At 48.5% G+C, this 111,315-nt stretch overlaps 3 protein-coding genes across 4 annotated transcripts; 1 reads left to right on the top strand and 2 right to left on the bottom strand.

Moving 5' to 3' along the window:
- Positions 1-2,121: 2,121 nt before the first annotated feature.
- Bpifb2 (BPI fold containing family B member 2) lies at positions 2,122-20,944 on the bottom strand. Its single transcript, XM_034495375.2, has 16 exons — positions 20,849-20,944; positions 19,960-20,088; positions 17,441-17,534; positions 15,806-15,910; positions 14,685-14,831; positions 13,301-13,361; positions 12,546-12,606; positions 8,207-8,298; positions 7,816-8,004; positions 7,540-7,593; positions 6,765-6,935; positions 6,199-6,266; positions 6,066-6,111; positions 5,396-5,459; positions 4,985-5,061; positions 2,122-2,381 (listed from the first exon to the last, which is right to left on the bottom strand). Exons 2-16 carry the CDS (start codon positions 20,066-20,068, stop codon positions 2,340-2,342), a joined length of 1,380 nt encoding a protein of 459 aa, XP_034351266.1. The 5' UTR covers positions 20,069-20,088; positions 20,849-20,944; the 3' UTR covers positions 2,122-2,339.
- Positions 20,945-23,902: 2,958 nt separating this feature from the next.
- Sun5 (Sad1 and UNC84 domain containing 5) lies at positions 23,903-35,201 on the top strand. Of its 2 annotated transcripts, XM_034496092.1 has the most exons (13): positions 23,903-24,089; positions 25,224-25,279; positions 25,436-25,510; positions 26,317-26,383; positions 27,044-27,105; positions 27,645-27,694; positions 28,697-28,731; positions 29,279-29,387; positions 30,723-30,801; positions 31,547-31,662; positions 33,116-33,283; positions 33,749-33,835; positions 35,031-35,201. In XM_034496092.1, the coding sequence occupies exons 1-13, from the start codon at positions 24,016-24,018 to the stop codon at positions 35,172-35,174; spliced, it is 1,122 nt and encodes a 373-aa protein (XP_034351983.1). In that variant the 5' UTR covers positions 23,903-24,015; the 3' UTR covers positions 35,175-35,201. The 2 variants fall into 2 exon arrangements, with proteins under 2 accessions (XP_034351983.1, XP_034351985.1); XM_034496094.2 differs by lacking the exon at positions 25,436-25,510 and having other exon boundaries at positions 23,920-24,089.
- An 11,883-nt stretch (positions 35,202-47,084) lies between these two features.
- On the bottom strand, positions 47,085-108,999 carry Efcab8 (EF-hand calcium binding domain 8). Its single transcript, XM_034496847.2, has 26 exons — positions 108,945-108,999; positions 106,428-106,590; positions 102,616-102,734; positions 101,230-101,333; positions 97,532-97,667; positions 95,566-95,671; positions 92,777-92,861; positions 91,819-91,943; positions 89,169-89,242; positions 86,606-86,736; positions 81,949-82,016; positions 81,482-81,633; positions 80,823-80,957; positions 79,145-79,255; positions 77,294-77,521; positions 75,634-75,704; positions 71,474-71,678; positions 69,276-69,455; positions 67,868-68,014; positions 62,387-62,605; positions 61,686-61,844; positions 55,400-55,568; positions 50,479-50,614; positions 48,762-48,957; positions 48,593-48,691; positions 47,085-47,739 (listed from the first exon to the last, which is right to left on the bottom strand). Exons 1-26 carry the CDS (start codon positions 108,984-108,986, stop codon positions 47,347-47,349), a joined length of 3,753 nt encoding a protein of 1,250 aa, XP_034352738.1. The 5' UTR covers positions 108,987-108,999; the 3' UTR covers positions 47,085-47,346.
- Positions 109,000-111,315: the final 2,316 nt, after the last annotated feature.

Here is a 111,315-nt window from a genome sequence, read left to right as displayed (position 1 = left end):
GGCCATGAGCATCTTTCTGGATAGAGAGTTTGACTCGTTTTATCCTTTTCCTCTCGAGGGAACATGTCCTAGAACTGGGTGTGTTATGAATACAAAACCTGATGGGGATGACAGGGTAATGAAATAAATGGATTGATAAATAGGTAGGAAGGAAGATAATGTGTGGGGAAGGGAAGATGAAGGAGTGTTTAGGTAGATGGATGAATGGGTGGGTGAGTAGATGAGTAGATGGATGGAAAGATAAGATGCATGGCTGGGTAGATGGGTGAACAAGGAGATGATGGATGGACAGATGGATGGATGGATGGATGGATGGATGGATGGATGGATGGAGGGATGGATGGATGGATGGATGGATAGATGGATGGATGGGCAAATGAATGCAAATGTTTAAGAATTGATAGGTAGATAGATAGATTGGTAGTTGTAATAACAGGTGGATTGGGCTGGCAAGGTGGCACCACCTGTAATGTCAGCACTTGGAAAGGGAAGACAAGAAGAAGCTTATTAATTCAGTGCCAATCTGGACTAAACATTATAGTAAGACCCTGCCCTAAAACAACAGAAATGCAGGTGGGTGGATGGCTGGAAGAAATGATGAATAAATGAAAGGGTAGAGGGGAAGGATGGGCAGTTGAGTAAATGCTACATGTTGAGTTCACAATCTTTCTCCATGGCATTAACTTCTTTAAGGCCTCAGGCTATGTTACAGCTTGAATGTAAACTCTAAATGTCCTCTCAGCACCCATTGGCTCTTGTGTTTGAACACCTGTCCCTGACTGATGCTGTTTCAAAGGGTATGAAACCTTTGAGTCATGGTGCCTGGGCCACTGGGAGCATGCCTCGAACCCTCGAACGTTATGCCTGTTCAGATTAGTTTTCTGTTCCCTATCAGCCGTCACCATGTAAAGAAATGACAGCCCCAGGCTTCTGTCACAACAGGAGCTTCTCCTGTCACCATGCCTTCTCTGCCAATAAGGGGAAGTTCCCCGAAACCTGAAGCAGAATCAAACTCTCTTCCCATAAGTAGCTTTTGTCACATCTTTCCTCACATTGAGGAGAAAAGCCACCAACACAGGTTGTATCTTGGATTTTTGTCTCTCCAAACCCTTAACCACCCGGCTTAGGGTATAGCCTACTCAGTAAATATAGAATTGATAAATTAATTAGTTAAGCAACCCCATCCCTCAATAAAAGGCATGGTACCCAGATGAAATCACAAGGAAGGATGTTAAAGCCTGCCCTCTTGGCTCTTTGACACCTCCCTGAGTCCTCTCATCACCAAGATGGAGCTGAGTCTATCTGGAGCAGAGTCACTCCCTGCTGCCCTTGGACTACAGATAACCTTGTAAGAGGTGGATGAATGGGGTAGCACCATCCTGTTCCAAGGTTTTGCTGGCTTATGTTGAAAATCCAGGCACCTTCTACTTCCCCTGAGAAAGCACACAGAACATGAGCCCTGTGTTCAGCCAGGAAGGAATCCATGGCTTAGAGATTAGCCTATCAGGGGAAAAGATCACGAGGCCATGACTTGCAGGTACTCGAGTCCCTTGCTCTGCCCAGCTCGTGCTGCAATGAGTCCTCACTGGGTCACAGAAGCTCTCCAGTAAACAAGCGTTAGACACGTGCCTGAGAACAGAGCCCAGAATCAGGTCTTGCTTCCTAGAACAAAAAGCTCACTTGTGATGAGAAAGCCAAAGGTGGAAAAGGTGCCTGAAAAGATTGTGAACTTGTCACCTGAAATTTTGGAAACCGGGACAAAAATGGGCATAGGGGATGCAGGTAAATGGAGGGGGACCTGGACATATTCCTCAGATGCTAGGAAGATTACAACTGAGGATCTGTCCAGCTCTGGGATTCTGGGTAGAATGCCACCAGAAGAAGGCACAGTGCCTGAGCCTTCAACTCATCCTTGTCACTCTCTAGGGACCTCTTTCAGAACAGGACCTTACTAGACAAGGAGGTGAGAGGTGACAGGCATGGTAAGGTCTCCGTGTTTCTCTTCTCTGGAGCAACTTGGGTGGCTCTGAGGATAGCCAAGACCCACAGGCTGTACACAGAGAGCTAGCATCCATTACAGAGTCAGTTAGTTGGGAGTTATGACTCAAGAGAAGACATTTAATGCTGAGGGAAACAGGTCTGCACAGCTTACATCCAGTATCTTCCTCCCCAGGAGGAGGCACAGGAAGAGAGGAAGCAAGGGAGGGACCCAGGTATCCAGCAAAGATTAAGCAGGCCACACAGGCCATCTGGCTTGATGATGATAATTCTACATGTCTCTGTCCTCAGGCTTGGCGGGGAAAGCCTCTTGAGCAACTGGCTCTTCTCATGGTTCTGGCTCAACGCTGGTAGGCAAATCCGCTGGATACCACAACATAGCCCTGGAAGACCAATAAAAAAGCACAGGCAAACTCAGAGGTTTATGTGGGACCCCTGACTGCCCCTTCAATCTGTTTTTAGGTAGTATTCTCATCAGAGGAGGCCATAACCTCACTAGCTCTCAGTCTCCTGCTCTGTCACTTCAGTAGCAGCACAAACCTCATAGGGCCATGGAGGAAGGCAATGAGAGCCCTCAAGAGTCAGGCCAGTCACCTCCTGCAGCCAGGCCGGAACCCCAGTTGGAACAATAGAGACACCAACCCACCCGCAAGACTTTCTACCAAAAATGTATCCTGTCTACAAGAAATACAGGCTCTGGGATGGGGCAGATACTGAGGGAATGGCCAACAAATAACCAACCCAACTTGAGTCCCATCCCATGGGCAAGCACCAATCCCTAACACTATTAATGATACTCTTATGCTTGCAGACAGGAGCAAGTTGTCCGCTGAGAGGCTCCACCCAGCAGCTGACTCATATACAGAGACCCACAGCCAAACAGTGGAGTTTGGAAACTCTTAGGGAAGAACAGGAGGAAGGATTGCAGGCCCTGAAGGGGACAGGAACTCTACAGGAAGACCAACAGAGTCAACTAACCTGGAGCCTTGGGGCTCTCAAAGTCTGAACCACCAACCAAAGAACATACATGGGCTAAACATGTATGTACACATGGGTGTACAGCTTGGTCTTCATGTGGGCCCCAACCAACTGGAACAGGGGCTATCCCAAAAGCTGCCTGTCTGTAGGATATGTTTTTCTAGCTGGGCTGCCTTGTCTGGCCTCCCCAGGAGAGGAAGTGCCTATCCTTGCAGAGATTTGAAGTGTCAGGGTAGGGGGGATACCCAAAGGGGTGCCCAACTGCTCAGAGAAGAAGGGGATGGGGGATGAGTGAAGGATTGTGGGAGGGGTGACTGGCAGGGGAGCAATGAGCAGGATGTAAAGTGTATAAATAAAAACTAAAATTAAATTTAAAAAAAAAAGAGCCAGGCCAGCACGAGACCAGCCCATGCCCCACGCTCCAGGCACGGCCTGTGCCACTGCTGTTTCCTGACTAGGAGTGCAGAATCCCTGGGTTCCCTCTCCCCAACAGAGATGGGCACTCCCTGCACCTCCCACACTTTCCACACTGCACTACTGAAATGAACACTCCTAAGGATCGCTCTCCATTCCTGCATCGTCAGCTTAGTCATCCAACCGTTCACCTAGCAAACCTCAGTTGAGCCTCCACCACACACTGAACCCTACAGCAGACAGCAAACAGTCAGTAAAAAACAAATGAGACCCAGTTCCCATCCACAGGTAGCTTAGTGGTCCTGTATGGAGACCATTAACCTCCTGTGGCTAACACATTTTCTTAATTAGGAGAGGGGAGAAGAGGCCTTGGACTAGCTTTGAACTCTCTCTGGTAGCCAAGGGTGACCTTGAATTTCTCATCCTTCTGCCCTCCATCTCCCAAGTTCTAGGACTGCAGGCATGTACCACCATAGCCAGCTAAGTTTTTAAAAACTTAAAATTCAGGTCTTTACTTGCAGAGTCCCATGTGCCAAGTGACAGCCTTGGACAATGCTGATTCCAGACACTGCAGAAAATTCCATCATGTTGGGCTGTTGTGGGACGTATTTTGTGACAATTCCCACCAACAGTTCTGACCCCTCTGTGGCTTGACTGTCCCTCTTTTTTTTTTTTTTTTTTTTTTTATCTTTTTTTTCATGTCTATGTTGCATGGTGTGTGCATTCATTGCATGCATTCACATTCACGTCTGTGGAGGCTGGGGGTAGACATCTGATGTCTTCCTCCTTGCTCTCTGCCTTGTTTACCAAAGCAGGGCTTCTCGATGAACCTGGAGCTCGCCTGTGAGTTTAGCCAGCTCCCCCTAGAGATCCCCTAGCTCTGCTTCCTGGGTGCTGGGTTTTCAGGCAAAGCACCAGACCTGGCCAGTGTGAATACTGGGACTCTAGAGTGTTCACACTTGCACAGCAAGTCCTTATCTACTGAGCCATGTCCTCAGACCCTGGCCTATCCATCTTCATGAGAGCAGATCATCAGGATACTAAGGCACCATTCTTAAGCAGCGTCCTCCCTGGACAGACACTGACAGGCCTCATTTTGAACCTTGATCCTGTTTCCTGTTCTGTGCTCAGCCTGTTTAGAGAATTTGCTCAGAGTTCCCTGGGTGAGACAGAAAGCAATCATAGGGTATCATCCTGTGTCAGGATGGCTGTGTCAGGATGAATTTTATCCTGGGTCTATTATTCCAGACCCAGGGACAATAATCACAGAAGGTTCAGGGAGTTGCAAAGTTAACCCACCCAGCTGCAGACTTGCCTGTCAGGCTATAAGGAACCTCTCTACTATTCACCTTAGACACCAAGGGGCCAGGCCCATCTCAGGACACAGGAACATGAACCAGCTGAAGACCTGAAGCCTCTAGTGTGAGGTGTGATGAGGAACAGAGAGCTGTCCCAGGAGGGTCTCTCAAGTCCTAAGTCCACCACATTTCAGTTAAGGTTTGCTGTGTGACCTTGGAAGACTCGGGGTAAGCTCCCAGAGGGGTGACCCTTCCTCCCCTATAAAGAGGCTCCCTGGCCACTCAAAGGCTCTTACCTCATGGACCGAGACCTCAGAGTGGACATAATGAAGATTGAGCACACTGGGGAGGACAATTCCCATGCCCAGGAGAGCTGCAGAGAGACAGAAGTGTCCAAGTTAGTTAAAGGAAAAGTTCCACCTGCAGCCAGCCCTGTGCTGGCAGCTTGGGAACACTATGGGATCTAGAGTGGGGGTGGGGGGCAGGGGCATCCTCATCCTATGGAAGGGAAACTGAAATGAGATCAGGAGCTTTGTGATGACCGTACATTAGCTACATGAATATGTACCATGAAGCAAAGGCGGCTGGACCCAAAAGACCACTAACCTTAACCTTTGAGCCCGGAAGGGCTTGGGGACATGGACAGGCACAGAGGTGTGGGCTCAAGAGGTCACCAGAGGGTCCAAGCAGTAGAGAGCAGGACTCACCATTGAGGTGATCCAGCAGGGGCTTCTGGAATATATTGCTTATGAGTGTGCGTACTTGATCCATCTGCAGCCACGGACAAGGGTTGGGTGGGGGTGGAAGGAGCAGCCATCGGAGAAGACCAAGAGAACACAGTTAAACATACAGATGGGCACACATGAGGGAAAGGAGGGAAGGTGTATCTCCCACATCAGCGGAGCCCCAGTCAAGCCCCCAACTAGATCGGCCTTGGGGGTCAAGCAGCCCAGGGAGAGCTCTAGCCCTGGTATCAGAGTTACCAACAGGGAGGGCTGCCTAACAGACTGCAGGATGGCAGATGGAAGTTAGGCTGGCAAATTGACACCTGGTAGAGGGCTTGGGTATACTAACTCACATCCCATGGATGCATGGGGACAAAAGAACATGTGCATAGTGGCAGGAGCCTGACCACATGACATGATGAAGGACTAGCCAGTGCCGACTGTCTCACTGACCAATGCTGAGGGCTGACCTGAGTCAATCACCTGCCCACAGGCGTACAGACAGGCAAGGAGGTGGGAACAGATGGAGACCAGGTAGGTCCCTGTCCCCAGGCTTCCCAGAGAAGCCCAGTTATGGCAGCACTGGGGAATGTGTCATTCTCATGCCTCCACATCCATTCCAAGGCCTACGGCAGCCCAGCGTCACACTCACATCAATGAAGCCCACATTGGAGGTGGCCACAGAGAGCTGGAGTCCCCTGAAAGAAAAGCAGAGACAGGCTCGGGGTGAGCCGGCTTCCCCTGAGGTTCTTCTCACTAAGTGCTGGGTCAGAAAGCCCACTCACCCCAGCATAGATGTGCTCCCCCGAAGTTTCGCCTCGGACACGAAGAGCTGAAGGTCCAGGTTCACCATCTGTACGTCGTGGGGAAATGAGAAGGAATGTTGTGGAGCGGTCCACCCTCCCCCACTGGGCAAACCATGTGTGTCTGTTGAGCTCGCTGAGACCTGCACTCCACAAGCAACAACTGTGTAAAGATGATAGGTGGGGGCCCTTCCCCAGGGAAGCTTCCAGAAATAACAAGACAGGGGCTTTCCAGAAAGTGGAGGCTGACACAAAGGCAGAGGATAATGGGGACCTTCTTACACAGGCTGACCCAGGAAGGCTGCTCTGAGCAAGGATTCAACACTTAAGCTAAGAACTGAAAACGAAGCAGCAGCAGCCATGCCAAAAACAAAGGGAGAGGGCCGTAGGCCCAGGGCTCCACATGTGCCAAGGCCCTGGGACAGTAAGTTCTGGCAAGTTCAGGAGGTAGATGTGGGTGAATCAAAGCAAACAAGGAGCGCAGAGGCATGTGAGGTCTCAAGGAGAGTGACCCCAACCTGACCAGTCCCACCTGGCCCATCACTCACCACATCCAAGGAGAAGAGGAACTGCAAGGCTAAGTTTGGGGGTGCAGCAAAGACCTCCACAAAGGGCTGTAGCTGCAGAGTGGAGTTGCTGGTGTGAAGTGTGACCACGGGTGTGGCACCCAGCTGCACCTTGAGTACCACTGGCGTAGGCTCAGGGAACAGGTGAGCCACCTGGGACATCAAAAGGGGAGAGGGTAGCACGAATTCCTGCTTCTCAGTCTTCCATGTTGGCTGTTAATAAGCTATCACCCTCTAGTCACGACTAGACTCCAAGGTGGCTCCAGCCCAGGCCTCTGGGTCAGACTTGAGCTCCTTCGAGAGGGATGCCTGAGCTGCCATTTTGTTTGATTTTAAGACAAGATCTTGCTATAAACCCAGGTTGGCTTTGGGCTGGTGATCTTCCCACCTCCCAGGTCCTGGGATTACAGGTGTGTGCCACTGACTCTGATCTAGATCTTACAGGCAGGGAGGGAACAGGAAAAGAGAGAAATGGCTCAGTAGACTATAGGCAAATGCAGAGAGGAGAGTCTAGCTGTCTGAGATGGGCAGAGGAGAGAGAGTTAAATGGCAAGTATTGACACCACCATCACCACCATCACCACCACCACCACTACTACCATCACCACCATCACCACCACCATCATCACCACCATCACCACCACCACTACTCCTCCTCCCCACCCCTCAACCATCATGCTTGGGGTAGATGGAACCCATGGAACCCCCACCCCAATCCCTGAGCCTCTGGCCTACAGTGAGCAGAAACGTCACCTACCTCAGGGATGGACTGGCCCAGCACGGAAGTGTTCAGAGGATTGTTCTTTAAATTCTGAAATCAGCCCCCATCATGGCAGGTTTAAGGCAGTTTCACAGTCAAGGCCACCGCTTGGCCTCATGGGTAGGGTTCTTTACCCACGGGTTCCTTCCAGCAGCCATCCTGTAGCCCCCCACTCTAGCTGCCCACTGCCCATGATTCTGCATCTACAGAATGACCCCAGAATAGGCTACAGGGCACCCTGACACCAGACCAGGGGGTAGACCCAGCCCTCACCAGCTGCCCCGTGATCTCTAGGTTGAGTGAACCAGCCTTCTGAAGCATCAGGAGGGCACAGTCAAACAGGTGTTGGGAGAGCCCCACAGTTGCCATGGCTCCTTCATTACCCGAAGTCCGTGGCAACACAAACGGGTGGGAACCATGGAGAGGCAGGAGGATGGGCTTGCCAAGCAGGAAGAGGATAGCCTGGATAGAAGCAGGAGCACACATGCAGGACATCAGGAACTGAGGGCCTGTAACAGACCCAGGGCTCCAGGGCACCAGCCTGGCAGTAAAGACTTAGGCTACAGTTCCACTGGAATACCAACAACCTTCCTCCCTTCACTCTCTACCTTCTTAGGACCCTTCCAGGACACCGACAGCACCAGGCTAACCAGGAGGTACTTACTCTGATATCTAGGGATATATAGTTACTGGTGATGGTGGGCATGCTGGTCATGGAGTAGCGGATCTGGGACTCAGGGCCCACGGGACTGAGGCCTTTGTGAAAACAGAAAAGCATTGAGCACCAGCCCCTCACTACGCCAGCAAATTTACTGACAACTTTTCTCAGCCAGAACCAGGCCACAAAAAAAAAAAAGTCACCAAGTCCAGTGAGCCCTCCTCAAAGACATGTGCCAGAATCCACCTATTGGTTGGTTCAGACACAATTCTAACAGATATGTTTGCTAGTGTTCCAAATCATTGAAAGACTATTGAGCCCAAAATGCAGAAGGGAAAGGCTCAATCCAGGCACAAGTACCATCTAATGAGGGCAAGAAGGGAACACAGGAATAAAGGAGAGTTCCCACTGATCAGCCAGACAAGTAACTTCCACCGTCTCCTTTTCCATCACCACAGAGTTCACCAAAGTTATTCCATGCACATGTGCACACACAGTATGGCTGGCTCATTCTTGCCCCAGATGGCATACACATGTCAGTCTGCTCCCAAAACTTGGTCTCTTTAACTAATCATGTGACTCCTTTCAGAAACTAAAATGTCAGAGCAAGGAATTACAGATCTAACTTCTTACAGAGCCTCAAGGCAGCTCTCAGGGAAGCAGAGCACAGAGGCCTGGAGTGTAAGTCTACTCTTGGGTCAGAGTCGTCTGCCTGGGAAGCTTGTGAAGGTAGGCAGCACATGCCCAGAGATGGCTGCAGGTGCGGCAGAGCAGAGGCCCTCTAACAAACAGCCTAGCTCAAGCCACAGTCCCACCCTTAAAGCCCTGGATGGCCCAGGGATTTTTAAACATTTTATTTTTATATATGTATAAGTGTTTTTGCCTGCTCGTATGTCTGTATACCATGTGTGTGCCTGGTGCCTCGGAGGCTAGAAAAAGGTATTGTATTTAATTCCCTAGAACCACATAACAGTTGCATATATGTGTGCCATGTGGGTGCTGGGAATCAAACCCAGGTCCTCTAGAAGATCAGTCAGTCCTCCTAACTGCTGAGCCATCCCACTAGCCCCAGTGGCCCCAGTGGCCCCAGTGGCCCCAATGGCCCAGAATTTCAGGGATATAGTTATGTGTATGAATAAGTATATATATTTTACATATCTATTCACATATATTTATATGCCCATTATAAAATATCAATTGTGGGTATGTACTATGTGCTCTGGATAGTTTTGTTATGTTTAGGCATGTAACTAATATATTTAATATTCTACATGAAAATATATGTATTAAAACATACAAAGACATATTAGTAAATATATAAGTATACATCTCCATTCAGCTTTTTGTCTCACCTGGGTTTAATTTCATTTTCTCTAACATTTTGAAGTTTTTTATCATGATAACAACACAGTGTGGCTCCCTTCCTTGTCTATGAGTGGGTCTCACAGTTTGGAGGTAAAGTGAAAGGAGCAACAAGAAGGGATTTGGAGACTGGTAGACTGTCCTGCATTTGTCAGCACTCAGAGAACTGGACACCACAAAGTCAAATTACTGCATGTTTTTAAAAAAATGAATAGAACATTAAGCTCATGTGAATATTTAGAAAATGAAAAATATAGCCCAGGAGCCCAGGTGTGTTCCTTTTTCAATATTTTCTTACACCACAACAAAAGACATTTTTGTTACACAACCTTCTGGAAACATGTGACTAGCTGATATACCCCTTTGAGCTGTGCATTTTTTTTGTTGTTGTTGTTGCTGTTGTTGTTGGTTGGTTGTTTGTTTGGTTGGTTGGTTGGTTGGTTGGTTTGGATTGGTTTTTGATTTTTCAAGACAGAGTTTCTTGGTGTAGCCCTAGCTGCCCTGAACCTAGACCAGCTCTATAGACCAGGCTGGCCTTGAACTCACAGAGATCCACCTGCCTCTACCTCCTAAGTGCTAGGATTAAAGGCATATGCCGCCACCACCAAGCTGAGCTGTGCTTTTTAATTTACACTCTAAATATTTGAGGTGATGGATAATTAATGGGCTTGCTTTAACTATTCCATATTACATCTACAAATTAGGGCACCATTCTATGTACTATAAACGCATACAATCCTATACCACCAATTTACACTACACATTCTTTTCAATATAATAAAGAACTCACAGCTACTACCACTGTGCACTCTAGATGTGCAAGCTTCATGTAATTATTCTCCAGGGCTGGCATTTTACAATCCCTTTATTAGAGGTTTTTAATTCACAAAGGCAAGAGCTGATTTTTTGAATAAACACAAACACAGGGCACCTGAAGGCAAGCCTGTAGAAGAAGAAGGAGGAGGAAGAGGAGGAGGAGGAGGAGGAGGAAGAGGAAGAGGAGGAGGAGGAGCAGCAGCAGCAGCAGCAAGAACAAGAAGAGCAAGAACAAGAAGAACAAGAAGAAGAAGAAGGGCACACCATTGCCTATTAAGCCTGTCAGACCCCAGGCCCTAAGCATGTGCTGCTTCACAACTCCAACACATGCGAGAGCTGGGAACTCTCATCCCTCTTTTCTAGGTGGAATGGTGTGGCTCACAGAGATGAGTGACTTCCCTAAGGTCACACAGCATGGGAGCAGTGTGACTATAATTCCAATGTGTCCTTTAAGTCCAGTCCAGTTGCCTCAGCTTCTTGCCACCTCATATTTAAGGTAATATGGAGGTTAGGTGGAGAGGAGAAATCAAGAAGACAAGATGACTCCAAAGTGGCCATAGTGGATGGATGTGAGAAGTGAAAAGCAGCCTGTCCATCTCTACAGAGGACATAGCTCTAAGTTCATAACCCGGGTACATGACAGCAGAGCCTATCCACTAAAGAACCCACTGAAGGTAAAGTTAGGTCCTGACCTGTGTTCTTGGACTAGCCAGAGCCTTTGGATCATCTGACCACCCCCAACTTCCCTTCCTCCTATCAACTGAACATCCTTGTGGAAGCTCAGACTGACAAGGCAAGTCACAGTGTCATAGAAAGGACACCAGAGTCAGGGCAAAGCTGGAGGGCCCCAAACAGATGAAGCTTTGAAATGGCTAATAAGGTAATACCTTCTGCTACTAGGCCTTAAGTACTGGTGCCCGTGGCTAAGAAGATGGGACAGTCCTGCTCTCTGGCCTTCAGATCCTACCACAGCTAGTCTAGGAAACCACACAGATACCTTCCACTGTCCTCAAACTACTAGGCCTTAAGTACTGGTGCCCGTGGCTAAGAAGATGGGACAGTCCTGCTCTCTGGCCTTCAGATCCTACCACAGCTAGTCTAGGAAACCACACAGATACCTTCCACTGTCCTCAAACAGTAGCACAGGTCAGTGTGAGGACAGTGAGGAATACTGGGATGAGATCTGTGACAGCTGGAGTTTGTGGATAAGCACTCCCCTCCTTGCACACCGGGGCATTCTATCCAGTTTCAAAAGGTATTCCAGTGAGAGACTGGCCCAGCTGTTCACACAGTTCAGCTCTTTAGCAGCAACAACAGTAACTACTTCTTCTTCCTCTTCCTCCTCTTCCTCTTCCTCCTCTTCCTCTTCCTCCTCTTCCTCTTCCTCTTCTTCTTTTTCTTCTTCATTCTTTCACTTCCTCTTCTACTTTTTCTTCCTCTTTTTCTTCTCTTCCTCCTCTTTCTCTTCCACCTCCTCACCTACTTCTTTCACTGACAACGCTCAGAAGTCAGAACTAATGATCAGGCAACCACCCCCCGGGGGATGGGCACACATGTGTCCTTTTCGAGAGGTCTGTAGAACAAGCACCCAAGTATCCAAGTAAAAGACACACATCTTCATACCCACAAGCCACAACATGATAGCCAAGGCAAGCCTTAGGCCCAACACCTCCAGACACACACACACACACACACACACACACACACACACACACACACATCCTTCACCTCACCAGCCGTTCTGCAATATTGCAGGAAGATCCCCCCAGAATCTGAGGATCTGTCCCCTAAAACACTGAGACTCTGACAGTGGGAATGGCTCTAGATCCTGATAGTCAATGGGGCTTAGTTTCTCTAAAAGTAACACTCATCGATTAGCCACTTGGTTTTATTTTATTTTTGGCACTTGGTAGATTCTAGAATCATAGAGTTGGTTCTGTCATCTGGAGGTTGCCAGATTCTGTGAACAGCCATGTGTTTTGGAGAGTCCTGGGTCAGTGGCCTTACCATGGGCCTCCTTTCTCTCAGATTAATTGAAACAAGAACACTACTTAGAAGCAGAAGCCAGCAATGAAGACCACACCACCTCCAGGTGCAGAGAGGCATCTCTGAAGGTTCTTAGGGCCCAATGGCCCAGCCCTCCCATGCCCTGGGCTCCAGGTCTTACCGATTAAAGTGCCCAAGTGAACATTGAGGTCCTGAACCAGGCCATAGACATGCAAGCACAGCTGTGGCAAAAGAAAAGGAGCTGTGGTAAGGGTCATTTAGAGGTGTGGGTGAGGAACAGAGGGACTGCAGGTCCTTGTCATCACCCCTCAGAGGCCTCCCAGGATGCACCACCAAGCCTGGGATCCCTTCCTTTTCCTCCTTGAAGTGACTGACCTTCCACCCCTCTTAGCGTGCTGAGGAGGCAAAAGAAGCTGTCAGCAGCTGGAGAGGAGCAAGCCAGGGCTCTCACAGCCAGTGAATGCTGCCATCACCTCTGGAGTGGAAATGACACACACTAGGAAGATATTACTCTGGCTGTTGCCCCCAGAGTAATGGGCAGGCTGAGCAAAGCTGGGGAAGAAGAGCCTACTCTCACCAAGTTAGCTGCATGCAATGACCAGACCTACAATTTTAACCACTGTAACAGTCTAGTTCTGCAGCCCCCAGTTCTAAATTCTTCTCACACATTAGTATTCTCATCCAGGGATGACCCGTCTATTACACAGTCTGAGGAGAGGGAGCTGAGGTCACAATCACGTACTTAGATACACACATGTACAAACATGCACATGACACACATGTACACTTAACATGCATTGAAGCACAAGCACACAAATGCACGTCAAGATACAATGCCCCCTCCCCCAGGGCCTGAAGGCCCACTGCTCATGTCTCAGGCCTTCCAAGCTAAGCCATCGACCAGAAGCCCCTTACCTTGTTGTTCAGATCAGCCTTGATGTGCTCCTTTATCAGGTCCAGCAGCTCCTGGGAGGTACTGTGGAAGTGGCACAGAAAGTTCTGAGTTCCCTGGGCATGGGTCTTAGCTGAGAGATGCAGACAGCTGAGGCAGAAGTGTCTTTCCTCAGTCAGCAGTCTAGAGATGCCCATCTGAGAACATGCCATGCTCCAGGCAGTGTTAGAACAGTGATACCTACTCCCACAGGGGAGGAGCATGAGTCTCAGAGAAGGGTTTAGAAGCAGCCAAAACGGTGATAACTGAGGCCAGGCTCAGGGGAGACAGAAGACAGACATTGGGCCTTGCAAAAGCCCTTTGTGGCCATGTCCTCAGCCATCTGGCCCAAGGGCTATTCAGATGGGTAAGAGTGGGAAGTATAGCTGGGATCCCAGGTCCACTTGTCACTTTGGCTCTCATGCCTGTGATGCTTTGAAAAGCATCTGCTTAGCTCTGGACCTGTTTCCCATCTGAACTAGGCACGGGTATATGTTGGTGTTTTTCACCAGTGACCCAGAGGAAGCCGCAGCTCTTTGGTTTGATCTCAGCCACAGCCCACTTCACTCTTGGAGGAAAAGCTCTTTCTGTGTGTTTATATCACCTGGTTCCCTTCTGCAGTCAGGAGGAGGGACCCGGCATGGGTGGACTTCTGTGCATTCACTGCTTTCTGGGGAAAAGGTCAAGCTTTGTGGGACTGGTGCAGTTCTTTTAGTGCTCCCCAGTGCTCGGCCACCTCAGAGTGGAAGACACTTAGGAAAGAGCGGGTATAATGGTAGACGGGAAGAGGGACCCAAGCTATGGGATGGTGAGGTCATCTGCCTTGAATCACCTGTACTTTGGATCTCCATTTATTTCCTGTGGCATAGGGACCTTTATACACCCCTGGTCAAACTATGTGGAGCTCATGGAGATGACTTCTGTCAAGGTCCAAGAATGACATCCACCTAACAGCTGGAGATGGGAGCTGCTGTTAGCCTCAGATGCTGACTTGAACAGCCACCTGCCACACAGAGCTTGGCTGGTCCAGCGCCACCTCCCAAACCTGTACTCTCCATCTCTGCAAGGAGATATGGCCTGTAAGGGCCCCTACAGCCAGGCCAATTGGTTTCATATCGTTCAGGAGACTAGTAGTAACTGGTTAGTGTGTGCTGGTAGCTGATACAAGGAAGTGACCAGGATGTAGGCATCAGGCAAGCCTCTGGTCCTCTCTGAGCTTCACTATGCTAAATCATAGAACAGATGTGGTGATGGAATCTCCTTGGTCCTTTGTTGCCATTGGATGAAGGTTTGAGTAAGAAATTCAAGTAACAGTGCCACAGCCTTGGTACCAGGAATCCCTGAGACCCAGTGCTCCCACAAACCTACCTATTACTGCCATCCAGCATGCTGGCTGAACTAAAGATTGAAGAGCAGGCGGGGACGCTGAGCACAAGGGTCCCAATAGAGTCCCGGGCCAAGTGTACATCAGCCAGCAAGTCTACAGGCAGCACCAGTTCCATGGGCTCTGAGACACTACAAGAAGACAGACATGAGCCCACCCTAGTGTATAAAGACTGCACAGATCTCCCGGTCTGGGTCACCCCTCCATAGCTCCCCACTCAGAGTCACAGCACGCAGATGGGTATGACTCAGGCTTCCTCTGGCTCCCATGACAGGGCTCTGGGCCAGATACTGGCCAGGGTGAGCCTCAGCTCTCCTTTCTGTGAAATGGACAGGAAACTCATGCCTGCTTCACAGCACCATGCTGAACTCTCCAAGATCTCATTTTGTGAGAACACCAGCTCTGTGCCCAGCCACAGAGAGCACCCCTAAAACATCTAAGTGCTGGGTGTATACATTACAGTGCCATGGGGCACTCATAGGCAGAGGTACTCATTCATACCATTACAGTGCCAGGGAGCACTCCTTACATCAGAGCACTGAGGAGCACCCTGACATCACAGCACTGAGGAACACTCGTCGTCAAAGGGCTGAAGAGCAGCCTAACCTCACAGTGATTGGGCAAAACAATAAAGACAAAGGCTTCCTTGAAATGTCAATGCACGATGTTAACATTGAATGCAGTTACACAGAAGCTGCCTGGAACAGAGAAATGATGCTGATAACACACTTTACTGAGCACCTCCTCTGTACTTGGCACTGTGGACGAGGCCAAACACCATAGTAAAAGTACTAAATCCATTCAGTGAAGCCCTCACAGCCACCTGCAAGGTTCATCTCAAGATAAAGAAACGGGAGACACCGCCACCAGCTGCACAGATATTGGGGAAGGACTACAGTCTCCAGGGGGGCAGGACTTCGGTCTCCAGGGTTCTCTCCTGTCTGACTCCCACAGAGGGTGGCAAGGGCCATGGAGATACTCTCTCCCCTTGCTCTTCCCTGGAAGAGACCCTGAAACTCCTGTCTACACACACACACACACACACACACACGCACACGCACACGCACACGCACACGCACACGCACACACAAAGAGATTTACTCACCGAAAGACTTTGATCGTGAAATTGGCTGCTGCTGATAAATGCACCCCAAGACCAGCAAGGAACTTCAAGGAGAACAAGGGCACATGGACATCCAAAATCTGGACCCTGTGGGGTGGAATCGAGGGACAAAGGAACTCCCATCAAGCACAGAAACAACCTCAGGGAGGCTCCCTTGAGCCAACCCCACATGTTGATGTTATAAAGAAGGGATCTCTGATGAGTGGACCATTGGCAAGAGAGGGGTGATAAGCTCTCCAGCACAGGAGGCATGCAAGACACCCAGCTGGTGCAAAGGAAGAGGGGCCTGACCTCAGGCAGGACAGAGCAGGATGGTCGTATGTGTTCCTAACAGTTTCCAACTATATCCCTGTAAACATGAAGTCCAAGAGAGACACACTGAGTTCACTGCAACTCAGAGATTCCCAGAGTATTCTAGTCTTGGATTCTAGTGTCACCTTTGGCCCTCATCAACAGGAAATGCCCTCCCTCCCAAGCTGCTAGGCACTCCCAGTGACTCCTTAACTTCTTTTTTGTGTAAGGGAAAGTCACTTTCTCAGCAGCTGGCAGGGGTGAAGTTAAGATGATTCAGATATCAGAATATGGCCCCACCTTCAAATGCCTCATTTTAGCCTGGAGTGATATGGATTCATGTTTCACCACACAACCCAACTTTAAGCCTGCTGCATCCAGCCACAGCCTTCCTGGATATGCTCCTGCTGCTGAAAGCAAGGGTCCTTGGGCAACTTCTCAGTGATTGGGTCCCTATCCAGTGCATTATTAGTGTCCTAGCCATTAGCATACTAAAATTGGCACTCTGGCCCCACCTACTCGCAAACTGGTGGTTCTAAGCTCCCTGTGTGTTGACCTGTGCTCTGTTCTGGTGTCTTTAAGTTTTTGTATTAGTTTCCAGCATTCAAGACTATAGATGACAAGTTGGCCACAGTATCTCAGGCACTTGATCCCCATGTTTCAGGAGCAGGAAGATTGCAGATTTAAGGGTAGCCTCAGCCCACATAGCAAGAGACCCTGCCTCAAACAAAACAGGAACAGGGAAAAAAGAGAGAGAGAATATTATAGTTGATAGATAGATAGATTTGTTGATAATTCAATAGACAGATTTCTTGAACACCCAAAACTCTTGCAGTAGCCAGCTGGTATCCCCATAAGAATAGGCACAGTGGCTATTGTGTCTGAGTTTGGGATGTCTCCACCTTTTGGGATCTTTACGCATTAAGGGGCTGAGGATAAAACTGGGATTGTCATTGTACCTAAACTTGGGGTCAAGCATTTGGAGGAAGAAGCTGATACTCTTACTAGATCTGTGGACCCCAGGGCCACAGTCTGAGTTCCTGAGAGCAGAAACTTTCGAACTAATACAGGGTTACCGGGTGACCCCATTTGCCAAGTCTTCTTATAACCTCACCCCTGATGATGGGCCCTTCTAACCTGGAGAGGGTTACTTACCCACAGACCCCTAGGCTCATCTGATAGTCCAGAACACTGCCAGATGAGACTCTTCTGCAAAGCTGAATCCCCCTCCTAGTGAGTCAAAGCCCTCACTCCCTTGGCCATCCAAACATTCCAGCTAGCAGCAGGAGGACTGTAGCACTCACTCTGGAGGATGGGAGCACTCACCTGGTAGACTGAAGCACCTCACCACTTGGATCCATGAAATCAGAGATAGTGACGTGGAGGGCCTGCTGAAGAGGGGCTTTCCCAATGTCCGACACTGTGGGGTCAGGGTAGGGTGAGGTCAAGTTCCTGGCTCCACAAAGCATGAAGAACCCACCACCTATCACCTGTTCTGCCCTTCTGGTGAATCATTCAGGTACCAGATGGGACAAGCTTGGAGTGGCACACGGGGAGAATGGCTGCACCAGGCAAGCCCATGCAGTGTGCCCGATTCATCATGGCCTCCATCTCCCGCCCCTTCTTCACCCTGTTCCTCAAATACAGTAAAATCCTTAGTCCTCTTGCAAGGCTTCATCTGAGTGCCAGTTGTCCCTAGAGCTTTCCCAAGTTACCAAGATGAAGGAACCGCTAACCAATCCTGGTTTCTGAGGAGGCATCCCCTGGGAGGAGAGAGGAGGAGCCTCACCCCGATCACATGTACCCAGGTGCTGGATGCAGATCCCAGCTCTACTGATCACTGACTGCATGGCTGCTCCATGCCACGCTTTCCCCATCGCTACATGTGCACTGATTACAACGCTCATCTCTTGGGACCACTGTAAATAGTCAGTGTGCATGCATGCTTCTCATGCTGATGCTGTAGGCCTTTACACTAACAGTGGCCTTTACACTAACAGTGGCCTTTACACTAACAGTGGCCTTTATACTAACAGTGGCTGTCTGCACATGGTGCTTCAGGTGTGCAAGGTGCTATTTTGAGCACTTTCTTCTATTCTTAGGCCCAGTTTACAGGGAGGTAAGGACACATGGCTGAGAAAAAGGCAGGCCTGGCTCTGATGACTCCTCCCTCACCTATACTAGTAGGCCCAGGCTTAAAAAGACAATGGGATAAAACAGAGAGCCAAGGGTTCTAGAAGGAACCATGAGATTAAGCTATGAGGCTAGAACTTGGCTCAGACTCACTAGCATGCTGAAAACTCTTTGATCCCATCTGAGCCTCAGGTTTTCCAAGCAAAGAATAGAAAGGTCATGGCCTCCATATTCACATGCCCACCTCAGCCTGGCTGAGCTGAGAGACTCACACCACAGTGCTCCCTGGCACAGGACTTGCAGGGTAATGTGTGGAGGACTCCATGAGAAGCCACCCATCCAGGCCTGGAAGCACTGTGGGCTGCAGAGGTTTCTTGCCAGGTTTCCACCCATTGAGAACAAACACAGGCAGATGAGCCAGAGAGACTAAGGGACAAAGGAGCCCTGCACAGAGCAAGCAGAGGGCAGGGCAGACACCCCAGGAGGCCATCCCCAGGTCCAAGTCCCAGGCATACACTCCCACTGTGTGTGAATTATACTATGTCACGGATCACTGACCACTTTCCTTGTCTGTCCATCTGTCCGGATGCAAAGTCCTAGAGAGCTGTGTGCGTGACCTGGAAAAAGCTGCTGGCCCACAGCTTTGTGTTCTGTCCCTTCTCTGGTCTGGATAGAGTCCCTCACACTCTGATAAAGTTGGATCTGATTTTTGTGGAAGCATCTCCAGACCCCATTTTGACGGAACCCCAAAAGTTTCCTGAGAGGCAGCTAGTGGGAGATAAAGATTTTTGTGCTGTAATATTTGACCTTTGTGACTTTCCCCATCCCTGTGGGCCTCAGTTTCCTCAATGTGCCTTTTCCCCTGGGAGAGAGTAGGACTTGAAAGCACCTAGAAGAAAAGCCACAAGGGGGGAGACCTGTGTCCCCCTTCCCCAACTCCAACCCTGACTACTCTCTCCCTGAGTGGCTGAGCCCTATAGAGAGCCAACTTCAGAATGTTCCCTGCCTTACCGCATGTGACACACCTCTCCTGGGTCCATGTGTGAGCACAGACACCACACATGCTCATGTGTGCACTTGAGGTACACACCACACCTATGCACGCACATTCAGACACGTGCCACAGGCACATAATCTCCCCAGGGCTCAAATCATAGCTCCCTGACACTCCAAACTCAGAAGAATTCACAGTTACAAAGTCAGCCTCTCAAGTTAGCTGACCTAGGTCCAGGGACAGGCACATGCCTGTAATACCAGCAAACAGGAAGGCTGGGGGCAGGAAGACTGAGAGTTCAAGACTAGCCTGGGCTACCTAAGGAGACTCTGCCTCACAATTTTTTTTTTAATGTTTAAAAATAATTCTCGATTTTTTTTGTTTGTTCTGTTGTTTTTAAGCATGTGTTCACACAAGACACAAGGGCACAGCTGTGTGTTTACACTTGCATTTTTATACTACTGATCACCACAGACTTTCTAGCTGCTGAGCAGCAGGACACAGTGACACTTACAAACCCAGGTCCTCCTCTGTGACGCCTGTAACACTAGTATCACAAGTTCTAGGATAACCTGGGCTAGGCCCAGCATGCACCAGGCTCTGGGTCCCATTGCAAGCACCACAAAAAATCAAAAATATATAGTCCTTTGAGATGTTTGTGTTCATTCAGACCTGGCTCTCACCAACACTCTGGGTGACAAGTTGGCAGGTTTCTTACCATAATCCAGGGCTGCCTTGTTGAGTCGGACCACAATGACAGGCAAGGAGACAGTGACCCCAGCCCACAGCAGCAACAGAAGAAGGCCAATGCTGCATGCCCCAGCCATGGCTGCCCCAGCACCAGGATCTGTGGGCCAGGATAGGGACAAACATCAGGGAGCTAGACCAGAATGTCCACCCCACCCTCAGGCATTCGTGTCTCATGCCAACCTGTACCCATGTTGAGTGATGGTCAGAGCCCTGCTGCAAACCCCAAACACATACAATTTGCATTTCTGTGTTGGGAATTACTTGCTTTGTAAGAAACCATGAGAGAGTCTAAAATCAGCCAAGACCTGCATCCGCCTTGAGAAGATGTAGCCTTTTCTGAATTGACACAGCAGATGGAGATACGGGGGTGTGGGGGTGGCACAGGTAGGGGAGCAAGACCCAAGCAGTATCAGAAGACGATGATAAGGTCATGATGGGGTACGAAAGGCAGTTACCTTGGTACCCTATAGTCCAGTCACCTAGCGTCAAGTATCCAGCCCCTTCTGCCAGACTAAGCTCGTGTTCAGCTGTCTAGATCTTACCAAGGGAGGACCCATGGCAGCTCCCATCTCTGTGTCAATCTAGCCAAATGAAGAATGGCCTAAGAGTGGTCTAGCTCCTCCCCAGACCAGACCAGCCTAATGGTAACGTGTACCCAGCTCTGGGGAGAGGGGGATCTTCACCCCCATTGCAGGAGTGCGGAGCCTGTGCTCCAGTGGGCTAGCTGAATTCTGTCAATATGGCACTTTCCAGTGTCCCTACAAAGCCAGGGATGGGTGAAGCCTGTTGCAAGGGAGTAACTGGAGATGGCATCCCCTTGGGCTGGAGGGAGAAATAGCCATGCAGCTCATCCCTACCTCAGAGGTTCTGAAGGCGGTGGATGCTCAGCCTTGAGACGCTCTGCCTGGAGGGCAAGGGCACAGCTGCTTTATGAGGCTCCCCCACGGCCACCTGCGGACCATGAAGCAGGAGCCAGGGAGTGGCCAGTTTGCTTGTGGTTGCAAGTGTTTTCCCTGCAAACATGGCCTTGTCAAGTGTCTCCATTCCCCTGTGGGATGCATCTGCCACGTACACAAGCATGGCTGCCAACTGCTGAGAGACCCTGGAGCTGGGTGGGCCATTTCCACTCAAGTATCCATAGCTCTCTGGAAGGAGAACGCTTTCCAGGAGAGTTTCCCAGGCAAGGTCCAGGAGCAAGAGGTGCCCAAGAGCAGAGGGATAGCCTTGTGTCTCCAAGCTCTTCCAGAAACACAACTCTTTAAGTAAGGGCAGGAGGCTATATGAGCCCTGATCCCCAACTCTGAGCCCTGATATTGGCCACACACTGAGCCTTCGCTCAAAAGAGAACAGAAGACAGTGTGGCTGGCCCAGGGCTCTCCAAATTCACATCCATCACAGTAGGAGTATCCCATCCTGTGTGAGAGAAAAGATGACGTTTATGTGAACATGAGGTTGCAAATGCACCATTATATATGCACACACATAATAAGGTCATGGGGACTGGTATCAGAGGGAAATGGGTGTCTGAGGGTGTGTAGGTGGCATGGCACAGTGACATCTTGGTTAATGACGTCACTTCATGGGCACAGGCGTGAAGAGTTCTGTGGATCGGTATGTTGGGCTATTGAGTGAAAGGGACTGTGTCTAAGATAGAGATTTGAGGTGCCTGTGCAAGTTCAATGGACTGCTTTCTGGGGTAGAGGTATAATGCACATGAACTCCCGTGTGTATACACACACGCACAAGAAGCAATGGCTGGACTCCCTTCTATCCCTCTGAGTGATTCACCTGGGACACAGATACAAGTGACCTGGGGGATGTTCTCCTGCTCTAGAGCTCCATATGACTCCTGCTGACCACACCAGCCTGAATACCAGGCTTGGGGCCCAGACCAGCCTGGGGCTGGTATCAGACAGATCTGGTACCCATGGAGCTAATGGGCTGCAGACACCATCAAGTGTTCCTGGAATAGCCCTGCCTCTGAGCCAGTGCCTCTGACCTCAATCTCAGAGGCAGAAAGAATGAGGCATCCAAGGTTGCTAACAGCCCACTCTCGGCATTGGTTTGCCCACTATCGCCCAAGACCAGGGCCTTCTACACACTCATCACACACAGTGAAGAGACGTACAAATATTGACCAATGCCACTCTCAGTGTTTGCTTTCGACATGAATACTTCCTCTTCTCCAATGTGTCCAGCACAAGGGACACTTGGGTAACATCCAGGTGAAACAAAGGGAGAGTCTCCACCAGCACCTTCTCCAGAACCTGCAGCCTCTGAGCAACAACTGCAAGCCCCGTTGGCCAAGCACCTCCTATATGCAAGGTATTCTGCTGACAGCCCCAAGAGGGGAGTCTTCTGCTCAACCCCATGCCCTGAGCTGGAACACATGCTAAATAACATTGGGTAAATGAACTATTAGAAGATCTTGTAAGAATTAGTATCAGGATTTGAGTTTCCCCTTCACTGAGACTTCTCAAGGGGCTGCAATGACAAATCACCACACACTTTATCATCTTTCTTCTTCTTCTTTTTAATATAAGGTCTCATTATAGCACAGGTTAGCCTCCCATTTGTTATGTAGACAGGAATGACCTTGAACTTCTGATCATCCTGTCTCCACACCTAACAAGCTCCAGGAATACAGGGACATGTCCCATTTTTTTTTTTTTTTTTTTTTTTTTTTTTTTTTTGAGTACCAAGAGGTAGAACCCAGGGCTTCATGGATGCCAAGCAAGCAGCCTATTAACTGAACTATGCAGCTCTAGAGGTCAGAAGTTTAAACAAGTCTTACTAGGAAAGAATCAGGGGTGTTGGCAGAGCTGTTGCCCTGTGCTGAGACTTCAGGAGAGGGCTGTTTCTTGGTCTTCTGGATCCTGGCCCCTCCTCCATCTCCAACCAGCAAGACTGGAATATGAGTTTCTTATTCTGACATGTCACCTGTGAGGACACTGGGGATATCCCTGAGCCTGCTGGGTAATCTAGGCTACTCTCCCCATCTTAAGGTCATCTGACCAGCAGTTCCATCCGCTAGTTCCAGCTTTCCTAAGCTTTGCAACTTAACAGATCCATATGGTCAGGTTATAGTGGGCAATTGGAAAGGTCAGGCTCTCTTCAGGCATGGATAAGAGGGGTCGGGAACTTAACCAGACATTTCCACTATGGTGCTTTCTTTTTCCCTATTAAAATGGTGGGACTTTATTAAAACAACAGCATAAAGAATGTTATTTTATGTGATGCGAACACCAGCCACTGAGTTCAGCATTAGAAAATCTATTCACACACAGCCTGAGAAAGCAGTAAGCCCAGGAAGCTTGAAGCAGCAAAGAGTCTTAGGAGCAAGAAGGGTGGCTTGACTGTGGGCACCTCCATTCTTGCCCAGCCTCTGCACATGGTCCTCCCTGGCTTACAGTTTCAACCTTCCCATCTTCCACATGGAAAGTAAGTCACAACAGCATCCTCTGACAGGAGGTTGTGGTGCTTTGAATATTCTTGACCCAGGGAGCACTACTGGGAGGTGTATACTTGTTAGAGTGGGTGGAGCCTTGTTGGAGGAAGTGTGTCACTGTAGGGGTGGGCTTTGAGACCATCCTCCTGGCCACTGGGGAGCCAGTCTTCTCCTGTTTGCCTTCTGAATATATGTATGTAGAACTCTCTGCTCCTCCAGCACCATGCCTGCCTGGATGCTGCCATGCTCCTGCCTTGATGATAATGGACTGAACCTCTGAACCTATAAGCCAGTCCAAATTAAATATTGTCCATATCAGCATTGCTTGGTCATGGTGTTTGCTCATAGCAATGGAACCCCAACTAAGACAGAAGTTCAGGAGACAGGCTACAGACTCGGGGCCCATCCAAGTGCTCTATGAGGTCACAGAGCTGACAGTTCCACCTGACCCAGTAAATTCCATGTCATCTTCCAGGGAACACTCAATGGTGGTGGTGGCAGTGGCAGCCACTTCCTCCTCCTCGTTGACTTCCATACACCTCCATCCTCATCCTTGGTCCTTGAAAAAGAAAGTCAATGCCCCGGACAAGGAACCCCGGGGCCTTGTGTACCCTACCTGAAGACACAACCCACGGTGGCAGGTCTAGAAGGTGAGGCCAGCTCCTGCCTTTCCCCAGCTCGTTTAGAGTTCCTTGGGAAAAAGCAGACCTTGTTAACTGTCCTTACAGCAGTAGCTGCTGAGGACAGTTTCAAACCTGGGCATTTTAGTCCATCCTTTTATATGATTGTCTCATCCCTAATTTTTAAGTGGGCATATGACTGTTTTATCAGGTGCAGTGTGGTAACATGGTACATATGATACATAAGTGATGGTGAGGTCAGGGTAAGGAGCAGGTCTTGGTGTTAGGAAGTTACAAACGCCTCTATTCTGGTTATTTTGAGGTGCACTGATCACCCTGACATGCTACATAGCCTCAGGAATGCGTGAATCTTATATTTGGGGAGGGTCAATACTGTGTTAGCACAGCTGGGCACTGTGTGAGACTGTTCTATCACTATAACAAAGCACCTGTGATAATCAGCTTACAAAGAGAAAAGGTTTGGAGGTTCTAGGCCATAATCAAGGACCAAGTGTTTGTTTGTTTGTTTGTTTGGGGATTTTTTGTGACAGCATGACATGGCAAAAGTATAGCTAGAAGAGAAATCATGAGCCAAGAAGCAAAGAGAGAAAGGGGAAAAGACTGGGAACCCACAATCCCTTTCCAGGATATGTGCCCAATGACCGAAGGACTTCCTACTAGGCCTCACCTCTTAAAGACCTACCTCCAGAAACCACCACTCTGGAAACCAATTCTTTCACCCATCTGGAGACATTTAGTATCCAAAATACAACAGCTAGATGTGTGGTTTCTTAGAAAAAAAACACACATAGAGTCAAATAAAAAATGTTTAGGAATTATTATCTTACAAAATGAAGATGTTTCTGTCTCCCTAAACAAGAGGGGCCAAGAGAGTTCTCTGGTGCTTCCCAAATTCCAGGCTCCTGCTGTACTGTGTGCTTTTTCTTCTTGTCACTATGCTACCTCAGGTGTAGTGTCATGGAGAACCATGACTGTCTAGGGAGAAGGAGAGTAGGAATGGCCTACTATGGGCCTCATTTCATCAAAGGGAAAAAAAAAATGTTTTTTTGAGGTCAGCTAGATCACAGCTTCTCAGTCTGGAACACAGTAGCACCAAGGATCTTATATGATGTAAAATATGATTGTGAACCTTGTCATCCTCAGGGGCGCCCAAAGAAACTATATCAGCAGAATGGCAGAGGCAGCCCCAGCAAACATGAGTGAGCAAAGACAGAGTCCTGGGGCTTCACTGGTGCATGGTGTGAGAAGCTGGGGGTAGAGCAGCAGAGATCCATACGCTGAGCCCGGGGACCCCAGGTCTCTGCAAACCCACATCTGGTGGCTGGCAGGGACCTTGTGATCTATGTTCTCTGCAGATGACCCTCTCCTGTTGCCTCTCCGCATGAACACCCCAGGCCTCAACCTAGCCCAGTTCATACTGGGATATATGTGTATGTATATATGGAATAACTACCTTGACTACCAGGGTACAGAGAATGGGTAGCAGCTTCAAACCAGGCTCTTCTAGAACTCACATTTCCCTAGATGGCAGTGTATTCCAGGAGCTACAGGCTGCCTCACCCAATCCAAGCAGGGCCTCCCTGGAGGGAGAAATAAAAGGAAAGCTTGCTGATATAAGAGGAACAGTCCCCAGGACCTTCTCTACTTTGACTCCATTAACCCACCCAGCCATCCATCATCCATCCATTACCCACCCATCACCTACCCATCCATCCATCCATCCATCCATCCATCCATCTTCTGGCTATTCACTCAACCACTGAGACATTCATTGTTTCCCCCCATATTTTCATCTGTTACTATAGACAATCAACCCTCTGTCCATCCATCAGTCCTCTGGCTCCCCATTTTGCTATCTACCAGTCTTCCAAGCTACACACCTACCCTCTTCTGCATCCTTCTTTCCCCCATGCACACCTTCTCATCTACCCTGAACCCCCACTTCCTAACTTAAACCACACTGTACTCCAGAGGTGTGCCAGTGTCCAGGGATGACATTAGCACACACCATCTTTTGTGCTAGCTAGTGTGCCAGCCTCTACTAACTGCCATCTTCAAGAGAGGTTTACTCATAGGCCATGAACTTCTGAGCCAGGGGCTATCCTGGGCTCAATAACCAAATCGAAAGTATCTCCCAGCTCCAAGGTATCCCCCAGGCTCAGGACAGACTGTGAGTACTCACCATGAGACCCAAATGAGAATACAACTCCTTGCTGCCCTCCTGTCTCCTCTTCAGCCTGGCTCACCTACCTGGCCTGCTTCCTGAGAACTCAGGCCCAGCAAGTTCTCCTTAACACCTGCAGGTAAACAGGGGAGAGGGGCGGGTGAGGTAAGGACAGTGACAGTGCCTTCGTCAGTTGCTCTCTCCCTACTAGTCAGAGCAGATGAGCCATCCTCTCAATATGGCTTTTGCCACATTCCTCATCCCAGACTCGATGTAGCTCCCCATTGCCTGACTCCTCAGCATGAACCTTGGCCCACCATTCTCTTCCTAGACACCCTCATTCTGCTTCCCTCTGTGGAGCCACAGAGCCTGCAAGTCTGGGGTTCTCAGTCCCCAAACACCCCCACCCAGGTTCCCACGTGATTCCTTTGCCAGTGTTTTTCCTGTCCAGGATGACTTCACCCCACATCCACTTGTCTCCCTGAGCTTGCTTTGTCTACCTAAATCCCTCTTCTGAGATGGCCACGTCATTCATCTAATTAAACTTTACATTTTAAATATTTCCTTCACGGCTCCTCTGGGAGTCTTGCCTCCCTCCACCACCACCATGGGCAGGCTAAGATTGCAGGGAGAAGACGGTGACTCCGGAAGTCCTAGAAGGAGGGGGCATTAGAGCTGAAGGGCAAGTTCAATAAGGATGAGAACAGGAAGAGACAATGGACAAATAACGATGGAGCAAAGACAGGGGAACCTGCCAGACGCTGCAGCTGACCCTGACTGTGGGCATTCTACTTCTCAGGTTCAAGTTGTTCTGCCAGAAACTCATCGAAAAGATGGGCCTTCTGATCCTCTGTGTTTTTGGTGAGTCCCCAGGGCCCTGCCTAGGTGGAGGTGTCCCCAGGCTTGGGCCCAGGGCTCTAGCACAGACATGACTCTATCCTTCCTGCTGCCAGCTAACCTGCCTGTCCTGCGAGGACTGCCCTGCAGCTTAAGAGAAATGAACATGTAGCTGCAGAGGCCAAGACATGCGTTGAAAACTAAGAACAACAAATATGTTTTAAGGGCTTTTAAATAATAGGCTCAAGTCAGCCTAGAGCTCGTGAAAACACAGATAAGACCCACCCTGCCTTCTCTTTGCCCACTAGGCAGCAAGGCTGAAATACGAGGTGGAAGGAGGTGTGTGTCCTTTAGCTTGTATGACACACATCTCACAAAGGACACCATTTGAGCATGCTGCTGTCCTATCTTCCAGACAAGGACACTGAGCTACGCAGAGATTAAGTAACTTCTCCCAAAATTACACAAACCTAACTTAGTGCCTCAATTCCTGAACCCAAGCTTTTAACCTTTGAGTTAAGTGGGTCATTCTTATTCTTGTGACTTATTCTTGTGACCCACAGGCTTCTGGATGTTTTCCATGCACTTACCATCAAAACTAGAAGTCTGGCAGGTGAGTTTAAGCCCCTCCAGGACCCATGGCTGACTGATCTACCTAAACCAAGCAATATCCCCTCTGCAGTTTCTCTCAATCTCACCAAATCTGGATGATGGTTCATTCTTGACTCATCCCAGATTCAAATTGCTACCTTTGCCACTCTGCCCACCAGGAACCCCTCTCTCCTGCACATGTGACTCTCAAGGACTGCACACAGTCATCTATCCACCATCAGATGGCTTCCTTATCTGTCATTCAGCCCAGCAGTGGCCCATCTTCCTTTCTCTAGACCCCCACCTAAAATAAGGCTGTAAGGAACCACTCTGCTCTCTCTATTCTCTCTCTGCTCCAGTGAGTCTCAACAGGCTTTGTTTTCTGATGGAAAAAAAGAGAGAGAAAACCAGTGGCCAGAGCTTTTGGTGGAGAGAATCACAGAGACCTATAGAGAATGAGGGTCTGAGGAATTTGTCTCTACTCTGTTCTCTCTCTCTCTCTCTCTCTCTCTCTCTCTCTCTCTCTCTCTCTCTCTTTCTCTAAGCTGAAAGATCACAATCTCCAGACACTCCAAAGCAAAGGAGGTCACATTTTCCTCTCTCTTCTGTTGTCTGTACTGTCAACCCCTAAAGAGAGCCGGCAGGGCTGATTCATACAATCGACAGCCATTTCAGTGCTAAGCAAGGGAACTGCCATCATCAGTGTCGGGTGGCTGGTTGGGAGTGTGAATAGGGGTAGAATGGATGGTGGATGGTGGATGGATGGATGATGGATGGATGGATGGATGGATGGATGGATGGATGATGGATGGGTGGTGGATGGATGGATGGATGGATGGATGGATGGATGGGAGGGAGAAAGCTTCAAATTTGTGTAGTTTGTGAGTGGATGGATGAGAGATTAAAAGTGAAGGTGGATGAATGGGTGGATTTACCACTATGATAGAGCACAGAGATGAGGCTCTCACCAGGCTCAGATTAGACCACCTAACAAAGATCCCTCCTTTCTTCAATACTCCATCAGGATGACAGCATAAATGGTCCATTGCAGAGCCTGAGGTAAGAGAAAATTAATTAGTCCTATTTTCCTCTAAAAAGCTCAGGGGTGCATCCTTAGTCAACAATATGGGCACAACATTCAGACCCTTAAATCCTAACTCCTATGAGTTGTATGTGAACTTAAGCAAGTGGCCCCTTTTCTCTGGACCTTTGACTACTCGTTTGTGAGACGAGGTATGCCTTTTGTGTTCTGGGTAGATAGAAATATTTTTTAAATATGAAACATCTTTAAAAGTTCCTGGCTCACAATCAGTCCTCAGTAAATGGTTTCTGAGAAGAAATGTTAACTAACAAACCCGTTAATGGTGACATCGCTCTTGCTTAGGCAAAAATTACTCACAAATATTTTGGAAGGATTGAGCTGGACTTACAAATATTCCAAGCAAAAGAGAAGAAAAGGAGTAATGTTTTAGGGATAAGAAGTTGAGGTTTGTGAGTGGTAGACCCAGGAGAGTGGAAGGTTTTAAAGGTTGTTCTTTGAAAGCTTACTCACAAAAAGGTAGCAACATCATAAAACAGTCAGTTCTTGTTTTACCTCCTTGATAAGGATGTACCAGGAGAAGGTCCGACATCACACTGGGGAAATCCAGGACCTACGAGGTAGCATGAACCAGCTCATTGCCAAACTCCAGGCTATGGAAGCCATGTCTGACGAGGTGAGTTGCTACCCTTAGGCCCTTTACCACTCAATGTCTTTGTTGATGCCCTGATTTTTATATCCCAAGTTATAATCTTTGGTTTCATCCCTCATTTTGTTAGAGAATACAATCCCCCCCATGAATAACTTCCTGCAAAAGAGTAAAAGAAGAGAGTTACATATGTGTGTTTGGGGGGGGACACTTGTGCTTTTTTAAATATCCTTATTCTATCCTTTTACTGAAGTTTTGCTGGGTATAGAACTTTAGAAAGGAAAGTTTCTCCTGAAAATTCTGAAGGAAGTCCAACACTATATTCTACTTTTACTGCTGCTACTAAAAATTGCACCATCCTTAACCTTCAGCATTTGGGTATAATCTAGTGTTTGGTTTTTTATCTTATTTTTACTCTAGAAACTTTTATAAATTTTTTATGCATTCAGTATAACCTGCCTGGGATTTTGTTTATTTTTTTACTTTTACTTTTATTGAATATATTCATTGGTATTTTTCAATAACTTCTTAAAGTCTTAGCTTTTATCTCTTAGAATATTTTTTCTTATTCACAATTTTTTTTCTCTTTTGTTTTCTGATTGTATTTATGCTAGACTGTTAGAGTCACTTCCAAATGCTTCCCACATGATTCATTTGTGGCTGTTTTCATTCTTTTTCTCTATGACCTGAGTTTTGATAGTTTCTTCTTAGCTTTCTTGAGACTCATTTGTAATAGTATTCTGTAAATAAAATCAACCATTCATCTTATATATTGAATATGAATTCCAAATATATAGTATATAGAATTTTAAATATATAATATATATTATATATTTATAATCATATTCAATAGATTTTCATTTCATAGCTTGAATTCTACCATCAATTTATCATTTATGTTTTCTTTCTTTTTCTTTATTTAAAATATTAATCAGTTATTTTTAAAATTTTTGTCAGCTAACTTCAATATATGGATTATCTATGGCATTCTGTTTCTGTTTTTCTTTTTCTCACTTGGCATCTTGCTGCTTAATGTCTAGTAATTTTAAGTGTTTTCTTGACATGATATAAAAGAACTCTATTTACCTCACATAATTGCAACTATCAGTCAGGAGATCCCCCTTTGCTTTGTAGGAGAGATAAAGTAAAAGTGCCACTTCATTCTTTGTAGGTATTAAGCTACAAAGCAGCTATTAAGCAGTCCCAAAGGGTAGGGGTGACTTTGTGTCTCAGGGCTTTCTCACGGTACAGTGACTGTGTCATCTATTTGGGGCCATCCACAGCCTCTGAAGGTGGCAGAGGTGTCCAAAGACCACCTGTCATTTGCCAATGATGCACAGCCTGTGTTTTCTGCCTTCTCAGCAAAAAATGACCCAGAAAATAATGAAGATGATTCAAGGTGATTACATTGAAAAGGCAGACTTCGCCCTGAAGTCCATAGGTGAGTGACCTGCCTCCCCCATGGGCCCACCACAGACCTATCTCAGAAACCCTTCCTAAGACACACACACTGCTGCTATTGTGAAGTGCAGCTTTGAAACTGACCACTGCTCCCACCTGGCTTCCTGATACAGTTTCGATTCTCTGATGTGGTCTTGGGGGGTGGGAGGAGGAGGCAATAGGAATTCATGGCAGTCAGAAATTGGCTTCAGGAGAAATGGAGGAGGTGGCTAGGGAAGAGACCTTTTTCCTTGGGAGGCTTTTGGGTTGAGACCCAGTGAGGAAGGAAGGACATTCCAGGCAGGAGGATGAATATGTAAGTTGCCCATGGGATGGGGCTAAAAGCATTTTGGGATGCTGGAGAGTGGGAATGGGGGCCAACCAGGCAATATCAACTGACCCAAGCACCTCAGACCTCAATGAGATGTGAGATCAGAGGGAAACATGTCTCTGCATAAACACTGTTTTTCAAGCCAACCCCCTCCCCAACCTCGGTACCCTGCACATACTTGCAGCTGTTCCTAGCATGCCAGCCCTGCATCTGGGAAAAAAACCAATGCGTTAGTCCCCTGACACACAGCCTGGGCAAGCTCCTCTCATACTACTAACTACAGTGTCCACTCCATTGCCCAGAGTGGCAACTGAACTCCAAAGATAGCAGAGAGTCAGCCCAAGCAGGAATGTGCCCTCAGAACAAGTCTCCCTCCATCAGAGGCTCAGAGGCTGAGACATCTCCCTTCACACAGGGGCCAGCATCGACTTCGAGCACACGTCAGCCACGTATAACCACGACAAGGCTCGCTCCTACTGGAACTGGATCCGACTGTGGAACTACGCGCAGCCCCCGGATGTGATCCTTGAGGCAGGAGCAGGGCAAGGGACAGTAGGAGATGGCCAGGAGAGGGCTAGTAACAGGAGCTGGCAGCAGAGGTGGGGCAGGATTGAAGATAGCAGCAAGAAAGAGAGGTGGGCCAAGGTCAAGGTGGGGAGCAGTGGACAGGATGAAAGCTGGGGGAGAGGCCGGACAAGAATGAAGACCTGGAGCCATGGGGAGGGCTCTGCCAGGAGAAGGCCATAGTAACTCCTACCCAACTGTGACACTTTGGAGTCTGGAAACCCTCAGGCAACCTTGGGGTGGAACTTGATATACTTCCTTTGCAAAGGAGGAAACCATGCAGAGAAGTCAGATCACTTGGGCATGCAAGACTTGGCATAGCCAGCATTCAGACATTCACCCCTCTGCAATCCTTACAGATGGGGAAACTGAAGCCCAGAGGGGTTAACAAGCTTGCCCATGCCCCCAAAGCAGCTACAAACCATTAAGATCTCATCCTAGCCCTCAACTTGGCTGTGCCACAGCCATGGGCCATCTGTCTATGGGTGCTATCCTCAAGGATCTCCTGAATCTATCTAGGACAGTGGCCTCCCAGGAGTGGGGATGCCTCCTACTGGGGTGGACAAAGACAAGCAAGGTCCACTGGGCAATGAGTTGGCACTGAGGACCTGGGACAGGAAAAAGGAATCACAGAATATAGAGATCACTGGCCAGAGAGACAGGTGGTACAGCCCAGGCAATACAGGGGTCAAGTCTGGCTGCGAAACATTGGCTGCAGTCAGATCTGAGGAAAAGCCTCTGCCAGACTTCTGTACCTGCAAGCATGGCCAGCTGGCTCCAGCTTCTCATGCCACCAGCCCTACCTGATTTTCCCTGGGTTGGCATGCTTTCTCCCTGCTAACTGCTTTGTCCCAGCCCCTGCAGGAGGCACCACCCCCCAGCCAGCTGCTAGCTTAGCACCACAACTCCAGATCAGGACAGGACATACCATGTCTTCAAGGAGCCCAGCATCTACTGGATGAATAGCTTTCTTGTTTGCTATGGGGCCATCCTCTTTCCATCCTGGGCTTCTATTTCTCATTTTATGGGTCAGATAATGGCTATTAACAGCAAGCCAGTTGCAAGGCCAAATTACCAAGTTACACTTACAGCTCTGTACAATCCGAGGCCCCTGCTCTGTGCTTCAGTTTCCTCCTCTGTAAGTGGAAGGCACATCCAAGTCGAGGATTCAGGGTAACAGTAAAAGCAGGTAAAGAATGTTGGGAGTGAGGGATGAATGAATGAGGGAAGGAATGATGGACAAGCAGGTACTGAGAAGGACAATGCTAGAGGCCCCACTTGGGACCAGCCCTGCCTGGGCTGCTGGAGTTAAGCTCTGGGAAAGAGAATGGGTGCCTCTGGGTGGTCAAGGAAACGTGGGAAGCAGGAAATGAGGGGCCCCATCTACACAACACAGCCTCCTCAAACCTGCCTCTTCTAGCCCAATGTGACACCTGGGAACTGCTGGGCCTTTGCCGGTGACCGTGGCCAGGTGACCATCCGTTTGGCCCAGAAAGTCTACCTGTCCAACATTACACTGCAGCACATTCCCAAGACCATCTCACTGTCAGGATGCCTGGACACAGCACCAAAGGACTTTGTCGTCTATGTGAGCACACGACTGCAGGGAGGCTGAGATGAAGGGACCACCTCGGGAGGTGCTAGTCCAAACCTTGAGAGTTGGGGGGTGAGGGGGGTGGCTTAGGTTGGGAACGTCCAGATTGTGGCGTATCTCAGCCTTCCAGGACCAACATAGACAGCTATCTAGTTCAACTAAGGCTTTTCTGAGAAGAGAAACCACTGAGCCTCATTATACTGGGAACTGCTGAGCCTTTGCCAGTGACCGTGGCCAGGTGACCATCCATCACCTATACTGCAGCATCCATATACAGTAGCATGGAGTCCAGAGAAGGGCCGAGAACCAGCCTGATCCTTACTGGTGATGTTAGATGTAGACCCCAGCTTCCAACTCCGCGGCCAGATATTAGGCTGGATGAGAAGCCCCCTCCCCCATCCCAGCAGTTTGAACAGCTTAGTCTGCTGCATTTCACAGCTCCATTGTCTTGTTCCACAGGGCATGGAGAGCCCGCCCAGGGAGGAAGTGTTCCTGGGGGCGTTCCAGTTTCAGCCAGAAAACATCATCCAGATGTTTCCACTCCAGGTACCAGGGGAAGCTGTGGAGGAGCATCTGCTGAGTATACCCCATGTGCAGCTCCCCCAGACCCCTACAGCCCCCAGAGCTGCACAGTTGTCCTAGGCCTACGTGAAAACTAAAGAAACATGGAGCAGCACCCAGTGCCCAGAGCAGCACCCAGGGAAAGCCTTCTGACCCCAGCTAGTCTTCTCTGACTTCCTGTCCCTCCAGGAGTCCTCTTGCTTCATCTTCTTCCTGGATAGCAAACGCGAACACAAAGTGCCCGTGGGCTGGGGCTTCTGGCTTCAAACTTAAAGCCTTTATCCTAGAAGCCCCAAGTCGCACCTGATTGGGTTACAAGAGAGGAAACTGAGGCCTAGAGAGGAGGAGGTGGGGACAGACAGAAGCAGGACTGAATGAGCTGTCAACAAGATTGTCCAAGTTTGGGATCCGGCTAATGCTGGTCTGAATCTCAACCTTGCCACAGATCTGGGCTCCAGGCCTTAGGTCCCTTCTGTAATGACCTAGGGGGTTAACATATGCACTGGATTTTGGTTTGGTTTTTATAGCAGAATTGAGGAGTGAGCCTAGGATCTCACACTTGTTTGGCAAGTGCTCTGCCACTGAACTGCATCCTAAGCCCTCTTCTTTAATTTTGAGATATAATTTTACTATGTAACTCAGGTTGGACCCACCAGTAGCTGGGATTATAGGCCTGAACCACCAGCCTGGCCCTGCCTTTTTGCACTGGGCAGCAAGCTTGAAAATCACCGTCTCCACTCGCTCTGGGCACAGGGAATGGAGGGGGCTAAGCTTCCAGAGAAGCCATGATTTCCAGGGCCTGAGGATCCATCCGGCCCCAAGAGTTTCTTTCGTGTCCATAGTAACCCTGATGAACATCTATCAGCACACCCAGCTTACAGAGGGAAAATTGAGGCCCAGAGAGGCACAATGGCTTGCTGAGAGGCCCACAGGCAGGGAACTGCCAAGGTTCTAAGGCTGAGGCATTCCCTACAACACTGTGTCTGGGCTTTCTGGCCTCAGCACCTTCCCTCCTAGCCCCCAAATGCTGAGCTGTTGTGTGGCCTTGGTACAGTCCGTTCCCCTCTTTAGGACCCCATTCTCACATCTGTGAAATAGGACCCTTCCCTTCCCCCAAGGCCCCTCTGCTGAGCAGAGCAGAGGCCTGTGGGGGAGCGGCCACTCTGTGGCTCTGTTCCAGAACCAGCCACCCAGGGGCTTTGCTGCAGTCAAGGTGAAGATCTCCAGCAACTGGGGGAACCCTCGCTTCACCTGTCTGTACCGTGTGCGTGTGCATGGCTCCGTAACCCTTCCCAAAGACTCACACCAAAAACCCCTACCCTAGAATAAAGTATATTATTTGGTCCAAGCCAAGTCTGAATGTGCATGTACATGAATCCATGACTCCTCCCAAAGACTCACACCTAGAACCCCTGTCCTAGAGTGTAAAGTGTATTCTTTGGTCCCAGTCAAGTCTGAGTGTCTCTGAGCAGTGATGAAGTAGGGGAGTCTGGCTTGGGATCACCACTACAGGTCATTGATTGCCTGCCAGGCACCCGAGCTCCTCATAACAGCAACCCCAACTGTCCCTTCTCTACATAGGAGGACAGTGACCACTCAGAGTAATCAGGTGACTTATGGGAATTCACAGTCAGCAAATGGGTAGTCCCAGGAACAAACCCCAAGCAATCTAGCTCCTACCAGATGACATCTCTCTGGATTCAAATAGACCTCTGTCCCTACCTATAGATTACCTTCAGTAAGACCCCACGCTCCTAGGGCTTCAGTCTCCAGATCTGTACAATAGGAGACAGGATGACAGCTATTTCAGCATATGAGGTGGCAAATGAGAAGTCCCAACCCTGCCCACTTTGTGATGTTTCAAGATCTTACAAACTTTGCTGTGTGCTGCTGGGTAAGATACACACCTTCTCTGAACTTCATTTTTTCCAAGTACAGATATGGTCCTCAAACTCCCTCTTTTGCCTGTGTATCCTCACCATGGCTGTTCAGTCTGTTCCTGTACTAGCATTTACTTAAGAGCATATAGAAGTACTAAGAACAGTACCCACTGTTGCTGTCTACTGTGACTCGGGCCATACAAGTCCCAGCCCATATCATAGCCCAAGTGGATGCTGGGTGGTCACTGAGGTAACCATCAACCTCTGGCTGCAGGCAGGCAATAAAGGCAAGCAGTCCACTCAGAGGGAAAGACTCAGAACAGAGCCCCAGGAAAACAGGAGCAGTGGCAACTGGAGCCTGCAGACAAGGACAGGGAGACAAAGACTGGCATGGGCCCAGCTGGGCATTAGCATGATAGAGAAGTTGGAAATGGGCTTGTCTCCAGGGAAGACATCTTAGGTAGCCCTGCCCTGCTGGAGATCCTGCCCCTGGGCCATGTGCCAAACCTCCAAGTCTGGTTTCTCCAGCACCAGCCTCAGGGCCCTTGGGGTCTCCACAGTGGAAGGGACTTCTGGAAACAACTCTAACATCCCCCCTGCCTCGCCCAGCGTCAACCCAGCAGCCAAAATTTGTGAAACATTTTTCTGGCTCTTTGGCTTTTCCCAGAAATAAGCTCCCATGGGGCCTTGAACTTGCTACAACACAACCAACAGCAGCCGCAAACTTCTGATGCCCCTGGCTCTGCCTCTTGAGTGCTAAGATTGCAGACACTCCTGGATTGTGTGGTGATGGGCAGGGACCCCTGGACTTGGTATGTGCTGGCCAAGCACCCTACCAGCTAAGTTACACCCTCAGCTTGCGTGCACTGTCCGTGTATGACAAACACCCGACTCTGCGTTAGTGTCACCTAGAAATGTGTCCCACCTGAGCTCTAGGGAGGAGCTCTATCCTTCCAGCACCTGCTTGGTGGTCCCTCTGTGCCCTTTCCAGACAGACCAGGAGTGGCTTGCAACGCAGCTCGTTGGATTTTCAACATCTTTTAATAAAAGTCATCTCTTGCTTCATCTAAATCCTGCATTTTTCTTGGCAGGTGAGTCCTGGCTGTCTTAGATGTTCAGAACTGTTGAAAGCAGGTGTTTACTCTCAGTGACACTTTCCAAGCTTGGAAAGTCCTACTGCTTGTCACCCCAAGCACTTGTCCCACCTTGGTTCCCACTCTCCTGGGGTTTGAGTTCAATCCCTGAGATGATCTAAGTGGACACTCACATGATCCACAAACAAGTATAATCCACTGTGTGCTCGGAACCCACGGATGCAGCACTTGCAAGGGTCAGCCAGCAAGCTGTGGTATGGGTGCCAGTCACCTGGGACCTTGCCAGAGCCTGAGGTGCTTGGGGACACCTCCACAACTCCTCACGGTTACAGAAGATTCCAGGGAGTGGGGGAGTTGACACTATGGAGCTGAGAAGACAGTGGCTTTACCTGCTCCACCCTGGGCAGGCAGCACACCGACCCCTCCCCAGATAGGATGACACAGGCTACAGCCAGCAGACACTCTGCACTGCACTCAGCCCTGCCCAGGTAGCCAGGCTTGCTGATTCCCCACCTTTCCCTCCAGCTTGGTACTTATCATCTGCCAAAGCCAACCGCCCTGGGATGGAAGGTACAGGTCACGGTGGAGCTGACGTGTCCACCAAGGCACAGGGCTAGGCCTTGTTTTAGGGGAAGCCTCTATCAGAGAAACAAAAGTGTGGCCCCTAAGGCTCCCCCTGTCATCATCATCCCAGGTCCTCATCGCTCAACCCCACAAGCCTGATTCAGACATGTGGGCCATGAGCCAGGGTAGCAGTCAGGTGTCCCAAGCCACTGAGACAGACCCGGATGTACAGGATGTCAAGTCACCCCAAGGCCCCCAGAGTGGCGCCTCTGATAAACCCAGATCCAGTCTCCGGGGATTTAGCTAATTCCCTTAATCTCTGGAGCCAAGCCAGTGTGATTGGGGCAGACTGAGACACACAGACTCCTGGACAGACAGGAGGTCCCTGGCTCCACCCTTCCCCCCCTTCATCCTGTTCTCCCTCTCTGAGTTACCTTGAAGGTCACCCTCTGACCTTCAGGTTCCCTGTCTGAAGCAGGAGAGGCTAGCTTTCTCCACTTGCCAGTCCTGAGAACCGGAGACCATGGGTGCGGCGTGGTGAAAGGTTCCTGGCAGCTGAGATGGTGAATGAGCTGCTTAGCAGGACTTGGGAGGTGGAGGCAGGAGGATTGAGAAGTTCAAGGTCATCCTCAGCTACACAGTCAGCTCAAGGTCACCTGGGCCTGTCCAAAGAAAGCGAATGAGCTGCCTTGGGTGAGTGAGGAACACCATGTCTCTCTTCCTCCAAATAAAGTCTGCATCTGAGCCTGCACATGCCAATGATAGCAGGAAGTCCCCTGCCCACAACTTCTCTGTCTTCGCCATACCAGCTTTGGACAGAGACCCTGAGACTACTGGTTACCTGTCCATTATTCTGAGATCAACAGTGGATGGTCCCCACCCACTCCTTTCTCAACATTAGGCCCCAGGGCTGGCAGAAAACTCAAAACTCCAAGCCCCTCGAGGGACTATGGTCACATGAAACAGCTTCTGCTTCCAGCAGCCTGGAGAATCTGCTGTGCTGTCCACCCTGATACCCCAGCCCTGTGCAGGCCCTGGAGTTTCAGGGTCTCTGGTTCTAAGGAGGAATTACTGTGACCAAGAGAGAAGGATGAGCTTCCTGACCCTGAGGCTTCCCTAGGAAAGGCCAACGGAACCCCTAGCCTAGAGCTGGCCTAGACAGGGAGGCAGGAGTGGGTGCCACCTAAGAAAGAACACTATGATGGTGCCACTGTGGAGGGCCAGGGTGCCTATTCCAGAAATACATGTGCCCAGGTGGGCAGGCTGCTTGAGAGAATAGGGGTCTGTGGATTTTCTTTCCTGGTTCTGAGATCACCACTTCTCCCTTTGGAGGGATTCTGAGCCAGAGGTTAGATAACAATACCACCCATTTCTTATTTTAATCATCTGAATTACCAGGAGAGGCTGTCTCATTTTCTAGATGAAACTCAGAGCAGTCAAAACACCAGCCCGATGTTAGCCAGTCTATATGGCGAGCCAGGAAGGCACCTAGTAAGTTTAATGGCAGAGATGAGACCAGTTCAGGGACCTGCCTGGCCTGGGAGGTCAATCCTGCTCTAGGTTCTGCATGTGTACCCTTAGATAGGTCCCTTTTCTTCTGTAAGCCTCTGTTCTCCCCTGTAGAATAAAGGAGAGGCAGGCTACCCTCAGATATTCACAACAGGGCAACAATATGCCCACTAGATATCACGGGCTAACAAATAAAGCCTAGCCCAGGAGACAGTTACCTTCCTGGGAAGCCATTGGCCATCAAGGTCCCATAGACCCCCTAACATTACAGAGTATTGTCAGTGCTCTGAGTTACCTTCCAGAACTTGAAGTAGGGTCCTGTTGCTGAAGACACCACATATTTGAGTCGTCACAACTCAGAGAAATCAAACTGGTACTCACCCGGAAGCTTCATCCCTACTGGCTAGCTTTCACAGTAACAGAAGCCACTGTACACACTACCAGAGCTGAAAAGTAGTCACCCTGTCTCACCCATGTGTGAACCTGTGATAAAGACTGGCCTCACAAGACATGCCCACTGATGCAATTGTGGCATCAATATCATAAGAGTAACCAACCACTTTCTGGATGGATTTAAGGTCCACTCTACAGGTCAAAACCACATGGGGTCAAGAATCTGTGGCTGGACAAGAAACAAGCCCAGGGGAGAACCTACTGATATGACTCTGCTAAATGGGCCTAGTGTCAAATGACTTCTTATACACGTCTCACCAAACCAATGACTTCTTATACATGTCTCACCAAACCAATGACGTCTTATACACGTCTCACCAAACCAATGACTTCTTATACACGTCTCTCAGCTCTCATTAAACTTCTTTTGCAGTGGATGGTGATTAACACAAACCCACAACTAATCAGCACTCAGGAAATAAAACCCTACAGAATGCTTTGGCCTCTGTTGGACGTCTGTGACACACTTCTGCTTCCACAATGACACGGTTGGTTTGTTGCTTTGTTTTTCCTTTTTATTTTCTTTGCAGAGGAGGTTGAAAAGTTTTTTAAAAAATATGAACGCCCCAACTGACACTGGAAGAACTATCTGCTAAGACAGACATGGCAGCATGCCACCAACCCCAGCAACTCAGAAGCTGAGGCAGGAGAATGGCAGGTTCAGTGCTCTGCTAGCTTACGTGGAGATAGGTTACGTAAGGAGAGCCCATCTTATTAACAAAATGCAAACATGACAAAACAGAGACTTTATTAAAATAAATTTCAAGGCAGATATTTTTTTCACGTATAGCAGCAATGGAAGGCTCCTTGACTCTCTTTCTCCCTGTAATTCCACCGCTCACAATAAAGTAATCAGTGGATCACCCCAGAGGGCCTGTTTGACTTCTCAGCATCCCCGACTTCTGAATCCAGAGTGTGCTGTGGACGAATTACAGATGCCCTCTGAGCTTGCTTCCTAATTCATAAAATTGATCTGTTGGGACTGTAGCTCTGTGAAAAGCTCTCGGAGGACAAGTCCCTGATGAGAACAGCTACCAGGTGGCGCTAGAGGCCAGCAACTCTGAGGCTGACAAACTCCTCGGGGTGACCACAAACTTAAAACCACAAATAAGAATATGGGAATTCCAGGGATGGCCTGTTCTCACACCCACCTGCACTGTCCTGCTATGTCCTGTGCCCGACACCTCAGCTCCTAGTCAGCTGAGTTTGTTTCCCAGCACTGCGGAGTGGGGGATGTGTCTGCCTGGCAGACAATGTTCTAACGTTGAAGAAAGAGGTCCAGATGATTTGGCTGAGCCTGGAGGCATAGAGCCATCAGTAGACACCAGAGAGCTATTGACAGGCAGCCCTGAGAGCTGTGTGCCCCCAGGTCAGTTGGGCTCATGAGCCCAGCCCTGGTCTGACTTATTGAAAATTTTTCAAGAAAGGATATGGCTCCCTCATCTGGCCATGTGGAGGAACTGTAACACCCTCGGCTGAACACAAGAGTTATCTGAGTTTTGGCTTGATGCAACTGTCCCCTGACATCATGTGTTTGTTATCTGTTAGAATGTCATCACAACAGCCCATAAGTGTTGGGCATTTGCCTCTCCACAGCTCCACCCCCACCCCACTCCTGGCATGATGTCCCAGAGAGTCAAGACAAAGACATAGACTGTTTGGAAGTTTTGCTTTTTGTATCAATGTTTTAAGGTTCAGAACACTGTCTGCTCCTCCAGAGGACCCCAGATTCCCAGCACCCATATAGCTACTAACAACTGTCCAACTCCAGTTCCAGACGACCCAGCGCCCTCTTTTGACCTCTTCAGGCACTGCAGAGACACATGGTGTAGAGACATATATGCAAGCAAACTGTTCATACACATAAAACTTTGAAGAAAATTTTTTCCAGACAAGGTTTCTCTGTGGTGTGGTCCTGGATGTCCTGGAACTCTGTTGACCAGGCTGGCCTCAGAGATCTGTCTCTGCCTCCTCTGTGTGCTATAACTAAAGACAGGCACTAAAGACTAGCAAATAATTTTTTTTAAAAGATAGGCTCCACAGTCAGTCTTCTTGAGTTCAAATCCCAACCTTACCTTAAACCACCTATGTGACCCTTGGGCAAAAGACTCAGTCTTTCTGTTCCTTGGTCTCATCTGGAAGATTGGGATAATATCAGACCCAATGTCTAAGAATTGTTACACAGCAAGCACTCAGTGCCTGTCATTATTGTCACCACAGCTAAGACGGTTGCTTATTTCTACCTGTGTGAGAGCAGGGTGGGAAGGGGCTCAGTGTTCCCTGGGCCCTATAGCTCAGAGCCACACCCTGACCTGGCCCAGGAGAAGCCTACCCTGGAAAAGTAATCCCAGACTCCCCAACCCAGCCCAGGCTTAAGTGAGAGCAAAGATGGAGGCTAGGATCTCCACAGAGGAGCCAGGAGAGCCAAGATCCAGAGGCTCTGATCAGAGCCATCCACCCCTTCGTTCAGCCATGCCTACCTTTCAGTATCTCTGCCAGGGACAGATGAGCACTGTAGCTCAAGGAACAGTGGTTATGAGTTTCTGTGATCCTCAGAAGAGACCTGATCTGGACACACACACACACACGCACACACGCACACACAGGAGACTGTGTTCACCTCCTACAATGGTTGGTTCTAAAAGTCAACCTGCCACAGTTTAGAATCGCCTGATTAGGGAGCCTCAGTTGAGAAATTTTCTACATCCTGTGGGGAATTGTTTTATCATACCCTGAATGTAGGTGGCACCTCCTCTTAGCAGCCAGATTTTTAAAAGAGAGGTTTCTTACTCACTATTCTATTGCTGTGTAGCGACACCATGACCAAAGCAACCCTTATATGAGAACGCATTTAACTGGGGACTTGAGAACAGCTTTAGAGGGTTAGACTGTGATCATCATGGTGGTGGGAAACAGAAAGTGTGTGTCACTGGAGCAGTAGCTGAGAGCTTGACATCCTCATCTGCAGGCAGCAGGCAGAGATCAAGAGACAGACTGGCCTGGCTAGGGCTTTTGAAACCTCAAAGCCCATCCCTGGTGAAACACTTTCTCCAAAAAAGCCACACCTCTTAATCCTTCCCAAACAGTTCCACTAACTAGGGACCAAGCCCTGTGGAGGCCATTCTCATTGAAACCATCACAAAAGGGAAAGGGAAGACTATTCACTTTACTTACTTGGCCTTTCCTCTTGCCAAGGAGTTAATTTACCCCACTGCTCTGCTGCTGACTCCTCTGTTGATACTAGAAGCCATTTTTCTGGTCAGCTTCCAATGTGGGCTGAGGACCAGAGGCTCTTCAAGAACACTCCAGACCTTTGGAGACAGAATAGGACCTGCTGAGACACTTTACCTCATCAACTGAGCAACCATTGGGCTCTTGGTCTTCCAGGCTTTAGACTGCTGTTGTTGACTATCCTATTGCATAAGCTGATTTAATAACTCGTGTGTGTGTGTGTGTGTGTGTGTGTGTGTGTGTGTGTGTGTGTGCACGCGTGTATGCTTGTGTGGATGTGTAATGGTTGGTTGGTTCTGTTCCTCTAGAAAACTCTAGTACAGCAAATTATAGAACCAGAAGAGGGATGTAGTCTGCCTCTTCTTGGTCCACACAGACTACCTCACCTTTGTAGTTTGCTTAGTCTTAAATCTGGTTATTGGTCTGGTGGTAATGATAGGTGGGGCCTGAGGGAAGCAAGCATTCACTTGTCTGGTGTCTACTTCAGGGAAAGTCATTGCCTGTTTTACACACGGGATTAATTCCCTCAGGCAAGTGCAATGAGCTGCAACACTGCAGGAGGTAGGAATTGGGAAGGGGTGGAAATGCATCCTCTGTGAAGAGTAGGGAGATTATTTCATTCAACAGGGTGAGCGCATCAGACCACCTCCAACCTCCTCAGTCCTCCTACACAGCTCCAGCCCCAAATTATAGGATCCCATTCTTTCTCAATCAGTTTAACTGCAGACACCCTTTGATGCTAGTAATTAATTTGCATTGCAAGTCAGCCAAAATGTAGGTTGTCTAAAGAGGGTTCGGGTTTGTTTTTCTGAAACTTAAGATCTTTAACTACTACAAAGATGACTCTCTTCCAGGGCACACTTGGAAACACTTAGATTGCTTATGCCCACTCAGAGTTGGTCAGTTTTATCACCAAAGTCACTTCTTTTTACTTGCTTTGTCCAGAGATGAGAAAGGGAGCCAGCCAGTGACCTGGTGGCAAGTTGACTACGCTGGGCCATTTCTGTCAGGGAAAGGGCAGTATTTTGTCCTTTCTGGAATAGATTCCTATTCTGGTTATGAACTTGCTTTTCCTACACATAATGCTTCCAGCATGAGGCACAATAAACATTCCACTGAAATGGAGGCTAAGACTTCCTCCTGGATACTTTGGGTTCATAGTGACCTCTAGTCAATGGTGTTAGGCGATGCCATTGCTCCAGACTGATGGAGAAGAATTGGACTACTTCTCCACACTTGGAAGGATCTAAAAAATACAATTAAGGTCACTGAAAAACTAGAACAACACAATGCAGGAAGGATGATAGATGGCCTAGACCCTTCGAGGAATGAAGATTTGAGTAAACTCTCCAACTAAAAAGCCAAGACCTACTGAGGTGCTGCTTGCTGAGAGTAGAGGAAAAATTGGAGACATAAACACCAGCTAGGGTCATGTGACCAGTTACAGAAATGAGGATTGTAACTGACACGAATGTTTTTGTCCCATATGTAGAGAATGCACTTATGCATATATTAAGGAGATGATTGTGTTTTATTCTGTTTATTATGTGATGTTAATTGAGACACCAGTAGTTGTGTTGTAAAATTATATAATCATATTTAAGTTGTGGATCACTAAAAGACCACTTCTCAAGGGATTTAGAAGCCAAGTTTTCTGACTCCTAGAACATTATATTCTAAGCTTTCACTGCTGGTCATCGGAACGGCAATATTTGGTCTTTTCCCCACTGGAATTTCTTTTGCTTTGGTGTGTTTGTTCACTTGCTATGGCTTTCTTTTTCTCTTTTGGAATAAGGAATGCAATTTACTTGGTAATATAATATGTTGAAAGAATGTAATTTGTTCTTTACACATCCATAGGAGCTTATAGTCAAGAGATTTGGGGATGTCTGGGGAGCTTTTAAAGTCAGGCTATATTTGGGGCTGGAGAGAAGCCTCAGCATTAAGTGTGCTCACCCAGGTTCGATTCCCAGCACCCACATGGAGGTTCACAACCATCTCTAACTCCAGTCCTGGGGGATCTGACTTCCATCAGCACTGCCCACACATGGCACACAGAAGAAATATATGCAGGCAAAACATCCATCGATATATAATAATTTGCTTAAGTTAGACTATATTTTACATTATAAAATAAACACGAGACTTTGGCGTCGAGAAGTGGAAGGCTGTGGTTTTTGAGGTGATGTGTTTCTGTGTCAAGTTGACAAGGGATGGGCTGTGATGGTTTGTTTTAAATGTCAACTTGTCACATGTAGAAGGGGCCCCTTGTCTACATTAGGTCACCCTAATGTAGGGTACATCCGTGAGGAACTGTCTGGATTGCCTTAACTGATGTGGGAAGACCCACCCCAGATGTGAGTGACATCTTTTCACAGCTGCCCAGATGGCGGAGAGGAAAGAACAACCATTCGCTCCTCCCTCTCACACTGAGTTACATTCCCGTTTGCTGCTGCTTGCTCCTTCCCTGATATTAGAACTGGCTTTTTCCAGGCTTCTAGTTTGGGTTGAGAGCCAGTGGCCCTCCAGGAACCCTCCAGGCCCTTGGCGATAGATTAGGACTGGGGAACAATGGGGTTCTCGGGCTCTCTGATGTAAGTCAGCCATTGCTGGACAACTCTGCCTGCTGAGACACCCATCCTAAAGGACCAAGTGACTAACGAAAGCTACCAGGTTCTCAGCCCCCTCGAGTGTGAGAGAGCTGTTGTTGGGCTATTTTGACAATATTGAGTAAAACCATATATAAATCCTGTGTATATGTTCTATTGGTTCTGGTCCACCAGTGCAGTGGCTCTCAACCTGTGGGTCCCGACCTCTTTGGAGGGGTCAACCAACCTTTCCAAAGGAGTCACATGTCAGATATCCTACATATCCAATATTTAAATCATGATTCATAACAGTGTCAAAATTACAGTTATGAAATAGTAACAAAAATAATTTTATGGTTGGGGGGGGTGTCACCATGTCATGAGTAACTATATTAAAGGGTTGCAGCACTAGAAAGGTTAAGAACATGTTCTAGAGAGCCCTGATACACTTCCAGTTGAGGAAGATTTTTCTAGATGAGTAGTTACTTCTGAATATGGTTGCTCACGTGAAAGGAAGGGAAGCAAAGGCCAATTTGCTCAAAAGCAGATGACTCTCCGGCTGCTGCTGAGGCACAAGCCACCAGTGCCCTGGCCTCGTTTTCAGAATTATTAGAATAGGCTTCTCTTCCTGAGCAATGGTCTACAATGTAAATGGCCCCGACTCTGGACTTGAAGTATAAACTGGTCTGCCTCAGTATACGGCCACCCCTGGGCACTGAGGCTCTCAGAAACCCCCAGGACCACTTGGTATGCTAGCCAGGAGTAGAGTTTCAAACCTCTGTCTCAGAAACCCACTCCCACAACACCTGACCCAGGATCCGGGACATACCACACATAAGAGATGTACAAGAGGAACTGGGAGATGGCTTGGTGGGCAAAACACTTGCCATGTAAGCATGGGGACCAGAGTTCAGATTTCAGGACCCATAGATCAGTGAACTCTAGAATCAGAGAGCAACTTTGTCTCTATATAAAGGAAGGGAAACACCTCACATCAACCTTGGGTCTGCATGTGCTCATGCACACATGAACAAGCACTGGCACACTATGTGTGCCTACATACATGAGAACACACACACAACACAAACACATATACAAAGTTAAGGGTACATAAAGGGACCCTCTGTGAGGAGCTTAGGTCCTCCAGCCCTGTGAGTTGTGGAGACCCAGTTCAAACCTTGAGGCCTAAGTAGTTCTAGTTTCTTTGACCCTTCCTTCCTGTTCTACTGTTGAGCCTCAAGCCCACTGCCTCTGGCTGGCTCCAAAGAAGGCCTCATCTCTGCTAATCCTGATGCTTGGGGCTGCTAAGAGGTGGCCTGGTGCCACATCCCTGGCAAGAACAAGCTCTGATGATTCTGCTCTGCCCAGAGCCACGAGCCGTGTTCCCCAAAGGACCCCTGTTCAAGTTGGTGTGACCTCATGCTTTACAGACTTTGAATGGAATCTTCTGTATCTAGGATTCCACATATGACCCACAGTTAGCCTTCTGACAGGAACAAACCAAGCAGAGCTGGGGACAGGTGCTTCTGACCAAGAAGGGTGCTTCAAATCCAGAGTAAGACCCATCTGCTTACATACTCAGATATCCTTGATAAGAGGCACAGAGCAGCTTCCAAACACTAGAGCTGGGACTGATGACCAAGGAAAACAGACATCAGAGACAAAGGACAGGCAGACACTCAGCACAGAATGGCTTCTGTGAGGCTGAATCAGGCTGCTGAACTATCAGGCATCCCTACCGTATGATCTTCCTGTCATGCCACGCAGAGCCCTAGTAGAGTGGGCTTGCTGCATGGTAGTCAAAGCATACAGGCCCTTCTCTGTCTGTTTAAGGCCTTTCCAGGCATTGTGACCTGTCCTATAGCATAGCAGGGACCTAAGAGGGTGAGAGACGTAGCCCAGCCATGTCACCTGTAGGAATCTAACACAGGAGGATATTTATTTTCTTTTCTTCTCCAGAATTGTGCAGAGCCACAAGACAGCTGAAGTCATACCGAGAGAAGCAGTATGAGAGGAAAGGCCTGCATCTTCCCAGCCTGGCAGGGAGTGAGCCAGGGACATGCAAGACCCTATAGGTCCCCTGCTACAGAACAGAGAGAAAAATGTACACCTCAATACAACGCGGGAGCTCCACTTCAGAGAGGACATGAGAGTGGCTCCCCCGGGTTTTGGATGCTTCAAGGAGACAACATCTGGCCTTGAGGTCTCTGACTTTTTCGGGGCAGACCCAAGGTCTGTGGTGGTGTAGAAGAACTAGAATGGACTGGAGAGGCTGATGAAGGCCTCAGGAAGGAAGTAGAAGAAAAGGGCTTCAGGGAGTTAGACCAGTTGGAGGGTGATAGTCCCACAGAAATCATAGAGAGGGAGGAGTATGTGGCAGCAGGTGAGCTGCCGGCTGCCATATCTGTGACGATCTGACCCCGGAAAGACTCCCCATCACTCCGGATATCACTGGCCACCCAGCGGATGTGCCGGCCTTCTTGGTCCAGGATCTTATGCATCATGAAGTCAGGCTGTTGGATCGGCTTAAGGTCAGTGAAGGACAGGCATTGGTAGACCTGAGGAGAAATCTGGGAGCAGAACAGAAGGTGAGGGCTTACAGGAGCTGGCAGTACTGGAGATCAAGAATGGGCTTGCAGCAAGGGAGTGCCCTCAGGTCTTCCCATGCAGAGTAAATCTCTAGTGCTGTAGCTGCAATAAAGGCCACAGTTGCGGTCCCGCACAACCCTCAGCAGGCTCGCCTCCTTACTCTCTCCTCCTTACACTTTTCTGTGAGGTGGCCCTGGCACCAGGACTTTTCTGAACTTTCAAGCAAAGGCACGAATTAGACCTCAAGTGGGGCCTGACACAGAGCTCCCTGCATCTACCCTAGGTCTCTCATTAGCACTCCCCAAGCTGGGCCTTAAGCAACCTCCAGAACCCTCTCATACAAACCTGGTAGACAATAGGCATACTGTAGTCTTGGGCATCATGAGAGCTCCCATAATGCCCTAAGTCACATAGGTAGGAGAGGCTAGGCAGGGTGTGTGCTGGCAAGAGATGGAGTTTGACTGGCTTGTTACGGTCTCTGATTTCCCCTTCTCCGCCTAAGAGAGCCACTCCTATGTATCCCCACTTGTGCATCTGGGGTACCCATATACCTCATATCTACCTTTTATCATCTACACTCACAGGTACAGGGGCAGTTACTCTGTAAATGAGTAGCTCATAACTATAACGGTGCCTAGGGGCTACAGACAGAAAAAGCCAGAGGTGGACCACCCCTCCATAAGTCCAGGGGCCTGTGTCCTCAAAGACAAGATCTCTGCTGACAGAAAACAGCCCAGCCTGACCAGTTAATGCCAGAAACAAAAGACACAGACCTAATGGGGTCTGCTGGCCTCTGATGGCCCTGACACCTCAGAAGCAACCTCTCTTCCTCACCTGCTGCCTCATCCAGTTAAACTGCGCTCTGGAGGTCAGGAGTTTGGGGTTCCGAACACGCACCTTGGGCTTGTATGCTGCTCCCACAATTCTGCTTGCCTGCAGAAGTCACAAGGTAAAAACAGAAGCCAGAAGCCAGGGTCCTCTTCCCTCCCCACACTGTCCCCACCTGCTTATCCTTAGTCCATCGATTCCAGCTCTCCTCAATGTCTTCAACAGAAGACTTTTTGGTCCATGGGGATGTGAGGGACATCTGCTGCAGCCTGGACCATGCCTCAGTTTCTTTCTCAGCTTTCCCATGCAGAAGAGCCATCAGTGCGGCCTGCTCACGCCGCTGGTACACCAGAGCTTCAGCCAATTCCTTGCTGTGAAAAGCTTCCTTCACAACATGCACCTCTCACTTCACTACCATCAGCCCCCCACTCACGCAGAGGGCCTTCCCTTTTGGGGTCTGACCTTCTTCAACCTTTCCTGCCCTGCCTTCAGGCCCCAGGACTGAGCAAGCACTGTGTAACATGAACAAGGCCCAGATGGACTGGTCCAAGATTCTCTGTGTTTTCTTTCATTCGAGCTCAACGAGACCTACCTGGCAGGATATTTAGACATCCCCAACCCAGGGAAGCTATGCCTCACCTTGTTCTCTAGTCTCCCATAACAAGCCTGCCCCTCCAAAGAGAAGTACACCTTGATAAAACTACAGGAACCATAAAGATGCCATGGGTACCTGAAAAACCCCTACTCACATATCAAAACCAGCTCCGCAATATCTCCCAGGGAGTCTTCCTCATTTAATCCAGTCAGGTGGCCAACCTTTGAACAACTACTGTTCTTACTATTCCCAACAATTATCAGATAAACCTCAGCTATAAATTTACATATCCATCTCCCCTTGTGGTTTCTCTAAGGTTAGACCTATGTGTGATGGTACCAGATGTAACCAAAGGCCTTGTCATGAGAGGCACCGAGCCACAACTCCAGCCGTCAATAAATGAAAGAGAGAAAAAAAAATTGAGTCCGAGTCCCTCTGTTGTAGCTCCGGCTGTCTTAGACCTCTGTAGACCAAGCTGGCCTTGAACTCACAGAGATCAGCCTGCCTCTGCCTCCTGAGTGCTGGAATTAAAGGCGTGCAAAACCATGCCCAGCAATTTAAAAAAAAAAAAAAAAAAAAAAAAAAAAAGGCACTAAAATTATTTGAAATTTGAAGAATGAGAATGTAGTGGGAAGGAAGCCGGAGAGAGCACGTATCTGCTCAGGACCTTGGTAGGCCTGGGAAGCCCCCTGCCATGTGGTAATGACCTCTACAGGTGCCACTCTGCAGGGCTCCATCTGGGCTGTTCTTCCTCTTGGCGGTTAGTCTAGGCTCCACCCCCCATAGTTACCTGGCAACAGCCAGGTGTGCCCTATAAAAGGGGTTGTTTGCCCCACTTCTCACTCTTGCTCCTTTCTTACCCTCTTTCCCCTCTCTCCCCATTCCCCTCCCCCCCCCCCACATGCTCATGGCCAGCCTCTACTATTCCCTCCCTGTCTCGCTCTCTCTCTCTCTCTCTCTCTCTCTCTCTCTCTCTCTGCCTCTACTCCCTCGACTCCCCTCCCCATGCCCTAAATAAACTATTCTATACTATACTGTGTGGCTGGTACCTCAGGGGGAAGGGATGCCTCAGCATGGGCCTGCAGAAGCACCCCCTTCCCCAACACCATACCTCCAGCACCACCACCAAACATAGTCCTGGCTTTTTTGTTTCTTTTTATAAAACACAACCTCCCTGACTGCTTGGTTTTGACACTGAGATGGCTGAATGGGGCCACAGGTTGCCTTCAGACCCTAAGCTTCTCACACCATACCAGGCTGGGGCCAGAGAGCCCCCAGGTTGGCTACAGGGACTCACTCCAGCTCTAGGAAGGAGTGCTTGAGGACGGCACGGGTTAAGTCGGGCTTCTTCTCCAATCTTGCCACCTGCTCCAGTTCGTCGTCGATCACTGCAGCCTCTTGCAGTCTGTTCCAAAGATTCAGGCCAAATGTTCCTGTCATGAGACCAGACCCTGTTCAGAACCAGGACTCTCAACCCCACTGCTCTGCCCCTCCACCCCACCCTCTCAGCCGAACACGGAGTGCCTGCCTCATGCCAGGTATCACACGGATGCCATACCACATCTCTAGACTTGCCAGACTCCAGTCCTAGGAAATACCTGGAGCTCAGGCCTAAAGTGTCCTGGGCTGTGTAGGTTGATGGGAGAGGGTCCAGTGACCCTCAGTCAGGTTCCCAGCAGCTTATGTGTGAAATGACACATAAGCATAAGGGCATAAAATGGCTGAGGCCTGTCTAGGTGGGATCTGGGGTGGAGCAGAAGAGAGAGAAGTCAGAGTCCTGCTCTGGTCCTGACATGGATGACCCGAACTCAGTCCCCAAACCAACGTGATAGAGAAAGAACCAACTTCTGTGAGTTCTGATCACCACGTGTGTGCAGTGGCACAGGCATGTCATGCTGTGTGTGAACCCACCCCTCCCCAACACACACAATAAATAAATGAAGGCAGGCCATTCTCCTGCTATGGAATTGTGAAATTAAGAAACAGAAAAGATACAGGTTGTGAAATCCCATTTTGGAGAAATTACCAAGAGCTATAGCAGCAAATATTGTTAGCATTTTTTCTAGGCTTCATCCCACAGTTACCTAGCAACAGCCAGGTGTGCCTGACTCACTATAAAAGGGGCTGCTTGCCCCCTCTGCTCTCTCTTGCTGTCTCGCCTTCCTGCTCCCACTGTCCTCTCACCCCTTCCCCCCTCTCCTTATTCCCCTTCTCCCTCTCTCTCCACGTGCTCATGGCCAGCCTCTACTTCTCTATTCTCTCTCTCTCTCTCTCTCTCTCTCTCTCTCTCTCTCTCTCTCTCTCTCTGCCTTTCTCTGTCTCTACTACCCTCTCAACTCCCCTCCCCATGCCCTGAATAAACTCTATTCTATACTATACGTTCATGTGTCTGGTGCCTCAGGGGGAAGGGATGCCTCAGCATGGGCCCTCAGCGGCACCCCTTAACCCACACCTGACTATACCTTCACCAAACATATTCCTTCTCTCCTTATCTTTTCATAAAACACAACAAATATAAGAGCAACTAAAAATGACAGAGAAGTCTTTGCAGGACACACTAGTCTGGACATCACTCTCTTCTCCAGGAGTCCCCGGTATGTGTCTAAGCTTCGAGAGAGCCAAGTTTGGCCTAGATGGAAGGATGTAGCTGTGGGACCAGCTGAGCTCTTGCTAGCCCTGCAGCTGGCAGGACTGAGTCTCCATCCTGAATGTACAAAACCCTGTGAGGAGTGCAGTGAGTGCTCAGGGGTGTAGCATGGGCTACACTGAGATCAAGAGAGAGAGTCTCCCAAGAAGAAGCCCAGCCAAACCTGCTTTGTCATACCCAAAGATAAACCAGGTCTACCTAGGTCCACCCTCCAGCCCCTCCAGCCCCTCCAGCCCCTCCAGCCCCTCCAGCTCAGACCCAGCTGAAAGAGGTGAGAAAACACATGCTGGGGATGGAGTAAGGGGAACAATACCACTGTAAATTCTCACAGATCAATTATACACCAACCAGAAAAACCTCATTGTGTACTGTTTTTTAAATGTATACTGGTAAACTGGTATACTGGTAAACTGGTATACTGGTTTTTGAGCCTACTTTGAAACCAGCTCTGGAAGCATGGTGACACACTCTCAGTTGTGTAACACTGCCCCCTGTTGTAACTCGGGTGTATTTATTCTCAAAAGATCCTCCAAAATCCCTGTCCTGAGGCATACTGGTCCCCAAACCCTGCAGGGAGAATAGGAAAACAGAAAAACAGTCCAAGAAACCCACGTAGCCAACATTGTTCTGACACCAGAGTCAGACGATGGTACCACAAAAAAAGAAAAACTACTGGCCAATATTCCTGGTGAACAGAGATGCAAAATTCCTCCACCTGCTCAGAGAGCCGGCTTGATCAACAAAGTCAGTGTTCACTGCATAAGCTCGAGGACTCCTGGAACCAGTTCAATTCCCAGAACCAGTGCAGACAGGTGTGCTACTAAATCCTCTCTGCATGGGGTAGGGGTGGGGCTGAGGCAGGCAGATCCCTGAGGTTTGCTGGCCAGCTGGCTGAGCCAAGTTGATAAGCACCTGACCATGGAGAGGGTCTGATTCAAAAGACATCTGTCCTCCACATGCACGTGCACACTCACAAACACACACAACACACAAGAACATAGCAAGCCAAGAAAACAACCAGGGAAAGTTTAAACATTGGTCTTAGTGATGACTCCTTGGCAGGAACTCCAAAAGCACCAACAACAAAGGCAAAAACAGATTAACAGAGCTCTGTAAAAGCAGGATTACGCAGAACTAAAAGCTTCTTGGCTGGTTAAAGGTGGCCTATGAAAAGCGAAAAGATGCCATACATCTAACACAGGCTAACCACTAAAATATGTAATTCCCACCACCTAATAGAAAAAGCAGATTTGGGGCTGGAGAGATAGCTCAGCAGTTAAGAGCACTGACTACTCTTCCAGAGGTCCTGAGTTCAGTTCTCAGCAACCACATGGTGGCTCACAACCATCTGTAATGGGATCCAATGCACTCTTCTGGTGTGTCTGAAGACAGCAGCAGGGTACTCATATAAATAAAATAAATAAATAATCTTTTAAAAAAAAAAAAAGAAAATTTTTAAAAAGACAAGGACTTGAATGGACATTTATGCAAATGAGATCTACAAATGGCCAGCGGGCTTCCGGAAGACGTTCAACACAGGGAGCCAGAGTATACCTCACACTCATCAGCATGGTTGTTATCAGAAAGACAGGAGATAGGTGTCAGAGAACATGCCCTTATAAGACTGTAAACCTGGGTAACTACTCTGAAAACACTGTGACACTACTCAAAATTGATTATTTTCCTACAAAAAAAAAAAAAAAAAAAAAAAAAAAAAAAAAAAAAAAAAAACCTGAAGGCATGTAGTTAACCCATTTGGAAGGCAGAGGCAGGAGAATTGCAAATTTGGGGCCAATCTGGCCTACACATTGAGCCCCCTTTACACACACACACACACAGAGAGAGAGAGAGAGAGAGACAGAGAGAGAGAGAGAGAGAGAAGCAGATCATTTCATTTACCCCAACTCCAAGATGTAAGCATTATTTGCCAGTGGCCAAAACATAAACAACCAAAAGATGAATTCAGGCAATATACCTATAATGGAATTTTCTTCAGCCTTAAAAGAGAATTCTGTGACTATGACAATAGGGATGAACCCTGAAAACACAAGGCTCAACAAAATGAGCCAGACATAGGGCAAACTGCAGAATCTCATGTCTAAAATAAACTCATAGAAACCGACCAGGCACTGAGGAGAAGAGACATGCTGCAAGATGGCAGAGTTCAGGGCTGAGGAGGTGTGGCTAACGTAGGAGATTGCTGGGATGAATTTCACAGCTCAAATGTTTGGAGAAAGAAAACAGGGAAAAGTGCATCATATGATCCCAAATGTACAAAGTGCAGAAACAATCTGTGAATTTAGAAGCCAGGCCAGGAATAGTGGTGCCCACCTGGGACCTAATATGGAAAGAACAAAAGGATTGAGATCGTCCAAGGCCAGCCTGGGCTATCATAGTGACATGCTATCATTACAAAACAACAACAACATAAATTCAGGATCCAGAAAGATGGCTCAGCTGGTACTTCCTACAGAAGACTGGAGTCAGATCCCCACCACACACACTAAAAGCCAATACAGCAGTGCACACTTTGCCCCATGCTGGGGCGTGGAAACAGGCAAACCCTGAAGCTCATTGTCCAGCCCTCCTAGGCAAATGAGTGAGCTCCAGGTTCAGTGAGAGACCCTGTCTTAAAAATAAGATGGAGAGCAAGTGGAGAACCCAGCGTTGATCTCTGGCCAATACAAGTGAGTGCACACATGGGCGTGTTCCCACAAGCATGTGCACACACCTGTACAAACCTGTACATACGCCACCACACATACACATATACAGAAAAAGGAAAAGGATGTCAGGGCCTGGCAGCTGACCCAGTGGGTGAAGGCACTTGCCACCCTGCCTGCCAATTTGAGTTCCACTCCAGGGACACACACAGTGGAAGGAGAGAAGCCCCTCCCACAGATGTTCTCTGACATCTGCGTATACTCCATGGCATGTGCCTCCCCTAATAAATAAATAATTATTTTTTTAAAAACCCACATTTTAATCAGGTTGGTAGTATTTCCTAGAAGCCGGTGGCAGCTAAGATAGTGGTGGCTGTACAGATACATACATATATACTTTGGAAATTCAAACTGGAACACTTTAAGTTTGTGAGTATTTCTTAATATATAATACCAGAACTGTTCTTATTTTCTTTGTTTTTTGGATTGGTTTTAGGGGGTTGTTTGTTTGAGACAGGGTCTCTCTGTGTAGCCCTGGCTGTCCTAGAACTCACTCTGTAGACCAGGTTGGCCTCCAAGTCAGAGACCCGCCTGCATCTGCCTCCCCAGTGCTGGAATTAAAGGTGTGCACCACCACCACCTGGCTTACGCTTGTTTCTTAAGAGAAAAGGACAGACCTTACCAGATATACAACTTCTAAAGCTCACCAACACAAACAAAGCTGAGTGGCTGAGTGAATTCGTGAGAGGATGGTTGATGGCTAAGTGGATACAGCTTGGACAGACTGGCATCTTGCAAGATTCTCTGAGCAGTGTGAGACCCTTCTCCCGACAAGGCATCAGGGTAATGCCAGGTGTGTTCTGTCAGGGACGGAGACAAAAATGGCCTTCCTTCTGCAGCACCCATACCTATGGTATCACCAGAGAGATTCCAAGCCTTGACATCCCGGTCCTCGCCTGCACTGACAACCAGCCGGAAGGAGTCCACATACAGGATATCTGTCACACTGTCCATGTGGCTACTCCAGGTAATCAGAAGTGGTGGGGGGACCAGAGAAATGGTCTGTCCTTCCACAACCTGTAGGGGGCAGTAGAGAATGACTTACATCATGCTATCATTCAAAATCCTTAGCATGGAGGTTCTCAACCTGTGGGTTGTAATGCCTTTGAGAGTCACATATCAGATATCCTGCATATCAGATACTTACATTATAATTCACAACAGTAGCCAAATAACATTTATGAAGAAGCAATGAAATAATTTTGTAGTTGGGGATCACCACAACATGAAGAACTATATTAAAGGGTTGCAGTATTAGGAAGTTTGAGACCCAGTGCCTTAGCAGGTACCTAGGATCCAGAGTAGCAGAGTCCAAGGAAACCTAGTCACCAACCAATGAACCAGCGCTGAGCATGTCACGTTAGCCTGCCACCGCTGACACCTGATAGGTCTAAGCCCTTCTCTGGCCTCATGGGCCCTTTGTTAAAGCTGTCAGAATCATTTCTGCTTGCTTGCAGAGAGCCTGTACTGTAGACGGTGACCGTCTCATTGGAACCTCACAGCCTTATAGGCCAAAGAGCATGGCTGCCACTTTACTGAGAAGGAAGAATCAGAGATATTCAGAAATCAGCCTGAAGCCATAGAGCTATAAAGCGATGGACCGAGATGTAAGCCTGCATGTCTACTGATTCTCTTTAGCCAAGCACTGAAAGGACAGACTGCATGGGGCAGCTGGGGATACAGCTGACATCACACTAGGAAAGGTGTTACACTGTGGAAGAAAAGGACTCTATGTAACTGAGAAGTGACTGGGACCACATGTTCAAGTATATGTACACATATGTATTTACATGTTTGCCTGTGTTCTGACCCATATGTGTGCATGTGCACATGTGTGTAGATGGCACAGGTGGAGGCCTGAAGTTGACCTCTGGTGTCCTTGATCTCTCAGGATCTCTTGCTGAACCCAGAGTTTGCCAGTCCCAGCTGGTCTAGTTAACAAGCCCACCCCAGGGATCCCCAGAGCCCGCTCAGCTGTCAGATGGGTTCTAGGGATTCAAAATCCTCGAATTTAACCAGCAAGTATTGAATCCATTGAGCCATCTCCACAGCCCCAACCATTTTGAGATAAAACAAGACCAAGGAAGAGACATTTCTTTGGCTATAAACAGGAATGGTAAGCCATACTAATGCAAACTATAACCCACCAACAAAAGACGGCAGAGAGCTCAGAAACAATCCTAAGCATATTCAAAACCCTGGTCTATAAGGACAGTATCAGAAAGTGTGGTTCAAAACCACGGCCAGGACACTGAAGGGATGTTGAAAGAAAACCAACCATTGTCCCATCTGAAACTAAAATCAGAACTTTTAGTTTGGGTTTTTAGGTTTTAGGCTTTTAGGTTTATGAAGCCTCTGCTGGCATCAAAACTGTCTCACAGGAGACTCTCAGAAAAGTTTGCAGAACTGTTGTTTGTAATTTCATTACCCAGGGGAACTCACCTACAAAGGCACCTGTACCTAGCATACCCTCTATGAGACAGTCCGTCCCTGATTCCATCTCTTGACCTGCTTTATTCACATAGTTCATGTCTCCAGATTTTCTATCTCTTATTGAATTGGTTTCATGTCTTCCTTAGATTTTATCAATTTTCTTTTTTTACAGTAAAAAAAAATTAAACCCAGTTGGTGTTGGCACACACCTTTAATCCTAGTACTCAGGAAGCAGAGGTGGGTGGATCTCTGAGTTCAGGGCCAGCCTGGTCTACAGAAAGAGTTTCAAGACAGCCAGGGCTACACAGAAAAACCCTGTCTAGAAAAAGACAAAAACAAAAAAATTAGAAACTGTTTTAATGCCAATAATAAGCAACAACTCAAATAAACATACATGATTCCATGCATGGCTCTAGAAAGTGAATTATTATCTTACTACAAAGTCTGATTGCAATTTGCTGTCCCTGGGATGTGAGCATGGCATGCCACACATAGTCTATAGCCCACTAACAAAATAAAGGCTAAAGCCATATGAGACTCTAGTATATCTAGAAAAATCTCTTGAGAAAGCTCAGTGCCCTTCCAATGGTGAGAACTCTCACCAGCTTAGGCGTGGGGAAGGGTCACTCAGCAGGGCAGCACCAGCGCAAGAAACTAGACCAGCTTATAATGTGAGACTAAGCATCTTATAAAAGCCTTTCTTCTCAGATCAGGAGAAAAACAAGGATGCTTCTCCCATTCCTATTCCACATGGTAATTAATGGTCCTAACCTGAGCAAGCAGGCAAGAGAAAGACAAGGACTGCTAATAAGAATGGATAATGCACTGTCAGCTGACTCGATGGATGACAGAGACCCTAAAGACTCCACTCAAACATAGAGATGATAAAGAAATTCACTACAGAACACAAAAACCAAGGCCAGTCTAAGCACTCTGTCTCAGCCAACAGAGCAGAGCCAGATGTGGTACTGCCATCCCAGCCCTCAGAGATGGAAGCAGGAGGGTCAGGAGGTCAAAGGCCAGCCTTGACTACATTACAAGTTCAAAAAGTCCCTGGGTTATGCGAGACCCTGTCTCAAAAACAGTAAAGAAGAAAAGAAGGAAGAAAGGGGGGGGGGGAGGAGAAAATCAACATGCAAAAGTCAGTAAAATGAGATAAGATTCAGCTCAGTATTGCAGTACTTGCCTAGCATGTAAAAAGCCCCAAATTCTATTCAGACAGTCAGACAGACAGACAGACAGACAGACACAGGAAGAACGAGTGCTGGTGAAATGCAGAGAAAAGTGAACGTTCACACAGTCTGAGTAGACATTAAATCTTCACAACCACTCTGAGCACAATACAAAGATTTCTCAATGGGACCGCCACGCCATCCAGTGGCCATATTCCTGCACCACAGCCAGTGGAACTGAGAAGAGACTGCAGAATGTCTCTTCTTCCCTGCTGTCCATAGTGTTACAATAGCCAAGACATGGGAGTCAGACAAAGTACACACTAACAGACTGGTAGATAAAGAATGAATGGTGTGTATACACATGGACTCCTATTCATCCTTCCAAAAAGAAAGAAAGGAAAAGCTGTCATTTGTCATAAAAGGTAAATTCCACATAACCTCATGTATTTATAGAATCGCAGGATATTAGCAAAAAGATTCTATGTATGTGGAATCCTTAAGAATGTATATATGTATATATATATATATATATATATATATATATATATATATATATATACACACACATATACACATAAATACATTAATGCATGCCATGGAAACAGGAGGAGGACTTTAGGGTAAAAGGAGGCAGCCAGCAATTGGGGCAGGGGAGAGGAAGGAGGAGTAGCGGGGGCAACATGAACAAAGTACGATAAGAATTCAGGAAATGTAATCAAAGCTATTATTTCATACATCAACTAAAAATTAATTTAAATATCAATAGGAAAAGAAAATACAACGTTTCAGTTGCACAGGAGAAATAAAGTTTAAGATTTACTGTATAAGACCAATAATAAAATGTATGCTTAAAATAGCCAAGAATATAATCAAAAATACACCTTCGAGACGACCAAGAGTAAATTTCAAATGTCTTATCACAAAAAGAAGCAAGCAGGTGATGAATATGCTAGTTAACATGATTGGCATTCTCCTTTGTAAACACACACTACACTGTACCATATAAACGTGTATAATTTTGATTTTTCAGATAAAATGATACTAATAAAATTTTAAGGGAAAAGACTATTTGATGATGGTCTAGTGTAGAACACTATCTCTTGTCAATGCCTCACTGTAAAGGCAAAGCCACATGGGTGTGAGCATGCTCACATTCACAGACTTGGTTCTCAAACCTGGTGCCAGCAGCTCCACTTAGACTCGAGCACTGGCACCTGCACTCCATGCACTATGCAAAGTAACATCGTTCCCCAGAGTGTCTGAGGAGACCGAGGGCACGTGGCACTCACTACAGATGGTCAGTAAGCATCACTCTGGTTGTGGTTATGTTAGCATCAGATATTCCTCATGTACTGAATCTATGCATGGCCAGTTCCCAGCATGCATGGGTGCACTGCAATTTCTTCATGCTAAAACCAGTCTAAGTATAACACAGAGAGTCAAAGGCACATAAGTAGCTAGCGGGCAAGGCAAACCGGTAATCCCAGAACTCAGAGGCTGAGGCAGGAGGATGGTGACTTTGAGACCAGCCTAGGCTATATAGCTAAAACTTGTCTCATAATATGTATGGTTTAAAGATGATTAGCAAAATTGCAAATCTATGGAACCCTTTGACCTGGTACCCCACTTGCAGGAATGTGTCCTACAGACATGCTGACACACATGTGAAATGGTACTCACTACCAAGATTCACTTTTAAAATTAAAACAAAACAATTTTTCCCCATGAAAGGGATTTTGTTACCAGCCTATGGCTTCCTATACAGATCTAGAAAGATTTCTAAGATGCACCATGGAATGGGAAAAGCAAGGGAGATATCAGTGTGTGTGCTGCCACACTTTGGGTAAATATAAGAGGGAAATAACTGTTCACATGTGCACTCATGTAACTCAATATCAGAATAACCAGAAATCAGTAACCGTGACTGCTTCAGGGACAAATTAATTCACAATCAACCACCTCTCTACTCTGCCTGGGCACCTTTAAATTTTTCACTTATGTATAATGCACCCATAAGAAGTTATGTGTATAATAAATGTATTTAAGTATAAATATACAAACTAAATATGAACGTATAATCAGACTCAGAAAATGAGGTACAATAGTGTCCATCCTAAAGACATACCAAGATTCCCCCCAGACACCACGTACCCCAACAAAAGTGATTACTTCTAGCAGGGCAAGTTCATTTTTCTACCTTTATGCTTTGTATAAACAGAGCTATGTAACACATACAATGTACACACTTTGCAGTCTGACTTGACTTAATGGTCTGAAGAGTCAGTGATTCCATAGTGAGTAGATGTGACTGGGTGCCTACCGCTCTGTGTATGAAACCCACAGATGACTCCAGCCAGGCTGCCGTATGTGAACTGTTTCCAGTGTGGAGCCAGTGTGGGAATTCTCTCAGCATTCTTCCTATGTTTTACACAAACCTCTAGGTGGAAACCTAGAGTGGAACTACCAGGTCAAAGGGCATGCATGCATACTCAGGTTAGGTAGCTACTGCCAAATAATCCACCAAAGTGACCGCATCATCAGGCTGGCCTGCAATAGCTAGCTCACTTGGCCTGTATCCCTGCAGACTTTGGCTTGTGCCGTTTTGGTTTTAGTCATCCTAGTGCGGATGTAGTGACATCACTCTATGTGGGGGACGTGGAGGTCAACCCTGTGAAATAAAAAGTGGGAAGGAGAGCGAGGCACCACAGGCTCCTGCGACTCCTCAAAGAGACCTGATCAGCCATACAGGGCGTTAGATCTAAGATGGCGCCTGGAACACTGGTTACACAGCAAAAAAGAACAGAGGCCTGAGCCGTGGCTTATTCCCCCCCACCCACACCCCCATCTTCACAGAAGTCCTAACAGATGACAATGCTCCCCCAGCTCCTTCTGAGTTACTTCATCTGGCAGGGCTTTCATTGGAGTATTATGATAGTGTGGCAAAGATATGGTTAGCCAAAGATTTAGGGACTAGGGGTTGGCTCAAACACTGTCTATAAGCTTATGTGCTGGGCAATAAACTTAAATCTGAATCCTGATGCTTGTCTCTAAAGTTGGATTTCCCAGGATTCATTGTGTGAATCTGTTGCCTCTCACCATGCCCTGTCCTCAGTCCTGTTCCCACAACTCTTGTCGCTTCCACAGAAGCTCTTGTTAGTTCTCGGTAACTAAAGAAGTGAGGCCCCAAGCAAACACTAAGTACTTTAAACTGTGTAAAAGTACTGACTACTCAAAAGAGTATACACTACTTCAATTTTAAATTCATGACTCTAGGGCTCCTACATGCGAAGCTCAACATGCGTGAAAAGGGGACGGTGGGCACATATCTGTGTGTGCCTGTGCAATGCACACCTGTGGGCATACTTGGCCTCCCGTGGTAATGGTGACATCTGACTAACAGATATCACATAGGCCAGATATCACAAAGGAAGAACAAAGATTAATAATGCCCATGGGAAACCCCAGTCCTGGCTCTTTTGTGTGCCCCAGAAGCACTTTCTCAAGAAACCCTCCTACTGTCTCCTACCTCCTTCTCCTGCTGTGGTAAGTGGTGCTCAGAATAGACCTGGAGTTGCCTAGGAATTAAGAGCCGGAACTTATTCTCTGTGTCAACGGAGATCGAGTTCCCACTGGATTGGAGCGGTTGCTGGCCAATAAAATAGCAGTAATCCTTGATGTCCCAGATCTAGGTACAAAGTGTGAGTTAGTGGCCTAGCAGCCCCTATCCCCAAACCCGGAGCATGCTGGGAGTTCCTCCCACACTGTTACTGTGTATATTCTGAACTTCAACTTCATTCTTATACCTCTAAGGCAAGTAACTACTCACTACAGATGGGTCATAGGGTCTCCTAAGCCAGAAGCCTTGGTTAGAAGGTAGACTGAGATAGATGAGGGAGCTGTGTCTCCACACTTCACCACAGAGCACAAAATTGTCTATGACACTGCTGTCCACAGATGATGAGACATGGCTGGCCAGCGTGGGAGTTGCACGGTTATCAGTGATGGATAACAGGTTCCAATGGGGGGAGGAGGGATCTTGGAGGGACCATTTCAACAAGCTCCTGTTCATTTCACAGGCCATGGCAGAGCAGGAGACTGCTAAGTAGCTCACCTTGTCCCTACCACCTTCCCTAGTGAAGCCGGTACCCAGCAGGAGTAGGAGGCAGACAAGGACCCCATGCCCCACAGAGATGGACAAAAGCTTGGCTGGCGCCAGTCCTTCCTCACCTTGATATTTCCTTTACTGTCCCCGGTGAGGAGGATCCAGTCATTTTCATCAGTGGCCATGGCACCCACAACATTCCCACGGTCTTCAGGGTCCACAGAGAACTTGCCCAGCAGACCTCCGTTCCCATGGATGGACCAGGCATAGATGAAGCCATCAATGCAGCTGCTAAGCATGGCAGCCGTGTGTGGCAGGCGGGGCCTGGTCTGCAGAAACATGATCTGCAGGAGAGAGGTTGGCCTGACTCAGCAAGGCGTTTCCTCTGGCCACTGTTGCATGGACCCAGACAAGTCATCACACCCAACGGATGATCCCGTCTCCCTGATGCTCCTTCCTTCCTGGAAGGAACTGAATGACAACGTGCTGGCCTGGGAGCTATTTAAAGACAGGGAATATGTCTTTTTGTACCCTTGGGAACTGCAATGGCTCCTGATACCACAGTTTATGACCAGCAGATGTTTGTTGGAAGGAGACACACATACGTTTGACTCATTCGTCTTAAGTTTCCCAAGTCCTGTTCCTCTCTCAATGTGACATGGAGAAGTACTTCAATCTCAAATTTATATTCAGCAAAATGTCCATGTGCATGTCAGAGGATAACATGGTGGAGTCAGCTGTCTCCTTCCACCTTTAACTGGGATCCTGGGAACGATTTCAAGTTGTCAGGCTTGCGTGGGGCGAGCATGTTTACCCACTGGGCCACCTCACCAGCCTGGGACCTTGAGCTTTTTGTCTTACCTCAGAAACTAGCAATATTTTCTTATTGTAGTGGAAACTTATATTAAGTCATCTAGGGAGGAATTTAATTAAGAATTAGTTTCTAACCAGGAGTTGGGGTGCACTCCTTTAATCCCAGCACTTGGGAGGCAGAGGCAGACAGATCTCTGTGAGTTTGAGGCCAGCCTGGTCTACAGAGTGAGTTCCAGGACAGCCAGATCTACATAGTAAGACCCTATCTCAAAAACAAATAAACAAAACAAAGAAATTTATTTCTAAAAGAATTACTATATTCTAAGCTGGCTTTTTTATTAAAAGAATTTTCTTTATTCTTTGACAGTGTCATACATGTGTATTTTGGTCATATTCACACACACTCCGATTCCTCTTTCTTATGCTCCTCCCACTCCTTCACCTCTTCTACTTCCCAACAGACCTGTATCCTCCTACTTTTACAACTTTCTTTTTTAAGATAACCCACTGAAGCCAGATGTGATGGCACATGCTCTCAGGAGGCAGAGGCAGGCAGATCTCTGTGAGTTCAAGGCCAGTCTGATCTACTTTAGTGAATTCCAGTCCATCCAGGGCTATATAGAGAAACCTTGAATCAAACAAAAAGAAGAAAAGAAGAGAAGAAAAAAGGAGAGAAAGAAGGAGGGAGGGAGACAGAGAGAGACAGAGAAAAGGAGGGCAGGAGGGAGAGAAGGAGGGAGAGGAAGAAAGAACTAACCCATCGAGTTGAACTGAGGTTGTTTGCATGTTATTTGGGGTTATTTACTGACCAGTTCCAAAATTCTTGAGTATCCTGATTATCATGGAAGTCCTAAACAAGATGGCCCTCCTCCCATTGACCCAGGCGCCAGGATCAAAGCAAACAAAGATCCATTAGACGCTGAATCTGAGGATGAGTTCTAGCCAACATTTAAGGAACTAGCAAGACCAGTCCTTCTCAAACCTCACAGAAGAGGGAAGAGGAAGAAGAAGAGCAGGAGGAGGAGAAAGAGGAGGAGCAGGAGGAGGAGAAAGAGGAGGAGCTGGAGGAGGAGGGGGACGAAAAGGCAGGAATGCTTCCAAGTGCACTCTGTGAAGCCAGTATTATTCTGATACCAACACTAGACAAAAGCCCCATGAGGAAACCATACCCAGACAGCCTTGGTGAGCACTGATCTCTGCTTCAGTTCTTGCCTCCAGGTTCCTGCAATGGTGTCCCTTGGAGTATGACCTGAGAGTTGTGAGACAAAATAAGCCCTCCATCCCTCTCCTCCCCAGGTTGCTTTTGGCCATGATGTTTTATCACAGCCACAGAGAAGTAACTAAGACCACTGGGCACTGTGACCCTCTGGCAGGATTCTTTCTGCATAGAATTGCCTCGGCTGTCCATAATCTTTTGTTTCCACATGAATTTTAGGATTATTCTTTCGATGAGAGCATTGGAGTTATGATGTAGATTGTATTGAATCTGTAGGTAACATATAAGCTTATATTTAAAAAAAACAACCAAAGGAAATTTAAAAAAAAAAAAAAAGTTTATGCTGAAAATACCTCTGTCCAATCAATCTAAATATCTAAAACTTTTGTCTCTTTTGGTAAACTTGAGAAAAAGTCACGCAAATCCATCTGTCACAGGTCACAGACTCGAGCTTGATAGGTGCTCCTTTATATCAACAGCTGAAGCTTTCCCACCCACTGCCTACCCCTGACAATGGGCTCTTTCCTTCCCCTGGATCTTGGTACCCGCCCCCATCCACCACCACCCCCAACTACCAGAACCCCAGGAATGGAAGTTTCAAGTGTACACCCAAGATAAAAATTTTCCCCCTAAGTTCCTTAACTTTCCCTTTGTCACTTGTCTATATCTGTCCCAGTAGATTTCCACTCAGCTGACAAACACCATCCAGGAGTCAGCCATGGCCCTGCAAACTGCTCCGCCACCACCTGCACCTCGTTGTCAAGTGCTCCTGGAGAATTGGCAAGCCCTGCACTTACTGAAAGCTAGTAATGTGTGAAAGAGGATGGCTTTCAAAGCACGGTCTCCAGTGGCTGCTCCAAGGCTCTTTGGTCTCCCTTGGGCCCCTAGCTCCTGCCTGCTCCCAGACACTGACACACATTCCAGCCTTCCTGGCTCACCACAATGACCTCCCCAGCTGAAAAGCAGCTTTAGAAGAGACTGCATTGTTCCTTATCCTCAACAAGAGGCTGGAATGATGGGTCTCACAGGCTGTCCAAACATCCAGAAATGAGCTTACACTGGATTATAGAATTTCCAGTGCTTAGATGAGAGCCTCCTCAGGAACTTGTGAAACAAGTGCCCATCTGCCAAAAGGTGTCATTTCCCTTCCCTCTGGCAGAAGGGACATATGGCTGCCTGTGGCATCTATCAGCATACCCAAGGCTATGCCAGCCTCCGGGCTCCCTCAAGCATCATGGTACTAGTTAAACATTTCAAAGTGCACAAGGCATCCCGCCCTTCACACCTCCTCCTCTACCCTACAATCTCTGCAGCACACAGTGGTCTCTTCCACTGCTACTTATCATGGTTCTTACATAGGCTGTTCTCTGTGGAGGTCTGGATACTTTGCCGTAGGGAGTGGCACTATTAGGAGGTGTGGCCTTATTGGAGTGGGTGTGGCCTTGTTGGAGGAAGTGTGTCACTGCATAGGAAGGCTTTGAGGTCCTATGCTCAGGTTTGGCCCAGTACTGAAGAGACCTTCCTCTTGGCTGCCTGCAAAAGACAATCTCTTGCTGCTGCCTTTGGATCAAGATGTAGAACTCTCAGCTCTTCCAGCACCATGTCTGCCTGAATGCTGCCATGTTTCCCTCCATGATGGTAATGGGCTGAACCTCGAAAACTATAAGCCAGCCCCAATTAAATGTTTTCTTTTATAATAGTTATCTTGGTCATGGAGTCTCTTCACAGCAATAAAACCCTAAGATATTATCCTCTCTCTCTGTCTATCTATCATCTATCTATCTATCTATCTATCTATCTATCTATCTATCTATATCTATCTCTATCTCTTACTCCTACCTACACCATTCTCTTACTCTCTGGGGCATGTTCTCTTCTCTATCTCTTGCTATGTCACTGTCTCCACTATTCTCTCCTAGCCTCTCGCTTCCCTCGCCCTGGCCATGTCCAGTCTGTTCTGAACTCTCCCTCTGGTTGTTCTTTCTCTCATATTTACAACCTCAGCCATATCACAAGGGGCAGAGATTTTATAACACTGCACTATCAGACCTGGTGTGTAGCTTTCTTAAAAGATGACTTTCAAAGTATATTACACTTTAGATAGAAAGAAAACAAAAACCTAGATCAGCCCCCACCCCACAAAGCTAGTAAAGGGAATGAAGCCAATAGAACTGTGAGCTCTGACAGAAAAGGCTGTCCACTGAATACTGTGCTACTTTTTAAATGAATACTGAACTACAGTTTCAAATGCTTGGTTTGGTTTTGAAACCAAAACCATATCTTTGTGCATATATAGCACACAGGCATAGAAAAGAATTTCAAAGAAAGGAAGTCCGGCATGCCTGTGTTATTTTTTAATAGCACAGGATGTTTTTTAGCTTTATTTTTTATTTGTGTATGTGTGTAATATGCACACGAATGTGGGTGCCTATAGAAGCATAAGAGGATGTTGGAGAATGTGGGTACCTATAGAAGTGTAAGAGGATCTTGGACAGGACTCACCATCACCCACACCACAAAGGTGTCTCACTTTTGAATTGGAAAAAACTGAGGCCTCCTTTCCATCCCTCACTGCCAGCACCATGATGGCAGAACAGCCAGAGAGGAGAGTGCTCAGGCCTGTGGCAATGTGTTGAGAATCGTGGGCCAGGCTAGGGCACAGCACAGATGTGCAGCTGGCAATGAGCGTGTGTACAGTCAGAAGGCTGGCTGTGGGCAGGACCAGGCAGGATGCATATGATTAAGAGGCATGGATAATCAACACTGTTCCTGTTGTACTCTGACTCTGATCCCACAAGCCCCTCAAACCCCAACACAATCCTCTCCCACTGTAGAAGGAGATGCCTCATCGACGTTGAGCTCCCAGGCTCCCTCAGTCCAGTGCTCACACCCACGAGAACTCAGTCTTCAGGAGATCCAGTGCCCTCTTCAGACCTCCATGCATGTGCACATGTAAACATGCAGACAAGCATATACACAGTAATAAAATATTAAATTATATTCAATCTTTTAAAGGTTCATGAATCAGAGCTGGGCGTGTAGTTCAGTGGGCAAAGCGTCTACCTCGCATGCATGAAACGCTGGTTTGAACCTCAGCACTGCATAAACCAAGTGTGGTGGCAAACACCTTTAATATCAACACTTTGAGAGACAGGAGCAGGAGGAGCTAAAGTTCAGGATCATCCTCAGCTACAGAGAGTTCAATGCCAGCCTAGTACATGGTATCTTAGGGTGTCTGTTGCTGTGATAAAATACGGTGAGCAAGGGTTTATTTCAGCTTACATCACAGCTAGGATGTGAATCTTCAGAAACCATAAGAATACTCATAAGTAGTGAGGGTCCAGGCCAGACAAGGGACAGGTATAGGAGGGAGAGATGAACCAACCCAACTTGCACCCCACTGTAAAACACCATCCCACACAAAGAGGGCCTTCCAACAGTGGCTTCCAAAAGAGGCACTTCTCTCCCAGCCCCGCCCCTACCCAGGCCCTAGCAAACTTCTCCAGAATTCCAGCAGGCCCATGGCACACCTCACCCTGCCCAGCCTGGCTGCCCGATCCCCAGGAGTGCAGCTCACCTTCTCCACTGACACACTGGACTGCAGCAGCAACTTCTTCCAGAATTCTCCCTTTCTCTTTTGAGAGTCTTTGTGAAATGCTGGCTTATGAACCGACTTGTCGAGGACCATTTTAGACAATCCAGGTTTGTGACTCCTGTACAGTTTCTAAAAGTAAAAAGTGTCCTCCCAGTTACCACATGGCCCTCCCTCCTACAGACTGCAGAGATCAGAGGTAGGGCATGAAGAGCACTCAGAGAGATCCCACCCTGCAAAGGGGCCAGTGACGTATCCGGTTTGGCCGAGATTAGGAGATTTCCATTTTAAGTGACCAGCAATTTTAAGTGATAGGGCAGAGACTTGAGTTGCCTTTACAGTAGACCCTTCCTTTGTCCTGGACATGAGGCTAAAAGCTAACAACATCTGTTCCTCTCAAGACTTGAGGCCTAAACTGACCAGTCAAAGACGGCCCAGTGTCTAACAATAAAGTGTTTTCAACTCACAGCGTCATGACTTGTAAGCACCTCACAGCACGGCAGCGCATCTCAGAGGGCTGTAAGCCTTACACATCTCCCAGCAGACCCTGCTGGAGCTGGCCTACACTGCCCCGCACCTGGGACTGGGGAAGCTGGCGTCTTTCCTTCAAGCCTCAGGCCTCAGGCCTCAGGAATGGGAATCAGACCTCAGCTGCAGAAGCAACGCACTGCTGCCTCCATCCCTCTACACCTGTGCCCCGAGTGTCTCCTGTACTCAGGATAATGTCCTCACTCCTACAAGCCCAAGGTCAGTTGCCAGTTGCTCTCTCCTTCAGCCCTTGCTCCCTTCCCACACACCAAAAAACAAAACAAAAAAAACAAACAAACAAAAAAAACAAAACAAAACAAAACAAACAAAAAAAACCCGAAGCCGACAACTCAATCCAGGGCCTTCAGGGCTCAGTGATAAAGACTGTTCCTGCACCTTGCCCTTCTGCACTATGGCTTCGCCTGCGCAACAGTGCCAGTTGGTTCTCCTACAGCTCACTCCAGGGCCAAGGCCAGTCCCAGGAGGCTTAAGAACTGAAACCATAGTCCGTAACCTAACATCTGATTTGGACATCTAGAATTCTGCTCTCTGTAAAGTCCATTCATAAGCTTTTATGTCTCAGACCTAGTCAGGAGACAGTCTAGGAAGGGACAGACCATCCCTAAGCTTGAATAAGCAGAGTGGGATAAGCTGCAGTGGGGTCAAAACAGAGAGCCACCCCTCCCCCTGACCCCTGACCCCTCACCCCTCACCCCTCACCCCTCACCCCTCACCCCTTCCCCTGACCCCTGACCCCTCCCCCTGACCCCTGACCCCTTCCCCTGACCCCTGATCCCCTCTATGAAACATGCTCAGAACAAGTGAGCCGGACTATAGGCACAGGTGGGCTGGGCTCACTCCCTACCTCCTGAGCCATGTTCCTCTCTTGCTCTGTATCTTTCCAGTGTTTCATCACTGGGGGAGCTGACATCAGTCTCCTCTTCACAGTGGAGACAGTTGACTTCCAGGGCTTGTGTGCCCACTTTTGATCTTCATAGTCTAGATGGACTGGAGTTTTGTGTGCACATAACTCTCTATCTCTCACCTGTGCGGAGAGAAGGGGCAGCTCCAGACCACAAGTGGGATGCTTCCTCAAGTACGGTGTTGATATCACCAGCCTTACAGGGAACTCAGCATTGCTTCCCAGAAACCTTATACCTTGAGAGGACTTAGACCAAAGCTTACAAACACAGCCCTGGACCTACCACTAACACCCTCAGCAAGACAAAGCCCCTGAGAGCAACTGGGTCTTTCCATCTGAAACATGGACAGTGGTTTCCAAATATTTACTTAATCTTGGGCAAGCCCACAGTGTAAAATAGATAAAACACTAAGCTGGCTTTTTTTTTTTTGGGGGGGGGGTGTAGTTCCTATTAGAACCTCTGAGCTCTGCAGGAGCTTCCACCCACTAGTGTACCTGCAAAAAGGTGACCTCTACCCACTGGAGTACATGACTTCTATCACCATTCCAGCTCTAGGCTACTACAATGTATCAGTTTAAAGACTGCTACAATGTAGCCATTTAGAGACTGAAAGTCTTCTAGATCCCTATAAAGAGCCTGGGAGACTTGTGTGGCATTAGTGCTGAGTGGGGAAGCTGTGGGTGGGACCTATTGCCAACCTGATGGGATTGACAAGGGCCTAGAAGAGTAAAGCCGCCTGTTGGTGTGTTTGTGAAGGTTCTCAGGGAGGACATAAAGGGGGAAAGACCAACCCTGAATGTGGGCCCAGCAGGAACAAAAGAGGAAGCCCATTTCTCTGGCACCCCTTTCTCTGCTTCTGGGTGGCCTGATGTGAGCTACTCTGGCTGACCTGGCTCTCCTGCTATGGCAGACTGGAATGTCCAAAACTGTGAGCCAAGTTAAATCTTTCCTCCTTTTAAGTTGCTTCTGTCAGATATTTTGTTACAACAATGAAAGCTAACAGTGGGCCATCTTCAAGGAGAAAGTAATCTGTTGAAAAGAATAACATTGCCACTACCCTTTCCTCGAGTAAGACTGTCAGGGTCTAGATCTACCCCTTCTTGGTTGTATGGCCTGAGAAATGTGTTTAACTAATCATGCCTCTGTTTCTCCTCTGACACACAAGGATGCTCATTGTTGGGAGACGGTTTTGTGCACTGTGTAGTCAGATGCGGATTACTACTCCCAGAGACCTGGTTGCAGTCTGGATGCTAGCATTGTCGAGCATCTCCTGTCTCAATGCTATGTATAAATTGTTCTCTATCACCTCCATTGGTTACTAAAGATCTGATCAGCCAACAGCTGGGCAAGAGAGAATAAGGTGGGACTTCTGATCCCAGGGAGAGGGTCTCTAATGGAAACCAGAGAAAAAGCAATTTGCCATGAGGATTTGCCATGAGGTTGCAATGACAGAGTCACCATGAGAGGGCAGATAAAACAGGAGCAACCAGAGCAAGATAAGATGGCAGATAACACCATGTGGTTGGGAAGTAGACCAGGCCAACATAATTGGATTAGAATAACTCAGCATCTGCCCAGCTATAGTACAAGAGGCTCATTAATAAATATGCCAGGTCTCCAGAAGTTTTTACCCATTAGTGTACCTGCAAAGAGGTGACCTCTACCCACTGGAGTAGGTGACCTCTAGTGCCGTTACAACCATAGACTGCTACAACATAGCAATTTTAAAAGATTGTGCTACAATGTAGCCATTTAGAGACTGTGTAGGTTTCCTACATCCCTATCATGAGCCTGGGAACCTGTAACCTGTGTGACATTAGTGCTCAAGTGGGGAAGCTGTGGGTGGGACCTACAGCTTACACCTACCATCACTCCAGAGCAAGAACAGGTATAGAAAAACTCTTTACTTTTACATTTGGCACCCAACCTGGGGCATGTAATTCAGGCTCTGCCATCCGCTCTCCTTACTACCAACCCCCTCCCCACCAGAGTACAACTCTCTAGCTCTCCTTCTGCGCCCAGGGTGTTCTCTCTACCCTCCCTGATTCTGACCTGGAGTCCAGACCAAAACATGAAAGGAGACTCTTTGGAGTGAAAGGCACGTAGGAAACTAGGAAAAGCCGTGGCACCATGACTGTACCTTCTTTGGTTGTAAAGGTAAAGGGCTCTTGGAAGCATTGAAACTCAAGATAGGCTTCAGCGTGCTGACATTCCAGAAGACGATGTCCCCATTGTAGGAAGAGGTCCCAAGGAACTGGTTCTGGTATTTGTCCATGCTCAGGATGTCCTCTGTGTGAAAGCTCTGCCAGTGGTAGCAGGAGAGGGTCTGTGTGGCCTTTTGGAACCTGTGCGCATGGCCGGAGGTAGAAGGGCCAAGAGCTCACAGGCTGCAATGCTCTTTAGACGAAACCACAGCCTTTAGTATTCAGAAGCTAGCTCAGAGCAGCACTATCTTGGGGGTCAGTGAGTGTCACACACACTGACATCCTAAGCACCCACTATGAACCAAACATGAAGGCTCTACTCTTGAGGCTTACAAATAATGAGTCTTGATTCATCCCCTGACTAAAAGGTTCCATTTTAAACAGGGGAAGGGATAGCTGTGACCTCCTGTAACAGAAGGGACCTTGTACATGTTGGTCCCTCTTCCTGGAATGTGTGTCCCATCCCAAATGCTTCCCTGATGGCCCTCCTGCTCACACTCAGCTCAGATCTCACCCTGGGCCTCCCTGATTAAGCTGACCATACCCCAATCCTAACTAAGGTTTCTGCTCCCCCACCGGAACCTTTGCTCTTTGCCCACAGCCATCAATATACTCTACAAATCAACTTATCCTATTATTTAATAGAATCTGAGTGTTTGTGTGCACTCAAAATTCCTATGTTAGAGCCTAATCCTCAGGTGGGGAATGGAGCCTTGGGAGCAGGGGACATCTGATCATGAAGACAGAAGCTTCGTGAATGGTAAAGAGACCAAAAGAGATCCTTCCCCCTCCTCCCACACAGAGACTGCAGCACAATGATGATTCTTTATAAAGGAGGAAAGAGCCCTCACGAGACTCCACAAGGCTTTGGCCTAGGATCATTCAGCTTCTATGAGTGCAAGAAACAAGCTTTCACTGTCTGTATGTCACACACACACACACACACACACACACACACACACACACACACACCGTGGTACTATGCTACAGCAGCCTAAGTGACTAAGATAGAAACTACACAGAGGAATAAGGTGCTGTTGTAACAGATATCTAAAAATGTGCAGGTGACTTTGGAGGGAACACATGGACAGAAGTTGGAAGAGTTCTGAGACACATGCCAGGAAAAGCCTATATCACCACATCTGGGACATCAGCATGCTTCCAGTGAAGGCATGGGTGGTTCAGGTGAGGACAAAGGAAAGAGGAGTGCTCTAGAGAAAGGCATGCTGGGGATGTAACTCAGTTGCTAGAGCACTTGCCTAGCATGTGTGGAGCCCTGGATTTGATCCCACACACTGGTTAAACTGGGCATGATGGTGAGGATGGTAGTCCCATCACCAGAGAGGTGAAAGCAAGAAGATCAAACTCCAATGTCAACTACACAGGGAGTTCAAGCTAGCTTGGCTACAGGAGACAGGGAGGAGGGGGAAGGGAGAGAGGGAGAGAGAGGGAGAGAGAGGGAGGAGAGAGAGAGAGAGAGAGAGAGAGAGAGAGAGAGAGAGAGAGAGAGAGAGAGAGAGAGAGAGAGAATGAATGAATTCCTCCAATGCTGAAGATGGAACCCAGGCTAAGCATGTAATCTTCCACTGAGTTATACTCCCAGCCCCATCTTTCTAACTATTACCTATGTGATCCTAAGTTTCTGGATGACAATGACCATTCTGGTATCTTAAGTAGAAATGAGGAGCCTGATGCTGGAAACCAGAGTCAGAGCTATCCTTGGTACAAAGTGACAAAGAACTTGGCTGGATTGTGTTTACATTCTAGTGCTTTCCAGCAAGTAGACCTTGCAAGCCATGGGACCAGGTATTTGTCTGGCTGAGAAAAATAATTTTAAAGCAAAATTGTTGAGCAAAGAGGAAGAAAGTCTGGGATTGTTACACAATGGTAGAGCATTAGCCCAGCACATGAGCCAGTGCTTCATCCGTAGCACCAAAAAGGGATGGGGGGTGAAATATAAGGTTTGAGACCTCCTCTCAGCCTTTATGTACTGAAAGGAAAGATGAGCCTGTTGGGGTATGATCCAGAATCTTTGGTGAGAATACTATGTATGGGTCAGCCACTTGATAGAAGCTGGGTCCTATGCTCTAAGACCAGTCGTTCTCAACCTGTGGGTCACACACCCTTTAGCAAACCTCTATCTCCAAAAATATTTACACTATGATTCATAACAGTAGTAAAATTACACTTATGAAGTGGCAACAAAAGTAATTTATGGCTGGGAGTCACCACAGCATGAGGGACTGTGTTAAAGGGCCCAGCATTGGGAAGGTTGAGAACCACTGCCTGAGACAATGTAAGAATGACTCTAAGAGCAATCCAGGCATCTGAACTAACCTTCCTGCAGCCAAAGGGTCTCAGAGAAAAGGCCACCAGTACAGGTTAGACCTCAGCGCCCCTGCCCTCATCACCACACTTCATAGTCTCTCATCCCACACTGCGGTAGCATGTTCTTTAGCCATGCCACACATAGCTCCTGAGGGCAATAGTAGCCAGGCATAGCTCCTGAGGGCGATAGTAGCCAGGCATAGCTCCTGAGGGCGATTGTATGATACAAGCTGTACCAACAGAGACAGAAAAACTTGGCTGCTCCCATCACCTAGATCCCAATGGGCAGAGTCATGGGTTCAGGAACACAGCCCCAGAAAGCCACAGGACCCATACAGGGAATGAACCTATCACAGGAGTGTCACCTGGACCTAGGACCATGAGGGCACAGCTTCCCAAAGCCAGGAAGCAAGTTGTCTGGAGGCTTACATGTCCAGATCCTATAAAACAGAACCTCTACCTCAGGAGGCTTGTAGGCAGGGACTCAAGAAATAGGATTGTTTGGGAGTCATAAGATAAGTCATGATGTCCTGAGTTCAATCCCCGGAATCTACATGGTAAAAATAACAAACAGACTCCCACAATTATCCTCTGCATGTATGGATAGATGGATGGATGGATGGATGGATAGATAGATAGATAGATAGATAGATAGATAAGGTGGGTGGGTAGGAGGGTGGATAAATGCATGGATGAATGCATGGATGCATGGATGGGATGCATGCATGTATGGGTGGGTAGGTGAGTAGGTGGATGATAGATCAAAACTTCATTTTAATGAGTTTTAGATTCATTTGGGATCTGCCATTCCTTTCTCCCCTCCTGTCTCCATTCATCTGCCCTGCACCCAGTTCACTGTTGGACTTTGAAACTATATAACTAGTCCATGTCACATGTTTATAGCTAAGAGAGAATTTGCCTCAGGATCAATGGAACCCTGGGCCTCATCCACATCTGACTTAAATATTTAGATGCGACTTTAGACTTAGATATTTCAGTCAATACTAAACAAATGTTATCCTCAGTACCACCCTCCTCCCCCACCACTAGTTACTGACCTCATCCCTCCCTCTCTCTTGTTTCTGTTTCTTAGGGAAAGTGTCAGCTCAGAGATGATTATGTAGCTCAGTCATTCCAGGGGAAGGGGCAATGTTGAAATTCCTGAGGCCTGTGGGAATGTATCTTGCATGTGAGGACACTAGTTTCGGGGAGCCAGAAGTAGAACACTATAGACTGATTTTTTTTTTATTCTTTCCAATTCATGTATTAAAACCTAATTCCCAGGGTAAGTATATTAGGAGGTCAAGGTGGCGAGGCCACGTTGGTGGAGCCCTCCTCGGTGGGATTATAGCCCTCAATCCTTCTGTCAGGTAAATTTATAGGAAAGGAAGAGCTCTAGGAAACAGAAATCGGGCTTCACAAGAAGCCAAACTTGCTTCTTAGACTTGAGTTTAGCCTCCAGGGCAGTAGGAAATAGATTCCCAGCCTTGTAAGCTACCCATCAGTGGCGTCTTGTTATAAGAGACTGATATGATTCCTCCTCAGAATGATAAACTGCATGCAAATGGAGGCTGTCTCTCTGGCCATGGCCATGGCAACAGAAAGCACCTCACCACATGCTAAGTGAGCGAATGGGAGGAAGCCCGGGTGGAGCGGTGGTTGGCAGCTCCATGGTGTGGGGGCCCTGGCAGCTACTGCAGTGCTGGAGAAGCTCAGAATAAGGGGTGACACCCAGCAGCTGGAGCCTCCCACTCCCCTGGCTGCTCACGTGAAGTTGGTGATTCTCTTACTCCACCCGGCCATGTAGAACACTTTGTTCATGTGGACAATCCCACTAATCTGTAGGGGATAAAGAAAACAGAGCTCTAGACTCCTAAAGTGCACACCTTTGAGTCCAGGTGATTTCCTAAACGTAGCCACAAGAAAATCACAACTCGATGAAGCTGAGAATTTCCAGAGTCGATGGCACCACCCAGCTTTTGGGGTTTCTGCTGAGTATCTAACTGAAGGAAGCTAGAGACCAACAAACCTGATATATCTGAAAGAGGCGGACAGTGTGGGTGCCCATGTCCATCTTACAGAAGGGATACACACACACACACACACACACACACTGATGGACGCCAGAGGGCAACCTTCAGTATAGATTTGTTTGAGGCAAAGGGCTCTCTCACTGGGAACTGGAGCTCACCAATTAGGCTGGTCTGTCAGGTCAGCAAACCTCAGGGATCTGTCTGTCCCCCACCTCCCCAATATTGGGATTAGAAGCCTATGCCCCCACCCTCAGCTTTTTATATGGATACTGGGGATCAAACTCCTCTACCAGCCAAGCTCTCTCCCTGGCACCCTCACCTCTGGCTTCTTGACCAAATACTCTTTCTGCCCAGGTTAAAGGAAGAGGGGCTCGAGTCCCTAAGAGACTTAACTGCTGGCTCCGCTCTATGCTATACGCACTAGCTTGTCCTAGAGCCCTAACAAGAACGTTCTGCCTCAGGCTCTCCAAATGTCCAGAAACTAGATCAACCTGGACTATAGAAGGATTTCTGGTGATGAGATACAAGGCAGAATTCCTTGCGAACTTGGGAAACGATTTCCTATCTTCCAAAAGGAGTCATTTCCCTTCCCTCTGGCAGAAGGAACATATGGCTACCTGAGGCACCTTCCAGCATAACAGCACCCATGCTGGCCTTCAGGCTCCTTCCATAGCACACGCACGTTATACATCTCAAAGCCCATGCTGGCTTCCTAGGACTTCTCATTTCCCAGGTTTCCCTCCTCACATACACATTTGTTCTCTTTATAATGACAAGGTCCACTCCCTTCGGCTCACTCCTCTCACTGTTCTCTCTCTCTCTCTCTCTCTCTCTCTCTCTCTCTCTCTCTCTCTCTGTCTCTGTCTCTCTCATCCTCTTGCCCTCTTTCACTATGCTCTATGCTCTCATCTCCTGCCACCTGGTATCTCCACTACCCTCTCCCCGATCCCCTACCCTGGCCATGTCCAGTCTGCTGGCCACGTTCAGTCTACTTCTTTCTCTCTGCTCTGGACCCTTCCAGATGCCTCTGGCTGTTCTCCCTCTCTCATATCTACAGTCAAAACCTTAATCACACCATGAAACTGTGGTGTTGGCATTTTCTTTACTGTGCCCCTCACGTACAATCTCAAATAGAAGTGAGCACAGGAACCTCCAAACCCAATACCCATGCTGTTTAAGACACAACCCAAAGCTCCAAGGTGCAGAAGAACAATATGCCCTTGCATATTTGAAATATAAGAGCAATTTACACCTTGCTAGATGACAGGTGGACCCAAGGGCTCAGGCAGGATTGAAGGCAGGCAGCCTGGCCATGCTGAACAGCCTCTCAGATACATAGAACACTGTGCACCCTAGGGTCCCCAGGAGCTGCTCCAGCTAACAGGCTGTCCTGACCTCCACTTTGTCTGGGTTGGGAAAGGTCAACAGGCACTCCCCAGTGTTGTAATTCCACATCTGCATTGTGCCATCACGCAAGCCTGTGAGGAGACACCTCTCCGACTGGTCCAGAGCCATGGCAGTCAGCTCGCTTTCCTGGATGCCGGACACAGGTAACTCCATCCTCTTCTTGCCCGTGCTGATGTCCCACACGCTCACTATCCCCTGGAGGCAGCCACTCACCACCTGTAGGCATAGCACATACAGGTGCATGGCAATAAGTACGTGATGGGGCCTCTCCCCTCCACTTCTCCAACTTCACCCCAGCAACCTGTGTGCCTAAAAACAGACCTTCCTAGTCTCTGTGTCACAAAACCACTACTACTCTTTAATGGAATCAATTTTATAAAGCCCTCATTAACTCAAAAATAGGACTTGGGAACTCAAGTTCCCAGGAGAGACAGGAGAGCCACTACACTGATCAGCTGCTTAGAACTTCGTGACTGTGGAATGTAACACATTTAGGCCCGAATGATCCTTGGCTACCTTTAGTTCCCTTGACAGCCATTCACTGCCCACCTCTATGTCTGACCAAGTACTCTTTCAACTCTGAGGAAGCATCTTTCGCCTGGGTTAGCTTGGCAGACCATCAGCTTTCATTGACGCTAAGGCTGAGAATATCAGATAGCATCTGAGACCAACAGCAGAGTTCCCTGCTTTACTGCCGCTCCCACCAATACAGTTGAGGAAATGCCTCCACTTACGGCTTGCTTCCTCCCGTGACTATAAACACTCATGTAAACACTTCAACATCAGAACATGTAATTAGGGGCAACCTAAATCCGTGTTCCCAGACCGCAGTTATTCATAGTTGGTTTTGTATTCACGTTCATCTTCTTCCCGGTGGGTGAGACTCATGGTTTACATCAACACACTCACCACTCTCTCCAGAGGGGGAAAAAAACAGCATGGTATAGAGAAGATGCTTGCCAGAGCACTTTTAGTCAGGACCAAAGTAGAAGAGAGAAAGCCAAGCAGAGGACAGGCTCCTGGCCCCTCCACAGAGAAGCACTGAGGATACAAGATGGCCATGGTCCACTGCCTTCATCCTGCTCCAAGGCAGTAGCCTATGAAGCTATGGTAGACCAACATTCCTGCTGAGAAGAGCTGGGTTTGCTTTAAAAAAAAAAAATTTAAAGCTGTTTTTGCAACCCTGGAGAGCCCTAAGGCAGCTGAACACTGAGACAATGATGCTAGAAGCTACAGTAGGAGAGCCCTAGCCTTAAACTGCCGAAGGCCACTCCTGCACAGATAACCACCCTGTCCCACATCCAGGACAGACAAGACATGCCACTGGGAGTAGACAGAGCCTGCAGCTCTTTCCATCCACGTTCTTTAGAGGCATTCTATATGCCCAGCTGTCCTGTCCACACTGACGCATCTCCTCCGCCTAGGGCACAGGCTGCTGTGCTCTTCCCAGAAGAAACGGACTGCAGCTTCCGCAAGGTGGTACTGTAGGGTAGCTCACAGCATGGTAACCTTGAAGAACACCCACACCAGCATCTGTTTCTATGCTAAGAGGACTGTCTGCCCAGAGCTGATTGATCTAAGTGACAGCCCATGGCAGGGATGCTCAAAGGGGTCAACAATCCAGTGACCAGATCGAGGAGCTCCGTCAGATCCCATGCCAACCAGTCTGCAAGGCTTCCTCGTGTCTAGATTCTGGTGTCACCAGGACTACAAAAGCAATAAGGGCCACATGAGCTAACTGCTACTCGAACACCGACTCAGGCACATGGAGAGGTCTGGGTCCTGATGCTGTCTGTCACTGGTCCTCTTTCCAGCTGAGGCCCATCCCTGCCCACTCACCTGCTTAAAGATCTTGCTGTAGAGGACTGCACACACAGGTGTGTTGTGAGTCGTCATCTTCCCTGTTTTCAGGGGGCCCTGGGATTCCAAGTATCCTCTGAGGATCCCAATCTGTGGAGTGAGGGAGAGATTGATGGCTGAGCAGTCAGATGGGTTCTGCCCTCTAGGACTAAGGCCTTGAGGAGAAACCTCCAGAGGTTATGACGTCAAAACATCCCATACCCCACGAGGCTCCTTAGCAACTCAGAATTCTGTTGCTTCTCCTATCTCACTCCAAGGTCTCTATTTCCAGGCCTGGGATTCCCTCATGTTCCGATAACCCTGAGGCCCAAATCTATGGTCCCCTCACCTTCTGAGGGGCTAAAGCTTTACTGTGGTGTCTCCTTGGTAACCAGCCTGGCAGACATGAAGATACTCTGAAGAGACCCTGTGTCTCCCCATCTGACTATGGGACTGTTGAAACTATGGACTACAGAGAAATGAGAATTTCCCCAGGATCTCATGCATGGAGAAGAAAAGAATGCTAGCCAGCAGGGGGGACTTGTCTCCTGGAAAAGAGATTCCACAAAGTCCTAACAACTCCTCAGGCCATCTTACAGGATGGGCTTAGAGTCCAGATAATGAGGTCCCAATGGTGGGTGTGGCCACACCTTTGGAGACTGTTAACATGTTCACGCCCTTGGCCCTCTATTGAAACTTGGGTCTCCCTGCGGGACCTCAAAGATGGACCTGAGGAGTTTTCTTGACTATTTTGTCCCTCTTCCCAGTGTTACCACACCAAATAAATCTTCTTTTTCTATTTTCAACTATTCATTTGGCTCTTTTAATTGGCTTGTTGAGGACCTGACTCAACACAGATTGTGACCCACAAGTCCAATAACAACCTCAGGAAAGCTTTCTGTGACCAGTTCAGCCCCAGCTCAGAGGATTCTTCCTGTGCCCATGAACTCGTAGACTCCACCACTGTCATACAAGGCCTTGCATTTCTACTGAATGAACTTTTCCTTAGTAATACACTCTCACATCCCCACAAAGCTGAGGGTTAAATGCTGTCATAGCCCCACCCAGACTATCCTAATGCCCAGGATGATTGGAAATGAACTTCAAAGGTCTGGTTATTTTTAAAATACTAATAGCAAGCCCAGAACTCAGTAGAAATGTTAACACCTACCCTTCTTCCAATAAACCCACTGCAAAGGGGAAGGGCCGGCCACGTGCACAGAAAGACAACTGTGACCCTTGACAGTGGGCCAGCTAACAGTGGGTACATGGCCTCAGTGAGGCTTTCTAGACAGAAGCTCCTGCCACTTATCCACCACTGGGCTCCCATGTGGCACCACCATGCTCTAGAGCCCGCTGCCATCCCTCTTGCCATCCTCAGAGTCAGGGCAGACCCACAGGCACCAGACAGGTCATAGCTCACAGATGCTCTTCCTGACAGCTTTCTCCTGGGCCTCCCTGCCTTCCTGGAGTTCATGATTACAACTGATGGGGCCAAGGAACCATAGAGGGATAACGGGAGAGTCTAGAGGACACGTGAGTGGGGATGGATTAGGGGTAACAGGAGTAGAGAAGAGGATGGGCTGGGGCCCAGCTCTCAAGGAGGCTCAAGAGCCAGAGCCAACTCAGCACAGGACAGAACCTGCTAGCTGTCCCCAACTCCTAGAATGACACTCACATTGTAGGTGCTACAGATGAGCGTGCTGTTTCTGTGAAAGTAGGCGCTGGTTATGGGGCAGTTGCCCAGGGGAAAGAGCTTCCCGCAGAAGGACTGGAGGCATACATAGTCCTGTAGATCCCACACTCGAATGTTCTGTAAGGGATAGGCAAGAGGCAGCAGGGTCTGCAGATGCAGTCAGCACCCTAGGACCCTGGGATGCCCCTGTGAGCAAGGCCAAGCATGTCTACAATGTCTGCTGTTGCCATAGCCCTGCCCAAGGAGGCTAAACTACTGCCCTGGAAGCCCAGGTCCTTAGTGAGAGAGTCAGAAGAGCAGTCTTTCCTCACTTCCTAAGCACCTATGTCCTGCCTGGACCGACTCTTAAGCTCAGCAAGCAAAAGGCAAAGACAGCAGGCAGCCCATGTCCTACCTCAGACCTTCCCTTGCTCCCCAACTCCAGGTCAGTTCTAGACTACTCAGAGCTGGGCTCTGCCCCCACCAAGGCAACTGGAGGTTTGTGGCCACCTGTGACTCTTCTAGGGCACCTCCCTGTGAGCCTATAGCAAAATGTAAGCCCAGGGCCAGGACTCAATACTGGCCAGGCTACATTACCACTGCAGGGTGACTGTCTCTTCCTGGGGAACAGAGCTAGAGGTATTGGGGACAGAGGGGGACACCTTGTCCCTGGAAATGCTGATCAGGATGCTGGTGTTCTTGCTATTCACGAGGAGGTGTGTCACCGATGTCTGGTGTCCCTTCATCAGCCACACGGGCCTTTTTGAGACCAGGGGGTTCCACAGGCGGATGTGGGGGTCATAGCCACCAGTTGCTGGAGGCAAGAAATAGGTGTCAGCGACCAGGGCCTACACTGGGACCTTCATCCAGGGCTGGCCCTCAGACTCCAGCCAGAGTTGGCAGCTGGGGAAAGGTCACTGCGATCTGTCACTGTCACTGTCCCTCTCACCCTTTCCTGTCTCCATCTCTGAAAGGGCCTGAGTCACCCCCATCTCCCAGAGATGTAGAACAGCAGCAGAGGAAGCTAGACAGAGGCCAGGTGCTACAGGCCCTATCCTTGGCTCTGAAAATCCCCAGGCTGCTGCCACCTGCACCCCAACTGCTTCCAAGGAACACAAAGATTACCTACCCAGAAAGTTCCTGTCTGGACAGTAGTCAAAGCAAAGAATTCCTTTTCTTAAATTCAGTGATGATAGCCTAGGATGGAAAATCAAGAAGGGAAGCCGCAGGGCTGAGAGCAGCAGCCTGGGCCTGGGAAGGGGAGGAGCAAGGTGCAAGGTGGGGAGGCAGTCACTATCTCTTCACCCCAAAAGACAGATCCCAGACCTGCCTAGATCCCAGACCTACTGAGTTGCTCACCCAGGACCCAAAGTAGCAGGTGCCCAAATCAGTAGCTTATGGGAAGGCACTCATCCTTTAGGAAGAAAAAGCCCCAAACATAAGCAAGTCTTTTCTCCTGTAAAGCATTTGGCATTGTTCCAAAAACAAAGTTAACATGATTTTATATCTAGCACCCTCGGGCAAGTATCTTCCAAGCAGTCACACACACACACACACAAATAATAATAATAATAATAATAATAATAATAATAATAATAATAATAATAAAATAAAGCATCCCAGAGACATTGGCTCTGTGTCTTCTCTCTGTGCTGGGTATCATCTTACAGGCCATCTGGACTCCCACAACTTTTAAAAGCACCACTTCCCTGCTGAGCTAAGGACACTAAGATTAAGCACTTACCTAAGGGTGCCCAGTCATGGACCCACAGAGGGAAGAAGACTCTGCCCTCGTGGGTGCAATAGGAAATGGCTCAAGATATCCAGGAATGGAGAAGAGGAAGGACTGAGCAGGGGTTAAAGGTCAGAGAGACCCTGACAAGATCCCAAGGCTGCAAGACCCCCCCACCCCCACACAAAGGCCACCAAACTGTCTAAACTTGCCTGGGATGATAGCCATGCTGGGTCTTCCCTATTGCCTTCACAACACACCATGTCTGCTCTAGGCCCCTTAGCCTCTACATCAGCCTCCCAGCTTGTTCTTCCTCCCTTCCTTTCTTCCTTCCTTCCTTCCTTTCTTTTTTGGTTGTTTTTGTTTGTTTCTTTCAGAACAGGGTTTCTTTGTGAAACAGCTCTAGACTTACTTTGTAGACCAACCTGGCCTCAAACTCCCAAGTACTGGGATCAAAGGCATGCGTGGCAGGCTCTCCAAACTGTTTCTTAACCTCTATCCTTGCTTCAAATTTTCAAGAGCACATCAAAGCCCGTATTTTCCACCCAGTGGCAAGCCAGAGGTCTGGGCCAATGGGATGGCTCAGTAAGTAATGGTGCTTGCTGCCAGGCCTGATGACCTAGGTTCAACTCCTGATACCCAAACTATAGTAGGAGAGAACTGACTGCCACAAGCTGTCCTCTGACCTCCACATAAGTACAGTGGTGTATGCCGGCATCCCTACAATAAATACATGTTTTTTAAAAAAACAAAAGAGAGATTTCTCTGTCCATTTCTGTGCAGAGAAATGTTCTGGAGCAACGGTCACCAGGATAGAAGGATAGAAGGAATTATTTCGGAGTGACTCACTCCACCAGCTCCTGCTCCTTGCCAGAACTCAAAGTCGCTGGGCTTCCTACAACCTTGTCTCCAGGAGCAACACACAGGAGCAAGGAAATGGATAGAGTCAGGAGAGACCGTGACCAACTATGAGGAAGGAAGGCTGCAGGGGAAGCAATGGATGGCTGGGCAGAGAGAAACCGAATGACCCTTTTTAGACAGCCTCTCTGAGGAGAGCGGTGGGAGGCAGAAACCTGCAGGGTAATTAGAAAAGACTAAGGGAAACTAGAAGGGAGAGGCGAGGCTTCAGAGCCAGGGAACAGCATGTCCAATCGAGCGGCAAGGCTGGCAGAAGTGGTCCCAGGCAAGGTAGACAGGCCTGGACTATGAAGGGTTTGTGCAGGGCCAAGCTGGAGAGCTGCAGATGGCTGTGTATAGGGACAGCAGCCAAAGGGGGCCTGGTGAGCAGTGACAATGACTTCAGAAAGGTAGCAGTGGAGATAATAAGAGAAGGGAGAGGAAGCAGGATGGGGCACTTCATACACTCCATACCAGTTCTTCCTACAGCCCCAATCCCTGATCTTCTACCTGCTCCCCTCGACTTCCTCAACCACCTCAAGAGCTCAGGTAAGACCAGCTACAATGAGCTGGTCCCTCAGGGCCCTGGGAAGCTGAGGCTGACTCCACATGGATCAGGCTTGGCACCTTAAAGTCGTACCTATAGTGGTTACTCAGCAAGTACCAGAGACCAACAGGCAGCCAATAGTGCCACCTGCTGGCGTGAGGTGAGAGAGAGGGGGTGGGGGACAGAGACAGAGAGAGAGAGACAGAGAAAGAGAATGTGTGTATACTTCCTTTAACCTATCCCAAAATTAAATATTCCAATTTCTCCACCTCCACTCTTGGCCAACTCCAGGTCACCATCTTGTGTAGCCTAGACTATTGTGGCAGGCTTCTCCCTGGTATCCCCATCCCTTTCTGTCCCTTGGACTTGAAGACATACATTAGATCCCACCACCCCTCTGCTCAAACCCATCTGCACTCTGCTTATGCCTAACTCCAAAGATTTAGAACAAGGCATTTTGAAGTACTTGGGGAAATATTAACTTGGACTAATTAAGGAATTCATAAGGAATTATAGATTTTTTTAAAAATGGTCTTAAGTATATATTAGAGATTTTTCAAAATAAAAATGTTAAGGAAAAAAAAAAGAGGTAGTGGTAGCACACACCTTCAATCCCAGCACTCAGGAGGCAGAGGCAGGCAGATCTCTGAGTTCAAGACCAGCCTGGTCTACAGAGTGAGTTCCAGGACAGCTGGGCTACACTGAGAAGCTGTGTTTTTGGAAAGAAGACGACAGATACAGGAAGTGGTGACACATGCCTTTAATGCCAGCACTCAGGAGGTAGGCAGATCTCTATAAACTAGAGGCTAGCCTGATCTATATAATGAGTTCCAGACCAGCCAGGGCTACACAGTGAGACCCTGTTTCAAAAATAAAACATTTTTTAAAAAGAGAGAAAGGAAAGGAAAGAAGAGAAAGCTTGGATTTTAGCTCAGTGATGAAGTACTTGCCTAGCAAGCACAAGACCTTGGGTTTGGTCTTCTGGCAACAAGGGAAAAACAGACTAAGAAAGTCAGATATGGTGGCTCATGCCTATAACCCCAGCACTCGGGTGATGGAAGCAGAAGGACCCCAAGTTCAAGGCCAGCCTGAGCTACATAGCAAGACTCTATCTCAAAAGTCTAAACGAGAGAGAGAGAGAGAGAGAGAGAGAGAGAGAGAGAGAGAGAGACGCCTGGGGCAGGAATGGGCCATTAAATGCAATAAAATTAAAAATTCTAGCTAGGCAGTGGTGGTGTATGCCTTTAATCCCATCACTCTGGAGGCAAAGGGAAGTGAATCTCTCAATTCAAAGCCAGCCTGGGCTACACAGAGAAATCCTGTCTCAAAAAAAAAAAAAAAAAAATCTAGAATGAAGACATTCTATTGGAACTGTCTCAAAGAATAAATGTGCACACTTGTGAGGTTTTCTGCATCATAGCTTGCTGTAGAAAGAGAAGACGGGCCTCTTGCTAGCCTAACTTATTCTGAGGTTGATGGCTTTTGTCGTTTGTTTTTACTATGTGGTTCAACATATGCCACAGAACATTCCACTCAAGGAGTCCCTGAGGTAGAAGGATCCCAAGGCAAACGAGGCAGACACTGGCTTCACTGAAGGCCCCAGAGCGAAACCACTCACTCTCGCTGTTTCAGTCAGAAGGGTTGAGCCCAGCCAGTGGCATAGGCCTGCAATCCCAGCCCTGGCATGGTAGAGGCAGGAGGATCAGCTGGTTTAAGACCAGCTTGGGTTACATGAGATCCTGTCTCAGTTGGAGGGAAGGAGAGAGAGAGAGAGAGAGAGAGAGAGAGAGAGAGAGAGAGAGAGAGAGAGAGAGAGAGAGAGAAGACAAGTCATACCTTTTGTCTGTTTACTTAGCATCTAGATGCTGGGGTTGATTTGGTATTTGTTTTTTATTAAATGAGTGGATTAAACAGACCTACTGGAGCTGGGCAGGAGGCTCAGTGGATAGAGTCCTTGCCACACAAGACTGAGGACCTGAGTTTGAATTCGTAGAAGCCATGGAAAGTTTGGCATTGTAGTGCACATCTGTAATCCAGTCTTTCTACAGCAAGCTATGATGCCCAAACAAGAGAACCTTCAGGGGCTCCCAGACCAGCCAGTCTCACAGAGATGATGGTCAACAACAAAGAGGCCTTTTCTCAAAGAGTGGGAGATGAGGACCAACACCCAAGGTTGTCCTCTGACCTCCTCCACATGTGAACTAAGGCATGCATTCCCCCCCCCAAGACACACAAGGTGGGGGGAGCAGAGAGAAAGAGGGGGGAAAGAGTGAGGGAAAGAGAGATGAAAGAGGCCTATTACCCTTTTGTCACTGGTAGAAATTCCAGAATCTAGATTAAACAGAAAGCAGAGCTGGGTCCCGCATCTACTGTCAGCCTAGGGACACAGGCTGCTTCCTGGGACCTAGCATGAGCCTCAGAACAGTGACACTGACCCAGAGGCAAGTCTTCTCTCAGCAGGGCTGGCTGTGTGTGGCAGAGGGAAGCAGATCTGTCTGAGGCTTACCCTGTGACCCACCTCATTTCTGTCTAAGGCTTGCCTTGTGATCCACCTTGCTTCTGTCTAAGGCTTGCCCTGTGATCCACCTCACTCTGCCAGGTGCTCCTTACCTGGGTTTCTCGGGTTCTTTGCCTGGCAGTATTACCAGCACCAGAGAGGACTTCTCAACAGCTGAACACGAGACCACTACATTCAGCTGTGGGATGTACTTGACCTGCTGGCACCAGTTGGGGTGGAGACCCTGGGAGAGAAAATGGCTGTAGCAGAAGACCTCCCGGGGGCAGTCAGGTTCCATATCCTGCCCCTGGAACATGGCCAGGGCCAGGGCCAGATAGGACTGGAGATCAAAAAGTCTATGGCCCTTGCCTTCGTGACCACAGCTTGGGCAAAGTGATGTTGTCCAAAGTCCTAGCCAGGTCTCATGGCCAAGGTGTCTGGCCCATCCCTGTCTCAGAAACCACTTAAAAACACCAAGCCTACCACCATCTGAACTCCTATTTCTTAAGAGTCTCTTAGATTTAGAAGCCGCAGAGACTGGGTCATGATACTATCATTCTTCCAAGCAGGGAGAAAGAAAAAGTTGAAATCAAGGGTGCCTAGGTCCCAGTCTGTCTTCTACTGGCTACCTCCACTACAGGGGCCTGCATGTCTGGGCCCATTCCCACACTCTGTATTTGTCAGCAGGGGCAGAAAGCACACCCTGCCAGGACTGTAGTGACAGATGGCACTCGGAGGGCAGAGAAGGCTGGCTGGCCCAGACTCCCACTGCCCTCTGTGACGTCAAAAGTTTGTCAACTTGACACAAACCCTGGAAAGAGGGAGCCTCGGTTGAAGAATTGCCTCCATCAGACTGGCCTGTGGGGTCATTTTCTTGATTAGTGATTGATGTGAGAGGGTCCAACCCATTGTGGGTGGTGCCAGCCCTGGATAGTGGGCCTGAACTGTATAAGAAAGCAAGCTGAGCAAGTCATGGAGAACAAAGCAGTAAGTAGCACCCGTCCGTGGTTCCTGCCTCGGCTCCTTCTTGAGTTCCCACCCTGACTTCCCTCAATGATGATGCTGATGGAGTCCTTTAAGACAAAAAAAAACCCTTTCATCCCCAAATTAATCTTGCTCAGTGTTTTATCTCAGCAACACTCTGGCCCGGGCTAGCACCTGTGCTGAGCCTTCCGGTCTGGGATGAGGAACTCGGACAGTGAACAACAGGGATGAAGCGGACAAATGAGATTATCAGTATTCAGTCAGCACCTTACAGTGCAAACCACTGGGTTGGGTCTTATCTCACTATTTCCTCTAATGTCTGTTACAATAACAATATCTAAGCCCCAGGCACTAAGCCTGGGATGCTTAGTGAATTCAAAGGCAAAGGTCTTCCAAATGAAATGGCCATGGATGAAAAGAGGGGGAAGGAGGAAAGTGTGGGGGTGCACACAGCAACCCCAGCACTTGAGAGATGGAGGGAGAAGGATCCGGTGTTCACAGACAACTGGAAACATGAACCCCAGTGTCAACAAAGGCAAAGAAAAAAAGAGTTGGGGAGGGGGAGTAGTGTGAGTACCACTTCCTGTGAGGTTCCATGCCCATTCCCCAAGTGTGTCCCGCTCAGATCTGACATGAGAGCCCCATTCCTTCATTACTTCCTCAAATGTACCAGGAATCACTGGGTCCTGGATGAAGGAGCTAGAGACAGAACAGAAAGCACAAGCCACCAAGCCCCTGTCCTGGAGGATCTGTCATTGTGGTAAGGATGACAGGACAAGGACAATGGGTAGATACTTCAAAGCTGGGACTAACAACCTCTTCTGGGGACAGGCGTAACAGCAGAGGCAGCAACAGGGCATTAGGACCTGAAGTAAGGGGATGAAAGGTAAGCCAAGCAGAATACCTCTGTGACCCAAAGAAGCAACATGTGCTAAGGCCCTATGGTAAGAATGGGCTTGGGGAGTTCTAGGGAAAGCAAGGGAGCCTGTCTCAGCAACAAATGAGAAAAAAGTAGAGAACAGAAGAAGATGGGGATGTGGCTCAGTTGGTAGAGTGCTCGCCTAGCATGCACACAGTCCCAGCTGGGTTCAATCCCCGGCACAGGTGTGGTGGCACATGCCTGTAAAACCAGCACTTGGAAGATGGGAGCAAGAAGATCAGAAACTCAAACTCATCCTTGGATACACAGCAAATTCAAGGACAGCCTTGAATACATGAGACTTGGGACTCCAGGGAGGTGGGAGAGGAATAAACAACGAGCAAACCAGGGGCTTGATCAGCTTGTGTTTGATGCTCTGGTTAAAGACTTGAGATGGTTTCAAGTATGACAAGAAGCCTCTGGGATGACATAACTATATTCTAAGGCAGATTTCCTCTGCTTGCTGAATTAGCTGCATGGAGAGAAAAAGAGTAGGGAAACCAAACAGCAAGCCAGCAGCTGTCCAGAGAAAGGTTACATTCTCTGCCTGGGGGGAGCCAACAAGGCAGTGAGGTTCAGAGCTAGCCCTGGGACACATACACCTTTGTCCTAGAGATATGTGGACAGGATGCAATAGCTTTCTGCACTCTGTTCTTGGAGACTAAGACCCCAAGGGCTGAGGCCAGGCCGAGAGGGCAGAGCCATTTGGGGTGTTTATTTTTGAGTAAAGTATGTATGTGGGTAATTACAGGCTAAGGGACGACACAACTTACCTTCATTCGAAAGCTTCTATACAGAGGAGCCCTCTCATTTAAGAGCTTCTTCAGGGAAACAGTGATCCAGTGATCTGACAAGGAAATGACAGAGTGCTCGTTAGCTCTCCTCTGCCAGCTTAGATGACATCTTCGCTGATGGGTATCTTCCATTCCCAGAACACCGACCAACCAGCCCCTCCTAGGAGCCCCATGTAACTTCATGAGCTCTCCAGTACCTCCCCTGCTACCCAGCCTTTCTCTGCAAGCCCACTGTGCAACAGTGGCCAGGGTCCACACACTCTCAGGTGCTGCGCTGGCTCCCCAGTAGTGAGTTCCAGGGAATGAACAGACTTCAGGCTGTATTCACTCTGAAAATGATCCACTAGGGAGCTTGCTGTTGTGCCTCAGAATACATGGCCTCCTTGGCTTTCTTCCCAAGAAGTACAGGGTGCACACATGTATCGTGAGCAACTCATACATGCCACGCACCCCACCCACTGACTGCCCTGCCTTTGGGAAACCACCCAGTCAGCAGCTGATGGACCCCCCAGGGAGAGCAAACTGATAGAGATGGAAGAGTCCTGGGGACATTTGTTGGGTCAGCAGCTGTTCAAGGAAGTAGGTCAGTTTAGCTTTAGGTCTGTAAGCAACTCCCAGGGATCATGGAAGAAAAACACTGGAGGGGATGGGTGTGGGGTATGGGGGCACCTGTACAGGGGTAAGCGGAAGCTTGGGAAAAAAAAAAGTCCCCAAGCTGGGGAGATAACTCAGCCTGTAAAATACTTGCTACACAAGGAAGAAGATCCAACCTTAATGTCCAGAGCCTGTGAAAAGCACACTTGTAACCAAAGCTGGAGGAGTGGAGACGGAAGGATTCCTGGAACTTGGGAACCCAGGAGACCCTCTTACTAAGAGACCCTGTCTCAAAACACAAGATAGACAGTCCCTAAGGAACAATACCTGGGTTTAGCCTCTGGTCTCCACACACATTTGCACATACACGTATAAGCATCCAGAAGACACACGTACACACATATACATGAATACACACAAAAGAAGTCCTGAGCCAGACAGGATGCTGCTTGTGGCTGCTGACATGGAAGCTGCTGGAAAAACACTGTATACGGCTCATCTCTCCCATTAAACTATGAGGTCCGGGGAGGCACTTTATGCACCCAACACTTATTCTATGTGCCCTATAGCAGAGCCAAAACTTAGGTGTAGTTGACCCTACACCCATTTGAATAAGGAGACTGATGCACAGAAAGGTTAAGCAACGGCTTCAGGTCACACAGAACTAGGTCCATACTTCTTAGCTCTGTTCATCCACTCTCACATCTTCATGCCTTCATGTTTGTTCTCAGCCTTCAATTAGTAAGTAGGTGGCCCAGAAGAGCTCCCACCCAACACTCAAGCCTAATCCTGTGTCTTATTCATTCACCACTTATCAAAAAGACCACTGTAACCCCTAAGCTAGTTCCCAGTGTGTCACAAACATGATGGGGACATGGCAGCCACCAGGGGCTGATGGGACAAGGACAAAGTGCTAGCTGGAAGTGTAGCTCGGTGCTACAAAGCTTCTCTGACATATTGAAGGCTCTAGATTTAATACCCAGTGTGCAAGCACACACACACACACATCCACACACACGCACAGTCATGCATACATACACATACACAAAACCAGAGCACTAATACTTGCGTCTTCCCTTCCTTAACACTGAACATCAAGAAAAAAAGCTTAACAGGGTCCTTGCCAAGGTCTGGGGAACCTTGGAGACTTCCTTAGCTAGCAGTCCCAGCAAAGACCGCTCTGGTGTCTTGGATAGAAGGGAAGTCAGTTGCCCTGCAGGCAGGCTCCAGGGTCCTGGGGTCCTGCGGTGGCTAGAGTCTTAACACCACACCTAAGGTTCCATCCCAGATGTGATACAGCTCCTGTGAGTCTCCAAGGCAGCCCCAGGGCCGTGACCTCTGTTGGCCTTGCACCCGTCCTCAAAGAAGCTTCCATAGTCAATTCAGGGAACATCCTAGCCAGTGATGACAACAGAGACTCTGAACACACAGGCTGGCCTTAGATCTCAGTCACCACTCCTCAGCCTCAGGATGTGTGCTAGTAGCTTCAGCTCACTAAACCTCTTAATGGGCAGTAACAAGTCACCAGCCCTCATGGGTGGAGATGACTGGATATGATGTATCAAGAGCTCAGCAGACAACTGCATATTCACAAGGCTGCCAAGCCAGGCGGTCCCGGGCTCCACCACACCCACCCATGGTCTTCCCAGCCTATTTTCACCTATTCAAAGATAGCTCAAAACCAGGTAGAGCAGAATCCCTCTCACAGCCACCAAATAGGGCTACTATCCTGGGCCTCAGAGGATGGTAGGCATGGCCAAGCACTTCATTTTCCCAGAGGTGAAAAGGATCCACAGCCTTCAGTCTTCAACTGCAAAAGGTCCCACCTCACAAGCCTGTCCCTCAGCTCAGACCTTCTGGCCTTCTCCTATCTATCCCCTAGCCCCAGTAGGCATGGTGCCCTCTAAGCTCCAAGGAACCTCCTCTCCAGAGATTCAGAGCAGGGACAGGGAGGCAAGAACACCTCAGAGACCATGGCCAACTTAGTACCCACATGTACCCACTCCCTGAACCTCTGCCCATGCCTTTTAGCTACCCCATTTGGAGGTCCGGGGGAGGATCTGTGGGTTGAACAGCCCACTAGACACATTGTCAGAGATGAAGATGACAGCATTGCCCTTGGTGTCCCCATAGCAGAAAATAGCTTTGTGATAGTCGGTCCTGGAGAGAGATAAGGATAGAGCATGCTTGTTAAAGGAGGGAGGGGCTGATCTCTGAAGAAGGAGGTTGTTCTTTCATCAGAACAGCAAACAGCAGCCCCTCCCCACCCCCAGAGAGAGTGGGGACTGCACCAGGGCACTGGGTACTTAGGGTTTTATAGGGAAGAAAAGGGAGCTTTGGGGTAGAAAGATTTTTGTCTGTAGACCTATTCTCTGCTTCCTGTGCTCATAAAGAAGGTCCTCATCACACTGGTATCCTTGCCACGAGGTCTCCTGGAGGTCCTAATGACACATTGACCCCTGACACTGAACTCCCTGCTCCTAACTGCCCACTGACACCACTGATCTTATCAGTGCATCAAATCTTCCTGCATGGAGTTTTTCAGGCTGCTTGAAGCTTTTAGGTTATTAGCTCTTCACTGAGGAGTCTTCTGCCCTGGCCCTTCTGCCAAGGCCCTGTCACCTTAGGGACAAGAGCAGTTCTAACAGACTCCAGCTTTGGTCTGGGTCTCAACCCCAGTGGCCAAGCTCACCCTAGTCATCACTGAACCAAATTTCAGGTTCTGTTTCAACCATTTTTACTTCCCAGACACCTCCATGCAGCAGAGTGAGGCTCTGCTAACACTTGATGGCTAATGGACTAAGAAGGGAGGGGGTGTGCGAAAGAATAACTCAAGGAGCAGAGTGACTGCAAGACCAAAGGACAGAATCAGCAAGGGACAATATGGCGATGAGCTCAGAACCAGCTCCCCTAGTGCCTCCCTGGGGTCCCAGCCCCCTTTCCAGTAATGTGGTAGCTGCCAAGACCCTGAACCCATCTCCTGTGAGACTTACCAGTAGTCCATGACCATGACACAGCTATCCAGATCAATGAAGGTGAAGGCTCGGAGACATCTGTACCCACTGATATCAAAGAACTCTGGGAAAGAAAGAAGAGAGGGACATACAGAGCCAAAAACCATGTTCGAGGCTCCGGTGGTATCTAGAGGTGGCAAGCAACCTCCCAAAACTCCCTGTCATCTCTCTGGCTCTGCCTACCCCACCCCACCCCACCCCCACAGCAATAAAAGGCAGCAGATCCAAGCACAGCTGCTAACCAAGCCAGATTCAGCTGCAAACTATCCTCTGATCCCCACTGCAGCAAGAACAAACTCCAATGCAAACCTCAGTCTGTAAAATCCTACAAGGTCAGACCCTCCACAGCCCATGCCTGGTCTGCAGCCCCTGTCCAGCCCCCAGGCTATAAGCATGCCAGATTCTTACCACTGTAGGTGTATCAATATCTTCCACTTCTGGGTCCTGCTCTGGCCACCTTGAATACCCCCAGAACCCCTCCAGACCACCTCCATGACCCCCTCTTAGAACAGCCTCTCCGTCTTCAGCTAGGCCCGCTGGCATTCTCCCACCTGGTTGGCTGCCGATCAATCTCCCTCACCACCTTTATCTTTGCCTCAAGTTTATTTCTCTTTTATTAGAATATGGGTGCTGCCTGGCCTGGCCTGAGATCTGTGTGAGGGCAGGAAGTGTGTTAGCAGGGCACCTGTGGAATCCTCAGCATCTAACACAGCACCCAGGGCTCTACTTTGCTGAGTGACCACAGCTGTGATTTACAAATAAAGGAACAAGGGCCAAGCCCTGCTTATGTGGGTAGCAGGCAACATCTGGTCTCTGTGGCTTCCGCTAGTCCTTCCACGTGTGTGTGTGTGTGTGTGTGTGTGTGTGTGTGTGTGTGTGTGTCCTTTTAGGTGTTCAGAGCAGATAGAAACAGATACATCTCCTCCACATCATTCAACACCTCTTATCAGGGGTAGAGCTAGGAACCCCCTTCCCCCAAGCAGATCAGAGACCAGGCAAGCTCATGACATACAGGTGCATATGAAGAACATCTTATAGAGTGGCTTTGTGCAGGCTCACCCCATCCCTCACTGTCTGGTACCAGTCTTTGATCTTCTGAATACATTATTTTCATCCTCCCCCAAAGCCTTCCATGGGATCCTGACAGGCAGCTGCTCCTGGTAAACTCCCCTACCTTGAAAGTCTGGCTCCTGGCAGCCCTGGCCTCAATTCAGTCAGTCTCCCACATCTGAATGACAGGTCCTTGAGTGTCAGCTTCCTACAGAGCCCAGCCACCCAAGAAGGGATATGGGACACAGAGCAGGCCTAGCTGGGCTGAGCCACATAAGGCAAGGCGCATGCTAGTACACTTTCACACTCGCCTCTGGCCTTGACCAAATGCCCTGAGCAGACCACATCTGTTCAGTCTGAAGAACTTGATGGCATGAAGTGATGAGGCCAGGCCCTCAGGGTTGAGGCCACCAGGAATGATGGGTAGCAGCAAGCTCTAACTGTTTAAGTCTTTGCCTATGACTGGCTGCTTCTAGATGTGTCACAGCCTGTTCTCCTGATTAAAGGACCTACTGTATGCCAAGCAACTCCACACATCTAATCACTAACCCATACTCACCCTAGAGATTCAGAGCATTGGGTCCTGTTTCCCTCTGGATAGACTAAGGCCCTTGAAGGTACATAGCTGCTCAGAGTTACAGCCCTACTGAGTGGCAGGACCAGGGTTGAAACCTGGGCACTGGCTGTTTCAGCCATTCTCCATTCATCCTTCTATTTAGTGCTACACCACAGGCTGTAGGTACACACATGAATGTCCTCTCCACAACGACCTGGAACAGGTCATCAATTGGGCCTTGTATTTGCCTACCCATCTACCCACTGCCACTAAGCCTCTAAGTGGCACTAGGTACAGAGATATGGATGTGAGTGAAACAGATGCAGTCCCTACAGACCGAGCTCCAACACAGAGTAGAAGGCAGACATCCAGCACTCATGCTGAAAAAGATCACACTCTGAAGGGGCGTGGCAGAGGAGAGGGCCTTATCTTGTGCAGATTTTGTTAAGAGGCACCTGACTTGAACTAGGTGGTCAGAGAAAGCTCTCTGGAGGAAGTAACACTTGTGATGAATCAAAGGAAAAGTAGAAGCTCTGGGGTGGGGAGGTGTGTGGGAGGTAAGGCAGAAAGCATCCACATTCACCCACAGTGCCCATCCAAGGAGGCAAGAGAAGGTCACAGTAACCTCAGCACGTCAGGAGGAAGGGTCTGGTCCAGGGAAAACAATGGAGAGCAGGGGCCAGACCTTTCTTATCCTCATGGGCCACACTGAGGATCCTCCTCCAACCTGTGCTTTGTTGGGGTGAGGGGTGTAAAGGTTTTCTGCAGGGAGAGATTTCAAAAGTCCGTTTGTAGCTATAGGGACCTTCAGAGGAAAGGCACTAAACAAGAGGAGGCCTCCATGTTATTCCAGTGACCGCTGAAGGTGGCCTGGGCTGGAGGCAGCAAGAAGCAAGGGGCAGAATCAAGCTAGAGAGACCTGTGTGGGCTGTGGTTTGAAATTTGAACTGTTCAATACTTGTAGACATTCAGTATTCATTGAGCGAGCACACCTGCCTACAAAAGCTGTCACCAACACAAGCGGCGGCACCCAGTGCCTCTCTTTTAAGGCCTCTCTAGCCAACAACAGTCCCAGAGGACGCCCATGGATGCTCATGGTTGCTCAGCCAACAGGTCTGCACCACTCGCTAGAAGGCCTAGAGCGCCCAGGGGACGGACTCACCTATCTTTAGTTCAGTGGAGGCAACTGCAATGAGGTTCATGTTGTGCAGATAGGCCACGTCAATAACCCACATCTGCTGGTGGCCGTACTGCTTGGTCTGGGTAAGCTGGCGGAACAGAGGAGGCTCAGGTCATGGAAGGTTGCTAGCAGATTGCACAGGGGGCACGGATCTTTCCTGCCACACAGGACCCTGGACCCAGTACAGTCTTGACATGGAACCTTATCTCAGCACTAAAAACAGGGCCTTGGCTAAACTCCTCCAGGCTGTTCCCTCATCTGTAAAATGGGCCTAACTTTCAGGATCCCAGTGTCTTAAGGCCAGGCCCACCTCCAAAGTCTGCCATCTGCATGACAGTGAGCATTCCCCAGTGGGTATTTACCAATGAATATGGGAGCCCCACCCTTGCCAATCTCTAACCCCAAACCAGATCCTCCAGGAAGAATCTCCAGAACTCTCAAGATTTCCCAGTAAAGATTCCTCTGTCTCCTCAGCCTCCTCAGAGGCACAGAGGTAACCATACAGCAGCCACTGCCAAAGGTTGGGTTAGTAACAACTCCTTCTATACATATGTGGAGAAAAAGAAGACAGAGTATGCCAGAACCACAGGAGCACTACACACACACACACCATACACACATGCACACACATACGCACATACACACACACCACACACATACACACACTACATATACACACACAAATACACATACACCACACATACACACACACATATACATACACACATACACACACACACCACACATACACACACACCACACACACACATACACCACACATACACACATATACCACACATACACACAAACATACACACATACACACACCGCACACACACATACATACATACACACACACCACACACATACACACACACCACACATACATACACACCACACACACACATACACCACACATACACACATATACCACACATACACACCACACACACATACAACACACATACACACATATACCACACATACACACACCACACACACATACATACACACACACCACACATACACACATACACCACACACACATACATACAGAGAGAGAGACAGAGACAGAGACAGAAAGAGACAGAGAGAGAAATGAAACCTCCACAAACCTCATCCAGGTCTCTCCTCCCACAAGGACTGGCCCTGCTGTCAAGTGTAAGCCCTGCATGGCTACTCAGGTGTGAAACCCTTCACAGTACTGACAGTGTTCTGCATAAGCCTTGCTGGGGGCCCCGGAAGGCAGGGTTTGCCTTATTTGCTGCAGGGTCCTCCACCAGCCTGGCAGCATCAAGTGCATAGCAGATTTGCCTGAATGAGTCATTCCCTACTACACTAGGCCAAGAGCTGACAGCAGAAAGCCCACGATGACATTGGCCTGTATTCCTCTGTACTAAATGAATGCCTCAACCTGCTCAAGCAGGACCCATGTCCCATACCATTATGTATCCCCAGAGCCCCAAGAGGGGCTACTACTCCAAGACTCTGGGCAGATGAGGAATGAGAGACAGCCAGCATCCCACAGCTGGTGGGTGGCGCAGCTGGGATTCTAACCCTGGGAGTTGGACCCCAGAGCCCAAATACCATGACTTCCTGCCTGGTCCAGACAAAGGTTTCAGTCAGCAGGACTTAGGGACAGTGTGAGTATGACAGGGCAAAAGGAGAAGGCTAGGCCCTGGCACCGAGGCAGGAGGATAATGCTCACGGATATGGAAACCCAGGGACACACTCCTTGAATGAACTGTTTTGGGGGTGCCTAGTGGGCATCCAGGCTGACATCTGCTTAGCATATGACAAGTGTAAGGCCCCCTGTGGTTAAGCCACAGTCTTGACCTGAGCCCTGTGACTTCAGAGTCTGGCTGCTCGGACAGTGAGTGCCAAGGACAAGTCCACTCAGGGTGCCACAGCAGAGACACTCCATCAACCTCATGAGTGTCCCACTCACCCGGAAGGATTCCATCATTGAGAAGGTCTCGGACCAGAACTGCAGGACCCCATCTTTGGTGACAGTCAGGAAACACCCCATCTTTTTTAACCGTTGGTTTAAAAAGGCCACTTTCACCACTTCGCTCCCATGGTGCCTGCGGATGGCGGGAAACATGCAGATACCATTCAAAGAGAAAGTATCTGCATGAACAGCCACAGAAGAGGTAGGTCAGAGGCCAGTGAGGACAGCTACATGTGTGCACGTGTACACACAGGTACACACACACACACACCAAGAAACTGTAGGTGGCTCAGGGAACGTGGAACTCTGTCCTTTCTCCAGATGGACTTCAACTAGATCAACAAAGCCCTCAAGAAAATAAACCCCAAATAGAGACTAGGGTGTGACTCAGTGGTAGTTTGCCTAGTATATGTGAGGCCCTGGGTTCCATCAAAAACAAACCAACCAACTATGATATGGAATGAGATGGAGTCCAAAGCTGACCCTGAGAAATAACCATCCAGGTCCCTCACTTGGTAGTGGGAGAGCAAAGATGGAGAATAGAGATCTCCTAAGTTTCTTTCACAGGAGAAACAGCCCACAGATGGCCATCAGGGTACAGCTGTGACAGTGACCTGAGACATGACACTTTCTAGCCATCGCTCTCCTGCTCTGGGTAAAGAGAAGTAGATCAAGACAAGAGTAAACTAAGGGGCAACGAGCCGTTAGGCCTTGTGCCCCCCCCTCCCCCGACTCTTCATGGCCAGGATACTGAGCACAGCAGACAGTTCCTGGGCAGGCCTGGCCCTGCAGGCTGTTACCCTACAGCCTGCACAGCCAGCCTCAGTGCCACCTGCCACTGGTTGTTTTTCTGCCCCCAGTGTTGGCAAAGCAAGCTGGCTATTAAGGCTCTGATTCTTCCATCTTCATCTGCCCATCTTGGATCAGGGCCGGGCAGGGCAGGTTATCATCTCACTTACAGGGAATTGCATCTCACCCAGGCCCAGCATAGCTAGAACTAAAACCCGGAGCTTTCAGCCTACCCCAAGGGCATTTTCCAAGGCTTGAAAATTTCATAAGCTGACCTGAGGCTTAGGGGGAACCTATGTCATTGTGAAATGCAACTCCAGATCATTTCTCCCTGCAAGTCCACTGAGGAAAAGGCAGGACCACGTGCCCTATAGGAATCCTGTCCCCTGCCATCGGCTTCCTTTTCTGTACTGAACAAGTCTAATATTCTTAGCTCGCTCTCTCTCTCTCTCCATCGCATCAACTCTGACCCTTCTATCAGGACCAAGAAAGAAGTGAGCCATGAAGCTAACCCAGCCCTCGGAATGGCATTTTAGGGAAGTCTGCTTCCTCATCCGTGTGTTGACTATGCCTCTCCCTTGCTGGACAGTGAAGGGAGGACACCCTCAAAGAGGGTGGGGTGCTGGGTGTGTGCTCAGCCCAGATCCAGTAATGGAGAGCTGAATTTTAAGAGACACCCTCTCATAAAATTAAACATTGTTTGGCTATTCTGGCTACTTTCTCCATCAGATCCAAGAGCCCTCTGGATTTGTAAGCTGTAGAAATGAATCAGAGCAAATAAGGAAGAAGTGTCCTGAGATTTTTTTTTTTTTAGTATATGTTGTTGTCGTTGTTGCAGATTTTAAACATTCTTGAGATCTGAAGAAACAGAAAGACCAGTGAAGTTACATCAAGCCAAGTATTCATGTCAAAATTACAGTTATAAAAACTCTCATTATTCATATTTAATTGGCTACTCCTCAATTAACTCCCAACCATGATTTTTTTTACAAGCTACTCTGCTATGATCTCCACTAAACCCCCTTCCCCACTAAAGCTCCAGCCTACCTGCCCAAGCCGAAGACAACCTCTAGACCTTGCTCTCCCACAGCCTGTTCTGGGCGTGGCTCTCTGAGGACAGCCTCCTACAGCCTCCTCTGACAGACCACAAATGTAGCTCACCAAACTGTGCTCCACAGGAGCCAGCACCCCAGCCACACACCCCAGGCTGCTGGTTTTCTAACCCAGAGTGGTTCCAGAAAAGGAGAAAGAGTCCAACAGGCAGCCCAGCTCAAGAGCCCCACTGCAGAGGGGCAAGCCCCAAGCCAGCAGTTTTCAACCTGTGGTTCTCGACCCACTTAGGGGGTTGAATATCAGATATTTACATTATGACTCAGAACAGTAACAAAATTACGCTTCTGAAGTAACAACAACAACAACTTCATGGCTGGAGTCACCACAACAGGAAGAGCCTGTGTATTAAAGGGCTGCCGAATTAGGAAGGCTACGAACCACTGCAAGCCAACAAACCACCTCTTGTCCTTAAGGAGTTAGAGGCAGGGATGCCGACAAGGGAGACAGGGCCACAGCATAGAAAGGAAGAGTTTGATGAAACTTGAGGCATGTCAGTCCAAAGCGTGGCACTCTGGACTCTTGAATATTTTCAGCTGAAGGTGTTTGAGAAGCAGTTGGTTTGGGCTGTAAGATCCCAGGTGGGCGTAATCTTTTTATCTTTTTCTCTTTTTCTTTCCTAAAGCATGGTGTCCTGTGTACCAGTCTGGTCTCCAACTTACCATGTAGTGGCGGGGACCCTGAACTTTGGGTCTTCCTGCCTCTACCACCTGGATGCTGGAATTACAGGTGTGTACCCGGACTCTCAGCAACAACCTTACTTCTGAAAGGCCAAGGACACAGAAGGGAATGGGGGTGGACGGTCTGGCTAGGTCACCTCCAGCTATTGCATCTGACCCCTCCCTCTGTTGCCCTAATTTCCCTGAGGCACTGGGGATTTAGATGAGTTGGATGAGTGCTTGGCTAGTACACATGATGCATACCTATAATCCAAGCACTCAAAAAATCAGAAGGAGGACGATCAAAAGCTCAACCTACGTGTGGAGTTAGAGGCCAGCCTGAGCTATATGTCATCTCAAAGAGTGAACACTCAATCTTCCCATAACTTTCCACTCTTCTCAAACCTAGCGCACAAGCATCAGGGGTTTACAATTTCTAGTGCTTTCACTTCTCTGGAAAGGTTCCCAAAACTGTAAAACTTCTATTAAACAAGATATCAAATGTCTACTCTTCTCCTGTGGTCATCAGCTACAGAAGTCCTCCAAGGTCCAAGCTCCAGGGGACACTGTGGGTGAAGGGACCACAAGTGGAGAGAGTAGCAGCTCAGGCAAAGCCAAGATAAACAGGACCACTACATTTCAACCACCACCCCCTCCTGAGGGTCAACAAGGCTCTACAAGGCCCTCATAGCCTGGCCATGGAGGCTGTGAGTAGCTTTCTCCCAGGAGAATCCCAGCTGCACATATGTGAGCCATCTGTGCCTATGGAGATGAAACTGCCAGATCCGCTCAGCACTGGCCAAAGAGAGAAGCAAGAGAGACTGGCAGTGTGCAGAAGTGGGGAAGAGCGTGAAGAACAGCCCCCACCACTCTCTGCCTGTTAGCTTGGGCAAGTCATCAGTCTGGCCTCTCCCAGCCTTGGCTCCCTCATCTGTGATAAGGGGACAAGCCATCATGTCACCTACCTTTGTCACCATGACCACCTACAGATTATGAAGGGCAAGCTGAAGGGACAAGAGGCCATCTAGGACCTTGGTTGGGCCTGCAGGGTGGCTCACACACTGAGGAGGGGGCACCCTGCAGGCTCAGTGCCAGCACTTTTCCATCACACCCCAGCTTCAGGGAAGAGGCTCTTACAGGGGGATGACGGTCATGGGAAGGTGGAAGCGCAGGCGGTACTGGCTCTTCCTCATCTCCTCCTTGCCCTGGAACTCACGCATCATATAATCCACATACTTCTGCTGTCTCAGAAAGACAAAGCAAAGGGGAGGAGTTGTTGGCGTAGTCTTGACATTTGCCTTTAGGGTCCCAAGCCCAGCATACACTGTCTTCCCTTGTCCCTCTACAGTCCCCTCTAAGTGGCTCTGAAGGCTGCACTCACTGAGGAACTAGCCAAGCAACCGGCCTATGCTTGAATCTCAAATGTGACAAGCATGGTTTGTAACACTAAGCACCCCTCAGCCACAACCACATCACCTGGCCGCCCATGGAAAGCTACTGGTCACCTCTGCTTCACAGAGAAAATAATCCAACTGAGGTGCCATGTCTGATTTGTCCAAGCCCATGACCAAATTAAGGGTCCACAGCTATGTGGGTACATTTACCCTACAAATATCTGCAACTCTGGCCTCCAGTGACCAGCCTCACTAAAACATAGCCAAGGTCCAAATATTTGAAGCTATGGCAAGAAACAGAAACCAGGGATGTAACTCAATGGTAGAACACTTGCCTAGCATTCCTAAGGCCCCCAGTTCAACAAAAGGTGGCAAGCACCATTGTAGATGGACAAAGAATGCTGGGAATATTATACCCAAACCACGAGGAGGTATTCATTGGCAGTTAGCCCACAGACCTTTGAGGCACACTCCCTGGGTCTGAACACAGGCTCAGCTGGTAGCCAGCTCTGTAACACTAAAACAACATTCCCAATGGCTCTGTACCTCAGTTTCCCAGCTGCTACCTGTTCTAAATCCTGTGAGGCTTCAACAGGGGAAGACACATGGTACTTCAGCGTCATCTTACATTATCAGTCTCTCCAACAAGGCTCGGCACATTTCTACAGGCTTAATGCCATGTGCTCTGTTTAACCTTGTGAGTTCTTTAAGGTCAGCATCATTGCTACGCTACAAAGACCCGACAGTTCCAGATTCAACATCCATGAGCGTGCCTGTTCCTGAGTGACAAGAAAGGCCATGATCTGTCATGGTACTGACAAAGATCCCCCTACACTGGATGGGAGGCTCCGACGTGGAGGAGAGCTAGCTGTACCTCAGTGGGAATGCTTAGTGAGAAAGTCTCGATGAGGGGAACGAGTCCATCTCACGGAAGTCTCAAGGGAGATCATTCAGAGACACCAAGCTTTCCTTTACCTGGCAAGCACCCCAACTGATACCAGAGTGCACACTGATTTTCTGATACTTGCTGCCTCCCGTTTTCAAGCCTCTGCTTGCTCCACTGAGAACCAGGCCAGACTTTCTAGCCTCTCCCAGCTTCCTGTGGCAGGCTGCAGGGCACCCTTCTTACCCAGGTGACAAAGCCATTGCAGTCTGAGTCCACCTTCAAGAACAGGACCTCGAGCATCTCCTCCGACATGTTGTTCAGCACCCCCTTCATGATCTTGATGAAGCCATCCTTTTTCAGGGCTTCGAGAGAGAGGAACATCAGTGCTTAGGTACAAGTCGCACGGCCCTCATGGGCCGCAGGCTGCAGGCACCCCACTCCAGACGCTCACTGCTACCTGCTTGTCATTGTCAGTTGGACCCCTCAAGGGAGGCAGATGTGAGAACTCCAGCCAGAGCTGTGTTACCTTAGGAGGCAGCCCTTCCCCAAGCCCCTCCCATGAGTGATGAGCTTGCCCCTGTTTACTCTTCCCTCAGGACTCCAGCATCCACCCTAGTGCAGGCCCACTGATTCCTGATGCTTCTGCAATCACCCCATCATCTTTGCCCACACTCAGTCATTCTTCATGAACACCTACCACTGTGTGTACCCCAGAGCAGGAGGTTCTCAGAAGACCAGGTCCCTCTTCCCATCAAGGGATACAGACTAAAGCAACAACTCCCCACAGAACAGAGTCAGTAGCCTCTGGTGCAAATGAGGAGCAGCAACTGTTGCCCAGGGAAAAGAAATAGAGAGCAGGTGCCATGGACCTGAACCTAAGGCCACACACATGCTGGCAGGCGCTCCAGCACTGAGCCTTCCTGCAGCCTGTTGAGTACATCGTTTAAGAGCAATTTATGAAAACAAAAACTTTTAGTCAGGTATGATGGTGTATGGCTGTAATTCCAGCTTGTGGAGGGTTTGGTATTCAAGGCCAGCTGGGCTATACAAGTTCAAGGCCAGCCTGGGCTACATGAGACCCTGTGTCAAAAAGACATCATCATCATAATAATAATAAGACATCATCATAATAATAACAATAACAACAACAACAACAATAACATCCTTTGCCTAGAGGGAGAGATGGGGAAAAAAGGAAGAGGTAAGACAAACATAAAATACTTTCTCCCTGAACTGACCTCTATAGCTATAAGGAAATCTGTCTGCAAAGGTGTCAATTGGCCAAGTCTAATTTTTTAATATAATTACTGTCTTCAAAAATCATTTCTAAAACCCCTTCAAATACTGGAACCCTTGCCATGGCTGGAAGGTCATGCAGTATCTGTCTCCTTTAAGCAAGCATCATCTTCTACCATATCCCTTCATGCTCTGCTCCAGCTATAAGAACCTCTCCGCACCCACCACAGGGCCTTTGCACAGCATGGATGGCCTCTCCCTGCAGTTCAAGTCACTCTTTCTACCAGGATGCTTTTCTTCCTAAGGAGCATCTGAGAGGCTGCCATCCCCACTGTTTGACTTTCCTACGTCTCCCACTCCACCATGACCTCTGGGAATACACAAGATCCCTTCTGTCACTCAACAAACACTGGTCCAAGTTTCTCTGGGCACTAGGAAGTGACAGATCTGCACCCTATGAATGCTGGCAACATAAGGGGGGCTCTGAGGAAACCGAGGCTGCCTGCCCACAGTCACACAGCCAGTAGGTTGGTAGTGACAGATAGGAATGTCAGCATCTGTCCCCAGAGCTCGTGGGCTCCCCACCACCATGCCATTGTCCCTGTCACACTAGACTGAGAGTCAAACAAAAGCCCAGGCAACAAGGACTTGCTGGGAGAAACGCCCATTTAAGTGTGTGAAGCTGGGGCCAAGAGGCTTCCGTGTTGTGAGTGGTGTGCCACCGTCCTTCCATGCACTGATGGGGACAAGGGCAGTTTGTGAGCACTGCAGGCCTTTCTCAGAGATAGGTGAAGCGGGACTGCGTCTGCGCTTGCAAAGCCTCAGGAGAGGGGAAGGAGGGTCCCCTGCCCCGGCTTGGAGGACACGCAGTGAATGGGAAGGCACTGACATGGCCTCACTCTCTGCCACCAGTACTGGTATCCAGGTGCCTGGGAAATGGTATGCCACCCATGTCCTCGATAGCCTTGCTGAAGGTGTCTAAACAGAAAAGTCAGCCTGGTTTTCTGATTTTCTAACTTTCCATCGATGCAGAGGGAATTGTCCTTCCCCAAACTAACATTATTGAAAAAAAAAAAAAAAAAAAAAAGCTCAGGAAGTCAGTGCAGGGGAAAGCACTTGGCTTGCAAGTATGAGGATAAGGATATGAGTTCAATCCCAGGAACCTATGTTCAAAACCAAGCAGGGCAGCATATGCCTGTAACCCAGTCCTGGGTAGGACAAAAGCTGCCAGATCCTGGGGCTTTCTGCCCACCAGCCTTGCCAAAACAACAAGCCTCAGATCTGGTGAAGAGACCCTGTCTCAAACAAATAAGGTGAAAAGCAACAGAAGACATCCTGATGTCAACTTCCAGCCCTGCCATGTGTATTTACACTTTCTGTCTCTGTGTGTCTGTCTCTGTCTCCTCTCTCTGGGTCTCTCTCCACTCGCTCTTTCTCTCTCCAAACACTAGGTGTGAAAGCCCAATGAACAGGAGAGGGGATGGATCCAACACTAACATCTACAGTCTAGCAACTTGACTCTGAAGATGCCTTTATTCCCACTTGACTTTCAGGGGTACCGTTGCAAAGGACAGAAATCAAGCTGCCAGGAGGGAGTAGGTCTGGTGTGCAGAGGGTATCCTCAAAACACCATTTACAGCCCATGCAATATAAACAAGCAAAACAGAAGGATGGCTGCATTAGCCTTCGACCCATTAGTCAGGCTTGTCCAGGAGTCTCCAGGGCACCATGCCAAGTCCTTCAGATATAAAAGGGAAGTAAGAAAGAAAGGCCTGTAATAACACACAGTCCTCAGCTCAGGGATTTTCCACTTTACAGTGCTGTACCTGCAAACCTATTTCATTACTGTTTCTTGCTTTCATGAGATATCTCACACTTTATTTTAACATATGCATTATGTTAGCTGGTTTTACCCAACCAGATGCTATGGATGTGTTCTGAGCACATCTTGGTAAGGGAGGCTAAGCTAGTGCTTGCTCAGTTGAGTGTGAAATGCTTCCTCAGCTCAGAAGATGTTCTACTCCAAATTAGTATCTGAAGAGTAAGATTGGAGATACTTACAGAGACCCACACACACCCTCCTATGGTTCCCTCCTCCTTAGGATGAGAACTTTGACTTGCTCTTACACAACAGGGCACCACACCGTTGCCTACAGTGACCATAAGATCGTGACTCCTGTGAGTGTTTCTCTGCCTTTGGCTCAAGCCTTGCCATCTGCCATGTTGGCAAATCCCACATGGTCAGCCATTATGGGATGGCTTCTGGGAGCTGAAGGCAACCTCCTTGCAACAAACAGCTAGAAAGAAATGAAAGGTGACCATACCACAGTTTCAAGGATCTGAATTCTGGAACAGAGTGTGTAAGCTCAGAAGTAAGTCCTTCCCCATTCAAGCCCAAGATGACATTATGGCCCCGGCTGACTATGGAACTGCAGCTTTTTGAAGTCCTGACCAGGAAGGCAGCTCAGTCCTGACCTTGATCCAGACTCATGGAAACTATGAAGTCATAAGCACATGTTGAATTAAGCCACTAAGACCATGGGGCTACTGTCACACACCAATTGATAACAAACCACAGACTGGAAATGCTTAGAGGAAACCCACCAAAATGCTGCATGGTAGACTTGGGTATCTGGACTAGCAGGACCTTAAAAAAAAAAGTCTTAGATCCCAAATAGCCTTCAATATCCTTGCGCCACTTACCCAGACAGAAGTTTTAAACAAGACACCAGATGCAAAAATGCACCAGGTCTGATCCCTCCACACATCCCTGATACCCAGGCAGGAGTCACAGAAACCAGCCTTTGGCATGGCTGTACCTCCATTCTCGTCTGCCTCCTTCTCAAACACCTTCTGTAGGTCAGCCAGGTGCATCTCGGAAAACTGCTGGGCGCCTTGATTGATCTCACTGTTCTGGCTGATGGAACTTGTTGCTGGAAAGGATCTGGAGGTCTCCTCCTGGGCTCCACCTGGTTGGGTCATCTGGGACAAATATGACCACAAGAACTAGGCACTAAGGAACTGAGTTCTCCGAGCCAGATGTGTGTTGTGTCAGCACATCTTATGCAAAGGGAAATCTGTCAAGCGGCTGAGTGCACAATGTTGCTCATTGCTGAAAGTGATACGTTGTCCTTACTATTCCTTATGTACTTTAATCCTATGAAGATGAAGAAAGGTCTAAGGCCCTTCTTGTGGTGATGGGGAGTAACCATTGTCCTCTTATGGATGCTGTGTTTGGGTCAGCAATGTTAGAGGACATGGGCTCATTTTTTTGTCCTGTTTTTTAACTTTTTGTTTGTGTTGTTTATTGAGACAGGGTCTCACCAGGCAGCCCAAACTGGCCTTGAGATCCTCCTGCCTCAACCTGCCAAATGCTGGGATTTCAGGAGTATACCATCCCATCTAGCTTAGAACTCTCTAATGGACTTCAGCCCCAGCCAAGGGGCAAACACGCTTGGGCTCTTAGAGTGTCCACTAACACCCTCGCGTTTACCAAGCACCAGGCACTTTGGGTCCAACAAGGAACAAAGCAAAGAATCAATCCTGCCTCACAGAGCAAGCAGACTTGACACCATCCACCCAAGGCCGGTTCGGAACAGCAGCACTGCCTCAGCCCTTCCCTCTCTTCCCTGCCCCATCTTATGCTCCTCTAGGTCATTCTTCCTGATAACCATCTCCCAGCCCCTGTCTCACCCCAAACTCTGGCCTATGACAGGCTCTAGCACAATGAGTCCTCCCTCCTCAAGACCAGGGTCTGCCTTTCCTTTCTAATCCAACTCTCAACACTGATATCTGTCAGTCTTCCTAGGAGGCAAAATGTGGTCCTGACTTTGCCTGCCTCTGACACTCTTCCCATTCCTAAGCTTAGCATCCACAGCCCTTCCAAGCTTCCTAGCTTTAACAGGCTTCCTCCTTCCAAGGCACGCGCCATGTCCCAGGCACACCAACTGCACCCCACCAGTCCAACAAAGCATATTTTCTACTTCTCAGACGGAACGCTATGCACAGGATTCCTCACGGCTAAACCCTACTCGGCCAGCACTTTCTCCAAGGAGCGTATTCCTTGACATTCAGTTGAGAGCCATCTCCACCACCCCTAACATTCCCCAGGCTCTGATCATTTCCTCCACTCTGGTGTGTCTCCCATCTATATTGCATAGACAGCAGGCATGAGAGGAAGCCCAAGGCTGCAGAGTCCTGAGCTCTGGGTTAGAGTTACACCCAGCTCTCCCACTTATAAGCTGTTTTATCTAGGGCATTTCTCATCTCCTCTCTGAGACACAGATTTATCCACCCCAAAAAACAGAAATCTATGGCACCCAGACTGCAGACTTTTGAAGACCTAAATGACACGCAAAGCTACATGAAGCCCAGGAAAGTGACTTTACAATAAATGACTCTCATGACATCTCAGAATGAGACTAAGGACGAGGAGAGAAACATTCAGCTAACTTAATCGGAATTTGCATTATCTCTACATTACTTGGTCCCATGCACTGAACAGATAATGCTGGCTTGCAAACATATATAATCCACCTCACCACTGTTGCCACTCTGCTGGACAAAATCAAGTAGAGGCCATGAACAGACTGTGAATTGATATGCTCATGTGTGTGGCATTTGGCCCGTGCTGTGCTCTCAAAGAAGCCAAGCAAATGTGCGACTCTGAAAGCCACACCTGAAATCCCAGCCAGAACCTGGGAGGCTGAGGCAGGGCTGCCAGATATGAGGCCAGCCTGGGCTTCTAAAAAAAAAAAAAAAAAAAAAAACTCTAGCTTTGTGTACCTTTAGTCCCAGCACTCTGAAGGCAGAGGTAGGCAGATCTGTGTGAGTTTGAGGCTAGCCTGCTCTACATAGTGAGTTCCAGGCCAGCCAGAGCTATACAGTGAAACCTTAAATAAATAAATAAATTAAATAAATAAATAAATAAATAAATAAATAGCAGTAGGGCTGGAGTTATCAGTATTACAAGCCTTGCCTAGCTTACTCAAGACCTGGGCTCCATTCTTAATATGGGGGGGAAAGGAGGAGAGGAGAGGGGAGGGGAGGGGAGGGGAGGGGAGGGGAGGGGAGGGGAGGGGAGGGGAGGGGAGGGGAGGGGAGGGGAGGGGAGGGGAGGGGAGGGGAGGGGAGGGGAGGGGAGGGGAAGAGGGCCTGCTTGTTAGGCTCCTTCCTCTAAGTTACCACTTGGTCCTATACATTTCTAAGTTTGCAAGACTGGTGCAGAAGCTAGCAGACATTTTGCTAGTGACATTTTGGAAGCCAGTGGACTGGTAAATGACATTTGTGTGGCTCCCAAATGTGGTCTCCCTTCCTTCACTCTGTTAGGTTCTTACCTTCTGAGATTGGGGGCTCTCTCCCGACTCCTGAGAAGACATGCGTCTTGGCCTAAAAAGGCTAATCACAATTGCTTTAACACAAGTCCACAGACCCAACCTAGCCAAACCACAGAAAGTCGGAGATGGTCAAAGGCAATGATGGCCACCCTTGTCCACAGCTCCTCCTAGTAAGGATTTCACGAGCATCCCCTTTCCCACAGAGACCTTCCATAAGTTTACAGTGGAGCCTTCCTGAACTGATGGAAAGAAACTGGCCCACTTAAGCCATGAAGATTCTCAGGTTTACTCCTAGCTTAAATCCAGAATCTGTAGAGTCCAGGGGCTTATCAAGCCATATGCTGATCCCAAAAGCCGTTCACTACTGAGAGAAGCAGATCCAGAGGTAGACACACATGTAACCCTCCCCTGCATACATCCTCCCAACCCCCTCCAGGGCCCTTGGGGACAGGACCTTCCCCAGTGAGATCAGGTAAGAACACATGGAGAGAGCTCTTTCATGTCAAGGGCATGTTTCTAATAAGAGGTTAAGATATTGGGGCACCAGACCAGCAGGGTCCCCAGATCTGACAGGAGTTGGAAGGCATCTCAGAAAGCAGAATAGACAGCAGGGAAGGAGAAGAGACTGACATACCCATGGGACTGACACATAAGCCACACATGGACTCTGGACCACCGGGGTCCTAGGAGGTATCAGGGAGAGAGGGAACATGAGAAGAAAAGAGAAAAAAAAGGGGGGGGCAGTAGGCACACGAGAAAGGCAATGGGGAGGGAGACTGGCCACTGTCCTCCCCTGTGGTGTCTTGACAACTCAAAAGTAAGGGTAACTAAGGGAAATAGCAGAAACTTCTCCAGAAAAGGGGGCACCTAGGGACAGGGACATGATGCAAGTTGTGATGACCACTCAGCTAGAAGTAAAGCTTGAATCTCTAGAAATCTGGGGACTGATAGATAAGTTTGGGGCATAGATACATTTAAGGAACAGAAAAGAGAAATGCAGGAGACAGGATGTGGCAGTGAAAAAGAGCCAACTGAAAACAGCAGGAACCTAAGGCAAAAGTACATCTGTAAGTACATTTCTGTTAACTATACGAATTGTGTTGGCACGTGCCTTGAAAAGAGCCTGGTAGGACTGGAGAGATGGCCCAGCAGTTAAAAGCTCCCGCAGAGGACCTGCATTCAACTCCTAGTACCCAAGATGGCAACCCACAACTGGCTGCAACTGCTGTTCTAGAGGATCTGATGTCCTCTTCTGACCTCCTTGAGTACTGCACACACGGTGCATAGACACACATGCAGATAAAACACTCATTCACATAAAATAAAAAATAAAAAGACCTGGGGAAGTGTGCCTTAAGGTTAATGGCAGTTATCTGTGGCAGAAGCAGAAGTGGAGGTACCTGTTAAACATGTGTTCCTCTGACACACAGAGTGATGGGGGAGGAGGAAAGAGGGAAAAAAATCTATTTTTTTCAGAGTGGGAAAAACAACCACCTCCTCAGAACAAAGGGAGAAGGTGGCCCCTACACCCTTGGTCATCAACATTTGCCCTCCGTTTCACTCTGTGGCAGTGTAAAGGGGGGAGGGTCCTACCTTCCCTTAAACCAAGATGGTCGGTAATGCAACCCATTGCACTGGGGTCCCCTTTCCCCACAGAGTACCTTGAGGAAGGCAATGCGGACAGAACCGGATGGTCGAAGATGAATGTTTGCTGCAGCAGCAGAAGTGGTTGGTGACTAAGTGTGAACACTGAAGGAAAAACAACACAATTGTCCAGAAAGTAGTTCGTGAGAGAAGGGAAAAAAGGAAGGTGGGGAAGAGAAGGTGATGGGGTAGGGCTAGCTCCTAGCTATGAGTATCCCAGTGGATGATGGGAAACAGCTCAGCAATACGGAAGTGGGGGTGGGAGAGTGCCCCAGCATGCCTTAGGCAGCTGTCACAGGACCTCAACTAGATGACGGATAATATCTGCCTACATCTGTCACCGCACTAGCTTCCAAATCCTGCGTGAAGGGAAGATGGGTAGGCCCCAATCCATCCTTCCTGTGCCCCAAAGGACTTGCCCATCCTAGTTTAAGGCACTAGGTAAGGTGGGAACCCTAGCTGGTGATAGTTTGGCCGGGGACATCCTGGGGTCTAAGCATTATCTGCCCTGTCCAGCCTGCTGCTGATGCCAGTTCAGACCTTGGAAGAATGAAGATACGGTTTGGAGCCCTTTTAGGGACGGGGGGGCGCACTCTCAAGCTCCTCTATGAAAATCAAGAAAAGCAGAGAACCAAAGAGGGCCACAGAGAACAAAGTCTCCAAGGGAGGGGTTCAGGAGATACAGCTGTGGGAGACGAGGCGTTAACCTTGTCTGGGAAGATAAATG

Source organism: Arvicanthis niloticus, chromosome 2 (genome assembly GCF_011762505.2).
Source record: "Arvicanthis niloticus isolate mArvNil1 chromosome 2, mArvNil1.pat.X, whole genome shotgun sequence".
Lineage (NCBI taxonomy): Eukaryota > Metazoa > Chordata > Mammalia > Rodentia > Muridae > Arvicanthis > Arvicanthis niloticus.
Note: the sequence above shows the minus strand (reverse complement) of the source record. Positions and strands in the feature narration are given on the sequence as shown.

Coding starts and splice junctions, on each gene's coding strand:
- Bpifb2 (XM_034495375.2), bottom strand. CDS start 20,068: ATGGCTGGGGCATGCAGCATTGGCCTTCTTCTGTTGCTGCTGTGGGCT. Junction 6,936..7,539: donor TGGGCCAGTCCATCCCTGAG/GTAGGTGACGTT, acceptor TTGATGTCCCAG/GTGGCTCACCTGTTCCCTGA. Junction 6,267..6,764: donor TCCTCTTCTCCTTGGATGTG/GTGAGTGATGGG, acceptor CACGACGTACAG/ATGGTGAACCTGGACCTTCA.
- Sun5 (XM_034496092.1), top strand. CDS start 24,016: ATGCCCCGGACAAGGAACCCCGGGGCCTTGTGTACCCTACCTGAAGAC. Junction 28,732..29,278: donor GGTCCATTGCAGAGCCTGAG/GTAAGAGAAAAT, acceptor CTCCTTGATAAG/GATGTACCAGGAGAAGGTCC. Junction 33,284..33,748: donor CAAAGGACTTTGTCGTCTAT/GTGAGCACACGA, acceptor CTTGTTCCACAG/GGCATGGAGAGCCCGCCCAG.
- Efcab8 (XM_034496847.2), bottom strand. CDS start 108,986: ATGTCTTCTCAGGAGTCGGGAGAGAGCCCCCAATCTCAGAAG. Junction 89,243..91,818: donor CCCCCGGACCTCCAAATGGG/GTAGCTAAAAGG, acceptor TTTCCTTGTCAG/ATCACTGGATCACTGTTTCC. Junction 75,705..77,293: donor CCAACCCAGACAAAGTGGAG/GTCAGGACAGCC, acceptor TATCCCCTACAG/ATTAGTGGGATTGTCCACAT.